Raw genomic sequence first — 139,298 nt, 5'->3', positions numbered from 1 at the left:
TGTTACACCTGGTAGCACTTTGTAATACGCCCAGCGACCAAGATGAATGACACGTCGATGAGCAACGCGTCCACGGCAACTAGTATTTTTCTCGAACATGGCAGCTTTCCCCATCTCTCATCGATTGAATGGGAGACTCTCCATCGCATCGTTGCAGCATCCAGCGAAGCCGTCATTCAGACGCTGCTCATTGCCGGCACGGAAGCTAAACAACGCCTAGGAATTCATGGCACGTGAAAACCCACACCACCCAAGAGCAAAACCGACATCGTCTAGCTCGATGTCTCAGCTTACAGCGGTGAAGGCGACAGTCGCCTCCCCTTGAACCGTTGGCTCTGCGAGGTGGATATCGCGATTGAGGCTTGGCAGCTGTCTACCTAGCTCGCGGGCACGCGCTTCCTGCTTTCAAAAGTAACGGGGTAAGGCGAAGGAATGGGCGCTCAGCAAGCTTGTTGCCGATGCTAGCTGCTTCCGAATCATGGCGTCCATGAAGGATGACCTGCGACTCACGTTCGAGCCACCATAAGACGAGCGCGTCCAACGATCGGTTTCCCCCCCCTGACACAGGGACGCATGTCTATGCTCGAGTACATCTCATCTCGTGCATCACGACATACCCTGTGGAAACGGCGACTCAAGTCCATGTCTTTGTCTCAGGCATGAACGCTAGATACCAGCGCTTCTACTTGACACGAAAGACCCCGTCTACGCTGGAAGAGGCATTCGCTGTCGCTCCGCGCGAAGACTGTAGTGTGTCGGCGTCGCATGCATTCGACGTCTCTCGGGCCCCGGCGCCGGAACCGGTGCCGGAGCCGATGGAGATTGATGCCATCCGACAGTACTGCGACCACCGTGGGACACCGCCTTCCACCCCGCGGCCACGATCATCGATGCGCAGCTCGCGTCCGCTTAAATGTTTCCGCTGTAAGAAGCCTGGTCACCGCGCGGCAGTGTGCCGTGCCCCAGCGCCTGTTGAGGCGAGCGTCACGGTCGACACCGACGTCAACGTTGCTGGTCAAGCATAACCCGTCGACAACCAGTAGGTCCCGGCGCCGTACTGGCAGTGAAGGGAGTGATGGTTATCTGGTGACAGAACCTTCTCCTACCCTCCAGTGCTTCATGCACAACTGTTTGCCACCACCTCCGGCAGCGACTCGAGACTGATCGTGGGGACGCTTTGGTGCACTTCCAGCAATCATAGTCGGGGCTTGCCCCTCCCTTCCTAGATGCGATCAACGGTGGCTCTATACCTGGTTTCCGAACGTTATCGTGCTCTTTCGTAGTCGGGTTTATAACCACCGACTTGTGAGCACATGAGAGCTAACCAATATCATAACCTTAAGCCTTGTTGTTTTCGCATTAACCGCATAAGTCCAATCCTTGGTGCACTTCAACTTAAGCATTACTCTTTCACTTCAACTTGAGAGTATTGTTTACGCTTCAATTTGGGCAGTATCATTACGCTTCAGCTTGAGCCAGACGACTAGGATATGCTACAGGGTGGCTCTTGAACTTCAAAGTATCTTGTGATACAGAGCGACGAAAGGTCAAGAACCCAACACCTTTTGTGATAAGGGGAGTCTTAGGCTCGTTACACCCATGAGTTTTCTGAGCTTCTCAAATTGGATTTAAGGCAGTGCCTTTATGAGGGCAATCTTTACATTAGTGTTGCTGTACGAGACTATAATTCTTTCCCTATAATTAAATTCTCGAGCATACAACCCATTTGATGTGAATGAATTTGGCCAATGTATAATTTGCTGTGTCCTAAATGATATTAATTGCTCCCTTATTATCACACCAACGCATGATTGGATGTGCCAGCTCCTCTAGTAGTATTCATATCCATTCGCTTTCTATAATACCTTCAATTGCAGCTACTATTCAGCTTGCGCTGTATGGAGGCTCACAGTACTTTGTCTGGAACCTTTCCGAGTAATACACGCGTCTGTCATAGTACTCACATGCCTAGTCACTGACTTTCGGTTTCTGTCAGCATTCACGAAGCTCGCTTTTGTAAACCGCTCAAATATCACTTCCTTACTTTGCCCTTCAAATACGAGTCCGTATGTCGATGTCCCTTTCAGATACTGTATTTCTCTCTGGGCTACCTTGTAATGGCTTTTATTAATGCATGACAGACATTTACTCGATTTTCGGACAGAATTTGCTATATCTGGGCGTGTACCACACGCAAAGTACATCAGTAATCCCACCAAACCTCTGTAATCGAATGATTGTGCTGAGATCTCCTCTAGACTTATTTTCTCCTCTTTTACAAGTACTTTAGTCTTTGCCTATGGTGTCAGTTCTGAGTTACTACCAATCATATCGAGGTTTTGTAGTAAGTCCATATTGTATTTATGCTGGAACATTCTCCGAATTATGTTTACCCGATTGAGTAAATAATGATTATCACCTTGGCCCTTCTTAGTAAATCTCGAAGCCAAATGGCCCTTCACCTTTTGCATCAAAGGTCATACTACTCGATGCGATGGTAATATTATTCACGTAGACGCAAACAAGTACTATATGCGTCACTTCATTTACCTCCCACTTTTGACGGTAGAAACATAACTCCATTTTGCGCCGACAAAATCCTATGCTTGCCAATAACTGATTGAGGAGTGCATACCAGATGCGTGGTGCTTCATTGAGTCCGTAGAGTCTTTTCTTCAGTTTGCACACACTGGATGCATCCTCATACCTATACCCATGAGGTTGTTGCATGTAAATACCCTCAAATAGCGATCCGTTTAGGAGAGCCGTCGGCACATCCATATGATGGACATGAAGATCCTTTATAGTGGCCATTGTCAGTACAGTACTGCACCCCGGACCTTTGTTAAACTTCCGGATGTTATGGCTCTAAATACAAATTAGCTATGATTTGTATGCTAAAATCTGTTTTTTTTTGCAAATACTATATGACCCACCCCCGCGGAAACGGGGTGCAGTACTGTAGTAATCTTAGCGATTCATACCGTGCCACCGGTGGAAATACTTCATTGTGTCAGCACCGTGGGTCGTGTGTTTCCTTTAACAGCCAACTTTAGCTCAAATCGTTCAACCGTTCCATCGGGACTACGTTTCACGTCAAATACCCAGTGACAACCTAATATTTTTCTGCAATGATACTCTTTCCCAAGTACCGGACTCGACGTAGAAATGCAACGTCGTTAGCCACGCAATAGTACAACCACATCCTTAGCGCGACAAATAGTGTAAGGGTGACATTCCCTTCACAATTGAAAAACTTGATGTGTTCAGCTTTAATATTTCTAAAATCTAAACCCTTTTTTTGTAAAAATGATGCTACTTTATTATTCATTTGTCATTATCCTCTTTAACCGCCTCGTTGTCTGACTCTTCTGGCGCGTCAGCTACAAAGTTACCATCGGCATCCCGAGGTCCGTAAGGCACAATGCCTGCTTTAGCAAAACCTCGTACAACTACCTTTTCTCTCACTGCTTTCATTGCGTCAACAACAAACCATGTAACGAACGCACAGCGAGTAGGGACACCTTGCGCGAAGTCGTTGGCTGCATGGTAAGTGACGTAGTAGTTTCTGCATAAGTCCTTGAGCTCTCGCATCACCGAAATATCCATGGGCTGGACTATGCCCGTAATTTCAGGAGAAATAAATTCGGGCGAGGTACAACACTCATTTTCTAGAGCATTTTGCACAAATGCCATTTTGTGAGTCTTCAGTGAATCCAATTGCAGAAGTCGAGGTCCACAAACACTCGGTTTCCACACCTATATTAAAAAAAGCAAAACAAACAAATAAGGTTGAATCAAAGTTAAAGAAATATACAAATAAGAGACTTCTCTATCCCACCAATTTTTAGGGATTGTGGTTTTTCTGCCTTAGCACTTGCTCCAGAGCCACGTTCAGGACCGGAGTGCCCGTATCTGAATACTTTTATCACCGTAGACTAGCCTATATTTTTAGAAACTTCATAACAGAGACCAGGAAGCAAATAACTTCGAGTACGTGGGCTCCTTTTTGGAACGAATAAAGTTTTCTTTCGTATTTTGTGTAAAATTAAGCGATTTTGCGAAGCGATTTTACCACATGGTCACCTCAATTTGGCGACCACATAAACAACAGCACAATCATCAGAAATGACCGTAGCGCCCTCAATTAAGCGCTCAATTCCACAAGATTTTCTTGCCAGTTATTCCGGTAAATGACAAATTCTAAGATAATTTAATTCAATAAGCTATCGCTGAAAATTTATGTGAAGAATTGTTTAAGTAAAAGCGTTGATTTATCAAACTAGATTTTTATTGTTTGAGGATTTGAGCAGTAAGTGATCTATAGCCATTTTCTACCGATACTACAGAAGTTGAGAGCGACGTGGGGCTAGCCTCAGATAGACCAATGGTCTTACCAATTCAAGGGAGCTTATATTCATTGCATCCCTCGTTGATAACAATGCGTTCTAGCACTCTTTTTGCAAAGTGAGGAAGCATTTTTCAATAGTTTGATATTTAATACTATTAAAAGCAGTTTCTACAGCTTTGAAGAGCCCATCAATTTGTAGGCTGCCGATAATGTATGAACTGAATCGCACTAAAGATTCCCAAACCCAATATCTTACAGTCGGGCGAGTGTGGTGGCTGACATACCATCTTAATCTTCCAACCTTCTTCAAGCCCAGCGGCAACAACTTCTCCGTGGTCTTCGTCCACGTGGGGGCCAGCGTTGTGTTGTTGGACACGAATTTTCGACGTTTTTCGGCCTACACAATAATTAACAAATGTCAGTTTCAGAAAAAAAAAGCTAGCAAAAATAAAACGTACCCGGTCATTTCTCGCGAATGGCTGGAAAAAGTATTTTCAGCAGTATCTGCACGTACACTTTTCTTGAAATACTCACATTTTTTTTGATGGGTGTGCCGACGGGTCGATTTTTGGAAGTCTTTTTTTGCCTTGGTGCTCTCTACAATAGGCCATATTCCGATTTTTACGTCGAAAAAATATTTTCTTATAAAATCATAGCGTGGTCTTGCTACCGCTGCAAGAAACATGACTTTACCAATGTACCGCTTGTTGGGGCACGATCGGTAAGATATAGATTCATCAGTCGCCAAATAGTACCGAGAAGATGCCTTGTACGTGCTAAACCATTTTTCGTCTAAATGAACAACGTCATACATAGCATCAAAGCGATACAAAAGTCCGCCTAAAAAATATTTGAAAAGTAAAATTATCAATTAAATAATAGCTCAATAATAATAATTTTTTTTTACCGATAGGACGCTTCACTTGAGCAAGAGCCCACATCAACCTCTGAAGCTCGTGGTCACTCGTCAGTGTAAGATTCACTCGCGATAAAGCGGCGCAGAACTTTGGTCTTGAGGTAGCGCTGTAGAGTCGACCGCGGGATACCACAGGCCATTTCTAGAGAGCGCAGAGTCTGGCGCTGGCAAAGCGGCACCGCAGCGACACGCTCGCCTACTTCCTTGGCAGTGACGTGAGTCTCCCGAGGAGGATACGGCCGGCGGGGTAGCACAAAAGCGCGGCAGGGCTGTCTCGTAGGCCCCAGATGAGCTCAATTTCGGCCCGGCTTAGCCGAAAGAGCATCTTGGCACGCTTTATAGTGCCATATCGGAGGCGGCCCTCCTTATTCAGTGTAGTCAGGAAGACCACCACCGCAACGCGCGTCTTCGACGATATGTCCTTGGCTCCGAGCGGTCGCACCATCGAGGCAGATTCAGTTTTGTTCCGTTCTAGTGAACAACCTTTTAGTACCCCCAACCAACCATTTTACTATGGAGGGATACACCGCTTGCTCTAAAACTATTAACCAATTAAATTATTTTAACATTTTTGTGTGCTACACAAAAAACAAAATTTCTATAAATTGGTGGGACAGAGAAGTACGCAAAAATTCAAACCTCATTTATCCACTCAAGCATTCGGTCTTCGTCGTAATACGTTTTTCTTAAATGGTAAGTACAGCGTTCGTGTGGTAGTTTTTGCTGACCATCAGCTCTTGATGGACAGACCATTCCATGCCCCTTCAAAGACGACAAGCGGAAGGAAAGTTGTACCAGTTGTCAAGGCAAAAGGAAAACAGAAACACGAAACGATTTTTTCGACATTCCTACAGCTACAAATAAAAAGTCAAAGAAATTGTAAAACAAGTTAGAAGTGTCAATTCCAAAAACGTTACCTGGATGACGTCGACATTTTTAGCTCCAACCAATTCAATCGTCAGCTTTGGCCCCATATCAGTGTTAATTGACGTCTCGTCATGCTAAACACCGACTCGTACTTACTGGACCGTGACGCCTGAAAGCAAGCCGATCATCGCTATACTGTAATAAAGGGTTTTCGAAAAACGATTCGCCACACCCACATAAAAATATGTTGATGTTCTCCCAACTTGCAATTTCGAGCGCTTTTGTTTACCTCTGTGGAAAATAACCCGTACAGACTGACGATTGCAAAGGAAAAACCGCCTTAAAGCAATCACATTTGCATCTAACGATCTTTCAGTAAGATACTGGAGATCAATGCGGACAGCCATGAGAAGAAGACACTGGCTTGTTAAGCCTATTCATCTTTTAAAAAGCTAAACAATGCTTCAATGCGATAATGAATTATACCACTTACGCATTGACTTGTTCTTCCGCATATTGGTAAACCACTCTAGAAGACTACAAATCTGTTAGTCATAAGTAACAAGTATCAATTGCTAAAAAAAATTACGTACCGAGATTCCAATCCGGAAAGTCATAACCTCACACCCCTCTTGACCTTGCTAATATTTGCTTCTGCTTACGCCTTGGGTGTCTTTAATTCAGACCTCATCCTTTAGCCCAGAGCCACAACGTCACCCGGTGAACGCCATAATTGGCGGCCAGCCCCTATGTGGCTTCACCCGCCAGCTTGGACTTCCAACACAGCCTACAAGCGCACATATTGGTAATTCCAATGCATGCTAATCTACTGAGCGATGACTCTTGCTTACCTCTCGTCGCTCTTGATTGATTGTTAGAATGACTATTAAATGATGGCTTAAATGCCAGTGAGCCTACCAGTAAGTGAGAAGTGTCCACCGGTCAGATAGGCGGCTCCACCAATAGCGATAAGTGAAGCCATCATGAGACACAAATATATAGCCAATCAGTTAAGATAAAACACCCTGCACAGGGTAAGCCCTTTGCAGGCGGCACCACTCGCGCGATGATAATTTAGCTGGAACAAGGAGCTCCCTTCTTCCTTTCCAGCGACTTAGCGCATCAATCTATAGGGACATATAGAGAATATATATAAGTATTAAGTTTAACTTGAGCTGACCGTTTAACATTTCAAGTTCAAAACTCTAAGATGGCCAAGGATAGCAAGGGAAACTTTGTTGGACTCAAGTTCAACGGAAAGCCAGGCGTTTTTCAGTCCTGGAAAGATGCGGTGCTAACCCATCTCACAAACAAAATGAATTCTTCTCGTGTCGCTGAAATCAAGGATAAGCGTTCCCCGCCCCGTCTCGGGTACAACGATCTGCTGACTCTGCCCATCCAAGTTGCGGAGCCGGGCGCAGGTGCGACTGCTAAGGAGCTGGAGCAATACAAGCTGGAGATGGCGTTTCTGATTGAGCAAGAGTCCTACCTTCGGGACCTCTTCAATCAGACACTGTCTCATCGGTACATGGCGCTATTTGAGTACGCCTCATATGTCACAGACAGCGCCTGCCGTCTGGCAGCAGCTTGAAGCCGATTTCGGCCAAAACAGCGCAATGGGCATGGTTGACATGATTCAAGAATTTGAGGCTGTCCTGGCTATGGATTTCGCAAATGTGAATTAGCTGTTGTAGCGTCTGCGCAGTGTACACAACAGGCTGAACCGACAACGCCAAGAGGTGCTTTGTGTCCACCTGCTGCCTAGTCAGCTCATGATTGGTAAACTACTGGCTCTGTTGCCAAGTCACTTATGGGGGCCAAGCGTGACGCTTGCGCCTGAAGAATTTACCTTGGAAAAGGTGGAAAGAAAGTTGAAAGCAGATTTTGGTAACAAAACCAAGACCGACATACAGTTTATAGGTAAAACGAGTCATGAGCCAGCCCTTGTGCCGATGTAAGTCAATTTTGCGGCACAGAGTTCGGCTAGGAACACAAAAGGGCGATGGTCTCAAAGACGTCGCCGTCTGAGCAGTCTTGGCGCGTGTGCTTCACAATGCTGACGACAGCAGAGCACGGGATAATTGTCAACGCTGTCTTGTCTCCACCGTAACGCTCTCTCATACCGTCGTACACCTCCTGCCAGATAAACGGGGGATGCGTCACTCTTTCTAGAGCGCTGCGGCGTTGGAGCTGGAGCTTCATCTCCTGGCGCACGTCTGTAACTATCCCAGGCCGACGCCCTTCGCAACTGTGCATGCTTTTGTCGGCCACTATAGCCCCCTCTCTCACAATGACTTTAGCTTTGCATCCTTGTCGAAATTTCTTGCAACTTTAGTAAATAGTGCTCGTTTCAGTACATGTGCGCTTCACACAGAAAGAATACCCTCCGTGCTCCATAGTTTGAGCTTAGATGGTCGTCCTCGGCAGTAGGTTTTGGTTAGGGTGGCTAAGGTGTGTTTCTAAATTTTGATGTAGCACACATAATATTACGCACAACAGGTTTCGGACAGGTTTTGGGACGTTATATAGGTCAGTCTGTACGACAGGATTAGATAATTTTTAGGACAGAAATGCGAATTAATGGAAAAAAGTTTAGGACCAATATGACAGTTTATGAGATTTGTAGGCCGCATTTTCCTACACCGTTTTTAGGTGGTGCGTATTTTTCCGTGGAGCTACTGAAAAAGTATAACATTGAGAACAGCTCAGTAGTAGCGACCCCCCAGGTCACAGGTCTTGCTTGAGCTTGAGCCTGAAACTGAGAAGACGGCTAAACAAATAGCAGCTCAACAATTTGACTACAGGGGTTTAGTAGGGTCGCTACAATACCTAGTGAGAGGAACACGACCGGATATGCAAACGCAGTAAGGGAATTGAGCAAGTACTTATCATGCTAAAACAAAACACTTTGGGAAGCAGATAAAAGAGTATTGAAATACTTGAAAGGGACGCCAACGAACTGTCAATTTCCTGATGGGAAATCGAGAGACGTGGCTTACGAAGTGTGCACTGACGCAAGCTTCGCGTGTCAATCTAAAGAACGTAAATTAATCACAGGGTATGTGATTAAAATGACTGGCTGTAGTATTTCTTGGTGCAGTAGCAAACAAAGATGCGCTCTTTTTCCACTGCTATAGCAGAACTTGTCGTGCTGAGTGGTTGTGGTACTTGCTATCGGAAATGGGATTTCATCAAACAAAACCTGTAAAAGTAAGATTTTGTGATAGTAGATCAGCTAGAAGCATCACTAAGCCCCCAGAAAACCATAAAGCTAGCAAACACATACAAATTAAGTTCCGATTTACAAGGGATTTAGTAGAAGAAGTCGTTTGGTTGATGAATACGCCCAACTACAAGTATGGCAGCAGATATCCTTACAAAGGCTCTTCCTACAAAGCCGTTTACAATACTGAGAGACACAAATGGAGTACAACATCTTCTGACATCGATGAACACACAGTGATGGTGTTAGAATGAGTTTTTTTTAAGTGATGGCTCAAATGCCAGTGAGCCTACCCGTAAGTGGGAAGTGTCCACCGGTCAGATAGGTGGCTCCACCAATGCCGACAACTGAAGCCATCATGAGATATAAATTAGTAGCCGATCTGTCAGGATAAACTTCCGGCACAGGGAAAGGCCTCTGCAGGCGGCACCGCTAAGGCGATGATAATTTAGCTGAAAAAAGGAGCCCCCTTCTCCTTTTCCAGCGACTGCGCGCATCAGACTATAGGGACATGAAGAGAATATCTATAAGCACTAAGCTTAAACTTAAACTGGCCGTTTAACATTGGTGCACTGGGCTTTGATTCGCTTCAAAACGCTTTAATCCAAATTGCGCAGGATATAAAAATGAGTGGCGCACGTAGGTGTTGTGGCATCTGCTCTACGCTCAAATATATACGACTTATACGTTTTCACGAATTACGTTGAGGTAACATTTTACAAAGTTGCATTTATTACGTCGAATCCGGTACCGTCTGCGATTAGTGCCTGATTTTCAATTTGCAGTGCATTCTGAGCGTGTAGGCTTCGTCTCGCCTCCTTTTTTTTTACCATCGGTATCACCTTTGTGTTAGCTGTAACAGCGTTAATTGATACTTCTTCTAGACGAAAATTTTAGGGCTCTCCCCAAGCAGAGCTCCGTTTCTCGAAAATTGCTTTCGTACAATAGTGGAGACGGTGAGGACCTGACTGGGAAAACCCAGGATCTCCACATATACTCGTCGATGTATTTGACTAAGTATTTCTTGCACACCCAATGCATTGCCTTGATGTGACGCTTTATATGTACCTCCCATAGCCCTTCAATCGTGTTCTTATGTGTGCCCGTGATAGGGTCGACGAAGTTCAGCGTGTGGTTAATCCAGCTGTGCTCGTAATGCATACCCGCCATCATGCGATCGCTCGTGAGCGTATGCAAACGAGAATTTCGCTACATCTCGTACGTAATGAGCTTTTCAGAACGAATGCGAGTCCTGGTAATCAGAATAGAAATGTATATATTTCATGTCGTATGCAGCATCATAGGCTCACAGTACTCTACTGGATTTGATAAACTGCTTAATAAAGAACATCAACGGGACTTTCGTGCAATTGTGGCGCATAATGCGACCGAACTACTGCCCCGTCATCGTGCCCCCCCCCCCAAACCCAGAATGATTGGTTATGACGACCATGGCCCTACTTCGACTTTGTTTTAGGCTGGTTTTGTCGATTCGACGATATGTTCTCCGCCGCCAATCTAAAATACAACACAATTAAAGAACCCAATCAAAAATCAAAAGCAAAACTATACACTTTCACCTTTGCGGAGAGCTTAAGGTGACAGCTTCTTTGAGCCCAGGACCAGGGCATGGGAAAAATAATAAAATATCAATACTATTGATATTATATTGACGGAATAACATATTATTGCTACTGTCACATTTCAGTTTAATACAAAATGTTGTATAATACAATTGTATTGTACCGTGTCCAACCGTTTGAGTCACACACCAACCATTCCTCATCAGCCTCTAGTCAGTATTGTGCTCCTCAGCTTCAGTACGAAGCTTATTCCCAAATTCGCCCACCAAGCACCAGCCAACCCCATCACCACCACCTCATGACATCGCGCCAGCTCTGTAGTTTTTTCTACGTGGACCTCGGCGAAGGTCTATTCGAATGCAAGAAGTGCGGGTGTAGCCGCAAACAAAGCGCTGGTACGGGCGGATTATGTTTTTACACGCTAACGATGATATGTGGAACAGCGCGACTCTTCTTGGCTGTTCCGGCGAAGATGAAGGACAGGTGATGTAGTACAGCTCTCGTGTTCAATGCTTTTTAATACTTGCAATAACAGCTATTGTCAGGTCTCGTATTGCCATACATATTACGGAGAGGTTACCACATACAATACAATTGCAAATTGTATTTGCCATGCCCTGCCCAGGACTTGGCATGCGGCGTACCAGTCCGACACGGTGCTCTCGCTGATCTTGGTCATACGTACGGCGTGGGGATGTGATCACCACACAAACGTGAGTAGTAGGGATGGGGGTAGCGAGAGTTTCATCTTCGAGAACCATGAGCTCGCACAAAGATGCTGTGCTCCTCTTGCTTTTCGTTCACGAGGCGCTTCTGTTTGCAACAGCTCCAGCATCGTGACCGCGCGTTACTTAGGGAACAGCATCGTCTCCTCCAGCACCCTTACTTCCATGACCCAGGCCGCCGCCTTGATCTCGTCTGTGGTCGCCTCCATGATCGCGCTAAAGTTGAAGAAGTGGAGCCGCTGTAGATTGTAGATGTGTGCCATTGCTGGCACTTTACTAAATGAGAGCATCAGGCTCCGAGCATGTGGCTGGGGTCAAACGGAGCTTCAAGTTCGTTATACTTAGAATTTGTAAGGATGGTTGCAGCTGCGCTTTTAAAATGCGCGCGAAAAGTATCTCTCTGCACGTGAAAACGCGCGCTGGCAAGGCACATGTGTGCAACACTCTAGGCACTATTTAATACAAAAGAACTTTTAATTTTTTTTTTTTTTTGGAAAACGGAGATATTCTTGGTGGCAGCCGAATTTTGAGTCCTTTTCCTACGACGGCGGGGCATAGGTGGAACATAAACTTGTTGTTCCTCCCCTCCCACTATTTTAGCGTCCAGTGCAACCTCTTTTTGATCAAGAGTAGCTTTTCGGTCGCTTGTCCGACACATCTGGACCTATTCCCTTTTTCGCTTTCGTTTTTCATCTACTTTTAAAAAAAATCCCCCCACTTCTCAATTTCCCGGACGGAAAACGATCGTGAGATCAGTCACTCAGTATGCGGTGTCCCAAAGTTTACATTTCGAGCAATGATGTACATATCTTATTTAATACCGAGTAGACGATATCCTTTGTAATATTTAAAAAGGTTAGTAATTTGCTCTTAAGCCCGATCACTAATCTTCGGATTGGCTCGTTTATATTATGGCTCATGGGCGGAGCACGCATTGCCCCCATATGCGAAGCTTAACACTTGTTGGTTTGGTCCCAAATAGTGCTTCGTATGGGCTTTTACACTAACGTCAGGCTGTTATAATCATATCAGTTATCGCTGTCAATGCCTTCGGCAGCCATTTAGCAGCCATACTCGATCCTATTAATGCGCACCTAATTTTGCCCATGATTATTTGAAGAGCTCGCTCAGTAGACCCATTTTCATTCTACATTTGACTTTCGGTACACAATCCCACTTTTATCGCGGTACTTTTAAAAAAAACGTCGACAAATTTGGTACTCCCGTCGGTCCCTTATTCGTTTTACCTTGTATGGGAACTGTTCTTCAGCTGCTTAACAAGGTTTCTACTAGCACTCCAACCTTTTTAGGGACTTCGGAACGAAATTTCATTTATTGACAGTTGCATCATTCACAATTGCTAGGATATATTGTACCCAGTAGTACCTTGTGGTCCTGTTTTTTTCAATGCGTTCATATGCAGCGTGTCTGTTACCTGGTTCCTTTAAGACATTCACCACGATTGAGCCAGCACACATGTACGACAAAAATGATACCCGTTCCATTTCCTTCAAAACCCTCGTCGATTTTATAGCGTAGCTCAGGCATAGTAGACGCTGGATTATCGGCAATTTGGCCTTTGATATCGGCCCATATCAGCTCAATTGGTTGCAACTCAGGGTGATACGGTGGCGAATGGTACACCAGGTGTCCGTGCAAACTGGCAAGCTCAGTAGATCTATAAATTGGCTTCGGCTTGCTCGCTCGAACCAACATCATCAACTGCTTTGGTGTAACTAGAGTCATACCAAATTTCTAAATAATAAAACAACATCAGGTTAATAAATATCATCAGTAATATCAATTTGTACGAACCATTATTCTCCAACCACTCCTGAATATCACTCTTAAGCGACCCAGAATTCAGAGTGGGGTTTGTTTGGCGTTTGTGATAGCTAGCCCCGTCCATGTGAATAGTCCATGGTCCATACTTGGACGCCAAGATATCACTCAGATTCGCAAACCACTTCTTGAATTGTTCCGTGTTGAAGTTGCCGTGATAATCATCATCGTGCTTGCGTTTTAAGTTGGACTGCCAAACCTCTTTTGATTCCTTAATCAATTCACCAACAATTCCGCTCTTCTCTCGTCGGAGTATACCAGCAGCTACAACGCAAAATCTTTTAATAATTGTAAGATAAATTACTTTGTTTTTTAATAATATAAGTAAAAAAATTGACACACGCACCCTTTCGTCTATACGATTTCACGAAATAACTGGTCCACCGACGTTGGTATGTCTGCGATAAGCTATCGCATGGCGACATGGTAAGCTCATCGACTTCGCAAACTCACAGCCGCAATTCCAATCGTCGACACGCAGACGATGCACCTTAAGGAGACCTTGGACTTTAATGACACAGGAATCCTTCAGGACTTCCTCAAAGTTGTATCGAGAGGACTTCTCCAGACCTTCAGCATACTGACGCTCGATCCGTCTCGCGACGTAATGCGTAGTGAAGCGAAGAACAGTAGACATCTCCTCGTCGTAGTTTGAATCGCGAATTTGTCCAATGCGAGTCAACCGATATTCATATTCTTTCTGCTTCCTCCGATCAAAAGAAATCAACGCCTTGATACACTTCGCCATACTCATGGATCCGTCCCCTTCTTCCTTAAGTTTTCAAAAAGGCTATCTAGCCTGTTGCTCGTGTGATTGGTGAAGTGGGGGAACAAAGCCCGTAGATATATTACCCAACGATCCGTGCTCGAGTGCCAATTCTTCTCGAAATAGTTGAAGATTCGGTCCTTACCACATCGTTTTCAGATGGCCTTCAAGGATTCGTGAGCCTCGTTGTACTTATCCTCAGAAACGGCGTATACCATCTTGTGCACTGCGGCGTCCACTTGGCTTGCGTCGTCGGACGATATTGTACGGAACTCCGGTTTTGACCTCATTCCTTGAGGTATTTGACCACATGAAAGTGACAAATAATAAATCTTGCCTCAGGGAAATTCGCCTCCAGCACCCTTATCTCGCTCAAATCCTTGTCAACAACGATCACACGCAGCAACTTTATGCGCGCTGGATAGAACCTATTGAAATAGGAAATGGTTCGTTCCATGTGTCAATTCCTATTAGCTTTGATAAGAGACTGCTGAACAACTGCTCCCTCCTCGAACTCGTTCATGCCCATAAATGTAAGTAGCTGATAATTGTATCTACAAAAAACATGGATAATATCCTGGATTAGTCCTGTACAAATCCAGTATTACTCTTTCGAAATAACAGACACGTACCGATTCGTCTTGTGGCTACAGTCGACGAGAAGAACTTCACTTAAACGGGCAAACACCCTCCGCATGTGGGCACTCGATAGCGATATCACTCCAGTTTCTCCATAATAAGTGTCTGCCACAGTCGAAAGGTTTTCAGGATCAGCAGCCGCAAAGAGCGCAAGTTCTCTAGCCGTCGCCTCGTTATCATTCACGTTTGTCCCGGAGGAGATGTGATCTCAAACTAAATTATCAAAATCTGCCTGCACGACGTTCTGGTACGTATTCCAAGAGATAGCCATATATTCGAGAGCGTTTCGCGCCAGCTTCCAACATCCCCTGCACACGGGCACATACCACTGGGTCAAAAACACCTCGTGACTTGGGATACGTAGCAAAAGCGGCTGGAGAAACTTGGTGGTTGTGCGAGAAGACTCCACGTTTCACTTGTAGCTTCACGCGCAAAATTCCACAGGATCACGAATTGAAACGGACAGTTGGTCAGCCGGATGTGCTACCGTGGCCGGCTGCTTTCACTGCGGGACTTCCGCTTCTTTCAGACGTGAGTGCAGATGTAGGTGCGCTGATAGGGATCGACTCCCTCTCGAACCAGCTGATTCTCATCCACGCCTTTCTTAGTCTTCTTTAGTAACTTGTTTCGCTCAGCGCATGACATGCGGACTTCCGCTTCTTTCAGACGTGAGTGCAGATGTAGGTGCGCTGATAGGGATCGAATCCCTCTCGAACCAGCTGATTCTCATCCACGCCTTTCTTAGTCTTCTTTAGTAACTTGTTTCGCTCAGCGCGTGACATTGTCTCCTTCACGGGTATAACCTGCATCGTTCGCCGACAGTAATCGATGAAGTACGACTGCCAGGCTTCCCAGCTGGCATGGTACTTCACGGGCGGGTCTACGGCCACAGTGAAAGACTTCCAAAACTCGCCCAAGCACGTGGACCAAACCTCTGCCATCTGGTGAACCATGTGCGTACTAAACTGGTACCAAATGTTGGTCAGACCCAAATTACGTCTCACCAACCCATGCGCTTGGTTCGGACCAAGCAATCTGATTAGAAACCCCAATTTCAGTGTTAAGTACAAAACTCACCATACAAATTCTAATTTAGGTCAAAAGCCGCGTACGTTATGTAGGAGGCGGACCTAGGTCCTCTGAAGGGCTCTGCCACCTACATCAACACCACCTAGATCGCCCTCCTACCGCCTACACTGCCTACAGTTTCAGTAGCGCCCCCTCTGTTGCTGTGCGGAGAGCATAACGTTGCCAGCCCTTGGTCCATTTTGGTGCCACATCCTAGAACAAGCTGAAATTAAACCGGTCCCAAGTGATTTATCATGTCTAGCCTAAATTTGGGTTTGGTACTTGCATTAGGAGATTTTTGGAAGTCTTTCAGTGGCTGCATCGCTGGTGTTTGTACTGTCACCATCTTCCATTGCAACATCTGATTATGAAGAATACCCAGCCTCTACATCACGAACTTCTTCTACATCCATACATTCGCCCTCTCTTAAGCCCTTGTTGCCACCTGTTGGGCTCGTCAAACTGACTCGTGTGTCTTCCGCCGATGGCTTCGGCGTTATCTCCATCAGTTTGCACGTCAGCCTGTACTCCAGGCTGTGAAGCATATTGCTCAGGACCTACACGCATGGCCTCCTGCGCGATCGCGTCGGCCGGAACTTCTGCAGCAGCGCCGGCATCGTCTTGACGCATCTTATCGCAAGCCAGTAAAAATAAAAATGAAACGATACCGTTGGAGAATTTATTCTGATCGGAAATAAACGAGTCGGTAAGGAATCGAGCCGATATGGAATTTTATTTATTTTGCAATCCTAGAACCAACCATGACTGAGTCTTGTACAGCTCCATGTGGCCTCCAACGGTTTCGTAAATTAATTAGGGCACGCCTAAGCAATTTACTTCATCTTGCAATAATTTATTACAATACTTGCTTATTGTGCAATCGGATATTGTTATTGCTCCTCGATCCACAACAATACATTGTAGTGCAATATTTTTTACGACGTACAGGCCAATATATTTTTCCAATCTCTGGCTTATAGAACCGTGGGGTTGATTTGCCCTGCCAGACACGAACGATTGGTTGCTAGGATGGAGTCGAGGTAATATCGCTTTTAGCGGCAGTGGTGGAGGTCAATTACTTTGAAATTTGCTGCGTGAAGTACACTATGTTGAATTGGCAGTACGTCAATGCTGCAGGTTAACGCTTGCGATCGTGTTTGACGACAAGCTTCTGAGTAGTAGTGTTTGCGTAGATGTTAGACTAAGGCAGTTTGATAGGTTGAGCGTGTTAGAGAGCAGCAAAGCTGCCGCCAAAGCTCTTCTCAAGCTAGTGCGACATCATATTATCTATAACATATCTGGTTTTCGCGAAATCCTGGCCATTTAATTTGGAAAAAATCAAAGCACAGAGAGGAAGTTCAGATTCACTTGTCAATTACCAAGATGCCCAGTACAGACAGCCAAGTGCTCGACCGCCTCAACCGACAGTGGGGGGACGAGACCTCCAACCCCATTGTTAGCCACGAGAACTATGGCGATGTCGCTCGCCATATAGAGGAAGAAGCCTCCGATTCTGGCTCACCTATTCTGTCTGAGTATATTGCGGCAGGTGGTGATAGTGCGCTAAAGGGCATGACCAGCTTCTCTGCGCCCGAGCTGGATGCGCTTTGGGCTCTTGTGGAATCTGCGGTGACGATTACATGGACGCAAGGTCGTGGGCATAAACCGTCTGTGTCGGGGAAAGACGCAATATTCATTACCCTGACCGTGTTGAAGCATTTTGACACATGGCAGAAGCACGCGATCGATTTCAACATCGGGATTTCGACGCTGGAGAAAATGGTTCACCGTGTTAATCAGACAATTGAGCCCGTGCTGTACTCCCCGATGGTCAAGCGCGTAAGGCTGTCCGAGCAGATGGAAGCTGGAAACACTTTTACGAATTATCCACATGCTCGCTACGCTGACGTCAAGTTCCAGCCAGCATATCGGCCTAGTGGTCGCTTTGCAGAACAGAAGGTCTACTTCTCCGCTAAGCACAAGCTGTATGGGTTCAAGATTTAGCGCTCTGTGACTCCACCAGGTCTCGCTGTTGATGTTTCGGATCATTCTCCTGGATCAACGTCGGGTCAATGCTGCAGGTTAACGCTTGCGATCGTTTTTGACGACAAGCTTCTGAGTAGTAGTGTTTGCGTAGAGGTTAGACTAAGGCAGTTTGATAGGTTGAGCGTGTTAGAGAGCAGCAAAGCTGCCGCCAAAGCTCTTCTCACTTTTAGTTTTGCTGAATAGACAAGAGGCATAACTTCCTGGGAGCACCACCTGCTTCCCTCGTACGTCTTATCACTGCAGTGAACTGCTCAGATCAACAGGTTCTGAGCCCGAGTCTCTCGACGCCGACTCTGCGCAGTAGGCCACAGGCTAAAAAATATTTTTTTCGTCAGTTATATGCGTGTAACTTATAATAGCACTTGTTACAACGCTATCTGGCGCAAACAATACAGTTTCAAATTTAAAACGCCATAATAATTCTAAGCCGCGATATTTTACCATATAAGCCTATCAGTTTTAATATAACTAGGCTGCAGCTGTAATATTCAAGTATACGTTACAGCAAGGTATCATTTTGAAAAATATGTACCTGAAGCTAGTGCGACTTCGTATTATCTATAACATATCTGGTTTTCGCGAAATCCTGGCCATTTAATTTGGAAAAAATCAAAGCACAGAGAGGAAGTTCAGATTCACTTGTCAATTACCAAGATGCCCAGTACAGACAGCCAAGTGCTCGACCGCCTCAACCGACAGTGGGGGGACGAGACCTCCAACCCCATTGTTAGCCACGAAAACTATGGCGATGTCGCTCGCCATATAGAGGAAGAAGCCTCCGATTCTGGCTCACCTATTCTGTCTGAGTATATTGCGGCAGGTGGTGATAGTGCGCTAAAGGGCATGACCAGCTTCTCTGCGCCCGAGCTGGATGCGCTTTGGGCTCTTGTGGAATCTGCGGTGACGATTACATGGACGCAAGGTCGTGGGCATAAACCGTCTGTGTCGGGGAAAGACGCAATATTCATTACCCTGACCGTGTTGAAGCATTTTGACACATGGCAGAAGCACGCGATCGATTTCAACATCGGGATTTCGACGCTGGAGAAAATGGTTCACCGTGTTAATCAGACAATTGAGCCCGTGCTGTACTCCCCGATGGTCAAGCGCGTAAGGCTGTCCGAGCAGATGGAAGCTGGAAACACTTTTACGAATTATCCACATGCTCGCTACGCTGACGTCAAGTTCCAGCCAGCATATCGGCCTAGTGGTCGCTTTGCAGAACAGAAGGTCTACTTCTCCGCTAAGCACAAGCTGTATGGGTTCAAGATTTAGCGCTCTGTGACTCCACCAGGTCTCGCTGTTGATGTTTCGGATCATTCTCCTGGATCAACGTCGGGTCAATGCTGCAGGTTAACGCTTGCGATCGTTTTTGACGACAAGCTTCTGAGTAGTAGTGTTTGCGTAGAGGTTAGACTAAGGCAGTTTGATAGGTTGAGCGTGTTAGAGAGCAGCAAAGCTGCCGCCAAAGCTCTTCTCACTTTTAGTTTTGCTGAATAGACAAGAGGCATAACTTCCTGGGAGCACCACCTGCTCCCCTCGTACGTCTTATCACTGAAGTGAGCTGCTCAGATCAACAGGTTTTGAGCCCAAGTCCCTCGACGCCGACTCTGCGCAGTAGGCCACAGGCTAAAAAATATTTTTTTCGTCAGCTATATGCGTGTAACTTATACTTGTTCACGATACAACGCTATCTGGCGCAAACAATACAGTTTCAAATTTAAAACGCCATAATAATTCTAAGGCGCGATATTTTCGCATATAACTCTATCAGTTTTAATATAACTAGGCTGCAGCTGTAATATTCAAGTATACGTTACAGCAAGGTATCATTTTGAAAAATATGTACCTGAAGCTAGTGCGACATCGTATTATCTATAACATATCTGGTTTTCGCGAAATCCTGGCCATTTAATTTGGAAAAAATCAAAGCACAGAGAGGAAGTTCAGATTCACTTGTCAATTACCAAGATGCCCAGTACAGACATCCAAGTGCTCGACCGCCTCAACCGACAGTGGGGGGACGAGACCTCCAACCCCATTGTTAGCCACGAGAACTATGGCGATGTCGCTCGCCATATAGAGGAAGAAGCCTCCGATTCTGGCTCACCTATTCTGTCTGAGTATATTGCGGCAGGTGGTGATAGTGCGCTAAAGGGCATGACCAGCTTCTCTGCGCCCGAGCTGGATGCGCTTTGGGCTCTTGTGGAATCTGCGGTGACGATTACATGGACACAAGGTCGTGGGCATAAACCGTCTGTGTCGGGGAAAGACGCAATATTCATTACCCTGACCGTGTTGAAGCATTTTGACACATGGCAGAAGCACGCGATCGATTTCAACATCGGGATTTCGACGCTGGAGAAAATGGTTCACCGTGTTAATCAGACAATTGAGCCCGTGCTGTACTCCCCGATGGTCAAGCGCGTAAGGCTGTCCGAGCAGATGGAAGCTGGAAACACTTTTACGAATTATCCACATGCTCGCTACGCTGACGTCAAGTTCCAGCCAGCATATCGGCCTAGTGGTCGCTTTGCAGAACAGAAGGTCTACTTCTCCGCTAAGCACAAGCTGTATGGGTTCAAGATTTAGCGCTCTGTGACTCCACCAGGTCTCGCTGTTGATGTTTCGGATCATTCTCCTGGATCAACGTCGGGTCAATGCTGCAGGTTAACGCTTGCGATCGTTTTTGACGACAAGCTTCTGAGTAGTAGTGTTTGCGTAGAGGTTAGACTAAGGCAGTTTGATAGGTTGAGCGTGTTAGAGAGCAGCAAAGCTGCCGCCAAAGCTCTTCTCACTTTTAGTTTTGCTGAATAGACAAGAGGCATAACTTCCTGGGAGCACCACCTGCTCCCCTCGTACGTCTTATCACTGAAGTGAGCTGCTCAGATCAACAGGTTTTGAGCCCAAGTCCCTCGACGCCGACTCTGCGCAGTAGGCCACAGGCTAAAAAATATTTTTTTCGTCAGCTATATGCGTGTAACTTATACTTGTTCACGATACAACGCTATCTGGCGCAAACAATACAGTTTCAAATTTAAAACGCCATAATAATTCTAAGCCGCGATATTTTCGCATATAACTCTATCAGTTTTAATATAACTAGGCTGCAGCTGTAATATTCAAGTATACGTTACAGCAAGGTATCATTTTGAAAAATATGTACCTGAAGCTAGTGCGACATCGTATTATCTATAACATATCTGGTTTTCGCGAAATCCTGGCCATTTAATTTGGAAAAAATCAAAGCACAGAGAGGAAGTTCAGATTCACTTGTCAATTACCAAGATGCCCAGTACAGACAGCCAAGTGCTCGACCGCCTCAACCGACAGTGGGGGGACGAGACCTCCAACCCCATTGTTAGCCACGAGAACTATGGCGATGTCGCTCGCCATATAGAGGAAGAAGCCTCCGATTCTGGCTCACCTATTCTGTCTGAGTATATTGCGGCAGGTGGTGATAGTGCGCTAAAGGGCATGACCAGCTTCTCTGCGCCCGAGCTGGATGCGCTTTGGGCTCTTGTGGAATCTGCGGTGACGATTACATGGACGCAAGGTCGTGGGCATAAACCGTCTGTGTCGGGGAAAGACGCAATATTCATTACCCTGACCGTGTTGAAGCATTTTGACACATGGCAGAAGCACGCGATCGATTTCAACATCGGGATTTCGACGCTGGAGAAAATGGTTCACCGTGTTAATCAGACAATTGAGCCCGTGCTGTACTCCCCGATGGTCAAGCGCGTAAGGCTGTCCGAGCAGATGGAAGCTGGAAACACTTTTACGAATTATCCACATTCTCGCTACGCTACTGACGTCAAGTTCCAGCCAGCATATCGGCCTAGTGGTCGCTTTGCAGAACAGAAGGTCTACTTCTCCGCTAAGCACAAGCTGTATGGGTTCAAGATTTAGCGCTCTGTGACACCACCAGGTCTCGCTGTTGATGTTTCGGATCATTCTCCTGGATCAACGTCGGATCTGACGATGATTCTCGACAGGCTCACGATTCATCGTCAGATGCTGCGCAAGGAGGACGGGACAGCTGCTGAAATAAGGGCTGAACCAACGCAGTTTCCACATATGTGGGCCGTGCTAGTAGACAAGGGTTACCAGGGTGCCGGGCGGGTGCTTCGAACGATCCAGCCAAAGAAACAACCGCGCGGAGGCACTCTTGACCGTGACGATATTTCCCGCAACCGTGCAATTTCTTCGGATCGCGTCCTGGTTGAGATTTTTTTCGGCCGGATGTGTATGCTGTGGAAAGCTACCTATGCGACCTTTAAGAACGGAACGAGGGCTGTTTTGATGGTGTTGCTCGGCTATGTGTGGCGTTGACCAACTTCCATGTAGGTTTGATGCCTCTACGAGCTCACGACAGCGAACACTACGATATGGTGTTGTCCAAGTATCAGTCAAGGGGCGAGCGTGTTCGCACCCTGCGTGCTAGAGCCCAGCGTCTATATCGGGCTCGACAACAGCTGCGCTCGCGCCCTGCACCATATAGCGCACGCTCTCGCCTATCCGCATCTCAGCGCGAGACCCAATACGAATCGGACGACTCCCTAAATCATGCTTTGTAAGGCACCTTTTCCCGGTCTTATTCTGCTTGCTCCTAGCTTCCTAAGACTAAAGACATTAAATAGATTACTGTTTGCTATAACCCTACGCTTGACTTTCCAACTTGTCGTCAAAATGGATGTAATCAGGCTCCATGCGGCTAGAAAGGATTAAGCAGCAAATTCAAAGCGGTAAAACCACGGAAGTCGCTTAATGCCAGTTGCCCACTAATACCACACCACGCGCCGTCTTAAACTCTACAATGCACAACAGCGGTATGCGTGTGACGCTCACAGTACTTCGGCCCGTCACCCCCTTGGCCGATTGATGGCAAGTTGGAAAGTGAGGAAGATGAAGTGTCTAGCTACTGTATTTGCACTTGAAGCGTACCTGATACTGTATATGTGACGGGGTCACACAGCACCTTGCGCTAGAGGAAGTTATTTTCCGAGAGTTTACAAACTCTCAGTGAACGGCAGTTCACAGGTCCCCTCTTTAGTTAAAGAGAGCGAAGTGACCTAAATAAGGTAGATTGTAAACTGAGTATATTTATAGGTAGGTTAAGTTTGGGTTTAATACAAACTATAAGTTACCTATAGAAATGCAATGTCGTTTGACCAATGGTTGGCTTTGAACGACCTTGGTACCTTGTACCAAATATCCCGGAGTATGACGTGTCATACACCTGAAGTGTGAAGTGTCGCACTTCATGTAACCAGGGTACACTTAGGGCTACGTATCCCGTTACATCCTCCCCCACTTAGGTTCGGTTTACCGACCAATCAGAGTGAAGAGGTGTTCGTCACAAACTCTCATTCTCAAAGTTGAAAACCATCGACTTGGCTGCGCGAGCGCGGCGGAGGCTCACTTCACAGTTAGAGCCTCGAGCAGAAACCTGTGCGCTCTTCGTCTAGGTCTCCAATTCGACCGTTACCATGCCTCGTGGCACTGCAAAGAGCGGTGCTAAGACACGCTCCAAGGCTGCTGCCGGTAAGGCGCAAACCAAGAGCACTAAGCCTCACGGCAAAGGCTCTGCACTCAAGGAGGCTACTCAGGTGGCCTCCGAGGCGATCGGATCCTCGGGTGACGCGGCTGTGGACAAGCGCGCAAGCAAGCGCCGCAGTCCGTCGCCCTCGTCTTCAGACAATCGTCCGAACCCTCGGTTCGTGGAACGTGAGTTCAACTCGGGCAGTGAGGACGATGCCGAGTCCGAGAGCACGCACGATGCTCCTGCGGGCTCTTTGGGAGGGCACAGCCCAGTGCCCAGTGAGCACAAAGATGACAGCGTGCAGTCACTCGCTAGTGATCAAGTTGATCACAGTCCCAGGACGTCTGTGCACTCCGAGAGTCCGGCCGCCAAGGCTAAGGGCGCTCCCAAAGCCGGTGGCGATGAGGAAGAGAATCCTCGCAAACGTCTCTCGCTTGCCGAGGGTCTTGCGCGTGCTAAAGCCTCTAAAGCCGAAGGCGCCAAGCCCTCAAAGAAGCGTACAGCCTCTAAGTCTCCACTCCGCGAGGAGAAGGAGACTCGACGCTCTTATCAGAGTATCTTCGACTCCTCGGATGAAGAGGAGGAGAAGGAGGAAGAAGAGGAGGAGGAGGGTGCTATCGTTGAGCCCCGTGAGGTCTCGAATGACCTCGACCAGCAGCAAGAGGATTTCCAAGCTGCCCAGCGTGTGCGTGGGGGTTCGGTGGCGGCACCCGTCAGCCAGGGAGCTGCCATCAACTCAAGAGGGTATTGGCCTCCCGAGGAGAGCTCTGGGGCTGACCTCTTCTTAGCGGTTGTCGTCGCTCCTCGTGGCCTTGTGGGCGACCACACTTCTAGGGGCATCTACGAACGTGCCCTTGTTCAGAAAGAACAGTTGTTCGCTGACAACATGGAGGCTGCTCGGTGTGTGCTTCTCGCGCCACACCGCATCCCTCTCAAGGACTTCACGACTTGTCGTAAGAAGCCCGAGACCCGGGGTGGTCTCTATCCTCTTTAAGGATACCCCTGGGCTATGCCCAAGAGCTGTCCCACGTGGAGTTCTTGTGAGGACATGTTCTGGGCATGGGTGGAGACTCTTAAGTACTCACCCACGGCGTTACGGGAACTCCATGAAGATCAGCTGCTGTCCCGTATCCTGGACCAGCGTGATCTTCGTGTGAGGTTTGCCCACTTGATCAGCAAGCGCATGCTGCCAAGGGACATCCTGTAGCGCGCGGCTTCTAGCGCTCACGATGAGCGCGGGTACGGAATGTATGCATCGTCCGTACCCCGTTCGGGCAAGAAGCCCCGGACTACTTATGAAGCTGCCGCCGCTTCTGTTCCCAGATTGCGACAGCCTTCGGGCAGTCAACCAGGAGCCGTTCAATCGACTCCCACGAGTTCTCGGAGTGGGCATAACCCCTCCACTTCACGAGGAGCTGTCGCTTACCGCGACGCCGTTGCTCCTGGAGAATCCGCTCCACGTGGAAGTGGACTTCTCCATTCCGGTCAAGCAGGGGCGGAGGTGCCCTCGTACGAGTACGAGTACCTCGGCGCCTCCCGAAAGCCACTCTCGTCCGAGTGCTCCGACTGCGGGTTCGACACAGGACCCTGAGGTTGACCGCCTCCGTCAACGTGTCCTCGTGCTTGAGATTGCACTTGGCCTTGGGACTGGCGGTGATGCTGCCGCCCAGGCCGGGAATCAGGGCGAGCTCGCTCGCCTTGCGGGCCGCCTGTACCTAGTGGAGCGAGAGGTCGCGAGCCTGCACCTGTGGGTGGATCGCCGGGCCTCTTCGTCCGATCTGGACGAGGCCTTTCGCATGATCCGACGGATCGAGGCTTTGTTGCCACGTTCGGAGCCGCCTGCGGCACACTCTCAGACGTACGCGTATGGTGCGTACCCGGCGTACTCAGCGTACTCGGCGTATGGCGCCGAGGTCCGTTCGAATGGAGCCCCTCCGGCGTACGGTCTTGACCGCAGCCTTGCCGTCCCGACCGAGGCTTGGGTGCCTGCTCGTCGACGACTGTGACCGGCCCTCGCTTCGAGGGGCTGGGACAAGAAGAATCTGCGAGTCAGCAACCCCCTGCGGGTCAAAGTACCGCTTAAGACGTCCGACATAGAACGTCGGGTGCGTCGTCATTGACTTTGGAAGGTCGATGGTGTACGACGCACCATGTCTGGCCAGGACTGCAAAAGGTCCGATGAAGCGGAGCTTCAGCTTGTTGCTGCCGACAGAGCTGACAGTGTCAAGAGGTAGGTTCCTCGTGTCTAGCAACACTAAGTCCCCAACCTCAAATATACTTAAGTTTCCTCTTCCATGTTTGTCTGAGTACTCCTTTTGTTTATGTTGGGCCGCTGCCATGGCATCGCGGACCCTGCTGACAATGCTCAGCTTGGTATCCATAAAGGATTCCACCTGTTTCCGCAGCGAAACTGGTCTCACATCCGAGACCTGGGTGGAAAGGGCTTTCCGAGCCTCTCCCCCACTTAGAATAGAGGAGTCAGTGTCTCCTCGAAGAGTGAGAGGCACTCTGGGGTGGCGGAAGCCGTTCAAGTAGAACGGTGTGAACCCTGTGGACGCGTGCACCGCGTTGTTGAGCGCAAACTCAGCAACTGGAAGCTGCGTCGACCACGTACGTGGTGCTGCCGCGCACACACTGCGCAGAGTGTCCTCGAGCACTCGATTGACGCGCTCTGTTTGACCATCTGTCTGCGGATGGTCCGCAGTGGACATCTGCAGACGAGTTTCCAGTAAAGGGAACAGCGTTTTCCAAAACGCAGCAGTGAACCGCGGGTCTCGGTCCGAGACAATCGTCTCCGGGAGACCGTGATAGCGGAACACGCCATCGACGAACATCCTTGCGGTTTGTTCGCCCGTAACAGTGACGGGAACTGGAGCAAGATGTACCATCTTGCTCAGCCGACACACGAACACCAAAATTCCGGTGTTGCCGTGTCCGTCGGCGGGAAGCCCAAAGATGAAGTCAAGACTCATCGACTTCCAACAGTCAGCCGGTACGGGCAGGATCTGTAGTGGAGCCGAAGAGTGCCCTGCGGGTTTGACCCGCTGACATGTTTCGCATGTCTTAACGTACCGGGCGACCCACTTGTACATGTGGGTCCACCAGAAGGACTGAGAGACCGACAGAAAGGTCTTCTCGCGGCCCAAGTGGCCGCTGGAGGGCGCGTCATGCGCCTCCGCGAGGATATCGAACTTCAGATCCTCGTCGTTGGGTACGACCACCCGTGGAGGATCAGTTGGCTCCACCCGGTAATAGAGGAGACCCTCTTTAAACTCATATCGGTGGAGCCGTGAGCGCTGTCGCGACGAGAGCCAGTCGGACTTCGCGCTCGTTCCGGCCATAAGGAACTTGACGATAGGCGCGACAGCCTCATCGTCCCGATACGCCATGCGTATCCGATCATATAGATCCGTTGTCACCCGCGTGATGTGGGCCAACTCATAGTCAGGACGCCGAGAGAGGGCGTCCGCAAGCACGTTGAGCTTGCCCGGCTTGTATTCGACGCGGAAGTTGTATTCCGCGAAGAAGGACAGCCACCTCGCCATCCTTTGGGAGAGGTGAGGCGAGTTAGTCGCCGTCCTCAAGGACGCGTGGTCTGTGTAGATCACAAAGGGCCTAGAGCCCAGAAGGTGAACACGAAACTTCACAAGGGCATATTTCATTGCCAGGAGCTCCTTGTCGTGGACAGGGTAGTTCCGCTCGGCGGCTTTGAGCTGCCTGGACTGGAACGAGATGACTCGATCGTGTCCAGCCGTGTCGGCCTGCAACAATGCACATCCGATGGCGTAATCGGAGGCATCGCAGACGACGCTAAACGGCTTCGTCTCGTCCGGCAGGGCCAGGACAGGGGCCTCTTGGAGACTGGCCTTGATGCTGTCAAAAGCATCCTGGTGCTCCTGCTCCCAGCGCCAGTCGACGTCCTTCTGAAGGAGGCCCGACAAGGGCTTAGCGAAGCCCGCGTACCCTGCGCTGTACTTGTGAAGGTAGTTGGCCAAGCCCAACCACTTTCGAAGATCCTTCTGGGATCAGGGCGTCGGCCATGCTGCTATGGCCTTGACCTTGTCTGTGTCAGCCCGAACGCCCACGTTGCTTACGAAGCAACCGAGAACTTTAATCTCTGGTGACGCGAAAACGCACTTGTCGATGTTGGCGTAGAGCTTGTTCGCTCGCACTACGTCCAACACTCGACGGAGATGTCCTAGGTGCACCTCCATGGCCGTCTTGCCTCCTTCGGCACGGCTATGGACGAATATGTCGTCGAAGTACGTCTGTACGAAGGTACGCAAAGGGCGGAGCAATTGCGTCACCAGGCGATTGAACGTCGCCGGGGCGTTAGACAAGCCCTGCGGCATGACAAGCCACTCCCAAAGCATGCCGCTTGGAGTGCTTGCCGCGGTGAGCGGGATGTCGCTCTCTCGCATCAGGATTTGGTAGTATCCGTCTACCAAATCCAGCGCACTGTACAGTACGCTCCCGGCCATGTTGTTCAACAACACATCCTTTCGTGGGATTGGTGTTTGGGCCGGCACCGTTGCGTTGTTCAGCTTGTTATAAGCGTGAACCAGACGCCACTTTCCGTTCGGCTTACGAACGCAGAAAGTCGGCGTCGAGTGCGGGGATATTGACTCCCGCACCATGCCTGCCTTCGCTTTCGCGGCGAAGAAGGCATCAATGACCTCGCACTGTTCGCGCGGGAGAGGCCATTGCCTCGTGACACAAAACTTTGTGCCGGGCACGCAATCAATCTCGTGCCGTACGCCTCGATCCGGTGGGAGTTAGGTCGGTGGGTGTTTGTTCACCACGTCCGCATACTCCGTCACCAAAGGATACACCGGATCCTTGGGGTTCTTAAGGATCTCAGAACCCAAGCGCGTCTGACGCTGCTTGTTGAGGTCTTCCAGGACGTTCTCGTCCAAGGCTCCTACCGAGTGGTCTCAGGTCTCATGAGTACCATCTCAGCAATCTCTCCAGCCTTGAGGTTGGCCAGGAAAGACTCAGCCGTCATTTCCTCGAGGTTCAGTATCTCTGCAGCCTCTGGCAACGGTTCCAAGTGGACACCAGATGCCTCGACGGGTAAACCGGTCTCGCCATCGAAGATGTGATAGCACTCTTCCGCCGGCCTTGTCGGAGGAGCCCGGGCCCTGGACTCCGAGTCGCTTGAAGCGACGTCGATCGGAACGAAGTTCGGATTCGACTTGAGGCGGCGGCGGCGTCGTTGACGACTGCGACCGTGACGTCGGGCTTTGCTGCCCACGTCTAGGGATGTCGGCGCTACGACATCCGAGGCACTCGTGGCCTCGTGTGGTACTGTGGTACCCACACAGGAAGCGTGTTCGACGCCTTCCTCTTCAGTTAAGGTCTGGGCGACCGCGTGTGGCACTGTGTTACCCACACAGGAAGCGTATCCGACGTCTTCCTCTTCAGTTAAGGTCTGGGCGACCGTGAGTGGCGCTCTGTTACCCACTCTGAGCACGCTGTTCTCAGTGTTCGTGACAGCTGCAGCTGTCTGCGGAACTAAGTTACCCGCCTGTGGACCTAAGTTACTCACTTGGCCAGCGCCTCTTCTGGGCGCTGCCACCATCAAAGCATCCTCGGAGTCGTCATATACGTCGACGACTCCCAAGCATCTGCCGAATGCTTTGGTACCCTGGCAGCCCTTGCGGGCGCCCCGGGTCCTGACAGAGGTGGGAACATGACTCACCAATGCTCTGTCGGACTGCGCAGGGCGGCTGGCACCGATTGCCTTACCTCGCCAGTCGATCCAGGGATCGTGCTTCTCAAGCCAGGGCATGCCCAGGATCATATCATATGGATCCATATCGAGAACACTGAGCTGCTCGAGGCTGTCAAAGTCTTCAAACTTGACGCCAGATCCACTTGGACGTTGGGGACAGTGACGACCTTCCCGTCGGCCAGTCGCACTGACACCGTCCCGTTGCCCTTGCTTTCTCTCAAAGCATCGGACAGCTTGTTGCTGTTGCGAGCAACCGTCTGGCGGCGTGCGAAATTCTTCGACGCCCCAGAATCGATCAAGATTCTAAAGGGATGATCGTATCCCCGTACACATCCGTGTACTACGAGCAACCCGCCGCTGCTCTTCGCCGATTCGAGAGTGCGAAGACTCTCAGGGGCTAAGTCCCCGTGGTACGCGCCACCCGCGCACCCATCACGAAGACTTAGTTCTTCCCCAGTAGGGCGCCCCGCCCCTACTGGTTCCCAGCGTTCCCCTGTCCCCGGGATCCTGGCTTCTGCCAGCGACCCTTGAGGACGGGCTTGGGAAAGGACCGTCAGCGGAGTCTTTCCGCAGGACAGTCGCGCTTGAAGTGGCCCATCTTCCCGCAGCCGAAGCAGCGGATGTCACGCTGTTCGGCGGACCCAAGTTCCATGGGAACTGGTCCGTTTGGGCTTGTTCGGCCGGGAGCCGACAAAGAACTCCCAGGCCATGCTGAGGCCGGCGTACGCGCCTGGCGATGGCTGTACTCTTCTTGAAGAGCCACTTGAATCGCCTCTTCAAGAGTGCTTGACTGCACCCGGAACAGCTGAGTGCGTGCGGGGCCCACTCGAAGGCCGTCCATGAACACAGTCATCTTGATGTGTTCGCTGAGTGGGTCCCACTAGGGACGCCGTGAGCTCCCGTATCTCTTGCACATACTCGTGCAGTTCGCGCCTTCCTTGTTTACACGAGAGGAAGAGCGAACGCTGGCGGTACTCGTAGTTCGCCGGGAGGAACGCGGCTCGGAGCCGTTCGTACAGCTGAGCCCAGGATGTGAAACATCCAGGGGATGTTGCTTCCCGTGTGTACACCCAACTCTTAGCACGGCCGCTAAGGTTGGAGAGTGCAAAAGCAACACGCAGTTGCTCGGTCGAGATCAGAGCCGCGTCCATCGCGAGCTCTACTTCTCGGACCCAGAAGTGAAGGTTCTCGCCTTCCTTTCCTTCATACGGCTTAACCTTCAGCCGTATTGGCTTCGGGTGAGGCGGATTTGCTTCCGCCGCCGGAGCCTGCAGGTTCTCCCGCACATGCGCGATGAGGCCCTGCTCGTACGCGTCGAATGCATTGACGCGCTCGAGCTGCTCAGCCGGTGTTGACACCACCAGGCTCTGCAGGGCCTCCATCCCGACGATGCCTGCCATCTTCCGAACCAACTCGAACTGAGAGTCGTTCATATGGGAGAAGTCGTTCCTATCCATGGCAACGAACTTCGGAGAGGTTCAGGTAGTCTACCCGCGGTGGCGTGGATTGACTACAAGTGCTACCAAGTGTGACGGGGTCACACAGCACCTTGCGCTAGAGGAAGTTATCTTCCGAGAGTATACAAACTCTCAGTGAACGGCAGTTCACAGGTCCCCTCTTTAGTTAAAGAGAGCGAAGTGACCTAAATAAGGTAGATTGTAAACTGAGTATATTTATAGGTAGGTTAAGTTTGGGTTTAATACAAACTATAAGTTACCTATAGAAATGCAATGTCGTTTGACCAATGGACGACCTTGGTACCTTGTACCAAATATCCCGGAGTATGACGTGTCATACACCTGAAGTGTGAAGTGTCGCACTTCATGTAACCAGGGTACACTTAGGGCTACGTACCCCGTTACAGTATAGGCAGAACCCAGGTGTCGCTGAAATAGACCGACTCTTGGGTAGAAGCCTCTATAATTAAATTTTTGGGCCACAAATGTAGCCAACTGTTTTTCATAGGATCGTACTTATCCCAGAAGTAACGGGAGATGCGAATATATATAAAACAGCAGGGTAAGTGTGAAAAACAAGCAAACGCTAAGACACACTTTTTGAGACTGTTATCTAGTAATCATGAAGGGGACCTCGGATATGAACTTTAATGGGATAAGTATGCTCCATGGAAGGCTCGTGTGAAGACCCTACTCCAAGCAGAGATGTATTCTTAAAATCGCGAGAACGAAACTACTGCTTTCTTAATGACTATGCTGTCAGATGAAATGGTGGTGGCTGTGAGCAACAAGCGCTACGCATACGAGATCTTCGAACACCTGGAGAAGACATATGAACCATGCAACTTGGGAAGCTGGTGGCCACTGGGATCTCGTCTGACCCAAAAACATACTATGAAGCAGTGGCGAGACCCGATGCTGGTGAGAGGAAAGAGGCGATTCACAAGGAGATGACTTCGTTAAAGGCCAACAAGACGTGGACAGTGATAACACTACCACCCGGTAAACGAGCACTTTCTTGTCGATGATTGTTCAAGACAAAATACAACAGTGGTGGGACCATTGAGAGACGCAAGGCCCGGCTAGTGCTACTTGGCTGTCAGCAAGTGAAGTACGTCGACTATGACAAGATCTTTGCCCCGGTAGTTCGGCTTGAGTCGCTGCGAGTATTGCTGGCCATTGCTTGCATTGAGGAATTGGAGTGCCATCAGATGGACATCGAAACCGCATTTCTCAACGGGACCCTCAAGGAAGAAGTGTTCATGAAGCAGCCACAAGGAACGGAAATTGACGGCAAAGAAGAGTGGGTGTGCAAGCTCGTGAAAAGCTTATACGGACTGAAACAGGCTCCACGAGCTTGGCACAAAGCTCTGACTTCATTCCTGAGAAAGGAGGGGTTTAAACAGCTGTCCTGCGAGTCTTGTATCTATGTGCGCAAAAGCCATGGCGAGCTGGAGATAGTGGCGATCTTCGTGGATGATTTGCTGCTACTGTGCAAGACTGCGGAGGTGATGAAGAAACTTAAGCAGTCTATCAGTGGAGCATGCAAAGCCAAGGGCTTAGATGAAGTCAGTTTTGTTCTCGGCCTCAAGATCACTCGGGATCGTGCGGCTCGGTAGCTGTGGATCAGCCAGCGGAGTAACGCCGAAGCAATTCTGAAGAAGTTTAACATGGAGCATAGCGCCGGTGTGGCGACGCCTACAGCGACAGGAAAGAAGCTGACGAAGCTACAGGCTCCGATGAGTGAAGAAGAAACTGCTAAGATGCTGAAGAAGTCATTTCGGCAGGCTGTTGGGAGCCTGATGTATCAAATGATTGGTAGTCGGCCTGACTTGGTGTTTGCTGTTCAAGATGTGAGCAAATACTTGGCGAACTATGAGGGGGCTCACTGGGAGGCAGTAAAGCGATGCATTCGCTATCTAAAAGCCACGCTTGATCATGGATTGGAGTTTAGTGGCGATGCGGTAGTAAGGCGTTCACTGACTCCAATTTGCGGGGTGCGAAGATGACCGTAGATCTGTATCAGGATACGTGACGATGATTGGGAATTGCATGGTGACTTGGAGCTCACGGAAGCAGCGCATTGTAGCGTAGTCTACTGCGGAAGCGGAATAGGTGGCCTTGGCGCATTGCACACGCGAAGTCTTGTTCCTGCGGCAGCTTTTGAAAGATCTTGGCTACGAGCAGCCTGCGACAGTGGTGAATGACGACAATCATTCCTGCATTGCAATCGCGGAGAGCCCTTCGCGTCACACAAGAGTTAAGCACATTGATGTGCGATACCATTTCATTCGGGAGCACGTGCAGCTCGAGGAAGTGGCGCTGCAGTATGTGATGTCAAAGGAAAATGTGGCAGACATGATGACGAAGGGGCTTGCACGAGAGCAGTTTGAGCATCTTGTAAGAAGATGAAGGTGCTGTAGAGAGGATAATGCTGTATGACAGTGAAGAAGTCGCAGCAGAAGGTTTGTGGATGCATATTTCCAAGATTCTGAATGAAGACGAAGAGATAAAGCCTGGTGCCAGCAAAGCGGGGTAGCTTGGGGAAGCTGGACGTGAAGGTGCTCATATATTTCACTGAGGTCTGTATGATGTGCAACGATCAAGAACCAAGACGGTCTAGAGCTTCAACGTTTGGGCAGACTTGGTGGTGGCTTGATGAGATCCGAGGATCGGGGTAGCCAGAGTGCAGGAAGATCAAGATCGAAGCAAGGCAGCAGCACTGGGTTCGCACTGCGGGGGAGTGTTAAATTGGCAGTACGTCAATGCTGCTGGTTAGCGCTTGCAATCGTGCTTGACGACAAGCTTCTGAGTGGCAGTGTTTGCGTAGATGTTATACTAAGGCAGTTTGATAGGTTGAGCGTGTTAGAGAGCAGCAAAGCTGCCGCCAAAGCTCTTCTCACTTTTAGTTTTGCTGAATAGGCAGCAGACACAACTTCTTGGGAGCACCGCCTGCTCGCCTCGTACGTCTTATCACTTAAGTGAACTGCTCAGATCAACACACTGCTCCGCGATCTCCGTCCCTGCCGCAACCCGCTGGGTTATGTCCAACAAGTCTAGATTGATTGTAGTGCTTTTATTATGATGGTGGATATGGACACTCGTTCCCCACCAGGGAGGGGTGTCACCCGTAAAATGAACCATTTTTAAATACACGAATTTCTCTGAAAAGACATTACCGGTATTGCTAAGCCATTTCCTCGTTCACCTGCACACTCACTTCGGCTACTCGAGTCACTTCCGCGGTGGCGCTCCATTAATTCACTTTTGATCACTTTTGGTAGCTTTTTGAATTTTCCCATAAGGTTATTCTGAGTGCAGATTTTGGGCCGTTTTGTTTCCCTTTCATTCATTGAACCCATTTATGGTCTCCGCTGAAGAACTGTGACCTCGGAAGCGATGGCGGGCGACGGCAGCGTGTCGAGTCGCCGTGAAAAGAAGCAGAAGAAGGAACACAAGAAACGTCATCGCCACTACTCCGACTCTGACAGCGAGTCCGAGACACGTGCCGAGCGTAAGGCGCGCAAGAAATCTGCTAAGATGCTAGCGAGCTTAGGCTACTCGGACGAGACGAACCCATTCGGGGACTCGAGTCTGAGCCAGCCTTTCGTATGGGGCAAGAAGTATGAGGGTAAAGGCAAAGAAAAACCCACGACCAGGGAGCTCAAGAAGCAGCAGCTACGACGTGTAGACGATATCCGCAAAGCCCGACAACGCCGCGAGGAACGCGAGGCCGAGCGGGAGGAGATGGAGCGGCTGAAGAGCGAAGAGATGCGTCTCAAAGACGCTGAGCAGTACGAAGACTGGCAACAAAAGGAGGAGCAATTCCATCTTAAGCAGGCCAAAGTGCGCAGCCAGCTACGGATTCGGGCCAACCGGGAGAAACCCGTGGATCTACTGGCTAAGAACTTGCTCTTAGTATCGGCCAAACATGGCGCGGACGATGAAGACGACTTTTTCAAGAAGGAAATCGGACACATTAGAGTGGAGCACAGACGTCCTCACGCCGTTGTAGAGGTGTTGTCAATGGACGAGCTTAAGGAGCTGCAGGAGGATGTTCGTACCTATGAAGAGCTGGAGGAGAGCGGCAATGGAGGACATAACGCCGAGTTCTGGAAGCTGATGAAACTCGTGTGTGAAGATCGGATTCGACGCTTGAAGAGGTCGCAGAGTGAAGGACAAGCAGGTAGAGGAGCGATCCATGACTCGGTGAATGAGACCATTGAGGAGATGCTGGGCGGTAAGGATAAGCAGGAGTTGATCAAGTTGCAAGGTGAAGTGAAGGAGACTATTGCTAGTGCTTCGAATGGAGCGACAGGGGTGGATGTCGACTTCTGGGAGGAAGTAGCGCAGCAGATCCAGGTGTATCAAGCTCGTGCGAGGCTCACTGAGCTGCACGAAGATATGCTGACCAAGCTGGCTGATCTAATGGAAGAGCACGAGAGGCGCACGGCCGAGGAGGCTGCGGCTCGTGCAGCCGAAGACGCGAAACACGGCATAGTAGATGAAAACGGTCGTGATGCGGGGCGTGAGGCACGTGAAATGGAGAAGGAATTTGCTCGCAAAGGTCTTGAGGAAGAGGAAGAGAGGCTCGGCGCGTCGGAAGAAGTGGTGCTGGCTGACTCAAAGACAGCTCCGCGCTGGAGCGAAAAGTACCAGCCGCGTAAACCTCGCTATTTCAACCGCGTCAAGACGGGCTACGACTGGAACAAGTACAACCAGACGCACTACGACCGGGATAACCCGCCGCCAAAGTCTGTGCAGGGCTACAAGTTCGATCTCTTTTACCCTGACCTCATCGACAAGCAAACAGCGCCGCGTTTCTTCTTGGAGAAGACCAACTCGGACGAGTTCTGCATCATTCGCTTCTCTGCTGGCCCACCATATCAGGATATTGCTTTCAAGATCGTCAACCGCGAGTGGGAACACTCGCACAAACGCGGCTTCAAGAGCGTGTTCGAGCGCGGAGTTCTTCATCTCTATTTCAATTTCAAGCGCCACAGATACCGTCGGTAGGTATTATCAGCAGCAGGAAAAGTGCAAGTGGACGGATATAGTTGCAATACACTTACGTTGTCACTTGAAGTAGTGAAGAATGTAGTTCCATGAATGGACCGGTTTTTGTCGAGATGGGTGCAAGTTGCACTGCAACGGCCGGCGTTTCTATTACGAAGGACGGAAACTTATTGCGGTTTTGTCTTTGTGCTAGTGGGGACATGCATCCATTCTGTAGTTGACGGAGCTTCCATCTACCGAATGGCTCAGCCAAGTAATAAAGTTGTTATGGATGACGAAGAAGCACACATACCAACTATAAATACCGGTTTACTTCTACAGTACTTCCATTACGCTCGTCTCTTAAAACGATTAAAAAATCGAGATACAACGTTCTAAACGTTTTCATTTTTCTGAGAAAATGGTGTATATGGACCGGTTCTGTGCGCCACGTGACAGAAAACGCAGCTCGCCAGGCGTGAGTAATGAAGGTTCCCTATCCCTTCTTGTGTACCACACATCAAAAACCGTCCACTGCTTCTGTCGTCCACAGCCATTCTCACTTTATTCGGAGGTTCCGCGCACGCTTTCGTTCTCTTCCCGACCATACTTACTTCAAGTCTTTGGCCAGATCAGCAACAGGAGCGCTTCACATTCCCCGTCTACTCAGGTCCCTGCCCGCCATGAAGATCGCCCCCGTTCTCGCGTCGGCGCTCGCTATCGCGTGCGTAGCCACATCGGGCCTTACCGTCGTCGCTTCTCAGCAAGTCTCGGCGCTGAATGAGGAAGCTGGTTTCGCGCCCGTCGTGGGCGAAGAAGTCAAGCTGACTCCAGCGCTGAGGAGACATCTACAGACCAGCGGTAGCGGCACTACCGAGGCCCCAGCGACCACAGCCCCCGCCCCTACCACCGCCACGCCGACAACGACAGCGCCAACTCCAACAACTGCGACGCCAACGACTAGAGCTCCAACTCCAACGACAGCGGCGCCAACACCTACCACGGATTCCCCCACGCCTACGACGGAAACACCCTCGACAACCACTGAGACTACCGAGACGCCGGACGCTACAAGCGCCACACCGACGTCTAGCACCGCTACGCCCGAAGCGACGACTGCCACGCCCACGACGACGACGGACACGACGGAGACACCGTCCACGACTACGGCGGCTCCTATGGCTACGTCAGCGGCGTCATCTACTTCTTCTACGGCGTCGGACACGACGGCAACGCCGTCAGCTACCGATACTGCGACGGCATCGAGCTCGGGCTCGAGCGCCAGTGCCGATACGGACACTTCGTCAGACTCGAGTATGAGCACAGGCGCCGTGATCGGGATTGTGGTGGGCATTGTCGCTGCTGTGGCCATTATCGCCACCATCATCATGTGTGTTATTCGCAGAAGACGCGAGGCAGATGACGACCCACTCTCTCCTTTCGAGCTTTCCATGGACAAGGGCTACAACCCCACACCAGGTGGCTTTACCGCCCAGAACTCGTACAACCCGCGAGCAATGGGTACAACTGGCGTCTCGGCCAGTGGCTCGAATACTCGGACGCCCCCGGCGGATACCGTGGCAGCAGGTGCCGCCTACTCTCAGTTCTACGACAACGCGGCGACGTCACCGGACTCGATGAACCGACTGGAGGCCAACGTGGACTCGGTACAGACTGACCCTGGTAACCCCAACGCTACGAACGGCACGAATCTGTGGCTGAGCGCCATGGAACCCAAGGACAACGACTCGTATCTGAGCGCGCAGGAGTCTCCCCGCTCGTCACGCAACAGCAGCCACAACAGCTACGAGCTCTCGTCGAACCACAACGTCGACGCAGACCAGAGCAGCCAGCTCAGCGGCCACAGCAACAACAAGAATGACGACTTCCCGGACCACCACGATGACAACGACTCGGCACGTGGCTCGTACGAGCTCTAGGTCGATTTTTGACGAGATTAAGCTATGTAACAGCGAGTGACGACACACGAGGATCGAGACGAGCGTAGTCTTCTTCCGTGTCGTCAATTCTGTAGATTGTGGAAATGGTTGGATTGCGTACATATTTGGTTGGGTTGGTATGAGCTGCTGGCTGCTTGCAGAAGAGAATGGAGCATCCAGATGTGGCACATAGCACGGCAGGACGGACGTTGATTTTTGAAGACGAGATCCGGTGTCATCAAATCGGAAGGTGGCGACTGCAAGCGTACTGCTGTGAAAGGCATACTTAAGCAAAAAGTACGAAAAGTTCTCTAATTTATACAAACATGAACTGCTCAGGCCAGTGCTGCACGTACCAACCTCTAATTCTCCTCGTCACTACTTTCACTTTTAGCGGCGTTGTCGCGCTTGACCTGTTCAATGAAGGCTTCGAAGCCGGCGCCACCTGCAAGGTGGTCCACAAGGTCCGTCGGTGCACGATACCCACTTTGAGGGTTCGCCCGGATCCCCTTCTTGGACTCGACCACTCGGAAATCGACAACATGGTGCTCATCTTCTTCGTCCAGGGGCGTCGCTGGGCTGATGGTCTGGAATTCCAGCAGCTCTTCCCATGAGAAGAGCAGCGTATCCGCAACAGCGCCGAATACGTTGATATCTAACAGGTAGACGCGTCGACGCTTGTCCACGTACACATCGAAGCTGTAGTTAGGGTCCGGGAACACAAACTCTCTGTCAGCCTTTCGGAAGTTCATCTTGTAGAAATCATACAGGAGCTCACAGAGCTCGTCCTGCTGGTCCGGTAAGAACTCGTAAAACTCGTCACAGTTACGCTGTGAGACCGCCACAAGACGATGACCAACGACGAAGCACCGAAACAGCATCGAGTCCAGGAAGTTGCACCATTTTTTGAGCACCAGATAGCTCTCTGGCGGCGACTTGTAGTCGTTTTCACTGCTACATCCAATGTATGGCTGCGTTAGGTCGTGCACTACAAAGTCCGAGGCCTGCAGCAGCAGGAACACGTCCTCGAAGCTCGTGCATTTCAGCGAACCGAGCATCCACGCCGCGTCCCGGGGTGCGCTCCAGTTGGTCTTGGGAAAGAGTTTGCCGCCAAATTCCTGCAGCACCTGCTCCACCTGCTTCCTAACTGTCGAAACGACGCTCAGTTGCTCGTCCGCGAGAGCACTGAATGGATCTTCTTCGTCTTCGTTTTCATCTTCGATCCCCGACGCCACTGGAGCCGATGAAAGCGTCACTCCGTCTGCAAGCAGCAGGGAAACGAACGCAGAAGACAGCGGAATCACTTCGCCTTTAATACACACGCGCTTCAGCTGCGGATACCAAGCCGCAAACGCACAGTTGTCCACCTGCGCAGCCGAGTACGGCGGGCCAGTCGACATTTTATCGCTTTGTTGACAAGCGATTATTTATGTACACCACGCGAGACGGTTTGCAGTAACTTGCCTTCGTTTTAGTAGGATCTCTTTGTACAGGTGATGCCACGAAGCAAACCCAATTGAAGACAAACACATCTCGTTCTACCATGCCGATCATCACCTTCGTAGCGCGCGTCTCGGACGGCATGTTACTGGTGCGTACCGTTCCCTCAACAGAGGGATACCTGGCCAACACACTGTAGAAGTCTCGCTGCTCCGTTTTTTTTTCTCGTCGACAGTACATTCAACGCAACGGGCTCACTTTGTGGCGGTGTTGCGCTACAGGTCGCGTCAATGGAGTCTATTGGCGACGCAAACGGGAACTTGGACACGTACAAGCAACAGGCTAAACAGATCATGAAACGATTGGATCAACGCGCGCCCACCAAGTGCAGCATCGAGTCGGGTGCTTACACCTTTCAGTACGTCAGAGAGAAGCGCGATCGTTAAGACTACTCTAGCTAACGATGGGTTGTTGATGCCGTTCAGCTACTTGATCCAGGAAGGGGTATGCTATTTGACGCTGGCAGATCGAGGATTTCCCAAACGTCTGGCCTTCTTGTATCTCGTAGAGGTGCACGCAGGCTTCGTCGAGGAGTTGGAACGTGACAGTGGCAACAACTGGCGTGACGTGGTCACGACTGTCGCGAGACCATACGCTTTCATCAAGTTCGGTAAGGAGGAAGATAACCTCGCTGGTGGTTCGAGTTACTCATCGGGTATTGCTATGTTTATACAGACAAGTTTATCCAGAAGAAGCGCAAAGAGTACGCCGACCCCAGCTCGTCACAGAACATGCACCGCCTGAACGACGACCTGGCCGATATCCACAACATCATGCGCAAGAACATCCAGGAGGTTCTCAACCGTGGCGAACGAGTTGAACGTAAGTTCCGTATGATATCTGCATGGGCAGTAAGACTCTCGCTAACGCCCTTGTCCTCTCAATTCTTGTCAGATGTATCGCGTATCTCGTCGAACTTGGCGGACAGGTCAAAGGACCTCAAGTGGGGCGCCAAGAAGCTGCGTATGCAGGCCATTTACCGGCAATACGGTCCGATTGTCGCTGTCGCGCTCTTCGTGCTGCTCGTTATTTACATCAAGTTCTTTTAGATAAGGCAACCAGCAGAGCCCGTAAAGCACAGAGCTGGTAGTTGAGCAACTGCTGCTGGGAAAGCTGAAGGATACGTAGAAGAACTATTAAATTCGAGATCGATTGTGTCATGATCACTGAGCTATTATTGCGTATGAAAGGTCGGGACGCGATCCCTCGACTGTCACGTCCACTGGGCTCGAGCGCAAAGAGGTATGGCCTCGAAGGATATCTGGTCCTTGATCTCCACTGTGGAGGATCCAGTGAAGAAGCCGAAAGCAGCGGAAGGTGCAGAAAGTGATGCAGTCGAGAAACCCACAACTTCTCCAGCACCGGAGGAACGTGACACCTTCACGCTGATTGTCGGTCCTCGCGGATCAGGTAAAACCTCTCTGACAGCCAATTTCCGGAATTCGTCCAAAGCCGAGGAGATCAAACCAACCACAGCGTTAGACTACGTTTTCGTTCGACTGCGTACAGGTGGGCGGCCGTCAGTAGCGCACATGTGGGAATTAGCAAGTACCAAGTGCGTAAACGAATTGATCAAAGTGCCGCTAGGACCGGAGCGTATCTTGAATGGCGCGTTGGTGATAGTCTTGGATCTGTCGACCCCTGGAGACGTCGTTCCAGCCTTAGTGAAGTGGCTAACCACACTGTACACGGCTGTACAGGAGGTTTTGAAGGCGAAAGAGAAGAATCCCGTCGAGAAAATCGCAGTTGATACACTCAAACGCGACGCCATGGCAAGTTATGGCAATGGCCATCCAGACAAGGACGAAGTCACCCCATTACCTTTGCCAGTGCTGGTAGTAGGCAACAAGTACGAAACGTTTCGAGACGAGGACTCAATCAAGCGCAAAGGAGTGACTCAGGCAGTAAGGTATCTCTCACATATGTACGGGGCCAGCGTCTTGTTTACCAGTATGAAGGACAAGAACCTTGTCACGCAATTTCGGTCCGTCATGAAAGGCTTTGCATTCCGAGCTATGGCTCGAGGTGCCAGTAAAGAAGTCGACCCAGCCAAACCGCTTTTCGTACCTGCTGGAGCTGATCTTTTCGAGGATATCGGTGTTCCAAAGAGCGCTGCGTGGCGCCAAGACCGATTCGGGAAAGATCAGCACGAAGAGAAAGCACGGCAATGGATTAAAATCTCAAGCGAATACTATTCTCCATCAGTTGATATAGCTGAAAGCCTACTTACGCAGAAGGAAGGAGGCGAGCAAGACGATAAAGACGCAGAAGAGTCATCCAGCCAATTCCCTGAACCAAATATCGATCGTGCGCGGCAGCAAAAACGGTAAGCGCATTCATTAATCTGCTCTGACGCAACGTTCTTTGTCTAAAAGTAGTCTTGTCGTAGAGAGGAGCTGCGTCGATACCGCGACAATCGCCGGAAAGCACAAGAGCGCAAGTCCCGCGGTGCGTGAGACCCCACAGTATCTCGCATCAATACAAAAAGGAAACCTTTGCACCAACAAAATCAATAAACTACTCCAAAACTTCTCCAGTGTCAATGCACCAACCAGCATAAAAGAAAGTGAGTCTATTGGCATTGCACAACCCTCACTTGGTGCCATCGTCCAACTACTCGACCTTAACCTGCGAAATACCACCCGCGTCAATCAACTACAGGAAGCACAACAACGTCAGTAACAGCTCCCTCATCTCTCAACAAACCATTTCATCTCGTACCGTGTACGCCCACTGGCCGTTGCGCACGAGGAAGCGCATGTCGAGCTCTGCACGGCACTTCTTAAGAGTCTCCTTGGCCTCATCCAGCGTCATGTCAGGCTTCCATTCGCGGTCGAAGATCGACAGACAGAAGTGTGCGCCGTAGCCGTGCGCGCCAAAGTTCACCTTGACCATGGAGCCCAAATAGTCGATCCAGTGTAGACTGGGCTCAGCCTTCTGCTCGGGCGAGGCGTCTACAGCGCCAATCAGCAGGTTCACCTGGTACGGAGCGCGGCGCAGGAAGCGCGCCAGTTCGCCACGCACGTAGTTGGCGGTGGCCGGGCCGTTGAGCGTCACACCGTTGCGCAGCTCGTAGAGCTTCATGTTCTTCTGAATGTACTCGCCAAAGGCCAAGCGGTCGCTCTGCGGGCCCGATGTGACCATCACCTTGTGCTCGTCCAGGTTGATAGACTTTAGGAAAGTAATTAGCAATAGATATAACAGCGAGAGACAAAGTTAGATAAAGTAATACGGCGCATGGAAATGGAGCTTGAGGTTGGGAGTAGCATGGGGAGACGCACCTTGTCTTCATCGTCCTTATACACGAGGATACTGCGCACCACCTTGCAGTCTGCTGCCAGCAGCACGAAGTCCTTACCCACGATGCCGAAGATCGAGTCCATTTTGTTTTTTGTTCTCCCTTTTACGTTGTGGATCTTGCGTGAGGATTTATTTTGTACACTTTCAATGGACCACGAAAAGAAAGTACTTGTCATTAGAAAATTTAGAAAAAAGCAAATAAAAAGTTGAGTCCAAAAAGTACTTTTGTAAATGGAATGATCTCACAACCCAAAGCCGGGTGAATTGGCTTAAATTAAATTAATTTGCTCGGCCAGAAATGTTGAGGAGTGAGAACACGCTTAAAAATCGGCCTTCAATCGCTCGGTTTCGCTATGATGCGTTGTAATTATCTTCGACCTCTCAAACGAGCAACCTAGCTCTCCAGCTCGCTCGGCTTGTACTCTCGGAATGTCAGGTTTAGTCTTCCCGAGCGCATACGCAGCCAGGATGGCTGTGTGTTGTTATACACCCTTGTTAGTGCATGCACCACAGTCCTTGCCGGGCCTCCGAAAACCAACGCGTCACCCGATTCAAGACGGACGATCGGTACTGCCTCGTGCGGATCCGGGTAGTGGTCAATGTACGCGAACTCAGCGGCGCAGCCGACGGAGAAGGAAATTACAGGCGATCCCATGCTCATGGCTTCGTCACTTTCGTCCTTGTCAATGTGCATGCCATTCCTTCCAGCTTTCTTATAGAAATTAACTACACAGATGTCCGGCGTCATCTTCTTGCAAGACCCCATCACTAGCGGATCGATCTTCTTGGCTGCATCCAGGCTGCGTTGCGCATACGTCTTCCAGCTATCTGGTAGTGTGCGAATCGGCGCATAGTCATAGTTACTACGTTGATCTTCGTACTTCTCCGTCTTGACGTTCCAGTGGCGTCCGAGGCACATCTGGTGCAGACGACACTTGGCTCCACTAGCATACGTAGGCTTGTAGAATCCTCCCTCGCCCAGTCCCATGCACCTTGAGTCATCAACCAATTCCTGCTGCTCTTGGGGTGTCAGAAACTGCTTAATAATTAATAAACCAGGCAGCAAAGCTCCAGTGTCGGTACTTCCGCGAGGTGAATCTTCGTTATTCAGTTTTGCAGCCTTCAGCGGGCCAGCGATTAAGCGCGTGTCCGCATCAGTAGATGCTGGAAATTCAGCAGAGCGTTGTGGTGTATTGAGAAACAGGTCCAGTTCGTGTTCATCCGCCGCATGCTGCTGCTGCTTTACCTCAATTCGATCAGCTTTGGAGGTCATGGCACAGCTTTGGTAAAGTGACAAACATAAGTTGGTGTCAATTTTGTGTAAAATCGCATTGTCGGTGATAAGATGTCGGCAGCGAGTAAAGTAGTGCTGCGCGTGCGGGCCTATGGACAGCGAGGCATAGAGTTCGCGCTGTCTGGGCCTAAATCCTACGAGAAGAGAGGGTCGTTTACGTGGTGGTCGACCACCATATTGTTCATTAGCTCTGGTGTCGTGTTATCGACTGTTGAATGGGGTGTATCATCCTCGTATCGAGTGCTATCGGGGTTACTGCTGGCTGCATTGGCTGCGTTCATCTTCCAAGTTACGGGCAAGGTTATAGTCGAAGGTTAGCTGCTGGACTGAATTACTGCTGAGGTAATATTGATCCGTATTTTGTTACTGTTATAGAATCGATGCTGGTGGTACCAGCACTTGGAGTGAAATTGAGCAAGAGGCGACGCAATGGAGTAGTGAGCAGCAAGGTGAGGCTGAAGAAAAGCATGAATATTATGTGTATATATTGCTAACTCTTTGTGCAGTTTGTGTATCTAGACCAGATTTGCGGCGTGGCGGTGAATGAGGCGATCACGTTCTCCAATGTTGTGTACTCGCTCGTGCTCATGATAGAAACACAGAGCGACATGGTATTGCCATTCGAGGTATGAGCAAAGATAAATGGCGCGAGCTGTGTTGCACGTCCTAACAATGTGTGCATGAGCAGGCATTTCGGCCACGAGTGTCAGTATTGCAGGAGATCTACCAGGAGACGAAGACGTTGCTCTTCCCCAATGGCAGCGACAGGAAGATGCACCTTCCTCACGGCGTAGCGCCCCCGCCGTGCTGACAACTCCGCTAGTGTGCTGCTACAGAACCATTTTTTACGCTTTGCTAGCTCGTTTTTATTGCTTCACCTGACTGAAATGCTTAAAAGCCGTTGTCTTCCTCACAGAAGACGGTTGCGAATGTCCTCGAGCTTCTTCAGTACTTCAGCTGGCGTCCGGTCGAGGTCTTCAGCCACGCTGGCCTGCTTCTCCACGCTAAGAGAACTGAACTGTTCGCACAGATCGCCGTCCGTGATATTCTTCACTGGGATGTAGTACGATCGGTACGACAAGTGGTCGCGGCCGCACAGCGGGGGCTGTTCCTGGCGCATGTACATCTCCAAATGGGTGTAAAAGTCCACATCTTCACGAGACGTAAACGGGATCAGAGCTCCAATGCGGCCCATGATAGTCGCGTAGATGACCGCCTCGGTACCTCCAGGAACCAAGCTTGAACGCACCATGCTGGTCACCACGTCACCCACGTGGAACTGCGCCACCTGTTCGAGTTTGTTGGGTGCGCCATTTAAAAGCCCAGAGTCCCACAAAATCCGGTTGCCCGTAGGGTTGTCGATCTCGTCCGAGACTTCAGACGGGAGTCGCGACACAAACACGTTGCCAAACTTGTCAGCGCCACACAATGTGTCGTAGTCTAGCAAGACGCTGCTCGTGATGAAGCGCGGCACACAGTCGTCAGCGAAGATCACCAGCTGGTTCTCGTCCTTCTTGTACTTCACAAAGTGGAAGGACTCGTGCATGTCTGAAGCGTAAATCCGGTCACCTGCAGCCTTCAGCTCCACCAGAATCGACGGGAAGTTGCGGTTCTCGCACTTCCGCAGCATCTTCTTCTTTCCCAAGTCGTAAATTCGCAGTGCTCGCCCCACAGAGACAAGCAGACGTCCCTGGAACTCGCACATGGCATGCGGAATGTCGTCGATTTCAGTCGTGTGCACAAGTACCAGCTGCATGCCTTCGACGACGCGGTAAACACGTAAGTAGCCTCCTGCAGGCGCCTTCTGAGGGTGGAGCTGCATTTTCTTCACAGTGCCCACAATAATAAACGCTTCACCGCCACGGTCGTGGAACACGCAGGCAGCAATGCTACGGGCTCGCTCATCCACGTCTAATTCCTCGCACACAACCGTCTGGCACGATGCTGGGTCAATGATACGCACACACGAAGCCCACTTGTCTTTCTCAGCAGGAAGAGGCCCACGAGGGAACAGCAGTGCGTCATTAATCTCATCCTCCGCCTCATCTTCCAAGTCATTAGCACTTCGAATGTCCGGGATCTGGAGACCATGTTGCCTCTTATACGCAGCACCGTACTCGTTGTGGTCACTTTCAATAACAACGAGTCGTCGGGACGGAGAGTGCACGACGGCCTTGCGAGGAGTGTACCGTAAATTACACTTCTGCTGGTTGAACGTGTCTCCAAGCTGGTCAACTGTCAAGATCTTCATTCCTTCATTCGTCAGCGCCACAATACCGCCAGGACACTGCTCGGAGTTGAACGAACTAGCGTACGAGAGCAGCTCACACGACAGAGGAGTCAGATGTCTCCGTGTCTGGTGGAAGTACGAGATCCACGCTCGACTGGAGAGCGCAAGGATCGAGCGCTTGCCCTCGACTGCCACACGGAACAACTTTACTGGATTTGTTCCAAGGAAACGAGAGCGAGAATCCGCCAACGTCGCTGTGATCGGGTCGATGAGTGACTGCTGCAGCACACCATTGTCCAGACCAATGCTCAAGAACAGCGCCTGCGACGAGTGCTCCGAGTCAGGAGTCGACGGCTCATTCTGCAACTGAGCCAGGCAGAGAGTGTGAGGGTGCGACGTCAACGCTAATGTCGATTTCTGTCGGAACAACTCGTTCGGGTCCAGCGACAAAATGCGGACCGTGTTATCCCAGCTACCGACTGCCATAAACTGGAAGCGCTGACGGCCCTCAGGGACTTCTCCCAAGTCCAAACTGCAGACTTCAAAGCCGAGATCCAACTTGCCTTTCTCGGCCAGCTCACCGGACTGACCCAACTCAAAGTAAATAATCTCCCCACCAGCGAGAGAGATCACGACTTGACGGGAGTTGGCAGCACAGTGCTCAATCACCTTCTTACCAGGTGCCTTCCACTCTGTAACAGGCTGAAACTTGGGTACATGGCGAATTCCGTTCGTGTGAATCTGAAGCTTCGAGTCATCTTCCAGCAGCGCCACCAGCAACGAGCCATGGTCACGAAGAAATCCAGATTGAGCCACTTCCTCGACCGTCTCGCCCACTTCCAGAACCAATGTCGCGTCTTCGAAGCTTACAACAATGTACTTGTCATACGGGTCCGCGTACGATTCCTTCAAGCACCACACAGCCTTAGCAACACCTGGTAGCGCACTAGCTGCCATCTCTGTGATCGGAAGACCATGACGCAGCACACGCAGCGACGAGCGGTTATTGTTTCCACACAGCGCGTACATCTGTGGAGTTTGTTCATTGGCCAGATCATCCACCAGCAGCTGCGTCACAGGACTCAAACTTGCAGACGAACTGGCCAGCGCCAAGTTGGTTAACTTTCTCAACGGGAACGTCGAGAACTCGGTCGGATCCATGGCCAAACTCGAGCACTTGGCTGCATCATCTCCCTCGCCGATACTCAAAAACTGAAATAAATAGTGATTCGAGAACTCGGACGCACAGAAGAGCAGACCTGTCTTCGTGATACACATGGACGACGCCACGGGAATTGTGTCGAAGAACTGGATCTTGATCTCTTCCACGACGTTGCCGGAGTAATCCAGCGAGATTTTGTACAGATCTCCGAGTTCGGACTGCAGCAGCACGAAGAACAGGTCTCTCTGCTTGTGTGTAGCTGCCGAGACAATGATAATATCTCGGTGTTCTCCTTCTCGTCGAGGGATGGCACACGTTAGCTCTGGATGTCCCTCGTTCTTGTACTGTACCGTGTTTTCTCCCAGTACCAACACTCCTCCAGGTCCGTCACCTCCTCCAGGAACTGCCACGAGCCTGTTGGCGCTCCTCACGACCTGTTCACTCCATCGTCTGGTCACGTGATTGAGTCCCAAGTCCAGTTCGTAATACACCAGAGTCTTCACAACTTCTCGAGCTGCTTGGCCACTTGGATCAGCGTCTGCTTCGGCGTAGTCTAGCTCCAAAGAGGCGAAAATGGGGTTCTCGAAGCCTACATCGAGCCCCACAACGCCCAAGTGGATGGCGTTGGAGCGATGTGCTTCCAAAGGCGACGAGATAGTGAGACGACTGGACGCATCGCGGTTCATAACGTAGACCAGCTGCTGTTTCTCTACAGCTCCGATGAGCACGGCGCGGCCTTTGGGATCGGCAGCCAAGTACTGGCCCGGTGTGATACGTCTGCAACCTGTTTTACCGTAAGTTTCGCTCTGTCGGGCCTCAAATCGACTGGAAGTAGGGTTTACCTCGAGAACTACGATCTTTCCCGAGTCGGAGCCTACGACGAGGTAGTCTCGGTCTCCTCCCGTTAAGCGAAAGGGCTGGAGAGCGCGCACAACCCCGAATACCTGGGTCGAGATAACGACCTCCAGACGACCCGACTCATCCGGACGCAGCAGCTGCAGCACATCACCGCGAGCCACTACGAGCTCCTGCGCCTGCGGGGCCGAGAAGTTACCGTACACGGCCAAATGCACGCCCGTAGGCGGCTGCAGCGTCAGGTTCAGGAGATGCATCGCCGCGCTTGAGTGGAGCCAAAATGCGGATTGGAAAAAGGGAAGCCTGGTGTGGAGAACATCAGATTAAGTTTCCACATTAAAGTGTGTGTACCACATTTAAAACTTCAAGCTGAAGTGGCTAATGCTACAGTTGGCCAATTGGGACGAGTCTATGGCTACCTGGAGGATTCTCTTTGGTAAAGGCCATAACATTTTTGACGATGAGTAGCGCGAGTCGCAAGCGGAAGGCGGACGAACTGAACACGGCTGAAATCTGCCAGTACCTCCTCGAGCAAGAGTCTTCGCGCGATACGATAATCAAAGAATTAAAAGCAGAAGTCCAAAGGCTGAAAGCAGCTAGCGATCGTCTACAGCAACGCAATCTCGGGTTTGACGCAGATGAAGCTGTCGCCCGACTATCAACGTTGTGGGTCGCAGGAGATGACGGCCTTCTTCGAGGCGCATTATCTGGGCGTTGTGCATTGCGTGCCAGGTTGCGAATGGTGACACTTTCGAATCAACCACCGAAGCCGCCTGCCGGAGGAGAGGCTAAGATGGACGTCCAAACAGCTCGGACGCCACGGAAGAGAGGAAGTAGTGGCTACTCGAGTGCTGCCTCCAATGCCGGCACTGACGACGAAATGAAGAAGGACGTCAAGATTCGACGTCAAACGCGTAGGAAGACAGCGTAGCCATGTTGCTTTTGTGATCTCTAGCCTATTTTCATTTACTTGAGTCATTGTCTTGCTTAAGGACGAGTTTAAGCAACCGTAAGAGAAGGAGAGTAACGAGTCAGCATTTTGACAAAGCTAAGGATCAGCGGTTTGACCACTAAGCGAAAACCGACTGAATTCGCTGCTTATTGAACAGCAACAAGATTCGTGGCCAAGATGAATACTTGTACAGTACAGTAGGCAGCAGCAAATACACTATTGCGATAGCATAGTATTGTTTAAGAAAACTAAGGCCGTGTTCGGTTTGCAGGGGCAAATCCAGCTTGTTTGAAAATAAGCTGGAGCTGTAGAACAGTCGTTTTGTTTAGTAAAATACAGATAAAATAAGTGATCGTGTTCCATCAGAAAAAGGCTGGATTTGAAGGCGCAAAGGAGGACCAGAGCTGAATTTTGAAACCAGTCGTTTGCTGGATGTCATTTTTTGTGTTTCTTAGCGGAATAAAGCTGGTTGAGACATTCCAGCTCTTTAATAACAATTAAGCTTAGATCGAACACGGCCTAAGCATTTTTAATAACCCTTAGCTATTAATAGCAATATGATTTAGCACGATGTTACTGCCCAGGTTTTTGGTGCATAGATGTGCGCATTTAACCTGGTACACAACCTGAAGCAGGATTGAAACCAGGTCGTAATGTATTTCGCATTGAAAAAAAAAATGTAATTTACGCATCATGGCCTTTCTTTGTTTTGTTTAGAGGTCTGCATACTCACGAGACGGTGGAATAAAAGGATTTGCACAACCCAATTTGTTGAAGTGCGGAGGTTGCTGTAATCATAATGATTGGATGGCAGGTCTACAATTCTTGTGTGGTGCACATACAGTGTCTGGGACACGTCGGAGACCCCTCAGTTTTGTGCATGTAAACGTGACACGCCACATCATCCCAGGTATTCAAACAGGTTTTACACCAGGTTGTTGTACTTAGAGCGATATCAGTACGATATCCCAAATATGTCAAGGGATCTCTAGCAGGTTTGACAACAGGTTATAAAACAGGTTTTTGTACTTGAGGTTTTACCGACGGCAACACGGATAAGCTCGGACTCAAATACTACTTCAATATCTGACATGAAATGAGTGCATTTATTGACTTAGTAGTGCGGACAACATCCGAACTCTAAAGCTATTCAGCTGAGGGTCCTTCTGCACATTGCTGATCTTGTCGTCAAGAAGCCTCCACATAAAGTTGAGTACGTAAATACCACAGCTATTCCCGTCGTTCTGGGTAGGAGATGCCACAACAACGGATTTGTACGAGGCAAACTTGCTCTCTTTGCAAAGGCGCGTTTTGATTTTGTTCAGGTACGCAATGTAGTCTGGATCTCCCAAAGGGACGTAAATGAAAATGCTCTTGGTCGCAGTGTTGATCACAATCGACGTCCAGTGAATGCGATCAAAATTGAGCCATAATGCGTCCACCTTCCTTTGAACGACTCTCTCGCTAAACTTTCATTTTCTACGCGACGCTGATGACGCATGAGAGACTCCAAGCACTCTTTCATTGTGGACGATGAATCAAGATCGAGTTTGAGCTTTCCAAAATTAGACTCAATGCGATTATTCGTATTATTGCGAAAATGCGGCAGTCTTTGGCGGCGATATCTAGTCCACATGTCCTTCGACTTGTCCCAATTCTCACAGAAGTATTCCCAGAAGGAGGTGTTCCCATGCGCGCATGAAAACTTCTCCAAAATAGAATAATTCTTTGCGTATTCCTCGTTGGACGGAGCGTCTACCAGATTGGAGAAGAGATGATTCATCCAGTCGTACTCGTCAGCAGAATAGCGCCCGAAGCGAGCCTCACGAACCACACTTCGCAAAAACTTCAAGACGTGAAAATGACTAAGCAAAATAGTAGCATCCGGAAATGCCTCCCGAATCACACTGATCTCTCTCATGTCTTTATCAACGATCACAACGCGGAGCGACTCCCAAGTGACATTGGCAGTTTGAAGTGGCGGAGCACCTTCCGCATATGCCAATCCGAGTTGGTCTCGATTACAGAGTGCTGTACGAACCGACCAGACCGGAAGGCATCCATCACCATTAGACGGCATAGCTAGTAGTCGTATCTATAAAACATAAAAATAAATGTTAAAAAAGAATGAACAGTTTAATCCTGTTTTGAGCCGTAGCATAAAACCTGGTACGAAACCTGATTCGTTTCCTGTTAGAAGCCTGGTTTAAACAAGGAATGTAAACCTGGTGTAGAACCTGTTATGAACTTACCGATTGGTTTTGGGCGTACAGTCCACCAGCAAGAGCTCCGGATACTTAGCAAACGTCGCTCGCATGTGGCCTGTACTCAGTGAGATTGATCCTGTCTCCCCCGTTGACGTGTCATCGACACTTACCACGTTGTTCTTGTCTTCCTCGCCGAAGCCGACAAGAAATTCGGCAGCAGCCAAATCATCATCGGCCTGTCCACGGAGCTCATTGCGAATTCGGGTAAGAACATTCGCCACATCTCTCTGCGTCACTTTGTACCTGGAGTTATCACGGATGTACTCGTAAATTCGGAGACCCTTGCCTCCAGCGCGTACCATCAACCGAAGGTCTTCGACCAGAGGCTCAAACATCGGAACTTGGCGATTGTGAGGATAATGTTCGTAAATGTCCTGGGAAAGCTTGTGGTTGTGAGTGTAGATGGGATTTTCAATCTCTAGGATCCACTTTCCTTTGTGGTACACACTCTCCGCAGTAAAACGAAATGGACATCCAGTGCCTCGAAGCTTGAACTGCTGTCTCTTTCCTGATCCACGGCGGCGGGTCCGCGACCCGTGCGTACAAATGTATCTCCGGCGAAAACGGGGAAGGTCTTCGGGTAAGTATCGCATCGAACCACCGTCCTTGGCGCGCTTAGAAGCACGCAGCATCTTGTTGCGTTTGGCGACACTCTCCGATTCGTGCACCACAAGATGCGCACTTTCGGATTCGCAATACGATTCGCGGTATTTCTTCCACCTTTCCCAGTTTGTGTGGTAGCGACGCAGCTCCTTCCCTTCAAAAGAGCCCTCCTGGTCTGCTGGAAACTCCTCGTCGCTAGCACTGCCGCCAACCTGCGTGACCACCTCCCCCTCACCTTCCGATTCTGAGACGCTGGACAAAGAGGCTAGGGGATCTTCGTTGATGGACGCTTCGTCTTCAGAGTGGGCTTTGCGCTTCATTCCTCCAGCACGGCTCAAATTTGGAAATGAATGGATTTTGAGAAGCTGCGCTGCAGAGATACGTGCGATCAGGTGCCGTATCATGAGATTAGTAGGTGTATTATCCCGGCCACCAAACCTTGGACAAACTTTGGTCCAAAAAAGGTAACCCTTCCCTTCACAAAACCCATAACGATAGTTAGATATAAGGGGTAAAATCGGGCGTAGATTCCGATTTTGAGGTCTATTTTTGCGTATCTGCAACCATTGATCTCCCAATCGGCCGTTTAAAAAAGGCTCTATATCTTGCAGAATTGTTTGCAATTGTGGGCTTGGCACGTACTAACATGCATGCATATTCATTGGCAGAGCCGGGATAACAGGTGGGGATTTTCAGAACCGGATGGATAAATTCCAAATATTACCGCAATTTGACGATTGTTAGAAAATTATAAACTTGTTAAAAAGAACCCGTCAAAAGAATATCTAGAGTGTAAAGAACATACAACGGGTCACCCGTTCATATTTTTAATCGGCTACAGCTTCATTTTGGACCTTCCATCTGTCATAATTAATTTGTCGACCACTGAAATGTTAAATATCTATAATAACTGAAATGATATGAAGTACAGCCTACCGAGGTGAAATTCTTGTCGTGGTGCTGCTCCCAGTGCGCCCATATAGCTGAAATGGTGCCCGTAGCAAAGCCTAAACACTCTTTGACATGATAACGAACTCCTCCTTTCCATAGATGCGGTGCAGAGGCCTTCTTTTGGCGGAGGAACTCGTAGGTCTTCACAACCAAGTACTTCTCAGCAGCAGTCAATTTCTTACCGGCGACCATTTGAAAAGTAGTGAACATTATTAGATGCTGTGAAGTTCTTACGAGAATAAATAGACACCAAGCTATCTATTAAGGGGACACACAACGAAATCGGCTCTACGGTTGCGGAGTTACATTCCTCTAATTTAAGATAAAATATATTACCATTTTTATCCAAGCCTTTTTGGCCGGGATAATAGGGGAATATTTTCAAATCATGGTATTTTACTTTATTAACTACAACCTGGCCAGAAACCTGGCGAAACATGTGCTTTAAACCTGGTCAATAGTCGCACGGCTATGCACGAAAAACCTGGGCAGTAGGTTTTTCCTATGATTTAAAGTAGTAGAAAACAAAAGAATAATTAAACGTCAATTAAGTATCAAAAGTATGTAAATACAGCTACTACGTTTTAAAAGAATACACTGCTCCATGGCTCAAGAAGCTGCAGGATCTGGCCACACAGCAATGGGGAAACATCCGCAATATTGCCGACAACCCGCATGAACTATTGCAGACCCCTTCGTCTCCCTTTGTCTGCAGGGCCTTCGTGCTCGGCGTTGGCGTGGGTCTGGCCATTCCTCGTCTGAGGCAGCCGTTCCGGCGGTTCTCGACCGTGGAGGATCTCCCCAACCGACTTTTCCATCAAGAAGGCAAGATCAAAGCTGCTGCGGTGAATTTCAGCGACGGTGACACGCTCCGAGTGCGTCATTTGCCTCTTTTCCGAGGTGCGGGAAGCTACGACGGTAAACTGTCAGACCACACACTACAGATCCGACTCGCGGGCATCGGTGCGTTGCAATCTCGGCATCTACAATAATGTGGGGAGACCTGACGCAGTATTCTTACGAACAGATACACCAGAGACGGCCAAGTTCGGGAACCCAGGGCAACCGTTCGGAGACGAAGCTAAAAAGTGGCTCAGTTCGACGTTGGAGGGCAGGAAGCTGACGCTCACATTGCTGCATAAAGACCAATATGCTCGTGCAGTTTGCTTGGTGCAGTACGGTTGGTGGCCCTTCAGACGTGATGCATCAGCAGAGATTCTCAAAGTCGGGCTTGGGCAAGTGTATCGCCAAGCAGGGGCGGTGTACGGCGGCAAACAGGAGATTTATGAAATGCTGGAAGAGAAGTCGAAGAAGAAGAAAAGGGGGATCTGGAGTCAGGGCAAGAAGATGGAGAGCTCCAGTGACTACAAGGCTCGCATGCGCGCCAACTAGGCTTTAAAGCACTGGGGTAAGTTGCAAATAATCGGTGGAAACGGTAGTACTTCCGTGTCAAAAAGATACTGTAGTTTATATCACGTGATTGATGGGTGAACGCAGTTGGGACGAAGCGAAAGTTCTCGACCCATGTCATTTAATGTCTCTCTTCCCTTATCTGACTCTGCTCATTCCACTTTCCACGATGGAGCGCAACGACCGCAAGCGGAAGGCACAAGAGATCTCGGAGTCTCCTGAGTTCGTGTCGGAAACTATTAACGAGCTCACTTCAGTCCTGTCGGAGCGTGATTCGATACTGCGGACGGAGATCACCGAGCTGAGAGATGAAGTCGGCAGGCTCGAGAAACAGCTGAGCGAGCGAGTAGAAGAGTGCAACCGCCTTGAGGCGGACGTAGCGTTCTACCATCCTGACGCGATCGTGGATCGTATCCGGATGAAGTATTGGTACAACGGAGACCTCACGATCTTGCGCAAGGCGATTAACCCTCAGTCGCGTGTGCTACGAAGCACAGACACTCGTGGAGAGCGTTTTCTCTTTCTTAGCGACGTTGCAGCCAAGAAAAGGTCTGCGAGCACCGCGAAAACTGCTGAGCTTTCGCCAAAACACGAGGGAGATGAGGCAACGACTTCATTGCCTGCAATAATACTCGCTAACTCTAATAAGAGTACCGGTGATACTGAAGAGGAACTACAGGAGGATGAGTGTGTTTCACTGCCGCCCAATGCTAATGAGGTCACGCTGTCGCCGCAAAAAGAGGCAACAAGCGACGCAGTGGCCGAACCAGCTCCCGAGGCTGACATCGTGAGCGGTGCTCCGGCATTAGGTTGCTCTGCGTGAATACTGCAGGTTTGCAGGCCCCTGTTTAGCAGGTTTAATGTTTTTCCAGCTTTCAATCCCAAATTTATCTGTTGATCTTCTTGACAGCACATTTACTGTAGTACTGCTTTTTGTTATTTGATGTAACCTAAGTATGTTTCTGTTAACGAAGGCTGATGGGGCCAACTTTTTTTATAAACGAAGACTACTTATACATCTTTATTTTTCATAAAAAAATTCTTGAGCACCTAGCATCACGAATTGCTCTAAAATACAGCTAATGGCTTTTAGGACGTCCAAACAATTTTATTTAAGTTAGTTGGGTACCTCCTCGCTCGCTGACTTTGAAAGAAAGTTTGGCTCACCACCACAAATGTTTTCTAGAAAGCGACTTCATAACTGAATGAATTCCTTCCTGTCACACCAACTGGTGACGATGGTAAGCGATTTCTTAAGTAATTGATAAAAAGAAAGTGATAGTTGTAGCAAGAGACGACGCTCACCAAAACTGACCACGCTATAATTGGTTCTCCTTCAGCGCTATTTTCCATCTTGCTACAAGGACGAGCTCTTTGGATAAAGGGTTTCTCCATCATGGGCAACTCACCGCTGTCGCGGGAGTTCTCGGGTCGTCGCTTATCGACTGAGGAGCGCGAGGCCATGAAGCGTTTCGGTGACGAAGAGATTAGGCTACTACGTGAGACTTTCAAGGGCTTAGCAAACGGCAAAGACGGCATAAGCGTCGACAAGGAGACCTTTCTTAAGTGTTTTCCTATGCGTGGATTGCTGGGCGAACGGTTGTTCGAGGTGATTGATAAGGATGGCTCTGGCTCCATCCACTACAACGAGTTTGTCTATGGGCTGGCGATTCTCTTCAGAGGCTCAAGAAAGGAGAAGCTCAAATTCATTTTCGACCTCTACGACCTCAGCGAGTACGTAAATGAATTTGAGTACTATCTTCATCTTTGCCTAACTTGAAGTGAGCCTTGTCTAGGGCGGGCTCCATTTCACGCCACGAACTCAGGACAATGCTGCACCAATTCCCCGAATCGGCGCTAGAGCTAATCAAGCCGAAGACCGAGCATGAAGAAACCAATAACCCAGACGTGTCTACCCCCGTCAAAATGGTGCGTGCAACGACTGTAGTGGTTTTGAAACAATAGTTTTGGAGCACAACTAACGTGCGTGATGTTGTTGTTTTAGATGGAAGAGGTGGAGGCTCTAGCGGACTTGGCATTCCCGTCTTCCTCTGTTCCAGGCACACGCTTGAGCTTTGAACAGTTCTGCCAGTGGTGTGAAAACACTCCTGGAGTTACCAACGTACGTCCTTACTCAGAAATGCCATGATCGCTTTATTATCACCGATGTTATTTCTGATTCTTGCAGTTTTTAATGAGCGTCCTACCAGTTGAGGACCATGCAACGAAGGATGGTAGCTTAAGTCCTCGTTGTAGCAGTGCAGCTCCTGCTATCCCAATGGACGGGTAATGCTTCTCTGATCTAAACTCGGTGAACGAAGCCTAACTCGGTAGTCATAAACAGGTCCATTTTGCCGCCTGGGAGTCCTTGTCTTGGAGAGCACGGAGACCTTCGCAAGAAACACAACTCCTTTGCCAATCTACACATCAAGTACGTTAAGGAAGCATGTTATTACTTCATCTTTTAAATATCTGACTTTATTGTCGCCTTTACAGTCGAAATGCTGCGAAAGCGAATGCGATCCCCTCAGCGGATCCATTGAGCCGTAAAGAACTGGAAAAGACTCGAAACTTGCTGCAAGACGCCAAGCATTGCTGCAATATCGAGAGTGTGGCTTCCAAAATCCAAGCCGCGCTAGCTGAAGTGGATCGCCTTCTCTCGTTACCTGCAGGAGCTACAGGAGCTCTAAAATCTGAATCAAGAGGTGGTTCCTTCACCAGTTCCGGTGAAAGTCCCACACCATCCCAAGCATTGGATGAAATTCCAGAAGTGGTTTTGGTCGAGGACTCCTCCAGCGTCTCCGGATACTTGTGGAAGCGCGGCTCGCGTCTGCGGAAAATGACCAAGCGCCATTATGTTTTACAGGGCAGTTTTCTCTACTACTACGCGTACGTTCACAGTACTTTTCTATTTGATGAAGATGACAATATTTTTATGCTATTGTGATATTTGTCAATTAGGTCTCCGGATGACACGGCACCTCGCGGAGTGACGTTTCTAAGCGATTGCTATGTGGAGGTACAACCGATTCAGAACGAGATTGTGGAGAAAGGTGTGCACTACTACGGAATTGACATTGTACCGGAAGCTGGCAGTTCGCGAGAGAAGCGTACTGTGTTTACTCGCTCTCTTGACGCTCAGAAACGTTGGGCAGCGGCACTCCGAAACGCTACCGACAAAACTTCAATTGAAGAAGTATACAACGTCGGAGCGCAACTTGGTCGAGGACGGTTTTCCAAGGTTTGTGAGGCTACACACAAACGTACGGGCGTCAAGTCGGCGGTGAAAATCATCGACAAGAGCAAATTGCAGCCCACAGAGAAGGAACTCTTACGCACGGAGATTGCCATCTTGAAGCTTGTTCATCACCCAAACATCATCCGGCTATACGATGTATACGAGGATCGCCAATATATCTTCATCGTCACCGAGCTTGTGTCCGGTGGCGAACTCTTCAACCGGATCGTGGGTCGTGCACGATATACCGAAGCCGAGGCGCGTCTTGTCATGCGTCCGCTACTTGAAAGCGTCAATTATTTGCATAGGTTGGGAATTGTGCACCGAGATCTCAAACCGGAGAATATTCTCTGCGGAGAGGCATTGACGGACCTCAAAATTGCGGATTTCGGATTGTCAAAACTCGTCCATCCCGAGGAATTGATGAAAATGCCTTGCGGAACGCTCAACTATGTGGCTCCCGAGGTGCTTGCACTGGTGGGTTATGGCCGTGAAGCCGACATCTGGTCTCTTGGGGTCATCATGTATCTGCTACTTCGTGGCGAACTCCCTTTCTACGGCAAGGCAAAGAGTGAGGTCATCCAGAAGACGTTGCATGCTGAAGTCAACCTGGAGACGGATTCGGCTTGGAGAAGCGTGTCCTCAGCAGGGAAGGCCTTGCTTCGAGGCTTACTCACGAAAGACCCAGCATGTCGACTAACTGCACAGGATGCTTTACTACACGAGTGGTTCTCTGTCAAGTCTGGTCAGCCCCAGGCAACAACTTCACCCCCAAAGAACAGACAATAACGATAGCAGTTAAGCCTAACTTTACAGAGAACATACTTACATTTGGTTGAAGTCATCGTAGAATGGCTGCGTTAGCTTTTTGTAGTCGGCTAAAATGCATTTCCAGAACGTTGATGTGAGATGAAAAGGTGTACTTTTCCTGTAGATCAGCAATTGCCATGGCTCGTAGTGCCGTTTGTTCACTGATAGACGCAACGGAGTTCCGTCTGACAGAGTTGATACGAGCTAGTAAGTCGCTGTTCCGATGCACTAGGCGGCGATGTCGGGCCGAAGGAACCGCTGGAAGTGACGTCAAAGGTTCACAGCTGCCACTTGCTAATGCAGATCGTGAACGCGGGGTTGATAGCCTCTTTGGCGATGGTAGCGAAGGCACTAAAATTCTTGAAAGACCATTCACGGATATTAAATCTTTGTGCTCGGATTTTGGTTTTATTCTTCGCTGCCACTTTTCATGGAGCATCAGTACGTTTGATAGCGGCCGAACGATGGGCGATGGTGTCCGCAGTATTTGCAGTATCTTCCTCCTGGTTCGAGAGCCCCACACTTAGCGCATCGAAATCGTTCACGCACTTTTTTTAGTGCACCCACAACCTTGTAAGATGCCCTCTTGCATATCGCTGAATTTCAGTAGCCGCTACGTAGCGTTGACGATCCAGTTCCTCTTGAAGTTTACATCGCTTTGCACAACACATTCGTGCATGGTGTCCACGGATTACGCGTTGTAGTAGAAGGCACTTATCCAGAATTCTTCCATTCTGAACTCGAGACTGATGTCTTTTATAAGCCCGTTGTATCGCCGAAATGGCTTCATGCGCCGTCTTTCGTTCGTAAATCCGGTAGCGCCAACCACTCGCAACACAGCCTTGATCAATGCACGATTGAGCTTCAGCAAGCTATCGCGCATGTGGCTACGAGATTGAACGGTCCTCTTGGCTGTTTGACAAAGTTTGTACGCTCGGTAAGCTGCAGCGATTCTTTGCGCGCTACAGCGACGTCGCACTTCGAGTTGCTGTTCCCTCTCACTGGCTGCAGCTCTCGCCACACAGCGTTTTCGTAGTTTCCATCGTCGCAACCACGTGACAAGTTTTTCATCTGCTCTCTGTTCCTTTTTCTTGCGATGTGACTGCGTACAGACCTGAAGCCAGTCGTGAACTAGTTGCCGCTGACGACCGTCCTCCTGCTGCTTTTGCTGTCGACGAAGGCTGGCAAAGCGCCGAATTTCCTCTATTTGTTGGTTGCGGATGACGCAGCGTTGAAGCAGCTCATCCAGCCGAGTTTCAAAGCTCCCAAGTTCATGCAGATAGCTGTTAATCGCTCGTCGCTTGACATATCGAGCGTAACTCTCTTCAATTACGCGTATGGCAGCTTTTCGAAGCTCTCCACGTAATTTCTGGACTTCCTGGGTGCGCACAGTCTCCTGACGCCGTAAGAGCCACACTTGCACATGACGCTGCAGTAGCGTCGCTGCCAACTCTTTTTTTCGTTGTAAACTTACATGGCTACTTCTTCGCTGCTGTGCGATTTCGTCTTCATTGTTGTTCACCACCAAACCAGCCTGAGACTTCGAGTGTGACGTCCGAAGACGCTTCTTCGGAGAACTTTTACCTTTAGAGACCACAAATTGACATCCCGATGAGGCTGGCACGCTGCAGAGATCCACGGGAGATGCCATTGCATCGACTGTGTTTATACAAATGAAAATGGCTACATTAATAGATCGTGCCCTGTGATTGGCTGAAGACTTCAACTTGACGGGAAATTTTGTGAAGCTTAGCTGTACATGCTCAATAATGGCGCTGCCTCCTCGAGGTCTGTGGGATGTGACGTATCTGGGGGCCAAGTATCCGTGGCTTCGAGTGGATCAGCAAGCACTTGAGGAGTTCCGCTCTCCCTTCCAGTGGGTATCAGACGATCCGCCGCACTCGCCCACTCGTTCTAATGACGACGGTAGCGATGATAAAGTACGATCTCGTGAAGATCGCCAAAGAAAGACTTCAAATCAAGCTAGAAGGAGCGTCAAAGAGCTACGAAGACGCCGAGGCAAGAAGCTCGTGAAAACCAGCGCAATATTGCGGAACCATGACAGACTTTTCCCCCAGCTAGAAGCCACAGATACTCAGGGGACGAATAATGCCGCGTCGATTGAAGATTTCGTTATCCCGCCGCTTGAATTCTCAATAGACAGCTCACCATTCATACCTTTATACTCAGCACCGACGCCACTAATACTCCCGGATGAGGATCGACAACAGAGCATCGAGTCTGTGCTCGAATCGCTTCAGCAAGACCACGAGTCGCTCAAACAACAGCGACGGAAGAAGTGGAAAAAGCGTAAAAAGCCAACAAATCTCCTGTCCCTGCGCTTTCCAGCCATAACGCCAAAGTCACTAAGCTCTGTAAGCACTGTGACTTCCATGAAGCGCAATCCAACGCAGCGATTGCTAGAGAAATACTCGCAACAGATCAAGAATCTGACTGCAGAAGAGCACAGACTAGAAGAAAACGTGATGTCACGCATATCCGAAGAAAAGGCGCGTCTTCCTCTCACTTTCCTCTTCGAACGCAACCTCATGCGTCGATCCGACGCGCAACAAGATGGTCTCCGTATCGTTACTGCGATTTTTGCCAAACTGCAGCACCGAATTCTCTACAACAGCTTCATCCGCTGGAAAGATTTCCTAGAATGTATTCAACACGAAGAAAGAAAACGCGAAGCTCTCTGCGAGGCCCAACAGCGTGCTGTGGCTCTTTTCGAACGAGTCTCCAGCGACGCGCACATCGGGACACTCGCAACTGGCTTCGCACATTGGAAAATGGCTACACACAACATGATCGAACAGGAGCGGAATCTCGCCGCCTCTGTCATTCAGAACGCAGTGCGAGCGCGTCGATCACGACAACACTTGGAGTCTCTTCGTCTAGCAGCTCAAGCGCAGGATTATCGTCGAAATCAATCCATACAGGCTCTGCTTCGCTTCGAACGTTACGGTACGATGATGAAGTGGAGCACCCTGCGAATTGGCGGCGACTTTGCAAAGCAGACGCGAGCTGCACAGACTCTACAGCTGTTCCTGCGTAGATTGGCTGTGCGGAGACGTATTGCTCGTAGGGTAATGCGTCGACAAGGAGCAGTTCGCATCCAAACGCAGTGGAGAGCGCATCTAGCTCGAGTGGAAGCTGAGCGTCGTCGAGTGGAACGAGCCATTCGCGTAGCAATTGAGTGTAAGGCTGCCATGCATATACAACGAGTGGCACGAGGCTTTCTGGGTCGGAACAGGGCATTCCGAAGGAAACTGTGGCTACAGAAGGCGAAAGTCGCAGTGTTGAGGCTTGAGATTTGGTGGAGAAAGCAGTGGTTCCTGGCCCTGTTGAGTGTGAAGTTTCGACAACGGAAGAGAAAGATTGACGACGATCGAGCTCGTGCTGCTGCGGAGGAAGTAGCGCGACGTCACTGGCGGTCCGTAATTGCAGTCCAGTGTGTGGTACGAAGTCTGTTCGCACGGAAAGTCTACGCTCGGAGGTTGAAAGCGCGTCAGAAGCAACAAGCCGCAGTGTTTCTACAGCGATTTTGGCGTCGACGACGTGGGCTGTATGCACTCGGTCTTCGCTTTGTCGAGCGACGCGAACGAATCGCTCAGAGTCGCTTGCAGTCGGCCATTGTCATCCAGTGTGCATTCCGTTGTTATTGGGCAAGACACAAGCGCGTTCTCCTTGCTGAGGAGAAGCAGAAGCGACGAAGAGCGTCGACCGTGATCCAACGTCATGTACGTGGAAGAAGAGCTCGAAATGACTACCGACAGGCTCGAAACGCGGCGTTAGTTATCCAATGCAGTACTCGCTGCGCGCTTGCACGCCGTCGACGCTCTCGACGACAAACAGCAGTCCACAAACTTCAAAGCTGGATCACAGGAGTGTACTCTTGTCGAGCTGCTCGTCAAGTTCTGAATGGGTTGCGAGTCGAAGCACAGCGACGAGAAGCGTCGATTATCTTCATCCAGAAACTTGTACGTCAGCGTGAAGCGCAACAGACTGCTCGCTTGTTCCGAGAAGCTCTGAGCATTGTGAAGATCGAGCAACAGCGATATTTCGGTAGCGACAGCGACGCAGGTATAGGCTGGACAACGCACCAGGCGTCGTCCGTGCTGCTAACATACGTGACGCAACGCTTTCTCGAGGACGATTCTTGCTTTACGACGAAAGAATTACGCTGGTTACGCGCTCAAGTTCAAGCTGGCTATGAGCGGTTGGCTCGGGAAGACCGCGCTGCTGTGTATCTGCAGCGTCGATATCGAGGTTACGTGGCTCGAATGGGGTACTGGGTGTATCGACTACAGATGGAGGAGCTACGTCGTCTCAAGGAGAAGAAAGCGGTCGTGATTCAGAGTGCAGCAAAAAGATGGCTGGCTAAACGATACGTACGTCGTCTACGTGAGCAACGGAGATTAGCAGAACTCAAGGAAGAATATATTAGAGAACGCAGGCGAAAGGAGGAGGAACGACTGTGGAAAGAACGATACGATCGGGAGCAGATGGAGCTGTGTGTACAGCGAGCACAAGAAGCTGCGAACCAGGTACGAGAAGCACGTAGAGAAGCAGATTTGGCTCGAGTCAAGGCCGAAGCAGCCGAATATCGTGCGAAGGAACTAGCTGCAGAACGTGAGATCGAAGCGCTACTGAAGACACCGGTTAAACAAGAGAATGACGACAAGAAATATGAAAGTCATGACAAAGAAGAAGAGAAAGATCCGTGGATCTCTCTTACCGACGACTATGGGAACGTCTACTACTACAACGAGAGAACAGAAGAAAGCAGTTGGGATCCACCCCCGCCGCGCATAAAGAGACCAAATACGTCACCTGAGGAAGAGGAGAAGAAGGATACGTCTGTAGAAGACCATGAGGGCTCCAAAGTCGAAGAAGTCGATCCACTTGAGGAGGTTTTACGTGAAGGAAAGTGCGTTAAATGCCAGCAAGTCCAGTCAACCAAGAGATGTCTGGACTGTGAAGACACGAATCGAGCATTCTATTGCACCGCATGTTTCAAACAGCACACTGCCAGTGGTTCCAGTGAAGAAAACTCGGCTTTAAACGAGGTGAAGCACGACTTTGAGGTTGTTCCAATGGCTGCGATAAGACCTGCTCGTTGTGCGTCTGGAGTGGATTGTACACTGGACGAAGACAACCCTCCTACGACCTCTAACAACCAAGAAGGAGAGAAGAATCTAGCTGCCTACTACTGCTACGAATGTCCTACTACGACAACAAGTGGCTGCTTCTACTGCGAGGCTTGTTTCGCTCGTGATCACGCGACAGCCATGAAGCTTCGACATGTGGACATCGCGCTGCGGTTCCGTCGAGGAGCTCTGTTATGCTGCGATTGTGGACACTCTCTAGCCGTCCGCCAGTGTGAGTCTTGCGGAGGAGAAAAGTTTTGTGAGGCGTGTTTTACCTCGTCACACACCGGGAGTCAACGTCGAATAATGACACACACTTGGACAGCGTTGGATGTGCTCCGAGATCTATTGGAGAAGGAGACGGACACGTATTGTGTGGAGTGCGACGTCCGTGCCAGTTGTCGACTCTGTAATCTCTGTGGGGACGGCTTCTGTGACGGGTGTTTTAACAAAACTCACGCTAAAGGAGCTAAGCGTCGACATACGTGGCTTCCTTGGTCAGTTGCCGCTCAACACGGCGACTGGATCGAGATCAAGGACGAGAAAACTACCGTGTTCTACAATGTTGAGACCAAGTTGTCCACAACCGAGAAGCCGAAAGTGCTGCTCTCCGGAGAAGAGCGACATCGACTAGCTCTCGCTGAACGGGAGCAGCTGCAACGTCGTCGACAAGTGGAGCTTGAAAGTGAAGTGGTTAAGCTCCAAGAGCAAGTTCGTGAGCTACAAGCACAGAATCGACCGGAAAGTCGAGCTCGAACTCCAGAAAGAGGCGTCGATCCCTCTCAGAACACGACGAATCCTCCAAAACGTGGCGCTCTAAGCAGATTGTTTAATCGGAAACCCACTCCAGAAACGCGACAACGGGCTGCTGAAGATCGAGTCGAGGCTAATAACCAGCCTGTTAGTTCGCCTGCATTCCAACATGCCATGGTCCAAGAGATTGCAGCACACTCTGCGGCTTTAAACACAAGCCGAAATAGCGGCGTATTTAAAGGAGAAACGTGCTGGCTGTAGCTTCACGTTTTGCATCTGTCTTGTTTTATGAAATCGACGGACGATGCCAGAATGAGTGGAGAGGTGTCAATTACCCGACGAGGGTCGCAGGATGACAGCCACAATGATTTGTTCTCACAAGGACAGAATAGTGAAGCCGCCTGGGTTGAGACCAACGAGTCCGATGCGACATCGATATCTGTAAGCAAGTTTTGGTCTCTTGATGACGTCGAAGGTATCGTGATGCAGCTTCTTGACGATACCGCGACCGACAGTGCAGAAGCGAGTGAGAAAATTGTAAATTGGCGCTTGCTCACGTTTGTAGCCGCGTGGGGTCGTCAGTTCTCGACGAGGTTTTGATGTCGGCTATCGCCCCGATGGGAGATTTTAGCGTGGACTCCAACCACGATTCTGTCTTGATCGATTCTCGGACTGTTCTTGGACGCCACTAGGAACGCTGGATCCTCTCACAAGCTGCCCACCGGACTATTCGTACCTGCGTGGGCATCGTGGTAAGTTCGCTTTGGCTCTTTAATTGATACTTAGCGAAGGGCTTCAAGAAGTAAATCGATCTCACACACGCCCATATTCGCGTCATCTCCGATGACAATGAGGAGCTCGTCTTTGCAAGAATGAACCACGATTGACGTTCTCGGTGCCTTGATCAGCGCTGGGACGACGAAATCTTCTGGGCAAAAAGCCATCCAACAGCAGTCTTGACAGGGAAACACAAATATAATCTACAGACGATCCGAAGAGAAGCTAGCACCTCGTAACGGGGACATTCTACAGAAACCTTGTAAGTAGTGACACTATTGCAGTGGGTCCAGACGCAGTAGAGCCTCCATGTCCCTCTCGATGGCTTCTTGTACGGACAATTCCAGGGTGGATACATTGGAATTGTCTGGTGGGTGAGATGCCTGTGCACTAGAGAATCGCCAAGAAGCAGCTTCAGAGTAAAGATCCCTGGACGGTTGAGCTGTTGTCGCGTTCCATCGTCGAGACGCAAAGAGATCCTCAGCATACAAGTCCTTCACCTCCTCGAACATCGCGAGGTCGCCTTGCATATCAGTTGAGAAACTTGGAGTCTGGTGATCGGGCTCAAGAACTGGAGCTTGCTCGAGTGGAGAAGAAGCTGGGTGCGTCTCATGGGCGTCGCCCTGCTCAACCGAAACTAAGTTGTCGGTAGTGTCAACAGCTATATCCTCTTTCTCAAGCATTCGCTGACGCTCTTGTTGCAGCAATTCCTGCGCTGCTTTCAGTTCCTGCTTAAGTTGGGTCATTTCAGCGTCAAACTGTTCTTGTTGCTGTCTTGTCTTGTTCAGCGTTTCTTCTTGCTGCTCCTTCGCCTTGCTCTGCCACTCGTGCTGCTGTTGCAGTAGAAATGAATGCAAACGCTCCAACTTCTCTTCGCCAGCCGCTGCAGAGCGCTCAAGTCGTTGATCCAGAGCCTGCTGCTTGTCAAGAAGCCGCTCGTTACGCTCTTTTTGCAGCAGCTCCTGAGCTAGTTTCAATTCCTCCTTCACGCGTTTAAGCTCCGCATCAAACTGCTCTTGCTGCTCTTTCGTTTCTCGCTGCGTCTCGTCCTGTTGACGCTTTACAAGTGCTCGCAGTTTATCCACCTCGAGTTTGAGCAGGTCCAAAGTCTGTTCAGCCTCCAGACGAGCACGTGTCTCTGCATCTGTGCTCTCCTCCAGCACCACCACCCGCTCTTCGAACAGCTGCGCCTTCCTTCTTGCAGAATGCACTTCATCAGACAGCTCTTGGATTTCTTCAGCATCTCGCCGTACGTGTTCTCTCAGCTCCTTCACCTCTTCCTCCAGGACCTCCCTCTGTCTCTGAAATTCGTTCTCCGCTTCGTCATGCATTGTCCCCACCTGCAACAGGTACAGAGCACTAATTAGTATATCTTACTTACGCTACAGTACACTGCATTGTAGTAGCAGCAGCTATAGTTGCGTTACTTCACCTCGACTATGCGATTGACTAACTTGGCCACCTTCTCTCGGTCTTCAGGACACAAATCAGCGATCTTTGCGTGGCCATATAGGATCTCTGTTGTCTCTAGTGTTGCTTTAGCGCGTACAGAGTGTCGCATTTCTCTCCATCGTGACGGAGCGACCTCGGACACGGCTGACGCGCTTTTCCTTCCGTTGACAACGCGTTCTGCAGCTTGGTTTGAAGGTCGCTGCGATCCAACTACCGTGTTTCGTACACGAGCTGTAGCCGAGGGTGTTCTCGACGAGTTGGGCGCACATTTAGCAGCTGAAGTTGCTTCTGTGCGTCGCATGCCGGCATTTCCCGAGCCGCGTCGACGCCATCCAGCTTGTGCGTCCATTGCTGGAAATTTCAATAGTTGACAATACCGGTATCTGCAAATATGACAATAGGAGGATACGCAAATGTCGAACTGTCATATTTGATGGCGTGTACACGTTGAAGTATGATCACCTTCCAGAGCTAGAGCTCAGTATCAAACTATCGTAGCTAGCATCGGCGCAGTAAGATATGGCAACAGATTTCACGGAGTATGGCACAAGTTCGCTCGCAAGTGATGAGCGTTTGAGTGCTCGCTCTGCTGCTCGACGCAAATGGATCAGATGGGGGCTCATTAGCGCCTCCACGGGTATCATTCTGGCTGGGATGGTGGTGTTGGGGGTCACTTCTCACTCGGTGGAGTCGATTATAGCCACCGCTACCCCCGATGAAGGTGACATCCAGTGCTTCCAGAGCTCTTACATCGATAACGTGACCAACATAATGACACCGATCAAAGGCCTCAAGTGGAAGTATGGGGGCACGAAGGACACGGAATCGTTCATCTCCATCGACGTGGACACCATGTTCCAGGAGATCATGGGCTTTGGCGGTGCATTCACGGAGGCGGCAGCGCTGCAGTTCCACAAACTACCGAAAGACAAACAAGAGGAGGTGCTAACGCTCTACTTCGACAAGAGCAAGGGCAGTGCGTATAGCTTCGGCCGTGTGCCCATGGGGTCCTGTGACTTCTCAGTAGGATCGTACAGCTTCGCCGAGGCGGAGAATGACATCGAGCTCGAAAACTTCGATACAAACGTGACGCATGACGCGAAGATGCTATCAAACGCGCGTTAAAACATCGATCCGATATGAAATTGGTTCTCGTGCCGTGGAGTCCTCCTGCTTGGATGAAGCGATCCGGCTCCTCATACAGTGCTAGTATGCTGGGGTCAGTGAAGCCAGTCGGACTGAGAGATGACATGAGAGCTCCTTGGGCTCTGTACTTCTCCAAGTTCATCACTGCATACAAGAAGTATGGCATCAACTTCTGGGGGGTGTCGCCACAGAATGAACCAGAGTTCAACGCGCCATGGGAAGCTTGTATGTACAATCCAGAGTATGAAGCTGAGTTCATTGGCGAGTTCTTAGGTCCTGTACTTGAACGTGACCACCCTGAGCTCACCCTTATGGCGTTCGACCACAACCGCGTCAGTGTTAGTCGATGGGCGGATGTGATCTACAACCACCCAACTGCCAGTAAGTACGTCGATGGCATCGCCTTCCATTGGTACGAGGACGGAGGTGATCGATACATGGACGGGGTGGATTATCCTGAACACTTGAACGACACCCACTTCATCAATCAGAGTCGCTTCATGCTCAGCTCAGAGAGTTCCAGCTGTCCTGGGGTCGCAGTCGGCGAGGAAGCCTGGTTCCGAGGCCAGCGCTACGGTCACAACATTCTGTCGGATCTGAGCAATTACGCTGCTGGATGGATCGATTGGAACTTGATCCTCGACCACACGGGCGGTCCGAATCATAAGGGCAACGTCTGCGATGCTGCCATTATCGTGACTGAAAGTGGAGACGACTATTTCGTCCAACCAATGTACTATTTCATCCAGCACTTCTCCAAGTTCATCCCGCCAGGATCTCGACGTGTCAAGACGAAAGTTGCAGCTCGATTCGCCAAAGCTGGCGATGCTCAGCTCTTCGTTCACTATCAATCTTCTCTTGACAGTTGCGATGGAAGTTCACGACAGACGATCCACAGAACGGAAGACAACAAGATCCAGGTAACGGGGACACCACTCTGTCTGGACTTGGTGAACACTCCGACTGGAGGCCATGAAGTCCGCTTGGTGGAGTGTCAGTGGACTCCGCAGACGTGGACTTTTGAGAAGGAGACTCAGCGTATCCGTATCGAAGACTACTGTCTGTCGCTGAATCATGGATCGACGGAGGACGGCGTGCGTATCACGACGGATAAGTGCAAGGATGAGGTGACTACGCACCAGCAGTGGGCATTCCACGCGGAGGACGGAACGATGCGCTCACATGCGTCGACTTCAGACCAATGCGTGACGGCGGGCTACTCGTTCGTGCAAGCAGTAGCATTTGTGGCGCCCCAGAACCGCAAGGTTCTCGTGGTGTTGAATGAGAACACAGAGCCGGCAGACTTCCAGGTGCAGGCCGGCAATGCAGTGCTGAACACGACAATCGCCCCGGGTGCCATCCGCACGTATGTCTGGGCTTAAACGATGAAGCAATTGTGGTAGAAAGGTACAACAAGACAGCCATAAGAGCATCACCACGAGGTAACAGCAAAGAACGGCAGCATTGATTGGAAATAATGAAAGACAAGCCATGTCAAAGTACGGATTTCAAACTGACATGCACGGGTAGCTTGGTGTAAGCTTTAGTACATGCTGCGCCTGCAACGCAACAAGCACAAAACTATCAGCTCCAGACACAATAAATCAATAAAAGAATGTGCGCAACATACTGAAACTGCGGCTGGGCCTGCAGCTTTTGTCGTCGAAGCGCCATCACATTGGCCAAGTACGAGAACGACGACAAGTGCAGCTACAAAACTTAGATAAGAAATCTCTTCCAATAGTTCTACCGCTTTCAGCTCTTCGCACCTGATGATGGTAGGCATCTGAAAAACACAAACAAAACAAGTGTGGTTATAACCAAATGACACTGATTCAATATGCAATACAAAAATACCGGGGGAAATCTGGTGAGTTTGTCGAGCTTGCTCCAGCTGCAGCACGCGCTGTTGAGCCGCAGCCTCGTGGCGCTTCAATACCCTTCGCTCCTCTTAACAGCATACGATCAACGAGTCAAAGGTTCAATCTCCAGAATTACATTCAGTGCAGCAATAGCGAAGCGTACGCGCTGGTGCTGTCCACTGCGTGTGCTCCATGGCGCTCGGCTATAGACGTATCGGATAATGACGACTTGATGCATCAACAGGAACTGCCTTCAAGGTCATTATAACCGTTCCTCGTTTGAGTGACAAAGTACAAGTCGCGTGTTTTGAAGCCATCTTCCATCTTCTAATGGCGGAGGAGGCGCTGACGACGTCGGAGCCGCTGGCGCTCGAGTCCTCGTTCACACACTGGGCGCGCTTAGTGGAGGTGCCAATCGGCGAAGATCGTGTGGTGTCTGTCGAGCAGGATCCGGACTCGTTTGTGCTGGGAACGACCGTATGGGACAGTAGCAAGACCCTCCTCAAATTCATCGAGCAGCGCCCCGAGCGGTTCCAGCGTTTCTCGTCTATCTGTGAACTTGGCGCGGGCTGTGGAGGTCTCGCAGGCATCGCCAGTGCGATTGTCACTGGTGGACTGGCCGATGTGGTGCTCACGGACATTGGCCCGGTCCTTCCGTGGCTGCGACGCAACGTAAGGGAAAACCTGACCGACAAAGAGCTACAGCGCGTGCGCGTGGAGCAACACGCTTGGTACGGCGGGCAATGCTGCATCTAATTAAAGCACGGCAGAGATGCTGACGGTATTTTATGGTTCATCGATTGCAGGGGCACGCCCGTGACGAATCTTAAGGCGCCATTCGACTGCATCTTGTGTGCTGACGTGGTGTACGAGAAGGCGTGTGTGAAGCCGTTGGTGCAGTCATTGCTAGCTCTGTCACACCGCAAGACTGTCATCTTCTTGGCTAATGAGCGTCGTGCACCGGTAGTGCGAGCGGAATTTATGAAACATTTGGATTCGTATTTCCAGTGGAAGGAAGTGCCCAAGACGGAGCTGGATGCGGATTATCTGAAAGAAGCGATCGAGGTGTTCGAGATGAGACCAAAGAAGCGCAAAGTGCCACTAGAGATGCAGATCGAAACGCCAGACAACTACAACCCTGACGAACAGGAGTATCACCCGCTGGGTAGTGGCGCTGGAAACGAAGCGGACCCATACGATCGGGATCTCTGGAATGACCTGCTACGAGACCTGTCGATTGATCCTGCAGACATGAAGAAACCAAGTTGACGTTTGAACAATGTACCGAACTGTGCAAGAGGCGGTCGTGTTGATGTTTACACCCTCTTTGCGTACCTTTCCTTCCACTCACACTCGCAGACCATTCTCTTACTCCCAGGTGAAGGTTCGGATAGCTCCGGGCGGCACCGTCGTCTCCAGTGCCACACCGCCAACCTGCAACTCGAAGTCAGCTGGCTCCGTGTTCTCATTCATCACCACAAGCACTTTGTGGTTCTCCGGAGTCACAAAGGCACTGGCTTGCACGAAAGCATAACCGGCAGTCACACACTGGTCCGTCGTCGACGCAAGCGAGCGCATCGTGCCGTCTTCAGCGTCGAATTTCCACTGTTGATACGGCACGATGCCGTCCTCACACAAGTCAGTGCTGATACGCACTCCATCCTCCGTGGAGCCGTGGTTCAACGAGATGCAGTAGTCGCCCATACGAATGCGGCCAGTGTCGGTCTCGTACGTCCAATGCTGCTGCGTGTATCGGCAGTCCACCAACAAGCCCTGGTGTCCTTGCCACGGGATCTCCTTGAGATCAATACAGAAGTCAGTACCAGTGACCGCCAACTTGCCATCGTCAGTCGGTCGCCATTTCTGTCGTGAGCTGCCGTCACATGCCGCCAACATCGACGGGTAGTCAACATACAGCTGTGGGTCACCTGGCTGGGCAAAGCGAGTGGCCACTTGCGTCTTAACGCGTCGAGAGCCAACAGGAATGTACTTGGAGAAGTGCTGGATGAAGTAATACATCGGCTGGATGAAAAAGTCCTTCTCATCCTCCGTCAGAATGATAGGAGCGTCGCACATGTTCGCCAAGTGGTTGGGTCCTCCCTTGTGGTCCAGAATCAAGTTCCAGTCGACCCAGCCAGCCACGTAATTGTTGAGATCCGTCATGATATCATGGCCATAACGCTGTGCACGGAACCAAGCAAGATCTCCGTGGCCCACATCAGGACAGTTGCAGCTCTCTGTAGCCAACATGAAGCGGTTCTGGTCAATGAAGTACGTGTCGTTCAAGCGCTCGTGGTACTCCACTCCGTCCATGTAGCGTTCGTCATCGTACCAGTGGAAAGCCATACCGTCCACGTACTGGGCAGCGGTCGGGTGGTTGTAAATCTCTTCTGCCCATTGACGGACACTGCCGCGGTTGTGATCGAAGACCATGAGGACAAGATCGGGATGGTCACGTTCCAGCACGGGGCCTAGGTAGTTTCCAATAAACTCAGCCTGATACTCAGCTGTGTACATGCACGATTCCCAAGGAACTTCCGCTTGCGGCTCATTCTGAGGCGTGAGGCCCCAGAAATCGATACCGTGCTTCTTATACGCAGTGATAAATTCCGAAAAGTATTGCGCCCAGGTCGCTCGAACGTCGTCCTTTAGTCCAATAGGCTTGGCCGAGTTGAGCATACTAGGCTCGTAGTTGAGCGATCCACGCTTCATCCACGTTGGAGGACTCCACGGCGCCAGGAAGAGCTTCAAATTCGGTTGACGGTCCAGTGCGCGTTTAATGAATGGGATGAGCGCCTCCTGGTCGTGTTTTACTTCTTTATCAAAGTGTTCCAGGTCCATATCATCGACCACGTCGTCAAAACTGTACGAGCTGGGCGAGAAGTCCGAGGAGCCCATGGGGACGCGTCCGAAAGTGTACGCGCTGCCTTTGTTCTTGTCGAAGTAGAGCGTCAGCAACTCTTCTTGCTTCTCCTTCGACAATTTATAGAACTGCAGCGCTGAAGCCTCGGTAAATGCTCCACCAAAGCCCATAATCTCCTGGAACTTGGTGTTCACATCCACAATAATAAAAGATTTGGCGTTGGGTTGTGCGCCGTGCGTCCACTTTAAGCCTGTGATGGGCTCCATCATGTTGGTCGCATTAGCCACGTATGAGCTCTGGACGCACGCCACCTCGGTATCTAAATCTGGTGCAGCCTTGGAGCTCGGCGTGGCCTCCGTCGTCTTAACGGGTGCTACCGCGGCATCTTCCGGCAGCGCAACGATCCCGATGACTGCAAGGACGGCAACTACGGCACAGATGGCAAGCCCCATGAGACTCCATTTGAGGATGGACCGTCTCCGGGTTGCACGCGCACTTAAACGCTCATCGCTCGCCAGGGAGCTGGTGCCATATGCTGTGGGCTCCGTCGTCATTTTGATCCTCCAGGACTTACGCTCAACTCGGACGATTCAAAAGTGAGCTCGATGTGGCTGAGTCAAATGGGACTGTTGGTGGTGACGGCTGAAGGGTGCGTTTGATTTGGATGGACTATGGAGGCTTGTGCTTGAAGGGGCTGGAAGATATGTGTCACATAACGCACACTTCTTGCTACCGCTAAATGGCATTCTGATACTTTTGGTGGCGGAAGTATGCAAAAAAACGGGACAGTAATCTTTCTTTATTTTCGGTTCCCAACTTTTAGCCAAGTCCAAGTTGCTTGGACAAAGTTTGCCACTACCATCACCAACTCCATTTACCAGATGTACGTGCGAATGGCGCCCGGCAGCACCGACGTATCTAGCGCTGCATCACCAAACTGCATCTGGAACTTCGCCGACTCTGTGTTCTCGTTGAGCACTACCAGCACCTTGCGGTTCTCAGGCGTCACGAACGCAGCAGCTTGCACGAACGAGTATCCCGTCGTCACACACTGGTTCGACGTCGACGCATGCGAGCGCATTGTTCCGTCTTCCGCATTGAACTTCCACTGCTGGTGCGGTACCACATCCGCCTCGCACTTATCCGCCGTAGTACGCACACCGTTCTCCGTCGAGCCACGACTCAATGACAGACAGTGGTCATCGACGCGAATACGATGCGTGTCTTCCTCAAACGTCCACGTCTGTTGCGTCCACTGACACTCCACCAATCGGATCTCACGTCCTTCGCTCGGAGTTGGCACCATGTTGAGACAGAACGGCGTGTTGGTCACCTGCATCTTGTGGTCGTCCGTCTTGTGAATCGTCTGGCGCGAACTACCGTCACAAGTCGCAAGAGAAGACTGATAGTCGACATACAACTGTGCGTCACCAGGTTTGTCAAACTGAGCTGCAACGTGAACATCCACACGTCGAGATCCAACGGGAATGAACTTGGAGAAGTGCTGGATGAAGTAAAACATTGGCTGGATGATGAAATCCGTCTCATCCTTCGTCAAGATGATGGGAGCGTCACACAGATTGCCCTTGTGGTTCGGCCCACCAGTGTGATCAAGCAGCAAGTTCCAGTCAACCCAACCGGCTACGTGGTTGTTCAGATCCGACATAATATCGTGGCCGTAACGCTGGGCACGGAACCACGCGTCATTGCCGAAAGCGACACCAGGACAGTTGCAGCTCTCAGACGCCAGCATAAAGCGGTTTTGATCGATGAAGTGAGTGTCGTTCAGATGTTCGGGGTATTCCACACCATCCATGTAGCGTTCGCCGCCATCCTCGTACCAGTGGAAGGCCATACCATCGACGTATTTGCTAGCGGTGGGGTGGTTGTAGATCACTTCAGCCCAGTGCTGCACGTTGTTACGGTTGTGGTCAAACACCATTAGTGTGAGACCAGGATGGTCGCGTTCAAGTACGGGACCCAGAAACTCGCCAATGAACTCAGCTTCATACTCGGGATTGTATGCGCAGGCTTCCCATGGCGCTGCGAACTCGGGCTCGTTTTGAGGAGAGAGGCCCCAGAAGTCGATACCCTGTTTCTTGTACGCAGTGATGAACTTGGAGAAGTACAGAGCCCAGGGAGCGCGCATGTCGTCTCTCAGTCCGACAGGCTTCACTGACCCCAACATGCTGGCGTTGTAGTCGGAACTCGATCGCTTCATCCAAGCTGGTGGACTCCACGGAGCCAAAAACATCTTCATGCCCGGTTGACGGTCCAACGCACGCTTGATGAATGGGATCAGCATCTCCGTGTCGTGGCTCACGTCAACATCAAAGTCCTTTAGTTCCATGTCATTCTCCGTCTCGGCGAAATTGTACGATCCCACTGAGAAATCACAGGACCCCATGGGTACACGACCGAAGTTGTACGCACTGCCTTTTTCCTTGTCGAAGTAGAGCGTTAGCACCTCCTCTTGTTTGTCATTCGGCAGTTTATGGAACTGCAGCGCTGCTGCCTCCGTGAATGCACCGCCAAAGCCCATGATCTCCTGGAACTTGGTGTTAACGTCGATGGAGATGAACGATTCCGTGTCCTTCTTGCCCCCATACTTCCACTTAAGGCCTTTGATCGGTTCCATCATGTCGGTCACATTGTCGACGTAGGAGCTCTGGAAACACTTGATCTCTTCATCATTGGGTGCTGCAATGGACCCAGTCGAACCCGTCGAGTGGAAAGCGATTCCCAGAACCACCAATCCAATGACGATTATACCCGTAGACGCACCAATGATCCCCCATCTAATCCACTTGCGTCGAGCAGCAGAGCGAGCACTCAGCCGGTCGTCACTTGCGAGCGAGCTCGTGCCATAAGCTGTCGGCTCCGAGCGTGATGCCATTTAGTCTCACTCCCCGCTTGTCAATTCGCTGGCGAAATGGATACTGGCTGCTGGAAGATCGCCCAGCTTTAACCTTATGTTGCGGTAAAGTTGCGTATCAGGGCTTCTGTTGCACTGCCTGATTCGAACCAGTGGCGGCTTCAACTTGTATCTTTCAACGTTTTGATCGCATCTAATCCAGTGTATTTGAGGGAATGTTACTAAATTGTGCAATGCTTCTCTACGTTCATGTATTGATTGATAGCCATTTCCCCGCCGGAAATGCATAATAAATGGGCGTCATTCATGCTAGAACCTACATCCACGTGAACGTGCGGATGGCACCCTTAGGGATGCTAGTCTCAAGCGTCATATCCCCGACCTGGATCTCAAAGTCGGCCGCTTCTGTGTTCTCGTTCAGTACAACGAGCACCTTGCGGTCCTCAGGAGTCACGAACGTAGTGGCCTGTACGAACGAGTACCCGCCAGTCGCGCACTGGTCGGTTGTAGACGCACGTGAGCGCAGCGTGCCGTCCTCGTTGAACGTCCACTGCTGGTGAGGCACAATTTCAGCTTTACATCGAGATGCAGTCAGCCGTGCCCCGTTCTCCGTGGACCCGTGGTTGAGTGACAAGCAGTAATCATTCACACGAATACGTCCGGTATCCTCCTCGAACGTCCACGTCTGCTGCGTGAACTTGCACTGTACCAATTGGATCTCCTTGCCCTGCCACACCGCATCGACCATACCCAAGCAGAAACCAGATCCAGTGACTTCGATTTTTTTATTGTCAGTCGCGTGCATCGTCTGCCGAGCGCTTCCATCGCAGGATGTAAGAGCAGCAGGGTAGGCCCACATGAGTTGAGCATCACCAGGTTTCTCGAAGCGGGCGGCCACGTGAGTCTTCACGCGACGCGAGCCAACAGGAATAAACTTGGAGAAGTGCTGGATGAAGTAGTACATAGGCTGGATGTTGAAATCCGTGCCATCCTCAGTCAGAATAATTGGAGCGTCGCAATTGTTTCCCTTGTGGTTGGGTCCTCCCTTGTGGTCAAGCAGCAGATTCCAGTCGACCCAACCGACAACATGGTTGTTCAGGTCCGTCATGATGTCATGGCCGTAACGCTGTCCGCGGAACCAAGCAGCGTCACCGTACGCGACGCCAGGACAGTTGCAGCTCTCCGTAGCCAACATGAAGCGGTTCTGGTCGATAAAGTGCGTGTCGTTTAGACGTTCGTGATACGCCACTCCGTCCATGTAGCGCTCCATGTCATACCAGTGGAAAGCCATGCCATCCACGTACTGTCCAGCAGTGGGGTGGTGGTATATCTCCTCGGCCCAATGACGAACACTAGCACGGTTGTGGTCGAATACCATGAGCGTAACCTCAGGGTGGTCGCGCGCGAGGACGGGGCCAAGGAAGTCACCAATGAATTCTGCCTGGTACGAGGCGTTGTACTTGCACGCTTCCCACGGTGCAGCGAATTCGGGCTCATTCTGAGGCGTGATCCCCCAGAACGGGATGCCCTGTTTCTTGTACGCAGTGATGAACTTGGAGAAGTACAGAGCCCAAGCTGCTCGCATGTTGTCCTTCAGTCCTACAGGATCCATGGACCCAAGCAGGCTAGGCTTGTACTCGTCACTACCGCGCTTCATCCAGGCCGGTGGGCTCCACGGGGCCAGGAACAGCTTCATCTCTGGCTGGCGCTCCAAAGCGCGTTTGATGAACGGGATCAGTACGTGTTGGTCGCGCTTGACACTCATGTCAAAGTGCAATAATTTGGTGTCGTTCAGCACGTCATCGAAGCTGTACGAGTCGACTGAAAAGTCACAAGAACCCATCGGAACGCGACCGAAATTATATGCACTGCCCTTCTCCGTGTCAAAGTACAGTGTCAAGATTTCCTCCTGCTTCTTCGGGGATAGCTTCTGGAACTGCAGAGCGGCCGCTTCGGTGAAGGCACCTCCGAAGCCCATGATCTCCTGATATTTTCTCTCCAGGTCGATTGCAATATATGACCTTGCATTCTTCTGACCTCCACGCTTCCACTTCAAGTCGGTGATCGGTTTCATCATCCGAGTGACGTTGTCAATATAGGAGCTCTGGAAACACGTGACCTCCGCATCCACAGCAGGATCGGCAGTCTTGAACGCACTCGATGTCGCTCGCATCGCTTCGGCGATTGCGTCTTGATGAACCGGACTGGTCCCCATCAAGGCCAACGTACTGCAGATGCCACACGTGGCCAGTCCAAAGACACCCCACTTCACGAAAGCCTGGCGTTTGCCGTTCATCTGGCTGGTTAGTCGCTCATCGACCGCCAAGGAGGTTGTTCCGTAGGCAGTAGGCTCCATTTGCGCTGGGGTAGCTCGGGTCGGTTTAAGTTGGTTTCAGCTCGTCTCGGCTGACCCGTTGCAAAATGGAGAGTGGGACCCACTGTCGGCGAGATCCTTGCGTCAAGTTACTGGTGTCTGGCCGTGGGACGGATTTTGCGTGGGGGAACGAAGGGGTGCGATTTGCAATCTTAGAGCGACCCATCATTGAAGTGTGCCAGTCGTTTTTTTAACTTGTTTTTTGTAAGTGAAGCTGGAAAGCTTCTTCTATATTAAAGCTGGAGCAACGATCGCTCCGTTGAAAGATTCTACATGTAGTAGAAACGTTGCCTCCGTTTCGGTCTTGATACTGAATAATGACATCAGGGCTCTAGCTTTACACATTTGAGCACGAATCAGGAATTTGTCCGCTAGGAGCCACCTTGGAGGCCACCAACTCTGTCCGTTACCTTGGAGGCCAACAACTTTGTCCGTTACTGGGGGCTGTTGAACTCCTGATAGTACTTGATCGACTGCCCTTCTAATGTTGACTTGCAACAACGCTGTGCTACTGAGGGATAGCAAATGGGTAGTAGAAGGAGAAGCTGGTATTTCATGGTTCTAACACATGTTATTTACTAGCATCACTGAAAAAGTGAGTGCCTGTAAAGATCAATTTAAGAAAATGAGTCTGCCTAGTACTCCTCGCCCAGCTCCTCCTCCTCACCCTCGCCCTCGGCGGTCTCCGCACTCACCTCCTCGTAATCCTTCTCCAGAGCCGCAAGATCTTCACGTGCCTCCGAAAATTCACCTTCCTCCATGCCCTCACCGACGTACCAGTGCACGAAAGCACGTTTCGCATACATCAGATCGAACTTGTGATCGATGCGCGAGAACACCTCGGCAATGGCACTCGTGTTGGAGATCATACACACGGCACGCTGCACACGGGCCAGATCACCGCCAGGCACAACCGTCGGAGGCTGGTAGTTGATGCCGCACTTGAAACCCGTTGGGCACCAGTCCACGAACTGGATGGTGCGCTTGGTTTTGATGGTGGCCACGGCAGCATTGACGTCCTTGGGGACAACGTCACCGCGGTACATCAGACAGGCAGCCATGTACTTGCCGTGACGAGGGTCGCACTTGGCCATCATGGATGCAGGCTCGAACGCGCTGTTGGTGATCTCCGCCACCGACAGCTGTTCGTGGTAGGCTTTCTCGGCCGAGATCACCGGTGCGTACGAGCTGAGCATGAAGTGGATACGCGGGTACGGCACCAGATTCGTCTGGAACTCTGTCACATCGACATTCAGCGCACCGTCGAAACGGAGAGACGCAGTCAGCGATGAGATGACTTGGGCGATCAGGCGGTTCAGGTTCGTGTACGTCGGACGCTCGATGTCCAAAGAACGGCGGCAGATATCGTAGATAGCCTCGTTATCGAGCATCACGGCCACATCCGTGTGCTCTAACAGCGAGTGCGTGGACAGCACCGAGTTGTACGGCTCCACGACGGCTGTAGACACCTGCGGCGACGGATAGATGGTGAAGCCGAGCTTACTCTTGCGGCCGTAGTCGACCGACAGACGTTCTAGTAGCAGCGCACCGAGACCGGAGCCAGTGCCACCGCCCACGGCGTTGAAGACCAGGAAACCCTGCAAGCCCGTACAGTTGTCGGCCAGCTTACGGATGCGGTCCAGCACCAGGTCGACGATCTCCTTGCCAATGGTGTAGTGACCACGCGCGTAGTTGTTGGCGGCATCCTCCTTGCCGGAAATGATCTGCTCCGGGTGGTAGAGCTGGCGGTAGGTACCGGTGCGCACTTCGTCACAGACACTGGGCTCCAAGTCGACAAGCACAGCACGTGGAACGTGCTTGCCGGCACCGGTCTCGGAGAAGAAAGTGTTGAAGGCGTCGTCTCCTCCGCCGATGGTCTTGTCACTGGGCATCTGGCCATCAGGCTGGATACCGTGCTCGAGGCAGTAGAGTTCCCAGCATGCGTTGCCCGTCTGGATGCCGCCCTGGCCGAGGTGGATGGAGATGACCTCACGCATTTTGAAGTTGTTGAAGTTGGAAGACGGAGGAAGCGAGGAGAAAGCTGGGTAATGAAGCCTACTCGGTTCCAGGAGTCGTTGCTGAGCTAGACAGGAGATATGAGAATGCGCTGGCACCGGAGTGAATGGAGTCTGGACAAAATTAGATCAACAGGAAAAGAAACGACTCGCTCTTTGAGGCTGAAACTGCAACTGTCCGTTTTGTTCTACGTTCACCGACGACTAAACCTACTCCTTAAATGGCGCCTGCCAAAGGCAGCCGATATAAAGCGCAGTGCTGCAAGATTGATGCTATACCCGACGGTCCCGACCAAAATATAAGTATTTAAAATTAGGCGGGAAAGTGGGGTAGGCTAGGGAGCTTAGGTTGCTCGCAAGTTGCTGGGAGCGAAGGGTCAAATTTGGTACCGGTAATCTAAAACTGTAACGGGGTACGTAGCCTCAAGTGTACCCTTGTTAGTGACACGTCACACTTCGGAATATCTGGTACATGTACATGGTACCTGGGTCGTCCGAGGCCAACCATTGGCTGATGACATTGCTTTCCTATAGGTGACTTAAAGTTTGTTTGCTTAACTCAAGCTTAGCCTACCTTTAAATGTATTCAGTTTTCAACTTGCCTTGAATTGGTCACTTCGCTCCCTTAGGCAAAAGGGCCTGTGAACTGCCGTTTACTGAGAGTTTGTATACTCTCGAAAGTAAACTTCCTCTAGCGCAAGGTGCTGTGTGACCCTGTCACACTTGGTAGCACCTGTAGTCAATCCACGCCAACGCGGGTAGACTACCTGGACCTCTCTGAAGCTCGTCGCCACGGATAGGAACGACTTCTCCCATATGAACGACTTAAAGCTCGACTCGGGTCGGAAGATGGCTGGCATCTTCTGGATGGAGGCCCTGCAGAGCCTGGTGGCGTCAACGCCGGCCGAGCAGCTCGAGCGTGTCAATGCGCTTGACGTCTACGAGCAGGGGCTCATCGCACATGTGCGGGTAAACCTGCAGGCTCCGGCGGCGGAAACAAACCCGTCACACCCGAAGCCAATGCGGCTGAAGGTGAAGCCGTACGAAGGGAAGGAAGGTGAGAGCCTTCACTTCTGTGTTAGAGAAGTAGAGCTTGCGATGGACGCGGCTCTGATCTCGACCGAGCAACACCGTGTTGTTTTTGCACTCTCCAGCCCTAGCGGTTGTGCTAAGCGTTGGGTGTACACGCGGGTGCGACATCGCCTGGATGTTTCATACCCTGGGCTCATCTGTGCGAACAGCTGAGCCGCGTTTCTCCCAGCGAACTACGAGTACCGGCAGCGCTCGCGCTTCCTCTCGTTCAAGCAAGGAAGGCGCGAGCTGCACGAGTACGTTCAAGCGATACGGGAGATCACGGCGTCCCTTGTAGTGGGCCACACCATTACATGAGTAGGTAGATTTATATTACAAAAGTAGGTGCAGCAGCACACGGCTAGCGTGTGCTGAACTGCCGTCATCCTATTGGTTGATATATGGGGAGCCAGACCCATTATCAGCCAATGAGGGGTTGACTTGTATTTGAGTGGTCAGGGCAAGCTGCCCTGGACCTAAATAAAAACAGAGTTGATTTTCCTTCAGACTAAGCACTTGGATTCACTATCGTGGAACTTGCACGCTTCCTCATTATTACGTGTAAGCTAGTAACGGACACTCTAGGCCCGTTACATCTGGTAGCACTTTGTAGTCCTTCCCATGACCAAGTTCACAATGAGCCAAGGCCGGACGTCTGAAGCTTCAGGGTCGACCCTTGAGCATGCTGCTTTCCCTCATCTCACTCGTGTCGAGTGGGAATATTTTCACCGCCTTGCGGCGGTGTCCGGTGAGGTTGTTGTCGCGTCTGCTGAGCTCAGCGACTCCCGATCATCAACGTCAAGCAGCTCAAGAGTTCATGGAACGCGAGCTCGCCGATGCGAATCGGCGAGCGACAACTCCCTCGCGCTTCTCGAAGAATGACATAGTCAAGTTGGAGACGTCAACCTACTCCGGTGAAGGAGCGAATCGCCTTCCGTTGAATCGCTGGTTTCGCGAAATCGACATCGCTATCGCCTCGAGGATGATCGAGGCGCAAGGAGCAAAGTTAACTTCTTACTTTCCCGACTGGCCGGGAAAGACAAGGAGTGGGCACTCGGCAAACTGGTCGTCAACAACGATGCGTTATCCACCCTGGAGGCCCTCCAGAGTGATCTTCGTCTCGCCTTCGAGCCTCCACAAGACGAGTCCCGAGTGCGCGCAGAGTTCTTCGCTCTGCGACAAGACAAGATGTCCATGCGCGACTACGTCCAAAAGACACGCCACCTCGCGTCCTGCATCGTCACCAATCCGATTGACATGGCATCTCAAGTCCACGTCTTTGTGTTCGGCATGCGTGAAGGCATGACGCGATACTGTCTGACTCGAGCGGAACCCTCCTCTCTCGAGGAGGAATTTGCTCTCGCACTTCGTGAAGACTACGTTGTGGCGGCGTCGTACGCTCGGGCAATGTCCGCGGAAGCTCAAGAGTCACCTCCGGAGCCGATGGAGATCGACGCGATTGACGCGTCGAACAACCGCCGTCGTGCAGTCCCTCGTGCGAATGGTGGTCGTCCCAGTCGATCCCTCACTTGCTTCCGCTGTCGGAAGGTTGGACATCGCGCGGCTGAGTGCCGCGCGCCCGCGCCAGTACTCGCGCATACCGTCGATGCCTCTCCTACCGATCAGCCAAAAAAACGGCCAGGGCCAGTAGGTGCGGGGCGCCCTACTGGCTGGAATGGAGGTCCGGGTCCCCCAGTGGCAACCCAACCTTCTAGCCCTCGTGTGCTACACGCACACTTCAATGCCACCACAGCGTCGGGCGACTCAAGACTGATCATCATCAGCCTCCATGTCGCCGGCGCCCGACGTCCACTACGCGCGCTTGTGGACTCAGGAGCGACAAACAACTTCTTCCGTGAGTCGTGTTTGTCGACGCTACCCAGCGAAATCGCTGTCCGCAACAGTCGCGGACAGGTTGTAGTCAAGCTTGCTGACGGAAAGCCGCGCCACGTCGCGCGGTGCGAGATTACGTTGCCGTACACTTTCGACGGCTTTCGCAGCAATGACGACTTCCTCGTGATTGAGATGAACTACGCATTCGATTGCATCCTGGGCATCCCGTGGTTGTCACGGTATCAACCAGAGATTGACTGGTTGGCCCGCTCGGTTAAACACCGCAGCGGTTTCGACGTGAGCGAGGTGTTCACCCACCTCCTGGTTGCCCAGAAGGACTGGCCCCACACCGTCGTGGACCGGTCGTCCACGACGCAGGCTGTACACAGAGTGAGCGATGGCCCTCTCTGCACGGCTTGCGCAGTGCTGTTGCACGAAGACTCCTCGCCGCGAGGCGAGGGCAAGAACACGATGGCGGTCGAGCAGGGAACTCCCGCAATACGAGCAAGCGGTCGAGCAGGGGCTCCCGCAATACGAGCAAGCGGTCGAGCATGGGTTCCCGCAGCGCACAACTGCGGTCGAGCATGGGTTCCCGCAGCGCACCACAGCGGTCGAGCATGAGTTCCCGCAGCACAATATGGCGGTCGAGCATGGGTTCCCGCAATGCAACACGGCGGTCGAGCAGTCGAGGCTCCCGTCACCCGAGCCGGTGGTCGAGCAGTTGGATCTCCCGCCGAACGATCACGCGGTCGAGCAGTGGCCCCCGCGTGTGACCGGCACAGTCGAGAGTGAGCTTCAGTGCCTAGAGCGGGGTGATACATCGTCCAGCGAGAGCGATTCTTCCTCCTCGAGTACACACTCGAGGCGCCGGGCAAAGAAGGCGAAGCGCCGTCGTTTGAAGCCACGACGTGAAACTGCACCGAGCGGCATCTCACAGACGGAGTCGGTCTGTGTCATTGAGCACGTGGACGACGGCTTGGGCCGTCAGCGCACCGTCGATCTTGCGTGTCCACCTCGCGAAGCTCAATCGATCACCCGGCTTCCAGGTCTCTCCTGGAAGAACTTCCTTCGTGGTCTCAAGGTTGGCGAGGTTGAGCAGGTCTGCCTGATCACAGACACTTCGTCTACGCCACTCGAAGGGAACACCGTCAGTGATGACGACGGATCCACCCGTCCCAAGAGCGCCGAACCGAAGTCCGCTCGCGAGGAGCGATTCGCAGCGCAGTCCTGGGAGTCCTTGCGCGAGTCTGGTAATCCAGTGCACGAGACCGTCCGCGAATACGCGGACGTCTTCCCCGATAAGATTCCAGCCGAACTGCCTGCCGATCGAGGCGTCCGCCACGAGATCGATCTCGCGCCTGGTTCGAAGTACTGTGTGACGCGGCAGTGGCCGCTGCCACGAGATTAAGTCAAGGCCATCGACGACTTCTTCGAGAATCGCCGTAAAGCGGGTCACGTGCGTGAGAGTGTCTCTCCACATTCGAGCCCAACGTTCTGTGTGAAGAAGGCCACAGGCGGATGGCGCATCGCTCATGCCTTTAACAAGTTGAATGATGCGACCATCCCCGCGCAAACCCACATTCCACGGAAGGACATGGTGCTCGACACCATGGCGGGCAGTGTCGTCTTCAGCGCCATCGACTTGACCGACGGATTCTATCAGATCTTGATGAGACCGAGCGACATTCCTCTGACAGCGGTCAGCACCCCCAGCGGTATGCTCTGGGAGTGGCTTGTGATGCCACAAGGCTTGAAGAATGCTCCCGCCACGTTCAATCGCATGGTCTCCCATGTGCTGCGTCCGCTTCGAGACTTCGCACCGAGCTACTTCGACGACATCTTCGTGCACAGCCGCGCTGAAGGTGGTCTCAGCGCGATCGAAGTCCACTTGAGGCACTTAAAACAGGTCTTCCAAGTGATGCGCGAGAACAAGCTGTGCGCGAACCTGAAGACGTGTATCTTCTGCGCGCCGGAGATTCCGGTGCTGGGCTGCTTCGTGGGCAAGGACGGCGTTCGCGCCGACGCGGAGAAGGTGTCCTCTATCTGCGCATGGCCGACACCAAAGAACCCCACTGAGTTGCGCCAGTGGTTGGGACTAGCAAATTATCTCCACAAGTACACGAAGAATTACGCCGGACTGATCCAGCCCCTCTCATCACTCCTGAAGAAAGATGCCACATGGGTCTGGTCACCCGCGCACCAAGCCGCCTTCGACTCAGTGAAGAAGAGCCTTGCTGAGGCGGCAAACCTAGCTCTTCCCGACGACTCGAAACCATATCACGTCGTTTGCGACGCGAGCGACTTTGCCATCGGCTGTGCGCTGATGCAGTTTGACGACGAAGGACGTGAACGGGTCGTCAACTATCAGTCTCGACAGATGAAGCCAGCGGAGCGCAACTATCCTGTCCACGACAAGGAGCTTCTCGCGATGCGCTACGCTCTGATCAAATTCAGAGTGTATTTACTCGGCGAGCAAACCTTCGCAGTGTATACCGATCACGTATCGCTGAGGACAGCGATGAAGAGCCCTCATCTTTCCCAGCGAACGGCTCGCTGGTTGTCGTTCTTCTCCGAGTATAATTTCGTGGTTCACTACAAACCCGGCAAGAACAACATCCTTGCCGATGCTCTGTCTCGTCGTCCAGATTACGACCCACGCGATTCGCTGGGTCGACAACCGCTGCATGATGAAGACGACGAAGACAACTGTGCTATGGGCTTGGCGTCGGGATTGAACCTGACGAGCGTGTCTTCAGAAACCCCACTTCGCGACGAAATCCGGACTGCGTATGAATTCGATCCGGTCTATTCGAGTATTCTGGAACATCTCCGCTCGCCCAGTAAAAAGACACTGAGTGCTTTGTCCCGCTCCGCACGCCATCAGATCGATAGGTATCGGATTGAAGACGGGCTGTTAGCGTATAGCATCGATCGCTTCGATGCTTCGCGTGTAGGGGTCCCCAACGACCCTGACTTGCGCTCGCGGATCATCCACGAGTTCCACGATATCCCCCTTGGCGCTCACTTGGGCCGTGAGAAGACATTCGCCGCAGTGTCGCGCGACTTTTACTGGCCCCACATGTATAAGTGGGTGCGCAAGTGGATGAGGACCTGCGAGATCTGCCAACGCGTGAAACCGTCCGCGTCATCGCAGACTCCCCTGCGTCCCTTACCAGTGGCCACCGAGGCATGGCGCTCGGTGTCGATGGACTTCGTCTTTGGCCTCCCACCCGACTCCGCCGGGCGCTCCGGTGACCTGGTATTCGTCGACAGGTTCAGCAAGATGGTTCACCTCATCCCGGTCCCGGATACGATCACCGCGGCCGATACCGCGGTGCACTTCGTGGATGCAGTCTTCCGTCATCATGGCATGCCCGAGTCTATTGTTTCGGACCGCGATCCGCGGTTCACGTCTGCTTTCTGGACGAAGCTCTTCGAGCTATCAGGGACAAAGCTGCTGATGTCGACGGCCGCTCATCCGGAGACGGATGGCCAAACCGAGCGAGTTAATCGCGTCCTTGAGGACGTACTTCGCAGCTATGCGACGTCGTTCACGAGCTGGAGCTCGTTCCTTCCGCTTGCTGAGTTCGCGCTGAACAACGCGGTTTACGCGTCGACTGGCCTGACTCCTTTCTTCGTCAACAACGCTCAGCACCCTCGCGTTCCAGCTCTCCTCGCCGTGGGCCGTCCCACGGCGCCGTGTGGCTCCACTCTGGGTGGGGGTGAAAGAGGCGACAACCACCTCCGGTTTCGAACCCATAACCGGTTACCATACCGGTTGCCGACAAGCCTTCTGCGCCAACACCGGTAATGGACCCTTAGCCGGTTTCCATACCGGTTGCCGACTCCTTCTCGAGTGCAGCCTCATCTTCAGCGACTGTTAGCGCAGTGACACACGGCCAGGCCAGGAAGGCCCTGACAACTCCCCGCGATGCGGTGTCCCCTCTCGCCTCGTGGACGAATCGTGCCCTGATCAGTCCTGGCACCGCTAACGCGGTGTCTCCATCAGCGAACAACGCGCCAAAGCAACCGGCACGTCCGGCTGATAACATCGCTGTCTCAGACTTCCTCCTCCAGCGCCAAGCAGTCGCCCGATACGTCCGCGACGCGCTGCAGACGGCGGTCGACAAGCAGAAGGAAAACGCGGACAAGCGCGGCCGCAAACACACAGTAAAGTTCGCGACAGGAGATCGAGTGCTCCTGTCGGCTTCCGGAATCAGAGACTCTGCCGTAACCAACCTCGGCGCGAGTAAACTCGCACCGCGCTTTATTGGGCCATTTACGGTGACTAAGGTTATTGGCGAGGCTTACACACTGGATATCCCCACGTCGCTGCGGCTACATCCGACGTTCTACGTCGGACGACTCAAGAAATATCTGCTCGCTACGATTCCTTCTTCGACTCAGTCTCCTGAGCCGCCGGGCATATAGCGGCCGCCCCGCCCGACGCGCGCGCCGAGCCATCGCGCCATTCACACCAGGCGCCTGCTCCACCGTCCCGCTCTGCAGACTACCATGTACCGCGCGCTCAAGAAGCCTCACGCGCGCCAAGAGTTCCCGATTCGACTGACGAGTCTCAGTCGCAGTCCTCACGGCCTTGGCAGCCGCGTCCTGAGCCTCCTCCGCCTCCTGGTACGCCGTCCAGAAGCTCCCCGCGAGATCTTCGTCGCGGCTTCCAACCAGAACGTCAGTCGTATCAGCGGGACGGTCCCCCGCCGATTGTCGACTCAGCTGGCGAGATCCGCGGATAGTCGAGAAGATTGTCGATCACGAAGACCCGCCCCGTCGGTCGGGGCAGCGCCATGTGTCCACCAGTCGCACGGCTCCCGCCGCGCGCCGCTATAGGGTACGATGGCTTGGCTTTCCGGTGGACCAAGATACGTGGGAGCCCCGCGCGAATCTCCTTCGCGATGTCCCGGATGGGGTCCAAGAGTACGACTCCAGTCTTCCTGCGCCGGAGAGCGCCGCGAATAATCACGCGGCGGCCGAGAACGAGATCTCCAGTCTGCGCGACCACGCGAACGTGATCGAGAACGACGCCGCTGGCGATCGCGCGAGCGCGACCGAGAACGACGACCCGAGTTCTCGTAATCCCAACGGAGCGGCGGAGATGCGCTTCGTCGAGATGAGTGTCGGCGCGAGCCGGCGCGACTAGTGGCGCTGGCCTTTTCGGACAGCGAGCGACGGTAACGCTGGATACAGGCGTTCTCGCGATCACTGAGGGGATGCTCGGCGACATGGGCTTTCCACTCGTCCGTAGTCGGGCGAGACGACACACACCTCCTGCAGCCTTCAGCAACTCGCACGTAGCAGTTACGGTCGTCGGCGTTCCTAGCGCTGTCGCAGATTCGTACACGCAGCTCGCCCAAGGAATGGCAGCCGATGATTTCTTCCCGGTATACGATCCAGTTGACGAGATTCTCTTTCTGCGCTTGCGTCCGGTTATAGCGCCGGATGAAGGCGCACCACGACTCCTGCAGCGCACTGTGGTCGACGCCGTCCACCGGCTTCTGGCGCAGCGCACGAAAACGCCGGAAGAGGTCCTTTATCTCGTCCAGAGGCTCCGGATCTTGCGCTCCGGAGATGTCTTTCAGCGGCCAGGGTCTCAGCGCCTCGTCCATCACGTGGGTGCCGCGTGCCGCGGTCGTCGCGCTCATCAGCGACGTCGCCGTCGCTGGAATCTGCTGCTGCTGATGTTCCATCGTCCGCGCTAGTTGTCTGCTGTGCAAGTCGTGCTGTACTTCTCCTGCGTGGTGCAGGATCTGTCTCGTCCCCGCCTCGTTCGTTCCTGTTGGCCACGATTTTCTTCTCGTTTCCCTATTGATTGATTTGTTCTCCGCCCGTCGCTTATGTTGCGTAAGTGCAACTTTAAGAGGGGGGGGTGATGTAGTGGGCCACACCATTACATAAGTAGGTAGATTTATATTACAAAAGTAGGTGCAGCAGCACACAGCTAGCGTGTGCTGAACTGCCGTCATCCTATTGGCTCATATATGGGGAGCTAGACCCATTATCAGCCAATAAGGGGCTGACGTGTATTTGAGTGGTCAGGGCAAGCTGCCCTGGACCTAAATAAAAACAGAGTTGATTTTCCTTCAGACTAAGCACTTGGATTCACTATCGTGGAACTTGCACGCTTCCTCATTATTACGTGTAAGCTAGTAACGGACACTTTAGGCCCGTTACATCCCTAGTGGGAAACTTACTCAACGAACACGTCTAGATGACTTTGTTCTTGGACAGCCTTCGAGTGGGCCCGGCGCGCACTCAGCTATTCCGAATGCAGTCAAGCACCCTCGAAGAGGCGATTCAAGTAGCTCTTCAAAACGAATACAGCCATCGCCACGCGCGCACGCCGGCCTCAGCATGGCCAGGAAATTCTGCGTCGAATCCCGGAATCCCGGTCGTACAAACCCCACCGGACCAGTTCCATGGAACTTGGGTCCGCCGAGCAGCGCGACATTCGCTGCTTCGGCTGCGGGAGGCTGGGCCACTTCAAGCGCGACTGCCCCACGGAGAGACACCGCAGGCGGACTTTCCTTAAGCCCGTCCTCAAGGGTCGCTGGCAGAAGCCAGGATCTCGGGGACAGGCGAACACCGGAGACCAGTAGGGGCGGGGCGCCCTACTGGGGAAGAACTAAGTCTTCGTGAGGGGTGCGCGAGTGGCGCGTAAAACGGGGACGAAGCCCCTGAGAGTCTTCGCACTCTCGAATCAGCGAAGAGCAGCGGCGGGCTGCTCGTAGTACACGGATGTGTACGGGGATACAATCACCCCTATCGAATCTTGATCGATTCTGGGGTGTCGAAGAATTTTGCAGGCCGCCAGACGGCTGATCGTAATAGCAACAAGTTGTCCGATGCTTTAAGAAAAAGCAAGGGCAACGGGACGGTGTCAGTGCGACTGGCCGAGGGGAAGATCGTCACTGTTCCCAACGTCCAAGTGATTTTGGCCGTCAAGTTTACGGACTTTGACAGCCTCGGACAGTTTACTGTTTTCGACATGGATTTCAACGATTTGATCATGGTCATGCCCTGGCTCGAGAAGCACGAGCCCTGGATCGACTGGCGAGGCAAGACAATCGGTGCCAGCCGTCCTGCGAAGTCCGACAGAGCATTGGTGATTCATGTTCCCACCTCTGTCAGGACCCGAGCGCCCGCAAGGGCTACCAGGGTACCAAAGCATCCAGCAGATGCTTGGAAGTCGTCGACGTAAATGACGACTCCGAGGACGCTTCGATGGTGGCGGCGCTAGGAGGCGCTGGCCAAGCGGGTAGCATAGCTCCGCAGACAGCTGCAGCTGTCACGAACGCTGGTAATAGCGTGTGCAAGGCGGGTAACAGAGTTCCATACGCGGTCGCCCAGACCTTAACTGAAGAGACACGTCAGATACGCTTCAAGTGTGTACCACATGAGGTCGCCCACACCATAACTGAAGAGAAAGACGGGGATGCACTTTCACTGTGGGTAACATAGTACCACACGAGGCCACGAGTGCCTCGGATGTCGGCACCACGACATCCTCAGACGTGGGTAACGAAGTTCCACGTCACGGTCGCCGAAAGTCGGATCTGAACCTCGTTCACATCGACGTCGCTTCAAGCGACTCGGAGTCCAGGGCTCGTGCTCCTCCGACACGGCCGATGGAAGAGTGTAATCACATCTTCGATAACGGGACCGGTTTACCCGTCAAGGCATCTGATGCCCACTTGGAACCGTTGCCAGAGATGGCAGATATACAGAACCTCGACGAAACGACGGTCGAGCCTTTCCTGGCCAGCCTCAAGGCAGAGGAAATTTCCAAGATGGTGTTCATCAGACCAGAGGCCACTCGGGGGGAGTTGAACTCCTTCTCTGTCTTGGTTAAGCAAGCAGGGTCAGACGCGCTTGGGTTCTGAGGTCCTTAAGAACCCCAAGGATCCGGTGTATCGTTTGGTGACGGAGTATGCGGACGTGATGAACAAACACCCACCGACCCAACTCCCACGGATCGAGGCGTACGGCATGAGATTGATCTCGTGCCTGCACAAAGTACTGTGTCACGAGACAATACCCCCTTCCACGCGAGCGGTGCGAGGTCATCGATGCCTTATTCGCTGCGAAAGCGAAGGCAGGCAAGGTGCGGGAGTCAAAGTCCCCGCACTCGACGCCAACTTTCTGCGCTCGGAACCGAACGGGAAGTGGCGTCTAGTTCATGCTTATAACAAGCTGAACAACGCGATGGTGCCGTCCCAGACACCAACCCCACGAAAGGATGTGTTGTTGAACAACATTATCGGAAGCGGAATGTACAGTGTGCTAGATTTGGTAGACGGATACTACCAGATCCTGATGCGCGAGAGCGACATCCCGCTCACCGCGGTGAGCACTCCAAGCGGCATGCTTTGGGAGTGGATCAGGGCTTGTCTAAAGCCCCGGCGACATTCAACCGCCTGGTAACGCAACCGTTCAGGCCATTGCGCGCCTTCGTACAAACGTACTACGACGACATTTTCGTCCATAGCCGTGCCTAAGGAGTCAAGACGGCCATGGAGGTGTATTTTAGGGGCCTCCGTCGCGTGTAGGACGTGATGCGAACGAACAAGCTCTACGCCAACATCGACAAGTGCGTCTTCACGTCACCAGAGATCAAGATTCTCGGATGCTTCGTAAGAAACGTGGGCGTTCGGGCTGACCCAGACAAGGTCAAGGCCATAGCAGCATGGCCAACGCCCCGATCCCAGAAGGGGCTTTCGAAAGTGGTTGGGCTTGGGCAACTACCTCCACAAGTACAGCGCAGGGTACGCGGGCCTCGCTAAGCCCTTGTCGGGCCTCCTTCAGAAGGACACCGGCTGGCGCTGGGAGAAAGAGCACCAGGATGCCTTTGACAGCATCAAGACCAGTCTCCAAGAGGTCCCTGTCCTGGTCCTGCCGGATGAGACGAAGCCGTTCAGCGTTGTCTGCGATACCTAAGACTATGCCATCGGTTGTGCATTGCTGCAGGCCGACACGGCTGGACATGATCGTGTCATCTCGTTCCAGTCCAGACAGCTCAAAGCTGCCGAACGGAACAACCCTGTCCACGACAAGGAGCTCCTGGCAATAAAGTACGCCCTTGTGAAGTTTCGGGTTCATCTTCTGGGCTCACGGCCCTTTGTGTTCAACACAGGCCACGCATCCTTGAGGACGGCGACAAATTCACCTCTCCCAACAGATGGAGGGGTGGCTGTCCTTCTTCGCGGAGTACAGCTTCCGCGCTGAGTACAACCCGGGCAACCTCAACGTGCTTGCAGACGCCCTCTCCCGGCGTCCAGCCTACGAGTTGGCCCACATCACACGGGTGACAACGGATCTATATGATCGGATACGCATGGCGTATCGGAATGTGACGCTGTCGCGCCTATCGTCAAGCTCCTCGCAGCAAGAACGAACGCGAAGTCCGACTGGCTTTCGTCGCGACAGCGCTCCCCGCTCGACCGATATGAGTTGAAGGATGGCCTCCTCTATTACCGGGTGGAGCCCAATGAACCTCCACGGGTGGTCATACCTAACGACGATGATCGAAAGCTCGACATCCTCGCGGAGGCGCACGATGCGCCCTCCAGCGGCCAATTGGGTCGCGAGAAGACCTTCCTGTCGGTCTCTCAGGACTTCTGGTGGACCCAGATATACAAGTGGGTCGCACGGTACGTGAATACACGTGAAACACGTCAGCGAATTAAATTCGCAGGGCTTCGACTCCGCTACAGACCCTGCCCGTTCCAGTTGATTGTTGGAAGTCGATGAGTCTTGACTTCATCTTAGGGCTTCCCGCCGAAGGACACGGCGACACCGCGGTTTTGGTGTTCGTGTGTCGGCTGAGCAAGATGGTACATCTTGCTCCAGTACCCATTACCGTCACAGGCGAACAAACCGCGAGATTGTTCGTCGATGGCGTGTTCCGCTATTACGGTCGCCCGGAGACGATTGTCTCGGACCGAGACCCACGGTTCACGGCTGCGTTTTAGAAAACGCTGTTTCCTTTACTGGGAACTCGTCTGCAGATGTCCACTGCGGACCATCCACAGACAGACGGCCAGACAGAGCGTGTCAATCGAGTGCTCGAGGACACTCTGCGCAGTGTGTGCGCGGAAGCACCACGTACGTGGTCGACGTAGCTTCCAGTTGTTGAGCTTGCGCTCAACAACGCGGTGCATGCGTCCACGGGGTTCACGCCATTCTAGTTGAACGTCTTCTGTCACCCCATAGTGCCTCTCACTCTTCGAGGAGACACTGCATCCTCTATTCTAAGTGGGGGGGGGCTCGGAAAGCTCTTTCCTCCCAAGTCTCAGATGTAAGACCAGTTTCGCTGCGGAAACAAGTGGAATCCTTTATGGATACCAGGCTGAGCATTGTCAGCAGGGTCCGCGATACCATGGCAACGGCCCAGGACACACAAAAGGAGTACTCTGACAAACATGGAAGAGGGAACTTAAGTATATTTAGGGTGGGTGATTTAGTGTTATTAGACACGAGTGGCAGGACGAGGGGGTGGTGGATTATGTAGGCAACCTGCAACGAATGCGACGTGAGCTAGAGCGAATGGATATCTCACTAGCTGAAGGTGAAATGGCAAATATCATTCTGTCAAATGCAGTTGGAGTGTACCCGTCCATTCCTAATGAGCACACGCAGCGTGTGCCTCGCTTGCGTGGCAGTTACGATAAGGACCAGTGCGTCCAAGATGCAGTCAATTCATTGCTCATTGCTGAGCGCACGGCCCGACACCAGTATACTCGTAATGCCCGTGATGACGGACGAGGCATCCAGCTTCATGTCGGCATGGTAACTTGCCAGACGCTTTCTCGTGATAATTCGTCGCAGCCGTGCCACAACCATCAGCAATGTAACGGCAAGAGACGCAACACTGGTAATGCTGGTGGTCGTGGAGGTGCTACTAAGAAGAGACGGAGTGATGAAGCCTCGCGAAAGATACGTGAGGAGATTGCAGAGCAGAAGCATATATCAAAGTGTAAGTCACGCCATCAACGCGGTCATTGGTGGAAGGCGTACCCGAAGAGGAACTCGACGGACACGTCAATAATTTGAGACATGGATGGTGCTGTGATCCGTCATGTTGGTGGCTCTATCGCACCTGAGACCCGTGAAGTCGTACAGCACGAGCCCTCTCGTGCGGACGTTGTGGAGACGGTGCCTGAGCATGTCAACCAGCATCATCAGCTACGTGAAGCAAATAGCTACTCCGAAATTTACACTCGTAATGAATTTGCTGCTCTCATTGGAAGAGATCACGAAGACTGATTACATAGAACGAGAGACTCGCAGAAAAGACGAACGCTCGATTGGAGCTCGCCTTTATCGCCACCAGCTGATAATGAAGACTACTTAAATGGAGGTGCTGGACTTCCGGCGGTTACACGTGGGCTTGTCTGCCAAAGTCGTGGGCAGCAAGAACCTCTCTCGAATGGTGAGATCGAGTGGATTCTGGATTCCGGTGCTCAAGTTAATGTCACTGGTGAGTAGTCACTGCTGAATATTGTCGAGGAGCTTGCTCAGAAATAGCTACTAGAATTAGCAAATGACAATATGAGCGGGTTGAAGTTGCTGGGTCTATCTTGATGCCCATTGTGAATGGACATACTAGTGCTGCGGAGACGCGTCTATTGGAGGGTGACTGCTACTCGGCTAAAAGCAATGTCAACTCGATTTCACAGTCTTACATGATGTTTGGATGTGGATTCAAGTTTCGTATGTCCAAAGATCAGCGAGCTACTTGGCTTAAGAAGCTAGACCTGATGTTGAAGTTTGTGTGGCGCGATAGTCTGTACCATATGAAGGGCAAGCGCCAGAACAAGCTTGTGCTCATAGCTCATAAGTACGAAGCAGGAGAGAGCGTGATGGAACTGATCCACAACCGGTGAGCATGGAGGCTATTAAGCAAATGGTCACCGACAAAGTCCACTTTGAAGCTAAGGTGAACAAGAACACTCTGAAGCTCTATGATAGTACTCCTTGTGCTGGGTCCAAGATGAAAAGGATGTTCTACCGCAGGGATCTGCGTCGTACTGCAAATGCATTGGAGAAAATTTCTGCTGATATCTGCTCTACTAACGAGGTTGCTGCAGACAAGTCGACCATGTTCCTCTTGCTGATGGACGAGTACTCGAGATACAAGTGGGCCTTCTTACAACAGTATAAAACAGACGCAAGTACACGTCTTCGACATTTGATGCTGAAACTGAAGCAACGGAACAAAAAGCACAATGTAGCGGTGTTTCATGCCGACGGTGGAGGTGTATTTGTGAGCAACGAGTTCAAGGAGTTCTGTGCCAACAAGGGTGAGACGATGCAGTTCACTCATGCTGACAGCTCCGAGGAAAACGACATCGTAGAGCGAGCCAATGGATTTGTTGTGAATCAAATGCGAAGGATGTTGGAAGCAACGCGCTAACCAAATTCACTTTGGGGCGAAGCCCTTCACCATGCTGTGGATACATTAAACATGTGTCCTACTACTGCATTCAAGCGAAGAAGTCCTCATCAGGTATTTTACGGCATGAAACCCGACCTGAGGACTCTACAAACGTGAGGTTGCATGGCACATGCACGCATTAATGACTCCTCGCGTCAACGAAAAGAGAAAATACAGACTCGAGTACGTACGTGTATTCTTCTTGGTATGCTACTGACAAGATGGGATACAAGTTGTTGGGTGTTATGGATGGGACTGTGATTACTGCACATGGAGAGAATATTAGATTTCATGTATCGCTTACTGTGGATGGAGATTAGGTGGAGAAACTACTTCTGAACACATTATTTCATGGTGATTATCAGCTGTCATCTAATGTACCGGTGGTGTGCGTACCAAGGTAGGCATGTCCACGTATAATGTAGACATCTCTCGCGTAAGGGTTTGTATCTCAATTATGGATACATTATGCATTGTGTGAAAGACGTGCCGACGTCGTCTGCAGGATCTTAGAGAGCGAGGATCGAAGTGGATCGTGCAGCTACTATTCGTGACCTTTGTGCAGATACTAGCTGGGTGCTGTCCTCGTATGTGCAGCCCCCATTGCCGTCGAAGCGCCAGCGAAAGCTGTCTTTGCGTTTACGTGACTACGCTGTCAATAGAGTTCGCATCCTCACTGATGTTGTCGAGCCTTCGACATACAAACAAACTCGGTCGTCACCACAGTGGGCTCAGTGGGAGGAAGCGATGGACGAGGAAATTATGTCACTGCGTTGCCAGGGTACATGGAAACTTGTGTCGCGTTTGGATATGCAAGGACGAAAAGCGATTACGTGTCGGTGGGTGTATGCAATCAAGCGGAATGAACAAAGTGAAATTAAGCGCAATAAGGCCCGGTTGGCCATTCACGGCTTTAAGCAGCTAGCTGGTGTCGAGTACACGGAGCCATACGCGCTATCATCCAATTTGAGGCGATCGGAGCTGCCCTCTATTTAGCTCTTCATCGTGGGTGGACGATTCTCCAGCTTGATGCTAAGACAGCATCTTTGTATGGGTCTCTCGAAGAGCTTCTGCTTACGGAGCAACCTCTGGGATTTCAACGTCAGTCAGACGTGTTCGTGTGTCGACTTACTGCGTAGTTTGTATGGGTTACAGCAAGCTCCTATCGTGTGAAATCGCACACTGCACAATGTGTTGCAGCGGCTAGGATTTAGCCGTTTGGATTCACACTATGGCCAGTACGTTCAAAAAGTGGGAGAATTGGAAGAGATCACGATGCTACTCACGGTATATGTAGACGATATATTGTTGCTAGTACTATGCCGACGTATTGCTCAGCGGCTTGCTGTAGAATTTGAGCTGACTGAACTTGGCCCGGTGAAGTACCTACTCGGTGTGGATCTATCGATTCAAGCTGGTCACGTACAGTCAGCGTCAGCATGTGCTGGATATTTTAAAGCGGTTCAACATGGCAACGTGCAATGGCTGCACGACGCCAGAGGCTACATCACCACAGCAGGTAAAGTCTCCAGCAGATCAAACTTACCTTCCATACCGTGAGCTAGTGGGAGCGCTGCCATAATTTGCTCGCCGTCCAGGTCAGACATTGCCCACGCAGTACGACACATAGGTACCTTCTCAGTAGCTACTGCTTTGAGCACTACTTCATGGCGAAGAGGGTGCTGCGATACTTAACACGCAGGTGAATTACGGACTCGTAAATGATGTTAAAAACGGGTCTCGAGTGATATTGGCGTGCTTCAAGGATGCGGACTCTGCGAATGATGCTGAAGATCGCAAAAATATAGTATCAGTGAATACGTTGCTATGCTAGATGGTAATGTAGTATCCTATGCTTCAAGGAAGTAAGAAATCAATGCACAGAGTACTACCGAAGCGGAGTACGTAGCAATAAATGAAGGCACGAAGGACCTCCTGTGGATGTTGGGGTTGTGTTTGGAGTTAAGATATGAAGTCGACGGCTCTGTGCTTTATGGAGACAATCGTGGTGGCATCATTTGGCTGCTAAGCCAGCAAATCATCCGAAACCCAAAGCATATCGAGAATAAGTACCATTTAGTGCGGCATCTTGGGGAGAAAACAAAATACCGACGACACAGCATTTAGGCACAAATGACATGGCAGCAGATATCATGACTAAGGCACTGGGTTGTGTGAAGTTCGAGCGGTGTCGGGATTTACTAAAAGTTCTAGTACTTCCCAGTAAAACAAAAAAAAAACTGGCAGTACCAGTAAATCAGCTCAAGCCTTCTTAGTTACTGTAGTAATAGTATAATAGTACTGGCAAGCTACTGGCTTATGAGTCATAAGTTATGACCAACTACGCCGATCGTGTGTGGCCCACACCATCTTTCCCTTGACTGTCGACACTCGCCACTTCCATCCGACGGACATCACTCCGGTTGTGCTTCAAAAGCACCTGCATCTTAGCACGGCGGTTGTCCGTTCTGATGCTAAGAGAGCTAATGACGAAGGCCCCAGTTGAAAACACGCGCTCCTGGTACGCGTTCGACGGACTCCGTCCGAGCCACACCCGAGCAAGTGCAGCGACGGACAGAAACACCGGTGAGCCCGTCTCACGAAACCACTTGCAGACGTCCACGTGCTTGCAGAGTCCTTGTAGACGCTAGCACACTCTGTCCTGACGTCGTACGAGGAGCAGTCGGGTGAAGTTCTTTGCGGTGAGCTTGCTGTCTGGAGCCTGGTCGACGGCGACGCGGACCCATTGCACAGTGTGCTTCAGCCACTTGCTCAGGACTTCGTCGGCTTGTTCGTAAAGGATGGACACCGGCGAGCTGTTCATAGCCGAGGCTACCAGGGTGGCGCCATACATGACCAGATCGTCCTCAACGGACGGCACTAAATCCAGGCTCGGTGGTATTCCCACATCCTTGCTGTTGTTGGCTCCCGACTTGGAGGCGTGCATTGCACAGAAGACTTCTCAGAGTGCGTTGCGTAGGAGAGCCTTCCCTTCCTCCATGACAGCGTCGATTGTCACGATGCTACTCGCAGCGGGAAGCGTCAACGCAAGGTTCTCGTCAGTGTCCGTGACGCTTTTCGTCTGAAAGACCGGTTGAATCAGGCTCTTCACTGTGAACTTCGTGCGGGGGCCCAGAAGTATCACCACCGATTCCGCCGTGATTGTCGGCAGCCTCTTGGTGATCTGCCCCTTGATCCTTTTCAGACAGGCTAGGCCTTCTTTGGAGAAGGCGCTGATGTCGACCTCTCGACGGGAAGCGACTGCTCGTTGGTTTTGGGCGTGCGGAGAGAAGTAGTTGCTGAGGCCTCTGGTCTTTCGAATCAGCGCAGCACCTTCGGGAAACGGGCCACCCACCGTGCACACTATGCGTTCTTTCTACAGCAGGTTAGTCTCGGTGCCCACCACGTAGACCGTCTCAGTATTCTCACTCAGTACAAGAGGCATAGGCTAAGATCGTGCATTGCACAGTCGGTAGGCGTGAAGTCCTTAAACAACTTCGAGACTTTCTTGGCGCTCGGCGGCGTGTCGGACATGGTGAGCTGAGCCATCTCCTCGATGGCAATGCCGTAGAACTTCTCATTTTGGTCTTGGACGTGATCAGAGTCTTCACTATACATGACTTGTGCGAGACGTTGTGCACAGTCACTAGCAGCGCAAGACAGCAAAAAATCCAATTCCGCGTGATGAAGGAGACCGATGTACCTATCACACCTTTCTTGCCGCTGTCAGTGGTACATGAGTCATGCAGCACTTTCAGGAAGGGCAAGCCAAACGCAGCCTTAAACTCGTCCTTCAACATAGTCGCCGCCATCGTGCAAAACTACTCGAATAAAGCCTCGCGCATGTTGCAGTAAGTCCCAGACGAGAGAATAGTAGCGCCCACGTTACCCGTGAGTAGATGAACGAGATTGCGAAAGTCATCCGTCACAACCGTGTTGTGCGGCAGGCCTGAAGCATCACAGATAGATATTGCTAGTGCTTCTTGTCACTAAACTAAAACAAAAGGTAGCTTACCGTCCTTGATCAGCCAGCGTGCAATGTACACATTGATCACCTTCTGGGTTGGACTTTACAGTTTCTGCAGAGCTCCGCGCTTTGTCATCTTCGACTCAGGGGGTTACATGTCCGTGATGCGCTGTGAAAGACATCCCGAGACATTGCTCAGCGCCGAGTCAATTTGGCGACGAGCCGGCTTGGTGCGCCTCGCCATCTCATTCTTGCCTACCCGGTGCGTGCTGTGCACGGCGATCATGTGGTCCTTGGCGTTAGACGTATGACTCCAGCGTCGAAGCCCAACACTGCCATGAGTCAGCTGCAGCGTTAGGCTGACTGGTTGCATTCGCCGTGCACAAGACACATATGTGCGTAAACCTCCCGGCGTCGTCGTTGTCTCCGACTACAAACGGCGTCGCCAAAATGTGCGCGACATCCCACACGTTGTCCCTCTTGCCGACCTGACGGTAGTGGTGGACGTCAAGCGGGATTCCATATGAATCCACGCTCACTTGGCTTCCAGGTGAAGTGGTCTCCTCCGACGACTGGCTGCAGGACAGCTCCAGTGTCTCGCTCTCGGTGATCGAGGACTGACTGTCCTGTTGGCGAGGCGCGCCAAACAAACCAGCCCACAGCGTCGAAAGCGTTTAGCTGGTCTTTCGTGGAAGGCATCACTTCAGGTGGCGGGTTCTTGGTCTTCCACGCAGCAACACACGCGTCACTGCAGAAACTATTGTAGCACATAGCAAATTAGTAACCAATTAGCAATTAAATTTTCAGTGTAACGCACCGTACGGATATGCTGCCTGGGTCGTGCAGGTCATTAGAGCACAGGTGATGGACCTCTTTGTCGCATACAAAGCAACGGGTTCGTTTGAGACAACTCAGGGTTGACACAGTTGATGAAAGCACACTTCATTTTAGGTCGAGGCCGTAGTCGTCGATGCTGTCTAGTGTTGGGCCTGCAAAGAAAATTGCGAAGTGGTTTAGCAACGTGCCTTCAAAGGCAGACAGCCTTTAAAGAGCAACCGTAGCTCAAAGCAGCCGTAGAGGAGCTTGCCCACGGTTAAACCGACCTCATGTCCTGCATCTAGCAACCAATCGCGCAATCGTGCGACGAAGAGGGCGATAAGTGAGAGGGATAGCGTGCTGAGTAGTGAGAAAGCCGTCTTGCGTCCTAGTCGCGATCCATAGCGGTGGTCAAAATGGAGGATTGTCAGGTGCCCGTCTGAATCTCGGTATTAATTCGCCAGTAGCTCGACAGTACTGGTGGAGCTGTAATGTAACGGGGTACGTAGCCCTAAGCGTACCCCTAGCTACATGACGTATGACATGTAATACTTCGGGATATTTGGTACGAGGTACCGAGGTCGTCCAAAGCCAACCATTGGCTGATGACATTGCTTTTCTATAGGTGATTTATAGGTTGTATTAAACCCAAGCTTTATCTACCTATAAATATACTCAGTTTACATTCTACCTTAATTTGGTCACTTCGCTCCCTTTCGATAAAATGAGACCTATGAACTGCCGTTTACTGAGAGTTTGTATACTCTCGGAAGCTAACTTCATCTAGCGCAAGGTGCTGTGTGACCCCGTCACATGTAACCTGGGTTGCTGGCTACTATAGTAACAGTAGAATCAGATTTGACAAAAGTACTGGCTACTTTAGTAATAGTAATAGTACAATAGTATTATCAATTACTGGCGAAAAAAAATACTGCCAATATCACAGTGTACCAATAGAGCTCTTTACATCGCAATGCCGAATAGAAGACCCATTGGGAGGACGAGCGATACTTTAAGGACGACCTTCGCGTCCAAATTTCCCAGATAGAGAAAATACTCATAATTCTGATTTTCCATGTATTCTCCAGGTTGTGATCCAGGTTTCATGCAGGTATCTCCGCATCAGAAGGCGTAATTTATTTTGGATGTGTATTTGTCACTACCAGGCTTTTTCCAGGTAAGGATCTGGACAATACGTATGTGCAGCGCTAAGCAAAAAACGGAAGTGAGCAGAGCTGATGGTCTCGCAGCCAACCAAATACGGTCAAATGCGGTCCATGTATTGTCCAGGTATAAAACCTGGTTAATAGGTATCTACCCGACTGAAAAAAAAGATGGAATGAACACCACTTCATTGTGTCGACTGCAAGTTCTGCAATGCCACAAACCCATATCTCCGAATCAGAAGGCGTAATTTATTTTGGATGTGTATTTTTCACTACCAGGTTTTTTCCAGGTAAGGATCTGGACAATACGTATGTGCAGCGCTAAGCAAAAAACGGAAGTGAGCAGAGCTGATGGTCTCGCAGCCAACCAAATACGGTCAAATGCGGTCCATGTATTGTCCAGGTATAAAACCTGGTTAATTAGCATGTACCCGACTGAAAAAAAAGATGGAATGAACACCACTTCATTGTGTCGACTGCAAGTTCTGCAATGCCACAAACCCATATCTCCGAATCAGAAGGCGTAATTTATTTTGGATGTGTATTTTTCACTACCAGGTTTTTTCCAGGTAAGGATCTGGACAATACGTATGTGCAGCGCTAAGCAAAAAACGGAAGTGAGCAGAGCTGATGGTCTCGCAGCCAACCAAATACGGTCAAATGTATAAAACCTGGTTAATTAGCATGTACCCGACTGAAAAAAAAGATGGCATGAACATCACTTCATTGTGTCGACTGCAAGTTCTGCAATGCCACAAACCCAAGACCTCATTCGACGAACACAGGTATTGATCCAGGTATCAAACGGGTATTGAAAACGTAGTCATCAACGTCTCTTAACTAGCGCTGCTTCATCTTCAAAATGGCTTGGAGCAGGGCCCAACGCAGCTTTGTTATGCCAGAAGTTGACAGATCACTCAGCGCTTCTTCACTTACACAGCGCCAGAAGAACAGTGACACGAACACTCCGCAATTGTTGCCATCTTTCTGCTTCGTTTCCGTAACAGCCACCTGCTCGTACGCATCACCTTTCAGTGCCTTCGCAATGATGTCACCCGCCAGCTTTTTCAACATCTTCCGGTTCTTGGTCCCATTCAAGCTGTCGTAAATCTTTACCTTCTTATCACTGCGATCCACGACAATGCCTGTCCAATGCAAGCCTCCAAGATTAACAGGTATCAGGACGAAAGGACGCGATGATACCGCTTGGGCGACCAAACCAATCGTTTTTTCATGCAGGGCTGATTGTAGCTTTTCGTCACCTCTAGGAGGAGGCGGCATGACACTCTGATTGTTCTTGTAGCGGGCCAAGCTTACCGCCACTGCCCTCATTGCATTATCGTTCAGCCATTCCGAGTCCCTCAGGCAAAACAGGTCAGCGTAAGTCAGGTCAAATCCGAACCCTTTTATCGCCGCGTACGGCCAGCACTCCAATAACTGCAGTAAAGCCACATGTGGCTGTGCAGTGTCATTTTCCACCTTTTTAACCGAGTTAGAGAGCCACGTGCAACATAGTACAGCGTCTCTGCAAGCTGATTGCAAATTCCTAAGCCATTGCATGGCTTCGAGCTGCTCACGAGTAAACTGGCCCAGTTTTTCGATTGTCCCCACACAGCTATCAATATCACCGGTTCGTTCTCCGTCGCTTCCAAGTTCAATCTCTGTGTCACCGTCGACTCTCTCGGCTGTCAAAAGCCCTAGCACGCTGCTGATCTCTTCCTAAAACGCACTCGTGAAGGCACAAAATCATCGTTGGTACTCCACTTAGCCACCCCCTTGTTTGCACCCTTCTTGACGACATGGGTGGCCAAATAAGACCCAACTTCACGTACAGCAGGCATTATTTTTCTTAAGGTAGTGAAAATGTCGCAAACGTCACTTTCACGAAGGAGGACTCTCAATTTCATCCCTCGGTTGTACTCTTTGTGGGCTGTTCTCGCCTTTTCCCTCGCTTGTGCTCGGTTCAAGTTCGGCCGCCCCACCCTTCGAACTTTTGCCAGAAAGCTGCACTGTTGGCACCAAAGTCTCCGGTACAGTACCACCTTTTAGCTTCCCTACGGCACTCGAGCAAGATTGGCGAGTAGTCTGTTGGGTCGGTTTCTCTGTCTCTCTACCTTCGATCTCGTCGTCTTTAGCATCATCACAGGCGTTGGTATGATCATTTTTTTGCCCTGTAGGGACTGCAGCTTGGGTTTCTTGCCTCAAAGTGTACCACCACAGGTCTAATTCTTGAAGGGCGGTGCTGAATTTATCGTCTTCAAGTCGTGCTAGTTCCCCACCGATGCGAGCAAAAACTTGTTGGACTCGCCTATACTTTTCTGGCTCACTAAGACCAGCTCTCGCTGACGCAGAGCTTTTCCTGGCTTTATATTTCTTGGCCAGGAACGGTTCAGATATCTGGGGTAGATGCACAGGTGAACGGCGACTCTGTCCAAACCATCTATCAAACGCAAAATACCAAACATTATGTTACTGAGGTGATGCAGAAAAAACCTGGCCAAAACCTGGATAATACCTGGACAGTAAATGCACTTACCTGGGTGAAATTGCAGCGTAGGGAATGACAAACGGGTGCCCACACGTCCTCCTGTATACCATCGCATGCCGACATGGAAGCTGCATTGTCTGGGAAAACTCGCAATCGCATTTCCAGCTCTCCTTCTCGAAAAGAAACTCCCGTTCATTTCTTCTGACAGTAGCAGTGGCTCGTTGTCTCTAAAAGCGTATAAGGCGCAAATTGTTGGGTCCATGGCTACATCATAGTGGGGCTTAATTGCGTCTGCCACCCAACGCGTAGTCATTCCTAATACGACGTTCATCTCTTCAGGGAAATCCACGTCGCGCAAGGTCCCTGGTATTTCCACCTTCGAATAATAGTCTTCTTCCAGGCGTCTTTGATATTTAAACAGTGCCGCCAAACTAGCTTTCATCGTCAGCTTGGCTTTCAGCGTTAGCTTCAACTTCCCAAAGAGACTTTCCACTCGGTTGTTGGTGTGGTTACCAAAGTGAGGGAGATACACGCGATGCGCCATCACCCACATTTCTGAGAGAGAATCCCAGTTTTTTTTAAGTACTCCCATAGATCCTTCCTTCCGTCGATGCACGACAGGTGTTCAAACTCCCCTCGGTACATTTCATAGTCGGCAACCGTCCGTGCGTAGGTCATGTTGGAGATATTGTGCTTCATCTGCGCGAGAACCGAATCTTCGTAGGGTCCGTACTTCTTCGAGTTCCGGATAGTGTTGTGTAGCCATTTAATAACGTGGAAATGACACAACAGTATACGTGCCTCAGGGAGTTTCTGGCGGATCACCTCAATCTCTTTCATGTCCTTGTCAACAATCACAATTCGAACCAGTCGCCAATGTTCGTTAGAGCGCTTAAAATGGTCAAGGCACTTGCCCATGTGCCAATAAGAATTTGTCTCCAAAAGCGAGTACTGAATCGGTTGGCCTCCTCCGAACTGATCCATGGCAACTATGCTCAGTAACTGATAGTTGTACCTGTTCACAAGAACAATTAATACCTGGAAAATACCTGGAGAAAACCTGATACCATTATCCGGCACCACCACAGGAAGTACTTACTCGTTGGTCTTATTTGTACAGTCCATCTGGATTACTTCCGGAAAGCTACCCATCATTGCACGCATGTGTCCACTTGTGAGTGAAATCACGCCAGTATCCCCACGAGCATTTTCATTGACCGTAGAAACGTTATTAGGTGACTCAAGATTGAAATCCAAAATCATTTCCGCAACTGCGTCATTGTCGGACAGATCTGCGCCTGTACACACACACCAGCAAATAGATAAGAAATGATTACACATTGCTCATGATTTCCCAAGCTTACCTTTGCGCTTCAATCGTGCAATAAGGTTGCGAACATCATCCATGGTAACGCGGTGGTTGGAATGACTTCGATTGTAGTCATAGATGCCCGTAGTACCGGCCTGTGCCTCCAGTAGCACCTCTACGCCAGGTATAAGAGGCGAGTCATCGGTAACCAGACGGATACCTGGATATTACCTGTAGATGTCCTCTGAAACCAAGTGGTTGTGTTGGTAGACCTCGCGCCTCATCATGACGACCCACGATCCGTCCGTCTTCTGCGTTAGCTGAGCCAGCATCTGGAACGGACACTCCGTGCGCCGTAACGTGTGTGACGTTCGTTTTCCGGTAGATCATTCACGCTCCGACCAACCGTGAGTACAAATGTACTTGCGTTGGAAGGGTTTTAGCTCCGAAGGAACAAGGGGGGTCTCGGAGTCCGGCCGTCCCTTGAATCGAATTTGAGATCGAAGTGCAGCGTTGCGTCGAGCCGTATGGATAACTTCTTTGGTCACAATCTTTTGATGCGTTTTCTCCATGTATTCACGCAGGCTCACCTCAAGACTTGCCCAGGAGCCATGTTCCTTCTTAAACGCAGGAACCCCAACCAATCTGTCGTCTTCCACATCCGAAATTGACGTTTCTTTCCCTTGCTCCCCTTTACTCTTGAAGAGTGCTCCTCAATGTTATCATCATCTTCTTCAGCATCTTCTTCTTCACTTTCTTCTTCTATCTCTTCCTCTTCAGCTTCTTGCTCTTCTCTCCCGTCTTCTATTTCTCCTGTGCCAGCATCTTTCTCTTCGCCGTTAGCTCCTGTAGTAGGAGGGGGGGTGCAAGATCGTCACTCTGTGGGCCACTCGCACGGCCCAACGCGCCAGCTTTATCAGAGCGTGTTCGCGCGCTTTCAAGATCTGCTATCTGAGCCTCATCTCGCCGGCGTGCTTCCTCTTCTTCGAGGCGAACCTTCTCCGCCATCTGTGCCTTGATCATGGCGGTCTTGTGGGTTCGTGTTATTGCGAGGAGGAAGGGGGACAGCACTCACGGGGCCTGGAAGCTGACGCGTGGCTTGTTCTCCCAATCGGTGGTTGTGAGACCGAATGAATATTACGGAAATAAAAATTAATTCCATACCTGGATAAAACCTGTTTTAAAAACTGGATAATACCTGTTTAGAAATACCCGGACGCGAAGCATGCCCATTTTTTAATTAAATCAGGTTAGCAAAATGAAGGGTAATTAAGCAACACACCTCGTAAATAAAAATTAGTTTATACACCGGTAAAAAAATATATTAACTGCTTAAACGCCAGTGCTTTTTGCTATCTAAAAACGATCCAACATTGAGGCAGCCGTTTTTTTAAAGTTGAAGAGCTTCCTCAAAAATAGACAAAGCAGAGGATCGGTCCGTTAAGCATCTAGGAAGAGCCTAGTAGACACGTTGCCTCCGTTTCGGTCTCGATTATGATGTTAACATTAACCAGGAATTTGTCTGTCAGGAATCACCTTGGACTCCGTACAACGTTGGTGGCCTCCAAGCTGGAGGCTACCAACGTTGTCTGTTATTGGAGATGTTGAACAAGTTGATCGCCTCCCTTCTTTAGCTGACTTGCAACAACGTTTGGCTACTGAGGGGCGGTAAACAGGTAGTAGAAGCTTGACAAAGGTAGGCGACCTCATTGAGAAAGAAGATGGAACTACAGTGTTTCATTCTTCCAACACAAGCTTTTAGCTAGCATCATTGAAAGAGTGGATGCCTGTACTGAGAAAATGAGTATGCCTAGTACTCCTCGCCCAGCTCCTCCTCCTCACCCTCGCCCTCGGCGGTCTCCGCACTCACCTCCTCGTAATCCTTCTCCAGAGCCGCAAGATCTTCACGTGCCTCCGAAAATTCACCTTCCTCCATGCCCTCACCGACGTACCAGTGCACGAAAGCACGTTTCGCATACATCAGATCGAACTTGTGATCGATGCGCGAGAACACCTCGGCAATGGCACTCGTGTTGGAGATCATGCACACGGCACGCTGCACACGGGCCAGATCACCGCCAGGAACCACCGTCGGGGGCTGGTAGTTGATGCCGCACTTGAAACCCGTTGGGCACCAGTCCACGAACTGGATGGTGCGCTTGGTCTTGATGGTGGCCACGGCAGCATTGACGTCCTTGGGGACAACGTCACCGCGGTACATCAGACAGGCAGCCATGTACTTGCCGTGGCGAGGGTCGCACTTGGCCATCATGGACGCAGGCTCGAACGCACTGTTGGTGATCTCCGCCACCGACAGCTGTTCGTGGTAGGCTTTCTCGGCCGAGATCACCGGTGCGTACGAGCTGAGCATGAAGTGGATACGCGGGTACGGCACCAGATTCGTCTGGAACTCTGTCACATCGACATTCAGCGCACCGTCGAAACGGAGAGACGCAGTCAGCGATGAGATGACTTGGGCGATCAGGCGGTTCAGGTTCGTGTACGTGGGACGCTCGATATCCAAAGAACGGCGGCAGATATCGTAGATAGCCTCGTTATCGAGCATCACGGCCACATCCGTGTGCTCTAGCAGCGAGTGCGTGGACAGCACCGAGTTGTACGGCTCCACGACGGCTGTAGACACCTGCGGCGACGGATAGATGGTGAAGCCGAGCTTACTCTTGCGGCCGTAGTCGACCGACAGACGTTCTAGTAGCAGCGCACCGAGACCGGAGCCAGTGCCACCGCCCACGGCGTTGAAGACTAGGAAACCCTGCAAGCCCGTACAGTTGTCGGCCAGCTTACGGATGCGGTCCAGCACCAGGTCGACGATCTCCTTGCCAATGGTGTAGTGACCACGCGCGTAGTTGTTGGCGGCATCTTCCTTGCCAGAAATGATCTGCTCCGGGTGGTAGAGCTGGCGGTAAGTACCGGTGCGCACTTCGTCGCAGACACTGGGTTCCAAGTCGACAAACACAGCACGCGGAACGTGCTTGCCGGCACCGGTCTCGGAGAAGAAAGTGTTGAAGGCGTCGTCTCCTCCGCCAATGGTCTTGTCACTGGGCATCTGGCCATCAGGCTGGATACCGTGCTCGAGGCAGTAGAGTTCCCAGCAGGCATTACCGACTTGAATGCCGCCTTGCCCAAGGTGGATAGAGATGACTTCACGCATTTTAATTGAAAAAGTGGGAGCTGGAGAAACGAAGGTTGGCTGGGGTCAAGTACAAGTTGAAGACGACGAGGAAGCTGGGTGATGAAGCTTACTCGAAGTGTAAGTGCTGCTTGACGGCTAGCTAGCGAATTCGCGAGTGGACAGGAAAATGGGAGCCCCACCAAATAGTCACTGTAGAGGGTCGTGACGGATGGCTACATCTGGGGCGAAGAAGAAACTCCCGACGCTTTAAGCAAATATGCCTGTAGATTGACACAGTTTGTGTGTAAAATATCTGGGTGAATAGCCGTTCTTGTTGCACTCAGAAACTCCCAGCGGTACGATCTTTTTTTTAGGAGTGATGGTCTACTTCAAGCTCCAGAATGGGGTTTTGCACTCCATACTTCCTTCTTTATCTTGTTTAATGACCTGTCACTATATGCGAATTGAATATGGAGCGTTATGATCGCGGCGACGTCTTGGGCGAGGGTACGTTCGGTATCGTGTACGCCGCCGTGCAGAGGAGCACAGGTCGTCGCGTAGCCATCAAGCAGTTTAAACGCGGCAAGTTTAAGGACGGCGTGGACTTCACGGCTTTGCGTGAGGTGAAGCTGCAGGCAGAGCTCAAGCACGTGAACGTCGTGGAACTGCTCGATGTGTTCGTAGCCAACGACACCATGAACGTTGTGTTCGAGCTGCTTCCCAGCAATTTGGACGACGTTGTCAAAGATAAGGCGGTGGTGCTCACAGCCGCCGACATCAAGACGTACATGCAAATGCTGCTCAAGGGTATCGCCTACTGCCACGAGCACTACGTTTTGCACCGCGATCTCAAGCCTGAGAACTTGCTTATCGGGCCCGACGGCCATGTCAAGATTGGAGATTTTGGTCTTGCCAGAGTCTACGGCAGTCCCAACCGCAATATGACCTCGATGGTCTGTACGATTTGGTATCGACCACCGGAGTTGCTCTTCGGTGCGAGAGAATACAGCGGATCCGTGGACATGTGGGGAGCCGGTTGCATTTTCGCTGAGCTCATGCTGCGTACACCATATCTTACGGGGTTGAACGAGTTGGATCAGCTTGGAAAGATCTTCCATGCTCTTGGTACACCGACAGAGGAGGAGTGGCCCGGTGTGAGCTCGCTGGCCAACTTTGTCGAGTTCACACCGAGCACAGCGCTTCCACTTGCGTCTATTTTCTCAGCAGCATCTGAGGACGCGTTGGATTTGCTGTCAAAAATGCTGAAGTACAATCCAGCGGAACGCATCACTGCCGAGGAGGCCTTGAAGCACCCGTACTTCAGCAACTCACCAGCGCCCACTCCAGTTGAGAAGCTGCCGTCTACACCTGCCCCACCACAAGCATAAGGCGCATGGGAAGGATGGAAATAAAGATACTAACGTTACATGTTTGACCACAATATTTCTCGGGTTTTCAACTTTATTGAGCTGGGAGTAAATTACCGTACTGCGTACTGCTGAACCTGTGCGCGTGGAGCGTTAGTTGTGTCGTTCTCGTCAACTTGATCAGCTAATACACGGCAGAGCATAGCTTGCGCGTTGACGTTGCAAAGCGTGACAAAGCGGTCCAAGAACACATCGGACGCCACTACAAGTGCATACAAGTTGTCCGGAATGGCGGACTCGGGGAAGACAATATTCCAGGCAGCAGTCAGCACTGTAAGCGCACCTCCTGGGATGGGTGGTGCTGTGATAGTGCACAGCAAGACACCGAGGAACGACACTAGCATCGTGGTACCCGATTGAGCTTCCGCCACGGCAGCTACATCAGCCATAAAGTGCACCAGCAACGCCAGATAAAGCGCCGTGCCAGGCATATGCAGCGATGTGCCCACGGACAAGACGAAATGCATTACGGGACTGGGGACTTCGCGAGACGTTTCGATACACTGCAGACTAAGTGGCATTGTGGCCATCGATGATGAGCAACCGAGACTGTACACGTACGCCGGTAGCATTTGACGCATGAAGCGGAACGGATTCCGTCGAGTGAACACCACGAACGCAGCAGGCACCACGATCAGCATGTGTACAAATACACTGACAGCCAGAGCAGCCACCACTTGCAGCACCAGGTTGAGTGGATGATCGGCGACTGAGTCTTCTAACGAGGTGGCGAGGGATCCTGCTAGCAGACTTAGCACTGCGAACGGAGTGAAGCGGAGAATCCAATGGGCCATGTGCACGAGAGTCTCATTTACTTCACGGAAAAACTCGAGCAGTGGGTTGAGGTTGGTTGGACCGTGGAAGCTGTAAGCCAGGGTAACTCCAAGTGGCAGTGAGAACGCCGCGATACTGAGCAGCGTATTGGAAACAAAGGCTGCCATGATGTTGTTAGGCACCAGCTGATTGATGATGGCCAGCACATTATTTGACATCGTGGTGTTCGTCCCCGTCAAAGCCTCATTACGCACGAGGGCACCGTTGACATCGTCCAGAGCGAACTGCGAGGTACCAAAGATCTCAGTTGCTGAGCACGTCACCACACCGTCCTCTCCTGCCTCCAGATACTTGCCGTTTCCACACTGAATGCCGAAGATGGGGTCTGTGCTGGATGTCGATTCGTCCTTCTGGAACGACATGAAGGACGAATGCATGATGACGCCTGTAAGCAGACCCTGCAGGATGGCTACAATAATTGACACCAGGAAGAGTGCAGTCACACGCAGACTGAGTCGCTTGCCTAGTCTTTTATTCGTGATGTCGGCAGTCGCCACCACAAGGTTGACAAGGACCATAGGCACCACCACACACTGCACTGCACGGACGAAGAGGTTGCCAGGCGTCATAATCCACTCTGCCGTAGTCGTCTTAATCTTAAAGTGCTTGAGCAGTGCACCAACGACACTGCCCATGACAATCGCCAGCGCGATGAACATCATATTGCGCTTGGACGCTCGTCCATATAATGGGGAGGCTGACACCACCATGTCCGAGAAAGGCATCCCGGGGTCGTTGGCTGGAGTTCTGAAGTGCCGGAAGGCTGCGTCGGGCGACTCGGACGTGTCATCTTCTTTAGTAGGCGGCAAAGATGACGCTGGTCTCGTTCCGCTCTGGTCGTTTGCAGCTGAAGTAAAATTCGTGCGCAAGGTTGCGGATTGGGGCGGCGCTGGCCGCGAATTGGGCGCGTGCGCGTAACCTCCGCCGTACAGGAACGACGATGTGTCACTGGACAAACCTGATACCGGGCTGAGCATACTTGGAGCGGACAGTTCACTATTGGTGCCGTCCTTCATGATGCTGTGGTCAAACATCGACAAGTCCGGCTTCTGTTGCGCCATTTTGACCGAAACTTCAGTATCCAAACGTGAGATTCCTAGTCACTTAGACTAGATGGAGACGGTCGAGCTCTGCCGGATGAATAGATGCGAGACACAAGACGAAGAGAGCTCGATAAGAACTTCATGTAAAAGAGCGGGTGCTCATCTGAAAATAACTAAAGTTGCTCGACTGAAGTTGCTTAATATTTAGAATCTTTCACGCAACTGAATTCAGTTTTGGTGGAGGAGGCGCAGTTGCATCGTCGACTGCAAGCAGCATGAGTCGTCCCGAGCACATCTCGCCGCCTGAGGTGCATCCAACAACTAGATCGTTGCAATATGTCCACCGCTAGCGTTATGTAACTGTGCATCCATTGTTTCAGCTCTTCTACGATGAGAAGGAGGCGGCCAAGTACAACTCGAGCTCGCGTATCGTTAAGGTGCAGGAGGAGCTCTCGAACCGCGCCATTGAGCTGTTGAACCTGCCCGATGGCAAGGAAGCCTTTATCCTAGACGTCGGCTGTGGCAGTGGTCTGAGTGGAGGTCCGTATTGCGAGTTATCATATTAAATAACTCTTTACACGCTGAAATACCTCACCTTTTTATCACTTTATGACATCAGTGGCCTTGGAAGAGCACGGCCACGCGTGGGTAGGTGTGGACATTAGCAAGGACATGCTGGACATTGCTTCTGAGCGCGATAGCAGTGGTGACGTGTTCTTGCAAGACATGGGTGGAGGCCTGCCCTTCCGACCGGGTGTGTTCGACGGCTGCATCAGTATTTCGGCTGTACAGTGGCTCTGCTACTCGGACAAGAAGGAGCACACAGCGCGTAAACGTCTTACACGCTTCTTCACGTCGCTGTACACATGTCTGAAGGCTGGGAGTCGCGCGGTACTGCAGCTCTACCCGGAGACGCCCGAGCAGATGGAAGAAATCTCGGGCACCGCGATGCGCTGCGGTTTCTCGGGTGGTCTCGTTATCGACTTCCCCAATAGTGCCAAGGCTAAGAAGTTCTATCTGTGTCTATTTGCGGGATACATGGAGCAACAGCAAGTGCCTCAGGGTCTTGGGACTGGAGCCGCAGCTAACCAGATCTCGTACGAAGGACGCGCCAAGAACCAACGCGTACGTATTGTGGTTCCGTCGCTCGATTGATTTATGGTTGTGTACTTACAGTCTGGATTGTGTGTAGCAACGCCGAGGAAAAGGTCGTGACGCTATTAAGGCCAAGGACTGGGTGATGGCCAAGAAGGAGCGCTACCGCAAGCAGGGCAAGAAGGTCAAGGCAGACAGCAAGTTTACAGGCAGAAAGCGTCCCGGCAAGTTCTAAACTGGTAATAGCAGCGTACATGCAGCTCTCGTCGGTGGGACTGCTGGGTATATATTTCATCGAATCTAATGCTTTTTCGGGGATGCGAAAGGAAATTATTTTTCTTGTTTATCACGTTTTCGAGGTGAGTCTAATAGATATGTCTTCAGCTTAGCTTGAAGGCGTGCCATCAGGTGCATCATCCTTGACGATCTCGCCTTTTTCGTTGATTCGCTCAGGTGCCTGCGGGTTCACATTGATCCGTCCAACAACAATGCACTCTGGCTCAATCTTGACCGACTTGGCAATGATGTTTCCGAATATTTGGGCCTTGTCTCGGAGCACGAGCTTCTCCACATTGACATTACCCACGATTCGACCGCCTGTGATATACACCTCCTTCATGTTGTCAACGTTGCCGATAAGAGCCCCACGAGTCCCAATCACAAGGGAACCTTTCGAGTTGAGTTTGCCCTCGAATTCACCTTCGATTCGAAGCAGGCGTTCGAAGCTCAGTTCACCTTTCATCTTGACAGCGGCACCGATGGTGGTCTCCGGTTCGGCGTCGATAATGGGCACCTTGGCTTGGTGAGGCACCGTGTACGGAGGTGTCATCGGCGGAGATCCACTTTGTCGGTTAGCATGTTGACGACCCCGTCGGATAGGAGACATGTTGTAGTCCTGGTCCGAGTACGTGTCGTCGGGGTAGTCTGCAGGTGCTGACGGCACGTTGGAGCGTTTGGGCTTAGGTGGCGGATTGCGCGGCACAGGCGCCTCCTCCATGGTAGACGACCGGCTGAAGGAGGTTCGGGATTGAATACGAGGCAGCGAAATCCTCGCTCACCTGTCCAAAGCGCACAGTTGCAGGCGTGCGTTCTCGTAAAGAAGACGCACTGCAAACTCCGTCAAGGTAAGACACCGCGCAGCTCAAGATTGTCGTTTCTCCTCTATTTCAGAGCACGTGAAAGGTGTCACCTGCATTGGCGTCCACGTAAGAATAGAAAGCGAACTGCAGTGTATTGATAGCTGAAGACGTAGCTTCTTGTGCCTGGTTCGAAGACAAACTGTAGACCGCACCAAGACTCGAAACTCAATATATATTCATTTGATGCGACTTGTTGCTTGCGTTGCACCTTGCTGCGCATTATATTAGCAGTGGCAGGTACTACACACGTTCGATGAGGTACGTCCAAGGTATCGCTGCAGCAAAGCCTGGCGTTTCTCGGTAGCCACTCCACTGCTCTTCAGCGGCACACGGTAAGCAGCCTGGCCTCGCACAGGAGCGATCTTAAAGTCGCCCAGTAGCTCTGGACACTGCTTCAATCCCTCGCCAATCTGCTGACACTCATTCAACAAGTCGAAGGCCGTTGAGTGGGGCACCACCGAGTCGTGACGGTAGTCTGGGTGCGCGCGCACAAAGCGACGCATCCAGGTGGCCGCCGTCGGCAGTTCACCCGTCGCACGCTTCGCAATAAGACACATGTACTTCTCCACGAGAGTCCGGGTGGCTTCATCGCACTCAATGTGGTCCAGATAAGCATACACCAGCGGGATGAGACCAGGGAAGTACGAGCCCTTGCCCAGCATAATCTCCGCGATCGTCATAAGCTCAGAACGGTCCGGATCGTCGTGTAGATGGCACGACCCCGTGGAGCAGCAGTCATCGACCTCAGGGGGAGCCATGTGGCAACGGAAATGGAACTTCTCGTCCAGCACAGCGTTCACGCGATGAGCTGCCTCCATATTGTCGTTCACCTTGGACAGCGGGATGTACAAGTTCAGATCGAATGTAAGAATCACACGCGACACCAGAGCGATGAACACGGTGAAAGCTGCGTTCTCAAAGTCCGTAAGTTGGATCTCCATCGAGCGGAACTCTGTTCGCCAGCCGATGTGTGGGCCTTCAGAACTCGGCGGCGCTGGCGGAGGAGGTTTCCAGCGCACAGTCTGCCAGTTTGTGGACTGGATGTTCTCAAAGTGGTCTGTTTCATGCTCATTGTCCAGATGCAGACGTTGCTGGTAGATGACCAATGGGTCACGGATGAACAGGTGCGAGATGTGGAGCGCCAGCAGTCGATCCACGCCTGAGTCAATCAGAGTCTTGTAGGATTCCTCGTCGTACGGTACGTCGACGTCGTTGTACTTGTCCGTTGACGTGTGGGGGTCCTCGCCTTGTTTGTGGTTGCAGATAAAAGTCGAGATGCCTTCATAGCGAGACTTGGGCAGACGCTTGACGCCATTGCCAGCCATCTTGGCGTATTTCGCCTGAGTTTCCGAGTCTGACGGAGGCGGCACCTCGCCCAGCTCCTGTGGCGTACGATCATCCACTGCAGCAGATATTGTAGCCCAACGCACGTCCGTGTCAGCCAATCGACCTTTCAGAATGGGTGTAGCAGCCGTCAAACCCATCAAAATGGGCGAAAGAACGCCCAAATGATCGTACAAGTGTCGCGACTCACCCACATTCTTGGCCTGGAAGGTCACTTGCAGACAGCACATGCCCATGCCGAAAGCCATGGCGTCCATGTGGATGAAGCCTGGATACGGCTCCGCCTTGTGGTCGCCGTCCACTATGGAGCCCTTACGAACGGACTTAAACTCGCTGTCCAGTGTTTTTCTCATTGGCGACTTGGACTCAGCGTTGTCCTCCGAGTTGGAGGCCGAACTCGGCGACGTAGGCGCTGACCCATCGTCCCTCTTGGTCTCGTACTTAGGACGTGACTTTTCAGCGTTCCACGTCGCCTGCTCTTCCTCCTGTCTCGCCTCCGTGTACACGTCGCGGAAGATCGGAACGCGGATGTCCACCTTCCTGGTGCGACGCTGACGAATGTTCCGCGTCAGCGTGGCGAAGCGCGGGTGCGGGTTGATAATGGCGTCGCTAATGTAGTCTGACATGGCTACGGGCCCGTGTGTCTGACTAGGCGGCATGGTGAAGTCGCCGACGCCCATCATGGGGAAGGCCGTGACGGACGGCGCGATCTCGTCCTCGTTCAGCAGCGCCAGAAGACGCGCACGTCGCAATCGCATGTTGCCTTCAACCTTGCGTAGATCGCTGGTGAAACCGCCGTAGGGCGCGCTGGGCGTGCCCTCGATCATCCAACCGCCATATTCAGGGACCCAGTTGCAACCTTCCACGCAGGGACCCGCGGCGGCCTTTGGACTCCCGGGCTTGCGGCCCTGCTCCTCGGATTTCTTCTCTTTGGCCTGTAGTTGGCGCAAAATCTCAGCACCACGCAGCGCCAGACGGGCAAGTTTGGTCTCCTTATCCATGTGAAACACGCCGTACTCGAGCTCGTCGCCCCACTTGAGCTCATCGCCCTCGATGTCCTTTACGCGGTTGTATGTGTGCAGGAATTGGTCGATGCCCTGCGTGCGCACATGCTGCAGCCACTCTAAGGCATCCGGCCAGTCAAGCGGACTACCTTCCACGAGCAGACCCATGATACGACTAGCGGAGCTTTGGATCCCTTGAGCGCGCACTGGAAAATTGGAATCTGCCGAGTGGGTGGAGGCAGGCAGACCACGTTTGCTTATGGGGACACAGTTCCAGTGTGAAAAACGTCCATTTTTGAAATCCTTATACTGTAGTATATTAATAGTATTGCTGAAGCTCATTCGGAGTACTACAGAATAAAAGTATCAGTGAAGTATAGACTTCAAGTACACATATTAAAAAGCACTTCTCCACGTTACGGCGATGACTTCATAAAACGTATATGATCTTCTTTTTGCGTGATAATCTGACGCGCGAGCAGGACACGAAGCCAGGAAACGAGAATTAAATCTAGTCTTGCAACTTGTGAGTGCGCAAGATAGCTCTACAGAAACCAAGAGAAGCATTCGAGCACTGGGAATATTTTGAAGTACTACTACTATGATGACACGATCAAAGAGGGGGCAACGATTCGCTTTTTTTAACCAATTAAATGAATGAATCTGCTGACGCAATCTTTTTGCACTACTATTTCTTTTTTCTAATTATTATATTCTATTATTTTTATTCCTGCCGTTTCTAAAAAGCTATTATAAGAAAACTTTAGTTTCTAAAATAAATTTTTATTCGTCCAGAAATAAATTGAATTAACCCCTTAGTTCCTGACCCTATTCACGAGGTCGTCCCATATAAGTTTATATGGCTGTTTGTATGTGGATCAAAAAAGGAAGCTCAGGGCTTGGTTAAATTCCTTCTACCCAAGGTAGATTCTTTATTACAGTCCTTAACTACCTAGGACCTGCTATCAATAACTTACGGGATTTGCGTCTAAAGCTCAGGGTTTGGGGAGAGTACGTGCTAGGACGGTCACCTCACCTTCAACATAAATCCTTTAATGGAGTCTCAATACGTCGCTTCATTTAGTAATGCTGGCTTGAAAAACAAAGGCAGCGCCCTTTTTACTGATATACCATTTCTTATACTGTTGCAAACGTCCAGAAACGGTACTCAACCTTTTATTTACCAATGAAAAGAGAGATTTTGTTTTGTTTCATGTGATTGCAAGCACCCGAAGCAGATCAGCCACCACAGCAAGCAGGAAAAAGACTGTGCTAACTACGCTTCATCGCCTTCCGCGTTTCCAGTCGACTCGTCAGCATTTCCGTCGCTCTGCTCGGCGGCGACATCATCACTACGCGCTTCGCCAGCCTCCGATACTTGGCGTCTACGCTTCTTTCCCGGGCGCGACGGTGGTGGGCGATGGCGCAGCTTGTGCTCGTCCAGAATTAGCCGCGGGATGTCCAGTCCATTGCTCCAGTCCGTGTGCCAGATACTGAAGCATGTATCGTCCTTCTCTTGTCGAGCTACATTACAAAGGTATGTTCTTCAAAATCAACCCATCTAGGGTAGAGATACATACCACACGCATGATGAAGCGGTTAGTGTGGTGTTGGAATTCCCACGTGAACTCTAGCTACAAATGTATTAGGACGTTCCCACAACAATACGTCTACTAGGATAGTAAACGATCGTTCGGGCAGACCTGAAGACCCCAGTTCTGCTCTTGCACCGGTACAAACTGGACCTTGTAAACTACTTATATAGACCAACCAGTAAAACTAGGAAAACGCTACTAGTACGAGAAAAGCTAATAGGTGTTATGGATCCTCGTGGTCCCAACAGCGGAAGGGTACCAGGCACGGGTAAGCCTCTTACGAGGGCACCGAGTGTTCAACATTTGGCTGGAAGAATAAAAGGGATGCAAAACAAGCAATCCCAGCCGTGCAAATAGGCAACAATAAGCCGTCAAGTAAAACCTCCCGATTGTAATCGGCCAAAACACACAGTCTCTTGGCCTTGCGGGATGAACCCTCGCTACAGAGCTACGAGTTCACCTACATGCATAACACACTCAAACAAGCTTGACCAGACGCTTCCCTTGAAGCCGGACGTCGCTCTGTGTGCTTGAGTGAAAATTCTGTTCTGTATTTATGTTTACCCTTTCGGGTCTATTCCTAATAAGAAGTCCTAATCAAGTATACAAATATCAAGTGAGCAATGATCCGTTATGGATCTTCTGGCACGCCAAGCGTCGTCTACACCGTCACTTGAGCATCTTTAACGGCTCGCGCCCTGTCCCAGACGATGAACGTGCCTTCATAGGGTCGCTGAGTCCTCCGCGAACTCATCATAACCGCCACCGAGGGTTCGTACCGTAGATGGTCAGTTCCTGGCCGCTGAATGCGAATCCGGCCAGTCCATTATTAATAATAAGGACAGCCTGGATTCAGTGACATATGAACCGCATCCAATATCCGTTGAGAGTTCGGTACTGACGCCGTCGAGTGTCTTGCACCTTGGAGTCACTGTACATCACATGACCGAGGGTTCGTCGCTTGAACATCGTGGGCGGTGTCGCGTCTTTGTCGACGGGCGATTATCCGCAACTATGGAGAAATCACTGCACCACAGCTGCTTCTGTCGCAATGGAAGCTGCCCGTTGTGACATTTCTTCAATCTCCAATTCACCATTCAATCTCAGGATATCCAAGCGCCTTAATCGTGCCGTGAACAACGCGATCCAACTTCTTAACCCTCGCCGACGACGTGAACGTGAACAGCTAGAGGTACGTCAGCACATCTTCCTCTTGAATCATCGGCGCCTTGCTCATCACCATGCATTACTCGTCTTGTTTCTCAGGAGGGCGACACCGAGGTTTCGAACGACCCTCAGCCTGCCACACTTCCTCCGACGGCAACGTCATCAGCTGGCCCTCCGGCGCTTCCTGCCTCGGACTCTTCACCTCCTGCTGCAGCTCCTGCGGCACTTCCTGTCGTCGCTGAATCCACGGAGATAGCTCCTGCTGGTCCGCCTGCGCATGCTGGTGGTCCTCCACCACTCACCGAGGATTCATTGCGCGCCATGCTGAATGAAAGTACGGGGGCGTCGGCCGATCACATGATGACCTCGATAACTACGTACTTGACTGAGATGGCTCGTCACCAAGTGCAACTCAACGTTGCGCCTCCTCTTCACGGCGATGTCCACGCTCAACGTCGCCTCGAGACTGCCGTGGGCTTCGACGAGGTCCTCGCCGCCGTACAGCCTTTTCCTGATGCGTTGTCGGCATTGCCCGACCGAGCTATCAGCTTGGAGCGTCAGTTGCGGGCTGCCCAGACCGAGGCTGCCGCCGCCGTACGTTCGGTGGCACCCGAAATCATGGCTCGGGAGAACGTGGAGGCGTACCTCAAGGCTGCCAACGCCGAAGTCGAAGCTCTTCGCAAGGACGTCAAGATTCTCCGCGAGTCGAACGTTAAGAACGATGCCATGCTCGCTAGTGTTCGGGCCACCATGGAGCAACATTCAGAAGACTTGAATCGTCTGCACTGCGAGGTCCAAGCACGGGACTCGTTTATCGCCACCTTGAACAAGAAGCTGGCCCGTGATCGCGAAGTATACAAGTATTTGATCGGCGCGAACACCGAATCGACTCGCCAACTTCATCTTCTTGTGGTCAAGCTTTCCAAGGGCAAGTACGTTGACAACGACACGCTCAAGGTCCTCGAGAACCAGCAAGATCGCACTCTCCGTGCACACGTGAGTCTGACCGGGATAGATCCGGAGGTACTGCGCCTGGCCGTTGATGGTACGCTCCTCGTATTATTCTTTCCACCGTGAGTTCAGCAACTAGCGCTCATTCACAATCATTCGTGACAGGTCTTACTGCGGGTGAGCTGGACCTGGACGCTCTGGACTTGGATCAAGAGACGTTGGTCGCTCTGCAGCGCATACAGTCTGCTGCCGCGTCTTGGAACGACCCGCAGGCTCTTCCTGCAGCTTTGGCGAAGGCTGCTCATCAAGTAGCTCATGGGAAGCCCCACAAGCGTCTTTGACCAGGTGGCAAGGCGTCGGACGACGAGTTGGACGACTTGTGACGAAGACACGGCTCTTATACCAACGGACAAGGTCAGTACTTCAATGTCAGCTGCTGGTCTCGGTGATGCGCCACCTACCGACACTTTAACTCCCAAGTCGGCACGTCGGTCGCTGCTCAGCCCGAAGGCATGGAAGCAAGCGGCCCAGAGGAAGCGCCAGAAGACTCGCCTTCGCTCTCCTGCCAAAGCGCCCCGACGTCATATGAAGACTCGGTCTAAGTCTGTACCGTCTTCTCCTTGCTCATGGTCGTCGCCTCGCACCCCAGCGTCATCCTCGACTCCCGCCGCTGTTAACCTCAGCGGTGACCAGAGTGACGTGGACATGGTGAATGTTGGTTCAAGTGGGGTCCCGTCAGCTCAGATACTGCCACCGAGTCTTCGGGCAAAGAAGTGGACTCTGGGGATCACGACGATGTCTCCGGCCTTCTCGACGCGCCTTCGTCTCTACCTCAAAACTCTCCTGACGTGGCCAAGCCGCCAGCGTCGACGACCTCTCCTTCTCCAGCTGACATACGTGTCCCTGAAGAAGCCTTGCGTGAGGCCGAGCAATGTCGACTCATGTTCGGCTCAAGTGACGAAGGTGAAGAGTCGGACAACACTGTCCCACCAGGCAAGGCTGCTTCGTCGTCTGCTGCGACTTTCAAGACGGTTGAAGTCTCGGGAGTGGTATCCACAGCAGGGATTGCCCTTGTTGAAGCTGTTCCACAAGCCCCCGTGTCTCTAAAGCCGGCTCCGACTGTTTCAACAGCTGCTGTGCCAAGTGTTTCCTCGACCGATCTTGCGATGGAGATTGATGACGATGGAAATGTTGATGACGATCGTGGAGATAGCGTGGATGTAGATGAACTTTCGGTGGATGATTCTTCTGATGGCACAGGTGGTGGCGGTGATGTTCCGCCACCTACCGAGCATTCAAGCACAGCTGATGACAAAGATGTTGAAGATTCTTACGGCAGCTGGAGCGGTCTTGGTCCTGCTCGGCCTCCGACGCCTCCTCGGCCAAATCCTTCGCTGATGGTGACCTCTCCGATCATAGTCGGTGGTCCGCCTCCTCCGTCATCGCCAAGCCCACAAGCACCACCATCTTCGCCTCCTGCTCCGGCGTCTTCTCGTCCGTTCTCTCGGAATCTCGATGCTGGACCTGGGCGCAAGATCACGGCCACCTACACTTCGGTGCCGCGTCGTGGTGGCGCACCGTTGGTTAAGCCGTTGTCTCACCGCGTGTTGCCTGGTGCTTGCCCTACGGTGCCGGCCTCGTCCACCTTGCTGCCGTGAGTTCTTCCGTATTTGGACATGGATTTTGCCGACGCAGGTGCCAAGAAGTGTTTCAAACGACTCTTGAGCATGATCCTTCCCGAACCGGCTGGTGAAGTAACCGTCCGCACGACGTTGAAGGGTACTTCGACTACTCGACTCCTGATCACCCGTACCAGCAACTCCGGCAGCTCTATCCTCTCCAGGCGTGTCTCTTCGACACCGTCGCCTTCGATCCAAGCGTCCCCATCTCAAAGCGTGCTCCGATTGAGACTCGTCTCAAGATGATCTGGGCGAACCTTCGGGGTGACGGCGGCAAGCACGATGACCTCGAGTTCGCGTTATGGGAGCGTCTCCATTGGCTTCCGTTGGCTGGCATTGAGCGAGACCTCGTTGAAGAAGCCAAAAGGTCGGTCACAACAAGGAGCTCTTGGAGGAACTGAGAGCTCTGTTGAAGAAGCTCTTCAGTGATCGCGATCGTCGTGCCGATCGCCTCCGTAACAAGTACCGAGAACAGCTCATGGCGTGGAGTCGTGACTCGGTTTCTTCTGTTACTTCCGACACGCCGTTCATTCGTTTTGAGTTGCTTTTGGAGCCCTCGAAGCCATGGTACCCGATCGAGAACTTGTCGTTCGCACCTCGAACATCTGACTGGCTTTCCGAAGTTCCGGCTCTCGATGCTCGTCAGCTCTGGTGTACTGGATGGATGAATGCGCCGCATCAGCATCCGTACAACACCACGTACTTCTCGTTCCAGTGTAATCTGGAGGTCTTCAATCCTCGTGGTACGCATTTCGTGGATCTGTACTGGAGCGATCCGGCTCTGGCTCCACCTGAACTTATCCTGACCTGGCACGACTTGTTTGACTCGCCACCGGTTACCCCCCCCCATCCCGCTCTGGATGCTGCTCCTGTTGAAGCTGGTGCCGAGGATTCGCAGGCTCCGGATGCGGCTCCAGCAGCCGAGGTTCAGGTTTCCGATGAAGACGAGAAGGAGAGTGAGGGCTCAACCTCGTTGGCGCTCTTGGCCACCGCGGCCAGGCAATTAGAGTCACTTTGAATTCTCGCTGCATGTTCCACGACGTTCTTCAACATCTCAGCTAACGGTTGAGGGTTCCAGCAAGGTTTCGTTTTCAGTGGTCGCTCCTCGGTCGGCCTTCGTGTTTTCTTATTCTTAATCCACTTCCACAGCGTAATCATGTTCATGTTGTTCTTCAAATGCATATACAATTTGTTGTTGCAGTAACGCTTTTCGTCTGTTACCACAGGCTGCATCGCCCTGTGGACAGCTCACACGTGATCCCGCCAGGCTAGTCTTCGCCCTCCACTTGCGCCATCTGCAGCCGATTCTCGCTCTTCTTGGCTCGCAAGTAGTCGTACAGCAGACCTCCACATGACAAGTTGGATGCTGGTTTCCAAGTTGGATCTTTATAGCCAACCCACTTGACTTTGAACTCGCGTACAGCACGCTCCGTGCTCGTCGACAGTGGTGTTCTGTCGTTGAGGATGGCCTCGACTTCGTATTCACCGGCAACTTGGTATGATTCCCAGCTGGCTTCTGGCAACAGCTCCTCGTCAAAATCGAGTCTTGCTTTATTAGTCGCGTCTAGTACCAACTTGTGTTCGGTTGACTGTTTAATTCGTTGACAGCCTTGAGTCTCGACACATGCACCACTGGGTAGAAGCGATACCCACTTGGATCCGGCAGTTCCAGCTCGTACGCAAACTCTTCCACCTTGCGCTTGATCCGAAAAGGTCCATGGCACCGATAAGCTAATTTCTTTGTCAGGCCTGGTTTGATGCGTTCCATGTACAGCCACGCCCGGCTCCCAATCTCAAAAAGAGATCTCGGTGGGGCTCTTGCAGGATTTTTCATCTCTTCCGAAGCTTCTGGAGGGTCCGCCGAGTGTTCGTTTCCACTTGGTTGAGGTACAGCGGCTTTTTCCAGTCGACTCAGGGCATCATTATGCTTTTTAGCCCTTCGCTCCTTTTCTACAGCCTGATATTCTTTGGCCATAGTGAGGGCGACCTCATGTTGTCGCTTGATCTCACGCCGCCACGCCAGTGCGTCAGACTGCTTGCCGAGTCCTCGTTTGAGTGATGACGACATCGCCCGCAAAGTCGACTGCGTATCCCAACCATGAACGAGGTAGAACGGGGTTTCTTTCCTCGTAGTGTCCTGAGAAGTGATAATAGCGAACACCAGCTTTTCGGCGATTTCGTCCCAGTCTTGTTGTAGAGGGTGTTCCGCGTACACTCGTACGGAACCCATCACCGACTTCACCGAGCGTTCCTGCTGTCCATTAGCCTGTGGCCGATAGCTCAACGTCGCTCGTGGCCTTGACTGCATCATCTCCGCGAACGCTTGGAAAACCTCGCTTATGAAGCGTGGGTCGCGGTCGTGCCTGATCAAAGATGGGGCTCCGAACCGTCGGTACACAAATTTTTCGAACACTTGAGAAACACTCAGCGCCGTTGTATCCGACATAGCCTTAGCAATAACGAATCCCGTGAACGAGCACGGAAATAGAAGCAACGCCGTGTTGCCCTTGTGAGGTTTCAGTAGTGGGATCACAAAGTCCATCGGTACGATCTGGAGCGGCCGTTCAGCTAGTGCATTGCCAGGCGAGTATCCACGAAGCTGCGGACGGCTTTTACTCGAGCTGCAATCCGGACATGACTTCGCATGCTTATCCACGTCAGCGTATAAGCCAGTCCAATAATAGTCGGACTTAACGTGATGGAACGTTCTCACCATACCTTGATGCCCACCTTCCAGCGAGTCGTGACAGTTCTGCAAGACCTCTTGAATCATCGTTGTCGGTACTACAAGCCGTATCTTGGTCTCTTCTTGCCAACCGTGGTCGTACCGACGATTCAATCCAAGATAGTGAAGCACGCCGTCTTCTGGTAATACGAACCGGTCAACATACTTCCAGGCATCTCGAGCTTCCTTATAACTAAGCTCTTCTGCTTGGCCTTGAAGCACTTTCTTGATGTTAGACCACTTCTGCTTCTCGTCTTGTGCCACCATTATCCGTCTGCGTCGCTCACGCTGTATTGCTACCGGGTCAACATCTTCCGCATCGGGCAATGCCGCTGGTACAGTCTTGTGAGGATGGTTCTGGCAAATCTTCGCCGATTGAATCTTCGTTGGACGTCTCTCGTCGTTCTTCATGCTGTTCTTGAGCCTTTGAGACCCCCTCCGAGTGTTCATCTGCAAACCAGACGCGTTTCTTGGCTTTCGTCTGCCGCCTAGTCATCACTGCAATATTACCAAAATCGTACTTTGGTGAGCTGTAATCAACCACGAAATTTTCGAACGTTTTCCACTTTGAAGACTCGCTGCCTGACAGTACATGTACTTGACGCTCTGCTCCACGTGACGAGCATCTACCGAGTCTTCATCCGGTTCGTAGATTATTTCCTGGATACGATTCAGCGAACCAGCTCCGACTTGCGAGTTTCAGCCAAGATGACACGACTGACCTTCGATTTCAGCGCTTCAATGGCTAATGAGTCCGCGGCAGCGTTGTATTCTCGTACAACGTGAAGATATTTCACTGATCGAAGTTTGGCCGCGAGTTCTTTGTGAGTATTTAGCAGCGCTAGCAGAGTTTCCTTCCTGCATGAGATCACCCATAGTGATTGTTGAATCGCGAGCCTTGCGTCACCAACGATGACTAAATTTTCGGCACCGTGCGCAATAGCAGCCTTGACACCGTTAATCGTTCCTGTGTACTCTGCTTCATTCACCGTGGTGGCCGAAAGGTAAGCGTTCGCAGCAATCACTATCTTCCAATCAGGAAGGCTCCACAACACCCATGAACAGCTCCCGTAGCCACCGTACTTCTCTATCTTCGCTGATCCGTCAAAAGGCATGACGAATCCACTGTACGTACGGGGAAGATTGGCGTAAAGCAACGCGGGGTCCATCCAACCAGTCGGAGAGCCCTTGTTTGGAGGTGCCACCGGCGCAAGTGAGTCTTCCAAGTCGACGAAGCTCGATATGGTTGACTGCAATAGCTGCGCGAAGGCGACATCCTTCTCCTTCACGCGCTGAACCTTCAAATGCCACGGCGAGAGCAGCACAGCGAACTGGACCGTGCGTCCGAAGAGATACCTCGACTTATGCACCCATTCTAGCGTCGAGAATCGTGTATAAACATGTAGCGTCTTTCCTGCCAGCTGGACGTAACAGATCTTCAACAGCAAAAGTAACGCCAAAACTTCTTTCTCAGCAGGATGGTAGTTCATCTCAGATTCCTTGAGCACACGGCCGAGAAATCGTAAGAAGTGCAACTTGCCTTCGTGTTCTTGCATGAGCGTAGTGCTCAACGCCCATTCATTCGCAAAGAGCATGACGTGAACTGCCTTCGACCGATCGAAGTGCCTGAGGATGGGTGAATGTGAAACACTCGCCTTCAATTTCTCGAAGGAACGACGTGCCACAGAAAGGCCACCTTCAACGGCAAGGGCTTCATCCTTAAGCTGGTACAGCGCCGCACCGTAGACCGCGAAGTCTTGAATGAAGCGGCTGTAGTAATTAACCGCTCCTAGAAACGACTGCATGCCCTTCTAACGTCGTCAAAAACGAAAGCTCGGTAATCGCCGCAAGCTTCTTTGGATCAACCCCGATTCCTTCTGGCGAAATTTTATGCGACAGAAAGTGCACCTTGGGTTGGTCGAAGATGCATTTGGTGAAGCTAATGCTGATCCGACACTGTGCAAATCTTGCCAGCAATCGGTCCAGCGTCGCCAGGCAGCTGGCGAAATCTTCGCCACTGAAGCAAATATAATCCACAAACGATCGTCGACCAAACACAGGTACCAGCGGTGATTCGTCTGGTTCCCCGTTCGTTCACATGTCAGCAACAGAGCTGTTGACGAGTCGGCCTCCACCGGTCCTTCGCGGTCTGCCGCGAGCTTCGTTTGAACCGAGCCCTCGGTGCTTGGCCAACGACGTTCCTTGGCCTGTTCTTTAGCTAAACGCATCCTCTCCGAGTATTCAAATCAACCTCCTTTAGGCTGAACGAACCCCCAGAGGGCGTTGTCAACCATACGTTGGTAGATCATCGGCGCACTCTTTAAACCGAACAGCATGCGCAACCACTCGAAGTGTCCGAGTGCGCAGACAAACGCCGATACCTTACATGCTCGCAAGGTCGTCATGGCCGCCAAGAAGCCGCTTGCAGCATCCAGCGAGCAGAGCCATAGGTAGCACTCGAGATCGGTCAACAGATCGTCGACTAGCGGCATTGCATACTCCATGATTGCGGTGAAAGCATTCACTATCTTGTAATTAATGCAGAGCCGGATGTCCAGTCCGTTTTGTATATCACAATCACGATTGGCGACGCCCATGGACTGTCTGAAAAGACGATCAATCCTGCTCGCAACAAAGCGCGGAGCAGCTCGTACAGTTTGCCGAGAAATCGTAGCGGCGCGCGCCGGGCACGCTGTTTGATTGGGGCGTGCCCCTGCGTGTCGATATCGCATACCGTGCCGTAAGCTAGCGGCGGCAGTGCGTTACCACTAGCAATCCGGATGTGCTCGTGGTTCTTCAGCGTTGCGACCAGACGCTCCTTGCGATCGGTCGACAGCTGGGGATCGGCAACATTGGACGCATTGTAGTCTATCGTCGTGTTGATCTCTTCAGTGAGGTCCGGCAGGAATGCCAACTCCTTCGCGTAGTCTTTTAGGCCAATGTTGCTATCTGGGTGCTCGCAGAAATCACTTCTTGCGCCCTCCGTTGCTTCATTTCCTTCGACTGTTAGCACTCGAGCAACCGAGATGTACGCTTCGTCCAAAGTAGCTACGGACTCTTCTCTCGACTCAACATCGACATCCGCTTTTAATTGAGCACTCGGTACTGGGTCCATCTTCTTCCCATCCTGATTTACCATCTTAGGGCCACCTGCCGAGTCTTTGTTCGCAATATTGAATGCGTAGGCAACCGACATATTGGGCTGTTAACTTCTGTTCAGCGCCTCGGCTGACTGTCGTCTTGACAGTTCGGCATTCGCACTAATCTCGCAACGAACACTCGGTGCCGCATTCACCACCTTCAGCGCGACGTCTGCATCCTCTGGACCAACCACCTACGATTCGTTCGCAAATTTGGCTGCGCACAAGGCCGGGATGACTTCGTCGAAACTGGTGACTCCATCTAATCCAGTGCTGTTATTTGTCGCTTCCGTTGTCACCCCAGACTTGAAACGAATACTCGTTGGCGTATGTACATATTTACCGAACTCAGTAGCTCCTGTGTACGCGCTACCGAGGCTTCGTTTGCATTATTGCCTCCGCCGTGAGCTGTCGTGAAAGTGTCCAAAGGTTCCTCGAAAGACTGACTATCGGCCGAGTCCCCGGCTGTCACTCCAGACGTCGGACAGGCCTCCACCCGTTCACGCTTCTCCATGATCATTGTCCAGCGCTCTGTACATGCCAGCCGATCACTAGAGTCCATTAGTGAGTCTTCAAGGGGCCTTGCTAGCACTCCACTGGGTTCTGGATAGTCTGGTCGCTCGACCGCCGAAGGCTGCGATGCAAGCCAGTGCTCGTAGATTTCACACTCGCGCTGAAACAGCTCGCGGTCTCTGCAACCTTCGTAGGCTAGCACTTACCAGTCTTGGTACTTCTTGGATTCCAGACGCACATAGCCGTCACCTCGCGGCAAATCCCCATCTGGAATCCACATTGCAATCGAGTCGTGTGCTGGTAGGTACACAGTTTGGTCGGACACATTGGTCAACCGAATGCTCTGCGGCCGTCCACGTCGAAGCCTCGTCATTGACGGGATTAGCTTGTTCGTTCGACGGACCCACAGTACGTGTTCTTCCAGTCCGATTTGACGCTTCGCTAGTCGATATTCTCGCCACTCGTGCGCTCGAATGTCCAAACGCTCGGGTGGCCCGGCATTAAAATGGGCGCCGTACGCTTCACTGTCGATCATGTTTTTGGTCTTGATCAGTGGGATTTGAACTTCGTGCGGTAATTGCGAAGCGCCGGTAAACAGGTCCAACCGGATCCCAGCTGGGATCATAAAGTTGGTCCCGAGTACCACGTCGACGCCTGCACTTTGCGCCATGACCCACATCTTGAATTCGTACACCATCTCCCATCCGAGCGTAATCTTGACGCACGCTCGTCGTGTTGTAGACGCCTTGCCTTCGCTGATTCCTTGTATGTCAATACGGCATCCGTGCTCAGGTACGTCTCGGAGCCGCAACTTCTTGGCAAAGGCGTCAGTGAGCACACTAACGTTCGCTTCCGTGTCGAGGAGAATCCTCGCCGGCTTGTCGTTCACAGCACCTTGCACCAGAGCCCTCATTCTGCCCCTTCGGTCGAATTTCTTGGCCGGCCACCACCCCTGTCTCTCACCAAGGTTCAACTTCATCATCTTGGAGTGACCCTTGGGCTCGTCTTGCGCTGCACTCGACACCACGCCGAACGAACCCTCGCTGGTGCCCTCATCAGCCCCAGCACACTCCACTCGCTCTCCAACACCTCCACCGAGGATTCTATTACTCTCATTTTCATTTTCCGTCGCGTTCACACTTGTTACGTAATTATCAGGCCATTCACTCAAAGATACACTCTGCTTCCATTGAATGCTCGGTTAGCTGTGGCAGCCCGATACGGACCAGCCCAGTTGTAGTTGGCGGGCTGCCTAGTTTAAATGACGCTCTTGAGCGACGGCCTTGAGCTCTGGTGGGAGCTCCTCCTTGGTGCCTTTAGTACGCACGAATTTGGCAAGGTCTTGGAAGTTGCGGAAAAGTTTGCACTGTCCAGCATCGTGGAGTTGTTTGCAGAACTTGCATCGCTTGTTACAGTAGTGGGCGGAGTGACTCATGCCACCGCACACCGCGCATGGTCCGTACTGTCGGCGTCTGTTGTCGCGGTTGAAGTCACGTCGACCGCGTTGGTCTGATTGAACCCACGGTCACCACCTCGGCGATCTTAATTGAAGCCATTCTCGCGATCAGGCATGTTTCCAAGCGTCTGACGGTTGCCTGAATGTGAGTAGGTGCCTTCAGCAGCTGCACGGCGCTCATTTTCGTTAGCAGCGGCGAGGTATCGGTCATTTTCATCCCGTGAGTAATCACAATCCGTATTATCGGGCTGAAAGTCGTTGTACTCGTCTTGGACATCGTTGTAAGCGTTCGGATCTTCGTTTGAATACTCGATGCCCCCCTGGGCAGCTTCACAACCCTCTAATTCAGCTAGTAGGTCAACCACCGTGGCTTCAATGAGCGTCACTCTTGGTTTATTGCGGTTGTCATCGCGGTGACGGTCATCACGCCGATTGCTGCGGGCGTACGCATCGTCGCGTCGCGCATCACAATTCTTGGAGTATCGATATTCATTGTCACGCTTGGGCATTCTCTTCTTGCCCTTGAGAACGTCTCCGATGATCTCTTAGAGCTCGTGAATGTCGGTGACTCGAGCGTGGTAGAGACTCTCCGCCAGCTTGTCATCATCGCATGTTGCCAGGAACTGCTGTACGTGTTCTTTCGCGTCGCAACCACTCTTCTCGAAGTGTAGACGGGCGGTCCGAGCGTAGCCATTCAGCCTGTCTATGTAGTCGCACAGATGTTCGTTACGTTCCCGCTTTGCAGAGTAATAACGGGACAGTGCCGTCTGCGTAAGCTGCGAGCAGTAATAGCTGATGAACGCATCGCTCAACAGCTTCCACTTGCGCTTCGACTTCTTTGGAAGTTGACGGAACCAATGAATGGCTCCGTCCCGGAGACTTAGCTCAAATAAAATGCACCATTTGTCGGCATCTGTGTGAGTTCCAGTAATTTCGTAGACGAACCCACGGAGCCACTGCATACAGTTCTCGCTCTTATTGCGAGAGCCTGAGAACGGCTTGATGCGATCCAATGGTCGGTGCGATGCCATTCCAATCCTCGGTGTCGGGTCCACGTCGCTCAGCGTTACCAGCTCGTTCATCTGGTGAATCAACTCGACCTGAGGAACTTCCTCGTCGAACGTACGCACCAAAATATCATCGTCACTTGACGAACCATCGCTGTCACGTCCGGTACTACTTTTGGAAACTCGCGGACCGCCCCGGCGACCGAACGAACCCTCGTTACCAGCATAAATGCGTTGCATACGGCTCTCCGAACGTGGCGTAACCATGTGCGAGTCTTGAAAGTACGGTGAAGCTTCGGTAGTGCCAAAGGCACCACGCTCAGCTCTACGCTTGGTCGGAGGAGTTTAGTCGAGTCGTTGGGGTGTCTGCGGCAGCGGAATCGTGGATGGATCTTCATCATGAATGGTCGGTCGGCTCACAGGCGGCTTCCCAGCGTTGATACCGACAGCGCCAAATGCCTTCCGAAGCTTCTGCTTCCATTTCTGGTGAGCAGCTCCGGCTTCATGAGGACTCCAATCTTAAAGCGACATCGTCGATGGGTACGTCTCATTCTCGAAGCCCAGCGATAACAATAGTGAGACTGAAGCCTCGGCAACTTGGCTAGTCGACACCGAGTTTACTAAGTATTGAAGCTCCTGCGAAAGCGCAGGCCCGTCGGCCTTTCTTTTGAGGATGATATTAAGGGCTGCATCCACTCATCATTATGAATCAGCGCTTGTACGCGGTCGAAAACGCGCTTGGTGGCTGGTGTATCACCGTTGATAGGTGGGCGAGGGTGCTTTCAGCAACGCTGAATGCTTTGCACTCGCCACCGAAGGTTAGAGCCTTCGGTCCCATCGTCGTAGTCTTCATAGACCGGTTCTGGTCCCGTAACGTCATCTAGCTCGTCGGCGGGTTTACTCGAAAGGGACCCAGTCGCCCCGCTCAGTCCCGATGATAGCGTGGCCGTCTCCGGTGTCGCTGCGCCTGGCTCTGGAGCCGGCGTCTTGTCTTCGTAATCTTTATAGTCGCGGGCGTCAAGACCGATGACCGCCTCGTCGTCAAAGCTTACCTAAAGCTCGGTGGCGGCTGCAAAGCGTGCAGCCGGACTTGATCTCTCGTTGCGAGCTCCGCCAGACTTGGCAGGCGTAACTGGTACCGTCGGTTGTCCTTTCGCCATGTTTCTTGTTTTCTTTTTCTTCTTGTTCTTCTTCTCTTGGTAGCTCGTTAACTGGAAGGCTATACAAACAGTTCACAATGGTCACAATATTTTCCCGGGTCGCGGCATCAGTTGGGGTGTTGGAATTCCCATGTGAACTCTAGCTACAAATGTATTAGGACGTTTCCACAACAATACGTCTACTAGGATAGTAAACGATCGTTCGGGCGGACCTGAAGACCCCAGTTCTGCCCTGGCTCCGGGACAAACTGGACCTTGTAAACTACTTATATAGGCCAACCAGTAAAAATAAGAACACGCTACTAGCACGAGCAAAGCTAGCAGGTGTTATGAATCCTCGTGGCCCAACAGCAGAAGGGTACCAGGCCCGGGTAAGCCTTTCACGAGGTCACCGAATGCTCAACACTCGGTCGGAAGAATAAAAGGGATGCAATTCAAGCACTCTCAGTCGTGCAAATAGGCAACATTAAGCCGTCACGTAAAACCTCCCGATAGTAATCGGCCAATACACAAAGTCTCTTGGCCTTGCCGGATGAACCCTCGCTACAGAGCTTCGAGCTCACTGACAGGCATAACACACTCAAACAAGCTTGACCAGACGCTTACCTTGAAGCCGGACGTGGCTCTATGTGCTTGAGTGAAACTTCTGTTCTGTATTTATGCTTACCCTTTCGGGTCTATTCCTAATAAGAAGCCCTAATCAAGTATACAAATATCAAGTGAGCAATGATCCGTAATGGATCTTCTGGCACGCCAAGCGTCGTCTACACCGTCGCTTGAGCATCTTTAACGGCTCGCGCCCTGTCCTAGACGATGAACGTGCCTTCAAAGGGTCGCTGAGTCCTCCGCGAACTCATCCCAACCGCCACCGAGGGTTCGTACCGTAGATGGTCAGTTCCTGGCCGCTGAATGCGAATCCGGCCAGTCCATTATTAATACTAAGGACAGCCTGGATTCAGTGACATATGAACCGCATTCAATATCCGTTGAGAGCTCGGTACTGACGCCGTCGAGTGTCTTGCACCTTGGAGTCACTGTACATCACATGACCGAGGGTTCGTCGCTTGAACATCTTGGGCGGTGTCGCGTCTTTGTCGACGGGCGATTATCCGCAACTATGGAGAAATCACTACACCACATACTCGGCGTCTACGCTTCTTTCCCGGGCGCGACAGTGATGGGCGATGGCGCAGCTTGTGCTGTCCAGCAGTAGCCGCGGGATGTCCAGTCCATTACTCCAGTCCGTGTGCCAGATACTGAAGCATGTCTTGTCCTTCCCTTCTCGAGCTACATTACAAAGGTATGTTCTTCAAAACCAACATATCTAGGCTGGAGATACATACCACACGCATAATAAAGCGGCTAGCAACGCACCTTTTGTTGCCGTTCGAGCACTCGGGGCAGAAATACTTTGTAAATTTCCTTGGCTACACTTTGTAGATCGCGCACAATTTACACGAGCGTTGGCGCCGCTTGACACCTCGCTAGCCGTCGACAGTGTTAGGGTTCTCCTCTAGCCGATGACCACCATCAACACTTGCCGCGTCACCTTCATACGACTGCCGCACTGATCCTGACCGCGATGGAGAAGCTGCCGTTTTGTCTCGCGCTTGAGTGGCCCTCGGTTCAAATATGCAGCATACAGGGTAATTATGTTGTATCTCAGTAGCTAAATCAAATTGTTTGTTGGATATATCGAGCATGGTGCTCACCTCGATAGCCGCGTAAGTCTCCTTTGAATCAATTGCGAGTAGCTGCTCCATGAGTGTTTCGAAGAACGCGAAATGCTTAGCCGGACGCTTGTTGTTTAGCTTTCGGTGGTAGCGAAAAACAATATATGCGTTCACCAACGCCATATCAAGCCGTCCTAAGAAAAGCGCCTTCTGATACTTCCTTGTCTTGTAGCACAACTGGATACTGTATCGCTGCATCTGGAGCTGGTCGTGTACATTGACACCTCCCATCCAGCGGTGATAATCACGTACCAACTCCGGGGCTGGTACCGGTTGCACCTCGCCGCGGACTCTCCGCACTACGACACATCCCAAACATGTTAGAGGTTGTAAAATAAGAAGGATGTCAGCAAACTTACTAACAGTGCCCGTATCCCGGCTGCCCCCGCTAGACAGGAAGTGTACGGGAGTACGATCCATCCACATTACTGCCGTTATTTGAGGGAATTTCTTGTTTTGCGCCATCTTGATCGTGCCTTGCGGAGGCACCATCTCCCTAACTTTGTTCACTGTCTTGAATTCCTTCTTTGTGACGACTCCTTTTGCATAACCAGCTCTATCGGTCTCGATCTTACCCGTCAAGTACATACGATAGTGTAGCATCGCCAACGCTAGCCTAACTGACGCGTAAAAACGGTCAGTAACCATCAATCTCCAAGGCGATGAGAGCGTGGGCTGATACAAAGTTAGCATATTCCGCAGCACCGCGGCTTCTCCACTGTTGTTGGCTTTCTGGACTGGAGCTCATAAATAGGTCTTGGAGCCACAGTATCCTTTAATCCTACAAATAATATCAATCACAAAGTGTATGTTAATGCTATGTTGTCAACCAATAACATGCTTGATCCTTATGCTGACGTAAGGCATCATACGGCTCACCTTCAAAGGTGAGCCGTAGCTCACGTATCTACCTTAAGCAGTAAGCAGACTTCGCGCACGCAGCAACAAATATCTTTGTCCCCCACTTGTGCGGTTTATCTTTGTTGAATTGCCGAGCTGGATTGTAGCGCGAGCGGGAAGGTAGCGTGGCTTCATCGAAGCTAACAAAAGGAGGTGCTTGGTATCTCCGTAAAAATGTCCGCTGCAACACATCTAAAATCGGTCTTATTTTCCACGCTCGATCAGTACTGGCTCGAGGCGACTTGTTGTTGGAGAAATGTAGATAACCCATCACATGAAAGAAACAGTTCTTCGAGATGAAGAGATTGAACCGATTTGCAGGTAGAGCTCCAACTTGTTTAGTATTCCAGTGTGCAGCGATCCCTATCCGTATTGGCATCAGTATACGGGCAATCTGTAGCCCCACAACACGCACAAACCTCCCATGGCTCAATGTCAGCGGTTCGAGAAAGCCGTCAGCGGATATCACCTAGTTCTTCAACCTCACCCCCATTTCGACGCTGCTGGTTGCGAATTGTGCGAGCACGCTGTGGTATAGACTGTGTGTGATACCGATTACTCTCCACAGCAATTTGACTCCACAGTTTTGGAGGCACAAATTTAAAAGAGAAGAGCCAGGGGGTCGTCTGCCACCTCCATCACACTATCACATGGTCCGTATGGGCTATCGTAAAGGCCGGGATAGCTCGGGTCAGGGCCAAACTTTGTAGGATCGGCAAATAACAAAAACAAAAAATATGGTTAGCTATTATGTTCGACAGCAGGCACACTCGAATGCGCTGTGTTGGAAATCGCAAACATAACATATCGTACTCGGACCCGTCCGCTCTCATCTTGGAGATCCTCTGCTTGTCCCTCGCCGCCGACAGGCACACCGATTCCGGAAGACTCACCGTCTCTTCTTCTGCATATCTATCTGTCAGCTCTCCAATGTCCCAATCTTCTACCCAATCATCATCGTCGTCATTATCTTTGGATTCTTGTTCCTCTTGCAGGGAAGAGTACTCGTCGGCGTTCAAGCCGGTACACTGTGCAGCGCCACTCTCCATCAAATTAGCATCCCCATCCACAATACACCCCACAAGAGGTGCGGGGCTGGGCATTGGGTCGTCACTAAGCGACTCCTCGTCACTCGCACTCTCTTCATGAAGGACTGCTCGACGTCGTTTTCGTGAGCTAGGCTACGTTTGTGCCGGATCCGGAGGTGATACGGACGCACGTGTCGTAACATCTGAGTCAGATGCAACAGTAGAAGTCACAATATCAGCAAGCACTTCGCCAACCTCCTTAGCCTCGTCCCCCGTTCCCGCTGCCTCTTTTGCATCTGCTATAGTTTCCTCACACACTGCGTACTCTGCCACTGGGGGTTCGCGGCTGTTTTTCGACTCACAATTCTCCATAGCAGCTGTACTGCGCTTGGCACCCTCCTTTCGTGCGGCCTCTTTTATAGGCCGGGCGACATCTTCCTTTTGCTCAGCTCGCTGAAAGCGACACGCGTGCCGCGAGCTCAGGAGTGCTTCTTGGCAAAGCCGGCTTTTCTCTCAGTCAGCTTGTTGCGCGGTTGCTTTCCTGCAGCAGCGACCATCTTGAGCTCTAGCTGTCGTTCTGGGGAATGAGACCGTTTGATGACTGTAAGCCACTCCTACGTGATGGGTGACCCGATCCCTTCTCTACCAAGTGCAAACCTACACCTGTGCATCGGGCCCTTTTACAGCCAAAACAAATCTTAACCTGAGTATATGGTGAGGAGACAGTACTTTCATACAATTTTCAAGTACAGCAGGATGGTATGTTGGAGGTCCAACATATACAAAGACGTGGCGAACAGAATGGATTAGGGTATACTCTGCGTATGTAGTACCGTATAGCATATGGGAACTAAGGGGTTAAGAATTGGAATATCGATCGGTAATCTATCCTTCATTTTTTTGGATTTTATCCAGACACGAAAGTTCAGCTCCTTGCGAGTGACCATTAGATTAGTAAGCGCTTCCGGCATCGTGTGCACTTTGTCTTGGAGCTGTTAAAGCTCGTGGGCTCTGGAGCGCAGGAGCTCGCCAGGTGCGGAGCCAGGGTGTTGGAAACTAGAGTTCCAGCGAGGATCCGGACCAGGGTTGTGGTGCACCGAGCAGCTGTGGACCTGTAAGGAACAACTGATGTTAGGTGGGTAGATAGCTTGAATCTCGCTTTTTTTTTGCATTGTAGCCCGCTAGTGCGCCAAGGTGCAGCCTTACCTGAGGGTGAGACTTCTATAGGTTTTGAGCCCAGATGAACCAGGGCACAGGCGCGACCAGCAGAGACGGCGCCCCTGCGCCAGCACCCGCTGCGCTTGCTCCCGGTCGCGAAAGGATCGGTATGGTCGACAATATAGAAGCAAAGAGCGCCGCTGTCATATCAAAGGGATAGTGGCACAACTGTCGGTGAAGACGCTCAGATGACCGCGGCCAACGCTACGGAGATGATGAAGATGCTGCAGGCCATGGTCGGAAAGATCGGGGAACTGCGAGAGTCCTACATAAAGATCGAGGAATCGCAGAACGAACTGAGGAAGCAGTTGGGTGACGGCGGAGTAAAGAGTGAGCGCTTGGATCACCCTATGACTCCACCACAGGAGAACAGCCTGTTCTCATCCAGGTTTGGGCGTGCAAACCGGATGACGATGACACAACTGGAGGGATCTCGCCGCGCACACCACCTGCTGTGACGCCGAGGTCGGTCTATTTCGCGCAGCCCCAGCCAGCACAGCCGATACCGATGTCGCACCTGCAGCGGCTCTACAACGATCAACAAAGTGCCCGTCAGGCGGCCCAAGGCGCAGCGCAAGCAGCTCCGCCTCCGCCGCCACGGGTTGGTCAGCCGCAACCTGGACCTGGAGGATATGCGCAGCCAACGGGCGTCCCGTATCCAGACGCGAGGCAGAAGAAGCTCCAGATTAGGGCATTTGATAGCACCGAGGTGTACGTGGGGCTCGCATCAGGGTTCGTAGAGTGGGTTAGACGCTTCGAGCGACAGGGGACGATTGCGCAGCAAGCGTGCGATTTCAATTGGTCGGAAGACGTCAAGGTAGACCTCCTGGGGCACTACTTGGCTGGGACTACGGAGAAGTACTTCAGCAGGCAGGTTAAAGTATGGTCGGCGCAGCTGACGACGCTGCAGTGTGCCCTGGAGAGAATGCTGGAGACATTCAAGACCAACATCGCGCCGGCGACGAAGCTGTTTGCAGCCCCGAAGGACTCAAAGCTAACGTGAGCAGAGCATTCCATGTACCTCGTGGCGATCTGTGAGGCGTGCGGTGGTGGTGCTGACTACATGTTTCTCAACAATATCATTCAATACGCTTCTGCGGACCTACGTATTGTACTGATGGCAAAGGCGGACGGAACGAGGAGTAACTTTCTCCAACACGCAGAGGAGCTGGCACATTTCGCCCAAGCCTGGGAGCAGGAGCCGGCGAAGGACAAGATGCTCAGGCAAGAGGTCGTCAACATCGTGAGTGAGTGACGCAGGGAGACTCAGAGGTGCCACGAATGCGGAGAGATCGGACACTTGCGCGCCTCTTGTCCAGAGAGACAGACGGGCAAGGGGAGGAAGCCTGAGGCGACGTTGTCGGTGGGAGAGACGTCGGATGAGTCCGAAGATGAGTGGATTTTGAACAGCGGATCCAGCAGGCACTTCGTGAAGGACGCGTCTTGGTTAGAGGACGTGGAGCCGTGCAATGATCGGTGGGTGCAGTTGAACGGTGAGCCGTTGATTGTTACCAAGAAGGGAGCAGTGACGCTTCTGGTCTCGGCGTGTGGAGTGGAGCAGACGGACAGACTCACCGATGTGTACTACGCGAGAAATGTGGCTCACAACTTAATATCATACGGACAGCTGGACAAGAAGGGATACGTACTCACTCAAAAGAGCGGCCGACGCGTCGTAGCCGCCAGAGACGGTGGGAAGGTGGCGTTTGACGTGGAGCTGAGGCGACACGTGCTGACTGTGTCTGGAAAGTTGGAAAAGAGGTTGAGGCCTCCGTCCGAGGTGATCATGGCGGCTCTGGAAGAAGAAGCAGCTGGACCTGACGGCGTCGAAGGCACCGTGCTGAAGGGAACATTGATGGCTTTTCACCTACGACTCGGCCACCTAAACTACGATGCTGTAGAGCGCCTCGCGAGGGACCCCAGCTTTGACATCACACTGACTGATTACAGGAGAGTGAACTGCTTGACGTGCGCGCAGGGAAAGTAGGCCAAGAACAGGCGGTCGGTCAAGGACACAGGGGACCACTCACCGATCCACCGAGTGGGCGGAGTCATTTGCTCGAAGCCGCGAGATCTCCTCAAGAACCGGTACATGAGAAACGTTGTGGATCACAAGAGTAACTTCTGCAGAGTCTTTCTGGCCAAGACCAAGGACGCGGCGGCAAAGCAGCTCGAGCATTTCCTAGCCTTCTTCAAGAAACGCTTCGACTGCAGGATTAATGTGCTTCGGACGGACTCCGGTGGCGAGTATCAAAATGTGGATCTATTTTGAAAGAAGACTGGAGTGGCTCGCCAGAGGAGGGAAGCGAGCAATCAGGCTAGCAATGGGAAGGCCGAACGCATGCACAGGACCATAATTAACATGGCGCGGTGCATAGTTTTTGCGTGTGGGCTGCCACTGAGGTTCTGAAGTGACGCTGTTCAGTATGCTGCGTACATACTGAACAGGTCACCGATCAATTCCAACCCTGGGCGTGCCTTTCAAATGAAGATCCTGACGAAGGAGTCGCCGTCGCTGGGCGAGATCGTCGTTTTTGAATCACCGAGAACGGTCTACAGGGAGCCGGAGAACAAGAACTTCTTTTACCGGGCACAGCATGGGATGATCGTGGGGATTGGCGAGGAGACGAAAGGGTACAGGGTGTACCTGCCGAAGGATCGGGTGGTGATTGCCACCCAGCACGTGAAGAACATCGATACGCTCAGCAAGGAGCAGAATGGCCAGGTGCAGAGCTACCTCGATGAGGAGACCTATATAACTACGCCGAACGGCGGGGACACGGGTGTCGCTGAAGCGACTGACATTGATGACGGGGCGTGCGAAGGAGGAGGCCGCAAGAAGAAGCCAAAAAACAAAGCCAGAAAGAAAACTTGGCAGCGCGAGCGTCATCTCACGCGCTTCGCAGCGCGTAAGACTGCAGGAAATGCGGACGCGTCTGCAGAGCAGGAGGAGGCGACGGGAGGCGTCGTCAACAGCGTAGTGGAAGCCGACCCCAAGAACTACTGGCAGGCCATGCGCAGTGATCGTAGTGACGGGTGTGAAAGGGCAATGATCGAGGAGCTGCGGGACCTCGAGGAAAATGGAGTGTGGTGAGTCGTGAAGGCGTCCCGCGGGGTGCGCATCTTGCACATGAAGTGGGTCTATAAGACCAAACTGGACGCTGAAGGATGCATTGAGCGCTTGAAGGCGCGACTGGTGGCCTGTGGGAACGAGCAAGAGTTCGGTGTCAACTACGAGCTGACGTTCGCGGGTGTGATGGGACTGAGCAGTGTGAAGATCATATTGGCACTGGCGCGCAAGTGGCGCGTACCAGCAAAGTACGGAGACGTCCCGAATGCGTACGTGAAGGGGGACAAAGAGGCCGAACTA

At 51.6% G+C, this 139,298-nt stretch overlaps 26 protein-coding genes across 26 annotated transcripts; 12 read left to right on the top strand and 14 right to left on the bottom strand.

The window, feature by feature from the left end:
- Positions 1 to 34,123: 34,123 nt before the first annotated feature.
- On the top strand, positions 34,124 to 35,778 carry PITG_08019 (uncharacterized protein; the record flags this gene model as incomplete). Its single annotated transcript, XM_002904168.1, has 1 exon — positions 34,124 to 35,778. One exon carries the CDS (start codon positions 34,303 to 34,305, stop codon positions 35,776 to 35,778), a length of 1,476 nt encoding a protein of 491 aa, XP_002904214.1.
- A 557-nt stretch (positions 35,779 to 36,335) lies between these two features.
- Positions 36,336 to 37,697, top strand: PITG_08018 (uncharacterized protein; the record flags this gene model as incomplete). Its single annotated transcript, XM_002904167.1, has 1 exon — positions 36,336 to 37,697. One exon carries the CDS (start codon positions 37,074 to 37,076, stop codon positions 37,695 to 37,697), a length of 624 nt encoding a protein of 207 aa, XP_002904213.1.
- A 286-nt stretch (positions 37,698 to 37,983) lies between these two features.
- PITG_08017 (cell division cycle protein 123) lies at positions 37,984 to 39,097 on the bottom strand (the record flags this gene model as incomplete). The annotated part of the gene is made up of 2 exons (XM_002904166.1): positions 37,984 to 39,006; positions 39,055 to 39,097. The coding sequence occupies 2 exons, from the start codon at positions 39,095 to 39,097 to the stop codon at positions 38,060 to 38,062; spliced, it is 990 nt and encodes a 329-aa protein (XP_002904212.1).
- A 3-nt stretch (positions 39,098 to 39,100) lies between these two features.
- On the top strand, positions 39,101 to 40,246 carry PITG_08016 (vesicle-trafficking protein SEC22b, putative; the record flags this gene model as incomplete). Its single annotated transcript, XM_002904165.1, has 5 exons — positions 39,101 to 39,288; positions 39,419 to 39,555; positions 39,623 to 39,807; positions 39,873 to 40,019; positions 40,092 to 40,246. The coding sequence occupies 5 exons, from the start codon at positions 39,241 to 39,243 to the stop codon at positions 40,244 to 40,246; spliced, it is 672 nt and encodes a 223-aa protein (XP_002904211.1).
- Positions 40,247 to 40,441: 195 nt separating this feature from the next.
- Positions 40,442 to 41,653, top strand: PITG_08015 (Dynein 1b Light Intermediate Chain; the record flags this gene model as incomplete). Its single annotated transcript, XM_002904164.1, has 2 exons — positions 40,442 to 41,523; positions 41,587 to 41,653. 2 exons carry the CDS (start codon positions 40,442 to 40,444, stop codon positions 41,651 to 41,653), a joined length of 1,149 nt encoding a protein of 382 aa, XP_002904210.1.
- Positions 41,654 to 41,810: 157 nt separating this feature from the next.
- On the bottom strand, positions 41,811 to 42,580 carry PITG_08014 (proteasome subunit beta type-2, putative; the record flags this gene model as incomplete). Its single annotated transcript, XM_002904163.1, has 3 exons — positions 41,811 to 41,852; positions 41,919 to 42,368; positions 42,479 to 42,580. The coding sequence occupies 3 exons, from the start codon at positions 42,578 to 42,580 to the stop codon at positions 41,811 to 41,813; spliced, it is 594 nt and encodes a 197-aa protein (XP_002904209.1).
- Positions 42,581 to 42,891: 311 nt separating this feature from the next.
- Positions 42,892 to 43,770, bottom strand: PITG_08013 (uncharacterized protein; the record flags this gene model as incomplete). The annotated part of the gene is made up of 1 exon (XM_002904162.1): positions 42,892 to 43,770. One exon carries the CDS (start codon positions 43,768 to 43,770, stop codon positions 42,892 to 42,894), a length of 879 nt encoding a protein of 292 aa, XP_002904208.1.
- A 72-nt stretch (positions 43,771 to 43,842) lies between these two features.
- On the top strand, positions 43,843 to 44,602 carry PITG_08012 (uncharacterized protein; the record flags this gene model as incomplete). The annotated part of the gene is made up of 4 exons (XM_002904161.1): positions 43,843 to 44,104; positions 44,167 to 44,240; positions 44,298 to 44,417; positions 44,480 to 44,602. The coding sequence occupies 4 exons, from the start codon at positions 43,843 to 43,845 to the stop codon at positions 44,600 to 44,602; spliced, it is 579 nt and encodes a 192-aa protein (XP_002904207.1).
- Positions 44,603 to 44,701: 99 nt separating this feature from the next.
- On the bottom strand, positions 44,702 to 48,295 carry PITG_08011 (pre-mRNA-splicing factor RSE1; the record flags this gene model as incomplete). Its single annotated transcript, XM_002904160.1, has 1 exon — positions 44,702 to 48,295. One exon carries the CDS (start codon positions 48,293 to 48,295, stop codon positions 44,702 to 44,704), a length of 3,594 nt encoding a protein of 1,197 aa, XP_002904206.1.
- Positions 48,296 to 53,486: 5,191 nt separating this feature from the next.
- Positions 53,487 to 54,203, top strand: PITG_08009 (uncharacterized protein; the record flags this gene model as incomplete). The annotated part of the gene is made up of 3 exons (XM_002904159.1): positions 53,487 to 53,533; positions 53,575 to 53,774; positions 53,839 to 54,203. 3 exons carry the CDS (start codon positions 53,487 to 53,489, stop codon positions 54,201 to 54,203), a joined length of 612 nt encoding a protein of 203 aa, XP_002904205.1.
- Positions 54,204 to 55,617: 1,414 nt separating this feature from the next.
- Positions 55,618 to 58,248, top strand: PITG_08008 (protein kinase, putative; the record flags this gene model as incomplete). The annotated part of the gene is made up of 7 exons (XM_002904158.1): positions 55,618 to 55,955; positions 56,018 to 56,150; positions 56,227 to 56,343; positions 56,410 to 56,470; positions 56,587 to 56,652; positions 56,753 to 57,110; positions 57,183 to 58,248. The coding sequence occupies 7 exons, from the start codon at positions 55,618 to 55,620 to the stop codon at positions 58,246 to 58,248; spliced, it is 2,139 nt and encodes a 712-aa protein (XP_002904204.1).
- A 299-nt stretch (positions 58,249 to 58,547) lies between these two features.
- PITG_08007 (uncharacterized protein) lies at positions 58,548 to 59,781 on the bottom strand (the record flags this gene model as incomplete). Its single annotated transcript, XM_002904157.1, has 3 exons — positions 58,548 to 58,693; positions 59,380 to 59,531; positions 59,744 to 59,781. 3 exons carry the CDS (start codon positions 59,779 to 59,781, stop codon positions 58,548 to 58,550), a joined length of 336 nt encoding a protein of 111 aa, XP_002904203.1.
- An 881-nt stretch (positions 59,782 to 60,662) lies between these two features.
- On the top strand, positions 60,663 to 64,141 carry PITG_08006 (uncharacterized protein; the record flags this gene model as incomplete). Its single annotated transcript, XM_002904156.1, has 3 exons — positions 60,663 to 61,496; positions 61,602 to 64,083; positions 64,131 to 64,141. The coding sequence occupies 3 exons, from the start codon at positions 60,663 to 60,665 to the stop codon at positions 64,139 to 64,141; spliced, it is 3,327 nt and encodes a 1,108-aa protein (XP_002904202.1).
- Positions 64,142 to 65,131: 990 nt separating this feature from the next.
- On the bottom strand, positions 65,132 to 66,753 carry PITG_08005 (uncharacterized protein; the record flags this gene model as incomplete). Its single annotated transcript, XM_002904155.1, has 2 exons — positions 65,132 to 66,292; positions 66,385 to 66,753. The coding sequence occupies 2 exons, from the start codon at positions 66,751 to 66,753 to the stop codon at positions 65,228 to 65,230; spliced, it is 1,434 nt and encodes a 477-aa protein (XP_002904201.1).
- Positions 66,754 to 66,923: 170 nt separating this feature from the next.
- Positions 66,924 to 68,932, top strand: PITG_08004 (glucosylceramidase, putative; the record flags this gene model as incomplete). Its single annotated transcript, XM_002904154.1, has 2 exons — positions 66,924 to 67,416; positions 67,509 to 68,932. The coding sequence occupies 2 exons, from the start codon at positions 66,924 to 66,926 to the stop codon at positions 68,930 to 68,932; spliced, it is 1,917 nt and encodes a 638-aa protein (XP_002904200.1).
- Positions 68,933 to 69,742: 810 nt separating this feature from the next.
- Positions 69,743 to 70,681, top strand: PITG_08003 (uncharacterized protein; the record flags this gene model as incomplete). The annotated part of the gene is made up of 2 exons (XM_002904153.1): positions 69,743 to 70,143; positions 70,219 to 70,681. The coding sequence occupies 2 exons, from the start codon at positions 69,743 to 69,745 to the stop codon at positions 70,679 to 70,681; spliced, it is 864 nt and encodes a 287-aa protein (XP_002904199.1).
- Positions 70,682 to 71,000: 319 nt separating this feature from the next.
- PITG_08002 (glucosylceramidase, putative) lies at positions 71,001 to 72,829 on the bottom strand (the record flags this gene model as incomplete). The annotated part of the gene is made up of 3 exons (XM_002904152.1): positions 71,001 to 71,017; positions 71,047 to 71,285; positions 71,328 to 72,829. 3 exons carry the CDS (start codon positions 72,827 to 72,829, stop codon positions 71,001 to 71,003), a joined length of 1,758 nt encoding a protein of 585 aa, XP_002904198.1.
- Positions 72,830 to 73,149: 320 nt separating this feature from the next.
- PITG_08001 (glucosylceramidase, putative) lies at positions 73,150 to 75,171 on the bottom strand (the record flags this gene model as incomplete). Its single annotated transcript, XM_002904151.1, has 1 exon — positions 73,150 to 75,171. One exon carries the CDS (start codon positions 75,169 to 75,171, stop codon positions 73,150 to 73,152), a length of 2,022 nt encoding a protein of 673 aa, XP_002904197.1.
- A 295-nt stretch (positions 75,172 to 75,466) lies between these two features.
- Positions 75,467 to 77,506, bottom strand: PITG_08000 (glucosylceramidase; the record flags this gene model as incomplete). Its single annotated transcript, XM_002904150.1, has 1 exon — positions 75,467 to 77,506. One exon carries the CDS (start codon positions 77,504 to 77,506, stop codon positions 75,467 to 75,469), a length of 2,040 nt encoding a protein of 679 aa, XP_002904196.1.
- Positions 77,507 to 78,054: 548 nt separating this feature from the next.
- PITG_07999 (alpha-tubulin, putative) lies at positions 78,055 to 79,811 on the bottom strand (the record flags this gene model as incomplete). The annotated part of the gene is made up of 1 exon (XM_002904149.1): positions 78,055 to 79,811. One exon carries the CDS (start codon positions 79,519 to 79,521, stop codon positions 78,160 to 78,162), a length of 1,362 nt encoding a protein of 453 aa, XP_002904195.1.
- Positions 79,812 to 106,221: 26,410 nt separating this feature from the next.
- PITG_07996 (alpha-tubulin) lies at positions 106,222 to 107,919 on the bottom strand (the record flags this gene model as incomplete). The annotated part of the gene is made up of 1 exon (XM_002904148.1): positions 106,222 to 107,919. The coding sequence occupies one exon, from the start codon at positions 107,807 to 107,809 to the stop codon at positions 106,448 to 106,450; it is 1,362 nt and encodes a 453-aa protein (XP_002904194.1).
- A 321-nt stretch (positions 107,920 to 108,240) lies between these two features.
- On the top strand, positions 108,241 to 109,158 carry PITG_07995 (cyclin-dependent kinase, putative; the record flags this gene model as incomplete). Its single annotated transcript, XM_002904147.1, has 1 exon — positions 108,241 to 109,158. The coding sequence occupies one exon, from the start codon at positions 108,241 to 108,243 to the stop codon at positions 109,156 to 109,158; it is 918 nt and encodes a 305-aa protein (XP_002904193.1).
- Positions 109,159 to 109,250: 92 nt separating this feature from the next.
- On the bottom strand, positions 109,251 to 111,092 carry PITG_07994 (dicarboxylate/amino acid:cation (Na or H) symporter (DAACS) family protein; the record flags this gene model as incomplete). Its single annotated transcript, XM_002904146.1, has 1 exon — positions 109,251 to 111,092. The coding sequence occupies one exon, from the start codon at positions 111,090 to 111,092 to the stop codon at positions 109,251 to 109,253; it is 1,842 nt and encodes a 613-aa protein (XP_002904192.1).
- Positions 111,093 to 111,320: 228 nt separating this feature from the next.
- On the top strand, positions 111,321 to 112,477 carry PITG_07993 (methyltransferase WBSCR22; the record flags this gene model as incomplete). The annotated part of the gene is made up of 4 exons (XM_002904145.1): positions 111,321 to 111,382; positions 111,455 to 111,614; positions 111,694 to 112,199; positions 112,267 to 112,477. 4 exons carry the CDS (start codon positions 111,350 to 111,352, stop codon positions 112,402 to 112,404), a joined length of 837 nt encoding a protein of 278 aa, XP_002904191.1.
- Positions 112,478 to 112,554: 77 nt separating this feature from the next.
- PITG_07992 (uncharacterized protein) lies at positions 112,555 to 113,166 on the bottom strand (the record flags this gene model as incomplete). Its single annotated transcript, XM_002904144.1, has 1 exon — positions 112,555 to 113,166. The coding sequence occupies one exon, from the start codon at positions 113,164 to 113,166 to the stop codon at positions 112,555 to 112,557; it is 612 nt and encodes a 203-aa protein (XP_002904190.1).
- Positions 113,167 to 113,466: 300 nt separating this feature from the next.
- Positions 113,467 to 115,863, bottom strand: PITG_07991 (glutamate-cysteine ligase catalytic subunit, putative; the record flags this gene model as incomplete). The annotated part of the gene is made up of 1 exon (XM_002904143.1): positions 113,467 to 115,863. One exon carries the CDS (start codon positions 115,822 to 115,824, stop codon positions 113,533 to 113,535), a length of 2,292 nt encoding a protein of 763 aa, XP_002904189.1.
- Between the last annotated feature and the right edge of the window lie 23,435 nt (positions 115,864 to 139,298).

This window comes from Phytophthora infestans, genomic scaffold (assembly GCF_000142945.1).
Source record: "Phytophthora infestans T30-4 supercont1.12 genomic scaffold, whole genome shotgun sequence".
Lineage (NCBI taxonomy): Eukaryota > Oomycota > Peronosporomycetes > Peronosporales > Peronosporaceae > Phytophthora > Phytophthora infestans.
This window is presented reverse-complemented; position numbering and strand designations above follow the sequence as displayed.